Below are 121,896 nucleotides of genomic sequence, written 5' to 3' on the forward strand. Positions count from 1 at the left end.
TGTGTTGTGGGTCATGGAGGGCGGGGGGTGCCCAGATCAGGGCACTCGGGCTTGCTCGGGAAAGCATGTACGCAGGCGCACTGGCAGACGCAGGAGGCCTCGGGTCTCGGGAGGGCTGACTCGGTCATCGGATGGAGCCAGCCTGGCCTCCCGCCCAGAGAGCAGCTCGGGGCTCAAGGCCTGAAGAGCTTCTGGCTCCAGTAGGAGGGGCTGCCCGGAGGCCCAGGTGCAGCAGGAAGGTTGTCACACAGCCAGAGGCATCTAGCAGGCCACAGGCCCCTCGCCTGGGGCTTCACTGGGCCCACTCACTGCCTGTCCATTCCTGGGCGACTTCCTGAGACCAGCATCCAGGCTTCGAGGGTCCATCTCCAAGCCCTCTGGCCACCTGCTCTCACCACCAGGCCTCCCTCAACCTCCTCTAGCACCCCACCAGCCTTACCATACCACGACCGCTGCCCACACCCCAAAATCTTGCTTTTTCACAGTACATCTTAGTGGTGCAACTGAAATATTGGTTCCTCCTCCTTCCACGACAGGGAGAGCTAATATCCTGACTGTGCTATAAGGCAGGGGATAATTACATCCCATTCTTCTAGCACAGAAAAGATAAGATTTTTTTGTTTCCTATGAAAACAGGCTGAATATTTATATTCTGCCATAATTTCAATGCATCACCTTCTAATGAGTGAGCTGCGGCCCCTGCCTTGAGATTCTGCTCAGTCAGCAGCTAGGTGTCAAGGAGAGCGCCCTCTGGTGAGGGAACTAGGGGACAGTTAGGCTGGGAGCAAGCGGTGCAAAAAGATGTCTGGATAGCAGCCTGGGGGCGGGACTACGGTGTCCTAGGACAGTCACTCGAGAATCAGGGTTTGGGCTGGGCGGAGATGGGGCTGCAGAAAGAGTGGAGCATTGTAAGAGCAAGTTGGCAGGAGAGGGGAACCAGCCGGTGCTTCAGGGCCATTTCCCAGGAGCCCTTTGACTGGTCCGAGGGGGCTGGCTTGGAAAAAGGCAGGGATGGAAGGGCTACGGTAGTCCTAGGAAGCAGGATTCCCATCAACTGAGGGAGGCAGTCAGTGCTCCCTCGAGCCTCTGAATTCAAGCAACGATACCCAAAACTGGGACAGACCCAGAGCGCCCTGACAAGGAACGTGTAAACGCAAGGCACCCTCCCGGCCAGCAGCAAGATGCTGCCCAAGTCCGCTGCTGGTGTACGTGGAGCCTGGGATTTGGGGCACAGAGCAGCTGACGGACGATGCATGGAACACTCTTGTCGACGGTGGGCAGCTCAGAGCATCCTTTCTTCTCTGTATCCTCAGGGCACAGGTAGGCACCCTCTAGGAGTCTGCTGACTGGAGCAGACTTCCGGCAGTCTGTCTCTGATGCATGCTCACCTCAAAACAGGCCTTGCTTTCTCTTTTAGTTCCTGTCTCTCAGAGGTCTGGCCCGAGTCCCCACCTGCCAAGCCTGGACAGGAGCTAGTTGTGTGTTTACGTGCTTGCTTGTTGTGTTTCTTCCTTGCCTCCTCCCAAAAAGGACCTGAGATCACTTTCCACGATATGAACGAGATGGAAAGTGGATACCTTTAAAAATCAGGGTGTTGGATAACAGTTGGTCAGTTTCTTACAAACTAAATATATTCTTACCGTATCATCCAGCAATCACAGTCCTTGGTATTTACCCAGATGAGCTGGAAACATCCCCACACTAGAACCTGCACATGGATGTTTATAGCAGCTTTACTCATAATTGCCAAAAGTTGAAAGCAACCAATATCCTTCAGTGGGTAAATGGACAAGCTGGGGGATATCCAGGCAGTGGGAAATTATTCAGCACTAAAAAGAAATAAGCCATCAAGCCATAAACAGACGTGGCAGAAACTTAAATGCATGTTACTAAGTGAAAGAAGCCAATCTGAGAAGGCTACATATTGTATGGTTCCAACTACATATATGACATCCTGGAGAAACCAAAACTATGGAGACAGTAAAAAGATAAGTGGTTGCTAGGGCTCGGGGGGAGGGAGGGATAAGCAAGAACAGCGGATTTTTAGGGTAGTGAAAACTATGCTGTATGATGCTGTAATGTTAGAGACACGTCATTATTCATTTGTTAAAATTCACAGGATCCACAACAGCAAGAGTAAACTGTAAACTATGGACTCTGGGTGATGAGGTGTGTGACGTGTGTTCATCATTTGTAACAAATGTACCCTCTGCGGTGGGAGGCTGATAGAGGGGAGGCTGTGCATGTGTGGGGCAGGGGGTGTATGACAAATCTCTGTACCCTCCTCTCGGTTCTGCTTTGAACCTAAAACTGCTCTAAAAACAAAACTCGATTTTTTAAAAATCTGGGCAATGAAAAACACTAGTAAAGTGGAAAGATAATGCCTGGGACATCCCTGGTGGCACAGTGGTTACAAATCCGTCTGCCAGTGCAAGGGACACGGGTTTGAGCCCTGGTCCGGGAAGATCCCACATGCCGTGGAGCAACTAAGCCCGTGCGCCACAACTACTGAGCCCGTGCTCTAGAGTCCACGAGCCACAACTACTGAGCCCGCGAGCCACAACTACTGAAGCCCATGTGCCTAGAGCCCGTGCTCCGCAACAAGAGAAGCCACCGCAATGAGAAGCCTGTGCACCGCGACGAAGAGTAGCCCCCACTCGCCGCAACTAGAGAAAGCCCGCGCACAGTAACAAAGACCCAATGCAGTCAAAAAATAAACAAATAAATAAAAATAAATAATAAGGAAAAAAAAGAAGATAATGTCTGAAGGAAAGTTAATGGGTACGTATTCAGTTACATATTCTGATACGTATTCTGTTTCCCTTCCCAGTCCTGTCCCCTTCAGTTACAAAATCAGGACAAAGATTCCTAAGAGCAGAAATTGAGACCCGATCAGTTAACATGTTTACTATACCAGGTAAAATAAAACAACTAGTCCTATATGCATCTGCATTTACAGATCTCAAAAATACAGAAGGTTGAGTAGAAAAGCAAGTTCGAAACATTGTCAACAAGAGAACAATAAAATATCTAAATACATTCTGTGATGCTGCCTATTGCTTACGGAAGCATGCAGGACAAATTATGAAATCATGGCATGGATGCATGCCGAATACATGACAACAGTCGCCTCTCAGGAGAGCTGAAGGGGACAGGACTGAGAAGGGAAACAGAAGGGGCTTCAAATATTACCTGCAGTGTTTTATTTCAATAAAACAAGCAAACGAAAATGTCTGAAGTTGAATATCTGTTCCTTTAGGGTGTCAGAAATGTGAGAGCTATTATCCTTTGCACTTTGTATTTTTAAGAATTCAAAATAACTATTGCTAACTTCATCATAAAAAACGTTACCACATCCAAAATGGTAAAATCGAGCCAGCCAGTCAGAAGGTGGCTTTTCCTGGGGAAAATGTGTCCCCAGGCGCTCATAAACAGGGCAGGTGGGATGCAGTCAGCAAGGGCCTCGATGACCAAGTGCTTTCAGTAAGCACGGTGGCCAGTCCTTCCACATCCCTCGGGACAAACCAAAGGCACAAGAACAAAAGAACTAGGGAGAAAGGACCTGAGTTGGACCCCACCTGAGGCCATTTTAAATTATTTTATATGATACTTAAGAGAACCAGAGGGGGGGCCCTGACATCCATCCTCAAGGATCTGCAGGAACAGTGGCAACACTTCCTTAAAGTTCTCCGGGCCCGCAAGGGCTGAGCTACTCCACCTCCATCAATGGTCTCATCGCACACCCAGGCTCAGAGGCTGCCTTCTGTAACCATGAGGGACAAGGGGACTGCCAGCGACAGGATGATAACATGGCAATTCACCCTGATTTGCCCAGGAAACGCCCCCTCTCTCTTGCCTAAAGAAAGACCTTGTCCCCGTCATGTTGTTCTTTGTTCGACAGCAATTGCTAGGTCCACCCCGTGCCAGGCACAAGGCCAGAGACACTACCTTCCTAGACTTTGGGTCCCGGCATTGCAGAAACACTGTACTTGTAGGTGCCCCATGACACGCCACGCCAGCCCACACCTGCGTGTTCTGCAGAGGCTGCTTCAGTGGTCGGAAACATCTTTCTACAAGTCCCACCAGGCTGACTCCTTCTCATGCTACATGACCCAGTTCAGGCATCGCCGCCTCCAGGAAGTCTCCGGGGATTGCCTAGTGCTGGGTTAGGTGCCCCTCATTCTGGTTTCTTCCCTCTAGTTTGTTGCATTTCCTCCAAGGAACATGTTTACTAGGTTATCTCCTCCACTCAGCTGGACCTCAGGGGTGGGGGCCAGACCTTACTCATCCTGGCATCTCCTGAGCCTGGCACACAGCAGCCCTCGGTACTTACCCATAGAAGGGAACTCCACGAACAAACGCCTGCGCCCAGCCCTGCCTCGGAGACCAGCTCACTGTCTGTCTATTGGGAGATGGTGTTACTAGAACAAATATCAGACATCGGGTGGGCTAAGTGCTCTCCCTGAGGCGTGCGAGGTGCCCAGAGGGAGCACCCGCAGGGGAATGGCAGCCTTGGAGGTCTAATACCCCTCCCCCATTTTCTGCTCATCAGTAAAAGCTGCTGAAACTGAGTTTGGGGTCGCATCAGCCCCCACTGCTGCAGGAGGATCCACAGCGGGAGGGACAGAAGGGCACCGCCAGTGTCTCAGGAGAGCTTAGAGTCCCACAGAGGATTCTTAAGAACACTTAGTGACGTTTAACTCCCTAGGTGACAGAGTCCAACTCGCAGCTCATTTCCCTGCTGGGACCCTGCTCCTATCCTGTTCCCCCCCTCAGGTTAACTTCGCATTCAGGGAGGTGACCCTGGCAAAGCACTTAAGTTCTATTAGCCTGTGATAGCCTAATACGTGCCTGTCATCCACTACCTGGAAATTTAGAGGAAAGTTGGGGTAATTTTTACCAATCTCTAAGTACCTCTAAGTAGGAAATTGGCTGACAAACCCATGCAGACATTCTAGAACATCGTGTTCTTGTGTAATGTGGTCTCACTTTCTAGAACACTTATCCCTGTTGAGAACACGCTGTTGCTAGGTTACGACCAGTGAGTAAACACCCTGACTTTCTATTATTGTTTCATAGAATCCCAGCCCCTGTCACTTCATTAAAATGGCTCTGCTAAGGGTGCCCGTGACCTCCTAATCGGTCTCTCTAATGGACACTTTCTAGTACCTCCCTTGCCAGACCTGTGGCCCACGAACTTGGGTATTTATCTCTGTGGCCTCTGGAACATTCCTTGGGCCTCTTTGCTCCTTCCCCTGTGCCCCTCCCCTGCAGCCTGCCCCTTAAATATGGCTGGTCCCCAAGCTCCTCCACCACGGCCGGGATAGGGTGAGGGGATGAGGCCCAGGCAGCAATTCTCAGGAGTGCAGGGTCTGCGCCCGAGATGGAGGGCCTCCTGCAATCTGCAACCCAGGCCCCCGGCTGGCTTCTTCCCTCTGATGCGGTCTCCCCAGGTATACTGGTCCAGGCCGCCCCATAAGCACAGGCCTCACCTCCCACATCTACTGGGGCTTCTCCCCGAGCTTTTCCCCAGCCTCAGGCCCATGTGTCCACCTTCCTTCTGACGTCTCCACCAGGACGTCCTTGGCTGCCCCAAAGCAACCTCCCTCACCTTCCCAGGAGATTGCATCCCCCATCTCAGTGAGTAAGGTCACCTTTCTCTTTCAGTTACCCAAGGTAGGGAAGTGAAAGTCATCCCCCCACCAAAAAGAAAAAAACACATCTCTATCACCTGGGCACGACAACTTCATGTATTTCTCCAAATCACCCCCACTGTGACTGCCTTACATCAGACCCTCACATCTCTCTCCTGGACTGTTGCAAAATTCACCTAGTCACTCTCCTTGCCTCTACCTGGATAACCTACCTCGCCCAGTCATCCAAGACTCAGTGCATTCCTGCCGTAACGAATAGACTCACGAACAGGAATTTGTGCGTAGAATGAATTCCCTTCCAGTGCAGGACTATTTGGCAATATTTGTCAAAAATTTAAATGCAAATGCCCTTTGACTTAGCAATCCCACTTCAGGGAATTCATGCTCCGCACACATTCCTACGTATGAGGATATTAATTGCAGCCTTGTTCGTAATAGCGAGACACTGGAAACAACCTCAATGCCCATTCCTAGGGTAAATGTTGAGTACAGCATGCTGGACCCATGGAACATTTTATAGGCAACAGAAAGACCATGGCAGCTCTATATGTACTAATACAGGATGACTCACAATGCAAAGAGCAGAACAGTGTTGTATCATGTGCTACCACTGTGCTCAAAGTGGGTATATCCATATACACGCTTACATTTGGATTCTGTCTGGAATAAAACACCAAAAAGGGACAGTGATTGCTTTTGAGATGAAGACTCGGGGATAAAGGCCAGGGGAGACTTGTCACTACATACTTTTTGCACCGTCAAAAATTCCTTATGCTGGGGCCTCCCTGGTGGCGCAGTGGTTGAGAGTCCGTCTGCCGATGCAGGGGACACGGGTTCGTGCCCCGGTCCGGGAAGATCCCACATGCCGCGGAGCGGCTGGGCCCGTGAGCCATGGCCACTGAGCCTGCGCGTCCGGAGCCTGTGTTCTGCAACGGGAGAGGCCACAGCAGTGAGAGACCCGTGTACCGCAAAAAAAAAAAAAAATTCTTTACACTGACCATGTTTTTAACCTTTTCAAATAAAAATACGTTCAACCCGTCTTGCATGCTGGGTATCTGGGACGGTCACAGTTGATACCTGTCATAGAGTAAGTAACATCTGTGAGGTATTTTTAGCACCTTTTCACTCCCAAAAGTGTCCTGAGTGGTTGATACATTACATCCTTTCTCCATCGGTGACACTAAAGATATAGTCTACCCTCCATAACTGGAGTTGCACATCTTCCTCATCTGGCCCATCTCCCCAACCCCATCCGCCGCGGCCCCTGGATAGCTTTTTTTTGTTTTGTTTTGTTTGTTTGTTTTTGCGGGCCTCTCACTGTTGTGGCCTCTCCCGTTGCGGAGCACAGGCTCCGGACGCGCAGGCTCAGCGGCCATGGCTCACGGGCCCAGCCGCTCCGCAGCATGTGGGATCTTCCCAGACCAGGGCACGAACCCGTGTCCCCTGCATCGGCAGGTGGACTCTCAACCACCGCGCCACCAGGGAAGCCCCCCACCCCCACCCCGGATAGCTTTTTAAACTCCAGAAACTGTTTACTGAACGGCTTACTGCTCCCCTGCACACAAGCTATTTTTAGCCCCCTTTGTACCCTCTACTGGGGAAACCTAGGTCCCCACCCAGCCCCAGGCACAGCCAGCCACTCCACCCTCCAGACTCTGGCCCCAGGCATTGCCTCCTGTCACTGCACTGTTCTGAAAGCCACACAGAGCCCGAAGCCTCCAGCACAGCATGAAGCTCTTACATTCCTGATTTCTCTGCTATTCTTGAGGGCTGGAACTGTGTCCTGTTTGAAATCGAAGAAAACGGTAAAGCACTGACTTCCAGCCCAGCTCCAGAGTCAGAAACACTTGGTTTGAATCAGGAGTCTGCCACTTAGCTGTACATCCTTGGACCAGTTACTTCAGCTCCCTGAGTTTTCCTTTCTTCATCTGTTTTTCCACTCAACCTCCAATTTTTTTTTTGAGATCTGTGAATGTGGATGCATGTAGTGCTAGCTGGTTTATTTCACCTGGTGTAGTAAACATGTTAATTGATCGAGTTTCTCTGTTTTCGCTCTTAGGAATCTCTGCCCTGACTAACTGAATGTACACACATTAACTTTCCTGCGGGCATTGATCGAGTTTCTCTGTTTGCATGCTCTTAGGAATCTCTGCCCTGACTAACTGAATGTACACACATTAACTTTCCTGTGGGCATTCTCTATCTACTTCACCTATTTTTCTTCGCCCAGATTTTTTAATGTATCCACTCTTCATCCCGTTTGTATCTGGGTACACTGTCTCAAGCCCTTCTGGGATGAGCAGGAAGGACACATAAGCAAGAGAGCACACTAACAACACCAGGCCAGACCCCCCCCCCCAGGGAAAGACCCAGAAGAAAAGGGGAGCCTGTCATGAGGTGAACAAGCATCAAACAACAGACAGCCAGCAACTGCTAGAATGGAGTCTCCCCACAGCACTGCTGAGTGGCCCATGAACATATTTGAGCCTCAGTTTCCTCATCTGTAAAATGGGGACAACAAGGGTGCCTACTTCACAGAGTTAAAGATGAAATAATTCAGGGAGTTCCCTGGTGGCTTAGTGGTTAGGATTCAGAGCTTTCACTGCAGGGGTCACAGGTCCGATACCTGGCAGGGGAACTAAGATCCCACATGCCGTGTTGTGCAGCCAAAATAATAATAGTACTAATTCATGAAAGACCTTCCTACAGTGCCTGGCACATAGGAGGGACAATAAATGTTGGCAACACATGAGCTGATACAGGATGTGGAAGCACTCTCAGAGCTCACCTAGAGAAATCCAGCCCCCCTCACTCAGGACTCAGAAAGAAGTTACTGGAGCTGTCCTACCATGCTCACAGGCTCTCCCCATGGAACTCTGACTCCGTCTAGGAAGATCATCTTCCTGCCTGGAAGACAGGACAACTGACCCGAGCTGGCATGTAGCCAGGTCCTGTCCGCATCGGGCAAGCTTGTCCTCACTCGTGCCTGCTATCAAGAACCCAAAGGAGAAGGCATTCTGCAGGAAGAGGTGCTCAGGGGTGTCAGAGGTTTTCTCTTCAAAAGAGAAAACCTGCCATTTTTAGAAGGCGGAAAGATTTTTAAGTGGTAGTTGAGAGAGTCAATTGAAAACCAGATCAGCGATGAGATATCTGCTCTTACATAGCCTGTGTGCACAGGGTCACAGGCTTTCACAGACCTGATCAAGGCCGCGTTCTAATACTGGTGCTTCTGAGGCCAGGGCACCCCTGGGGCCTGGGGCTACAGAAGGCAGTGTTTCCATGGCCAGGACCCACGTGGTCAGCAGACGGCTAAGTGGTCAAAGAAGGACAAAGCGAGGGCGAGCACTGAGCTCTGGGAGCGGAATCCAGCAGGGATTCCAGACCTCGTGAGGGATGCGCTAGAAGGAACACAAGAAGCAGATGAATACCCCTTACTCGCAGCGTGACTTCAAACGTGGTACTTAACGTCTCTGAACCTCTTACTTACTTACCTGTGCAGCACGGGTGATGATAACCGTGTAGATTAAGAATACGGATGACAACGGGGTGGCACAGCTTACACAGTTAAGTAGTACTGGGTTTCATCCCTCTCACAATACTTTTTAACTTTTTTTTTTTTTTTTTTTTGTGGTACGTGGGCCTCTCATCGCTGTGGCCTCTCCCGTTGTGGAGCACAGGCTCCAGACGCGCAGGCCCAGCCGCCATGGCTCACGGGCCCAGCCGCTCCGCGGCATGTGGGATCCTCCCGGACCGGGGCACGAACCCGTGTCCCCTGCATCGGCAGGCAGACTCTCAACCACTGCGCCACCAGGGAAGCCCTCACAATACTTTTTCAATGCAGCCTTGCAACATCACAGAACTTTGAAAAGCTGTGCGGGAGACACACTCTTACCCCTCACACAGCCCACCATGCTTCTGGTCCCTAACTGTGTCAGTTGTCACTTTATTATCTCTCAGCTCCAAATTCACCCTGTTTGCCCGCCTTGGGGATACGGGAGCTGGACCCTGGAAACATTTCCCCTGGCCAGCTGGTGCAAGGTTAGGCTCTGTCCCTAGAGGGCGCTGGAGGGACACTGCAAGGCCGCGCAGGGGAAAGGGCTTCTCTCCCGGCTCCCAGGCCGCCAGGACTGGTGTGCTGCAGTCGTGGAGGCATTCCTTCTCCGGCAAACCTCACCACCACCCAGCAAGCCGCTTTCACTTTCGAGGACGAGCTCCAGCCTGCTCTCCCAGCCCAACAGCTTGGCCCTGGAGACCGCTCTGGCCCCCATTCTGGCAGGTTTTTTGTTCCTGCAGGGGTCACGCCCTCTCCTAAAGGTCTGAGTCCCATCCTGGGGACTCCAAGTCCACAGTCCCTTCCTTGTCTACTTCCCGTCGGCCCCCGCGGGGGCAGCGGCTCCCCGCACCTGCTATTCCTGTGTGTGCGTGTCCTCGAGGACTCTTTTGCCCTTTTAGTGGTGAACCACGTGGATTAGTGTCCTAGGGCTGCCATAAACAACTGGTGGCTTTAAACAACAGAAATGTATTCTCTCACCGTTCTGGAGACTAGAAGTCCAAAAGCAAGGTGTCCACCAGGGCTCACCCCTCCTGGAGGCTCTACGGGAGCAGCCGCGCCACACCTGTCTCGGCTTCTGGTGTCGCCAGCCATCCTGCGCATCCCTTGCCTTACAGCTGCATCACTCCAGTCGCGGCCTCTGTCGTCAGATGGCATTCTCCTGCGCATCTCCGTCCAAATTTCCCTCTTCCTATAAGGACACGAGCCATATTGGATTAGGGTCCATCCTAATCCTAATGACCTCATCTTAACTTGATTACATCTGCAAAGACCCTATTTCCAAATAAGGTCAGACTCACAAGTACCATAGATTTCGGCTTCAACACATCTTCTGGGGGGAGATACGATCCAGCCGATAACACCCCCTTTTGCTAGCTGATCATTCTTTTTATGACATTTCCCCCGTGCAAATTACTGCTGTGGTCTCTGCTTCCTGACTCACTCAAGTCACCGTGCCTCTCATCTCTACCCCTCCAGCACCCTGAGCCGCTCACTGCCTCTGCGCTCACCCGCCTGCAACCCCATTCAGAAGGCAGCACACAAGACCATGTCACTTTGTTGCTTACAACCCTCCAGAGGCTTCTTAGCCAGGATGAAATCCATGTTCTGCCCTGGCTTGCTGCCCTCACTCATTCTATACCTACAGCCCCCTGCTCACTCACCATGCGCCAAGCCCACTGACCTAGTTTTAGGCCTCGAACCTGCCAACGCCATCCCCATCTCAGGGTCTTAGCTGTGCTGCTCCTTCGGCTGGGCCTGCTGTCACTCCCCAAGACACTCGCCCGCTGCCTCCTGGTTGTTCAGGCCTCTGCTCAGCATCTGCTCCAAGGAGAGGCCCTTTCTGAGCAGCTGGACTGTCCTCCTGGTCACCCTCTGCCACATGGCCTCATCTGATAACCTTTCCCACATATATCTGTACCTAAGATCACTGTATTTGTTTGTTCTGTGTCTGTAAAATGTAAACCCCTGGGACGAGGACTCTGGCTTTGTCCTTGCCTACTGTCTCCAGCACCAAGTATGTGCCCAGCACGTAGTAGGTGCTCAATAAATAGCTGATGACTGACTACTGACATTTTAGAGTTTATTAGGACTGGAGTCTGAAGAATACTGTGGTTACTCACCCAATGTTTTCAAAAATCAGACTTTTACAAATAACAATAACCTAAAAGAAATTTTGCATTTTCTGTTTCCTTCTTAAAACTCAGCACCTTTGTCCTCTCTCCTTTGTGTCCTGGAAAACGCCGTATGGTCAGACCTGCAGCTGACTGAGGTCATATTCTGCTTTAGGGACCTTTAGTGACCCTGTGTGACTTCCAGGTGGACAAGGGCCATCCTGCCAAGAAGAACTTCCACACAGGCCTGTCCAGAAGCAAGGCCAGAAACTAGAAGGTTCTCCAAGTACAGGTGCTGGTTTCTGAGAAGCAGCACTTTCAGGCACAGAGAAGACGGACAGTCGGTTGTGGCGAGGGCTTTGCTTCCCAATGTGTCACCTCTGTGTCCTTGGACAGTCATAGATCTCCTCCTGGAAATAAGTGTATATTCTCCATCTGGGTCGGGTCAGGAGACCCTGCTTTGAGGGAAATGTACCCAGTGGAGAGATCACCTACAATCTTGCAGTGTTCCAACTGTGATAAATTTACTGCCAATTAAGCTGTTTTCTAATACAAACCAACATAATCATTAAGAGAACAATCTTGATGGAATTAGCATTTGCTTAAACTCCTGGGAACTGTTCACAAGATAAAAACCCACAAATGATTAAAGCAAATTGCCTGGAGCCTGCTTCCTCGGTTGGGGGGCTCCACCCAGATCAGCCTCCTGTAGGAAACCTGAGAGGTTTCCAAATGGAGCTGTCTTGCCTGGAGGCTTGGCATGTGTGTCAGATCCCAGCAGACATGGATCCCAAGGAGATTCCATTCCTCCCTTCTCCACTTTGGGAGCTCGAGAGAAGCACATCCAGGTGGTGGGAGAATGGCCAGTTCTGGGCAAAAGAGCCTCCGTGTGGACCTCGGCACCCGCTTTCACACGAACTTTCTGAGCCTCTATCTTTCCTCTGTGAAATGGGGGTTTTAATCCCTACCTTCCTGGCGCGTAAGGATTAGTGGTACAATACGCAAAGTGCCTGGCACAGCGTGGGCTGCCATCAGCGGTGCTGCTAGATCATCATCTCTAGGGCCTGTGTAGGGGAGGGATCGAGGCCACAGCCCAGCGGCCTCCCAGCTGTCCAGTCAGAACCCCTCAGCCCCTTGCTTCTCACAACCCCATTCCTGGAACACAAGGTGGGCAGGGCAACCTGTTTGTTCTCAGCTGCCTCCCTGGCACCCAGAACCTGTGTGCGCACGCTGGGACCTCCATAAACATCTGTAGAATGACCACGTGAATGAATGAGCACCAGCTCCCAACGCTAACCACCGTCTTTGCTAACGTGCCTCTCACCTCGAGAAGTTTCTAGAGGGTCTCAGATGTCATCCCTGGGTCCCTCTGTTCCTGAGATCCATGCCAGTCTATCCAAGTGGTCCCCTTAGCTCTCCAGAGAAGCCCCTGTACAGTCTCTACCCTTCCAAACCCCTAGAGGTGATGACGCCCGTGCCGGTAGAGCAGGTCTGGGCCCCCGGCAAAGACGGTCCACTGACCTCTTGCCTTCGGTCAGCATCCTTCAGGGTCTCAGGTGAAACTCAGACAGAATAAAAGTCTAATTCTAAACATCCCTTTGCACAGATATAGAAATAGGATGAAATAAAACGCAGAATGCACATGATTTCTGAGACAAAATGCAAGACTTCAAAGATATTCCTTGTTTGTCCTGCTCCAGCTCGGGCAGCTTTGCCCACACCTGTGCACGCCTGTGACATCAGGAAGCAGCAGGGGCTGCACGAACTTGCCCACCAGGCTGCCGGTTCAAACCCCAGGTCCGATACCCGGTAGCTGGGAGTCCTTGCGCAAGTTACGTAACCTCCCTGTGCCTGGGCTTCCGTGCCTGTAAGATAGGGATAATAATAGTACCTGCCTCACCAGGTTGTCATGAGGGCTAAACGAGTCTATATTTGTAAGACACTTCCAAGCATTCCTTAAATCTTCATCTGTGCTTTCTTTCCCAACCTCACCCTGGTTTCATCTTTTTTTTCCTCTCCTCGTTTTATTTCTCTCCGATTACCCACGTTTTAAAAATCTTGTCATATTGAATTATCTTTACACACTTTGGGGAGCTAAGCAGGGCACAAATAAATAATATACGCTCTGTTCTCCTCTCTGCTGCGCTCCTTGGATATCTAGTAAGTCTTTATGAGAATGTCAGTCCTGGAGAGGGGGTTGTACCCAGCATGGGGGAGGGGGCAGTGTGCTGGTGGCACAGCTAATGGAATAGGAGAGGGGGTGGGAGAGCGGTGACAGTAAGAACGGAAGCAAGGGGCAGAGCCAGGGCCTTAACCAGGCTGCTTCCAGAAGATTCTCCTTCTCAGCACCAAACCCAGGCAGCTTCAGTGTTCTATTGTTTAAGAGAGGCAGGGTTTCCTTGTTGTAAGGGGGACATATCATTATTAACCTTTACTAATTTTTAAAGATGGGGAAACAGAGCCTCAGAGAGATGCTATCCTCTCTCTGTGCGTGGAGCATCAGGGCCTGGAGGGCTAGTTAGTTCCAGGTGGGTTTCCCTGGCCCTGCCTGCTACACCGAGGGCTTCTGCGCAAGACACACGTCCCTTCCTTGTTACATAGAGTAAGCCGTTTCTTTCTTTTTTTAATCCCCATAGAACACAAGTGGGAATAAAAAGGCACAATACTGAGAAAATGTGCTGGAATTAGACAGTGGTGAGAGCTGTACAACCTTGTGAATATTAAAAAAACAAAACCAGAAAACACTGAGTTGGACACTTTTAAAAGGTAGATTTTATGTCATGTGAACTATATCTTAATTTTTTAAAAGCCTAAAAATAATTTGTTTAAAATCTCAGAGCCCCAAAGCCCCAGTTCTATTCTAGACAAGGACGCTGCAGGCCTGATGTCAAGATAGTGCCCACAGCTGCAGCTGTAGGACGAGACAGCCTTAAAGGAGTGTGACCATCTGTAAGTGAACTGCAGGAGCCTTAGCTGATATCTGCTCCCTAGGAGAGAGACCCTCAGAAAAAGAGGGCTAGCTGCCCACTTCCATTCCATTAGTGACCAAAGTAATTTTAATTTGTCAAACAGATATATCAATGAGTTTAATGGTTTAATGAGTTCTTGGTGCGAGGAAGAGCTAAGGTATTTGGGTACCAAAAAAGATGTAACTTTACCTCCCTGAAGGCAGCAGATGGAGGTGTGTCTTCAGCTGAGCTGGGTAAATATGTCCTTCTTTCAGGCTCTAATTTGAGTCCCTGGGATACAGGATGACCCAAACGCTGGTGAGAGTGGCCGCGTCACCCCCACCCCAGAGGGTCCACAGCGCCTGCCCCAGTCCCCCTGGAGGGGATTCCGGTTTGTGGGACAGAAAGCTGACCCTCCAGCCAGGGTCTCCACTCCCCGGGGCAGAGCCGCTGGTCCTCTTCAGAGTGGCCTGTTGAATTCAGTGTGGTTGACTGTGCTGGATGTGGTGATATAAAGGCCTGAAGGGAAGGGGAACCCGGGCTTGGCCCCAGGTGGTGCTGAGGTGCGGGTGAGGGGTAGAGAGAGGAGGAGGGGTGTGGATTGAGGGTGCCCTGAGCATCCTTTACCTCTAAGATGAGGGTTTGGGTTTTAGGGCCTCAGAAGTTGCTTCTATAGTAAAAGAAGCCGATTTCTCCATCCCCACACACAGAAGGTTCGGGTTCAGGAATCTGGGGACTCCTCCTGAGTCTAGGCTAACTTCTCATCCGGGTGCTATGGTCCTAGATTGAAAGTTTTTTAAAGAGACAGGCCTTCCTCTTCCAGCCCCGAGAGCAAGGTGAGGCCAGCAGTGAGGAGGGTCTCCTTACCTCCAGGGTGGACACATCCAGCAGACAGCTCTCCGGGGTGTTAGTTCCTGGGGCCGCTGTAACAAAGCACCGCGGACTGAGGGACTGAAACAACAGAGGTTGATGGTCTTGCGCTTCTGGAGCTAAAAATCCAAGATCAAAGTGTTGGCAGGGTTGGCTGCTTCTGAGGGTCCCTCTTTATAAGGACACCAGTCATACTGAATTAGGGGCTCGCCTCCTCCAGGATGACCTCATCTTAACTAATTACATCTGCAATGATGCTACTTCCTGATAAGGTCACATTCTGATGTGCTGGGGGTTAGGACTTCAACCCATGAATTTGGCAGGGTGGTGGCGGGGGACATAATTCAGCCCGTTAACACCTGCTTGTGGGTTTCTGTTCTCAGCCCCCAAGTGTGCAGGCTAGAGAGCAGAGCCAGCCCCTGAGGTCCCCTCTGCCCACTGTGGGTCTCTCCAGTCAGTCTCACCTCTGAGGTAAACAGGACCAGAGAGGGACACCCTGTTCTGTTCCCTTCATGAGGAAAAGTCATGCTTACAAGTGTCCATATTACTTACAAGGGCTTCCCTGGTGGCGCAGAGCTAAGAATCCGCCGGCCAATGCAGGGGACACGGGTTCAAGCCCTGGTCCGGGAAGATCCCACATGCCGTGGAGCAGCTAAGCCCATGAGCCACAACTACTGAGCCCGCGTGCCACAACTACTGAAGCCCGTGCGCCTAGAGCCCGTGCTCCGCAACGAGAGAAGCCACTGCAATGAGAAGCCCACGCACCGCAACGAAGAGTAGCCCCCGCTCGCTGCAACTAGAGAAAGCCTGTGCGCAGCAACGAAGACCCAACGCAGCCAAAAATAAATAAATACATTTACTTATTTAAAAAATATATATTACTTATAAGATGGGGGTGTCGCCTCTCTTTCCAAATGCCAGATTTGAGATGCTGCTTCCTGATTTTGCCCTCCCTCTGTGCGAGAATTAGACCAGGTAAGGCAGGAAGCAAGATTTTGTTTCAGCTACTGCTGTCACTGTCCACACTGACCAATGGCCACTGTCACTTCATGCAGAACTCTAAGAAGTTCTGTCACAGAGAACCAGCCAAAACAGGGGGAAACAGGCCGAGGATCAAGTGACACATTTCCCTCACCTCGGTTAATAGGATCATCTCAGGCTGGAACAGCGCTTTACGGCTTCCAGGCAAGGCTGCAGCCCTTACTTAACCTGAGGGCTGAGGCTACGGTCCCGAGGAAAGGTGACGCTCGAGGGTGGAATCCAGGCCAGCACTCTGCACCAGTGTCCTCCCGGGTCCAAGTCAAACTTTGTTTAGTCTTCGTCCAAAACAAAATGTTTTGCTCACGAAAACAATGGCTTGATTTCGCTCCCCCAGAAAGAGATTCAAACGCACTTAGGAGCCCTACTTCCTGTTCCCCGCCAGCCTCCCGGCCTCCCGGGCCGCGGCGCTGCCCCCACGCCATCCGCAGCGCCACCTGCTGGGCGACGCCGGCCGCGCGGCTCCCCTCCCGCCGCTTTCGTCCCGGCCTGAGTCGCGGGCATCGAGAGCGCGGAGGACGTGGGGCTGCAGGAAACAAGCCCAGGAAGGAAGCCCAGAAGGTGATGGGTGGGAACGTGGAGTCGCATTGATTCACTGCGGGCCTGTAAGGTCAGGAACACGGGCTGACGGTGTTGGGTGTGCCGCGCGCCGCCCTCACCTTCCAGCCCTGTGACCCTGAACCTCTCTTGCCTTGTCACGTCTAAAAGAAAAATAACGCGTCTCGGCTCACAGACTGCTTGTGAGGTCCGCAGGACCTCAGGCCTGCAGGTAAAATGTGAAGTGGCGGCTGACCCAGAATAAGTGCTGGAGAAACACAGAAGTATTGTTAATTTCATAAACACATGCTATAAAATCAATTCATTCGACAAACGTTTTCTGAGTGGCCACTGTGTGCCGGCCGCACAATGTCCAAAGGGAAGGGAAGAGCCTACCTCTCTGTGTTTATAAAACGAAGGACCCGGCAGACTCCCCTAGGCCACCGGAGCCCTGGTCCTTCATCCAGTCAAAACCTGTTCACTGAGCACCTGGACTGTCCAGGCCCAAGGAGAGCACATCCTTCAGAGCCGCAGTCCGGAGGGGCCAGGGGCCAGTGGATGCCTGGGGCAGTACCACAGGGTGATGCCTGCCAGAAGTCTGTGCCCAGACCCCCAGGAGGGAGGGAAGCCTTTCAGAGGAGGAGGCGTACAAATCTAGAAGGTTCTGGAATGTTCTCTTTCCACTGAGAGTCTTTTTCTCTCCAAAGCACACAGCTGCGGGCAGCACCTGTGGCCCACATAGAATCAGAGCTTCCGTTTGATCCAGCTTGAGATTTTTACCTTTTTAATCTCTGCTCAGAAATGGAGCCCGAATGGAAATGGAATTGCTGCCTCCTTTTGAAATCATGCAGCTGCTGCCACCAGAAAAAAAAATTAAAATGCATCGGGGATTTTTCTTCCGCTCTGCGTCGCGCTTACTGTGTAAGCTCTTGGGATTCCGCAACATAAATTATGAATTGAGAAAATTCATAATGCCGGGTTTAGATCTTCTTCAGACATTTGGGGGTTGCAGGAGGATGAGGAATTTATTTTAGAATTCTGGGTCTCTGTGGCATCATCAAAAGATAAGTGAAATACAGAGAAGCACTGACGAGGGCTGGGAGAAAGGAACATTTTCTACCACGAGTGCAGAGTGCCGGCGGCTTCTGATAACCAGATGCGGGCAGCAGCTCCAGGATCCTGGTACCCAGACTTCCGCTCCGAGACACTTTGTAGCTTCTAGCCCTGAGGACATGGTGTAACCTTTCCAGCCTTGATTTCTTTATCCACTTATTATCCTGGAGAGCCTGCTGTGCGTCAGCACTTTCCCCGGGGAATGCTCATGGGCCTGAGTCACGGCCTTATCCTGCAGGAGCTCCAGACCTCCGTCACTGCGAGAAGGTTGCGTCACAATTCAAGGGGTCTGTGCTAAGTACACGGGCATTCGGGAACCTTCTGAGAAGGGGCTCAGGAAAGTTCTGAGCAGACTGCAGTCACCATTTACTTGACAGAAGCCAGGGGATGAGTCCTCCAAGGGCTCGTGAGGTCCCAGGGCCTTTGCCTTTGTCTGTGACATTTATTTACGCACCTGCAGGACTGATTGAAAACCCCAAGTGTGGTGGGATGCATGCAAGCGTGGAGAAATTGCAGCAAAGAAGCCTTGAGAAACTGCCTCCCGGACATCCTGATCCCAGGAATCCCAAAGAGGGACAAGGTGGTGGCAGCTGTGTGGAGAAGGGGAGTGGGGGGGAGAAAGTGGGTGGTAGGAGGGGCGGAGACCCTGAAACTCCCTCAGGCAGGAACCAGCCCGGACCAGATTGGGTCTGGAGGCCAAACTGACATCCACCCCTCCTGTGAAGCTGGCCTGACCACTGGGGATGGGCTAGGTGGGCTGCAGCCTCAGGTGTGCTCCCAAGGCTGCTTATTGAACCTGGTCAGCACCTGGTGACACAGCCTGTCCAGGCTATGAAGAGGGCTGGCAGGGATCTAGCCCTGCCCTGTGTACAGGGCTGCCACATAAAACACTGTATTTGCAGCTGGAAGTGAGAGACTATGGCCACGCTGCCAGAAGAGGCTTTCAGTCCAGAAGGAATTGGTCACCTTCTCCCCAGGCAGCGTGACTGGTGCAGCATATTCTCAGCACTCCGAGTGACTCTGCAGTGGTGGGAGAGCCCTTGCAGATCAACCAGGCCAGGGGTTTCCACCAGTTAAGAGCGTACCCTTTACATAGACTATAATATAAACGGGGCCCCTGGAACTGGGCAGAGCTGTGGCCCCAGCCACAAGGGTCAAGGGGAGGCTGGGGGGGGGCAGAGGGGGGTCACAGAGCCAATCAACTCGAAGCCTCTCTGTCCCCTCCTTGTACCCCTCCTACTGCAGTAAATTCATCTCTGGCTCTAAGTATTAAGTTGAAACTAACCCAAGCGAACTGTAAGTGAAAGGAATCCCAGAAAGAAAGACATTGGTCGAGGGATTCTTTCAGCAGGGGCTTGAAGCAGAGTGGAGGTCCCCGCGCTTCCCCAAGGGCCCTCCGAGTTTAACAGGTGGGAAAGACCACCTCGTGGCTCAGGGTCAGGGAGAGGCTGGTTGACGCCTGTGCAGGACAGGGTCCTTAGTGACCAGAAGAAGGGGGCTGAGAGGTTAGCTGGGGAGAAATGAGATGCTCTCCCGAAGGGCTGCCCTAAGCGGTTCATGCCCGGAGGAGGCCACACCAGCCCATCCATTTACCTCTTGAAAAATCGGCCGAGGTAACACTGGAGACTGCACCCGAGTTCTAGTCTGCTCTGTGAAGTGGCTCTAAACTGAGGCTACTTCCTTGGAGTATTTTCTCCATTTAACTGAATTTAGGTATCATTCACAAATGTCTTTGCCTCCCCGGGCTGGATTTGGGATTTCAGAGTAAACTCATGAATTCTCCTTCCAGAAAACAATCTGGAATAATCTAGTCTCTTAGGATGTGCTCCCTTGGCCTGCAAAGGAGGGCATGGACGACACCACACAGCACGGGCGCTTAGCGCCACCTGGTGATCCTTCTAATTATACTGGGGCGCCGTAGACAGGCGGCAGGTGAAGGCATTTGGACTTGATAGTGTAACTACTGGGCCACTGAAGTTCGATTTGTGTCACCATTTCACCCGGCCTCTAAGTCTCAAAGGAATCCACAGTCAGGCTTTCGAGGTTACCTCCAAGTGAGATTCACCATTTAGTCACGAGGATGCGCTGGCAGGTAGAAAAAGTGAAACATTCATTAAACTGCTTTGGACTTGCGTCATCAAGTCACACCACTTGGGATGGACTAGATCGTATTAACTTTTTTTAATTCTACAAATTATCTTGTGACGAGCCCTCCTGGATAGCATTACATTTTTTAAATTTAAAGCATTGATTCTCTTAAAAGTAAACATGTAAAATCCATCATAACCTTATAACCCTGCTTTGACTAGTCTTTGGGTTTAATGTGTCCAAGAATAAAATAAGGAAGGGGCCTGGGCCTCTCTCAACCTCTGGAAGTCTCTGGAAAGCTCTGGAAAGTTCTGGGGAAGGATGGAATGGAAGAGAACCAGAAGGAGGTGAAGCAAGGAGGCACTTGTAATAGTTCAGGCCTGAGATGCTGGAACCTGAGCTGGGCCAGGATCTGTGTGGATGGAGAGGAGAGATGCTGCTTAGGTTTCAGGTTTGGCAGGATTTGGCGATAGATTCTGTGAAAGGAGTAAAGTGGTTTATGATGCCCTGCCTGCTGATGAGGGCAGATCCTGGTAACCACAGGACCTTTGGTTTGGAGAGCAGAGAGTCAATGCCCTTGGTGTCAATGGCAGAGTATCAGGCAGGGGAGGTGGCGGAATGAGAGCTTGAAGAAACAGGAAGGGGCCAAACTGCTCAACCAGGAAAGGGAGCAGGGATGTGAAATGTGGACATTCCAGAGGCTTCAGGAGCCAGGGGTCCTGGGGACCGCCCCGGGGAGGGTCTCCACAGGACAGGGCCCTGGGTATCACGGGACCCAGAAGACCTGGAGAGATTTGGTTCAGTCAGATGAGAGGCTTCAGGGAATTCTGAGACCTGCTGAGGTCAGCCCAGTAATGGGAACGGCCTGGGGACCCAGGCCCAGGACAGGGGAGGGAGGCGTCCAGGATGAACCCCCCAGTTTCTCTCTCTGATGACCCGGCCTCTGAAGACCGAATTCTTGAGGAAGAGCCAGCTTGTTGGGGAGGTGATACAATCAGATGTCCCCAGATCACACCAACCTGTTGGTTTGAATGGAGCTGTCCTATTATAACAGCAGAGTGCTGAGAATTCTCCCTGAGAATTTCCCCAGGGAGCCGCCGGTGCTGGGGGGACACTGCCTGACCCACCAAGCCAGAGCGGGAGGTCATTTCCCCTTTGTGCTCCTCCCTGAAGGAGGGGTCTCCCAGGAGCATGCTTGTGCCCCCAGTTCTCAGAGGTCCCCATAAGAATCAGGGGAGAAACAGAGCAAGGCTGGGCCATGCCCAGCATCGCCCTCCCCGGCAGTGACCGCGTGTACACATGGCATTTCGCCTGTCCCGTCTCCTCCCAGGGTGCCGTCTGGATGTACGGGGACGCCTCCTGTGTCCTGTGCAAACGGGGAAGGGAGACGGAGCCTCAGTGATATCTGCTGGGGGTGGGGGAACCAGTACCTGCTAATCCCAGCCCAGATTAGAGCAGGCTAACCAAAGACCCTGGAGTATTCTAAGGTCAGCCCCCGGAAGCAGGGCATACAAACAGTCCATGACCGATACCAGAGATCCAGCTGGAGATCAGGGAGATTTGGGGAGATTCAGAAAGGGAGGGCCCTTGTCTCTGTCCTCAGGAAGCTCTCCTGAGACTTGCTAGAACAGCAATACCTAATAACTAAGGCTCAAACTCTGAAGTGACCACCCTGTTTTTCGGTTTTAGCTTTGCCTAGAAGCCCCACAAATTGTTTAGGAAGGTAAAGCCAGGCCAGAACATTAACCAAATGCCACTGGGTCGATATCCAAGCCTCCTGTTTGACTTGCTACAGGCCATGGAGGGTGGAGCTATTGCCGGGCTATGAAAGGCCTCCTTAGAGGAAAGACTCGCAGATAAGGAGAATACGCCCAGTTATCCCTGTTTGCTGAACTAGGATGAAAATCACTGATTATTGCCCTTAGCTGGGATCCTCACAGCCACAGAAACACTTACAATGCTGCAGAGGGACAGCACTGACTTCTCAAGAAAGGCTTCTGCTTTCTGGGTGTTTGCCTAACATCAGTTCAGATATTGCTGAGTAGGAGGTGATACCCAGGTGCGCAGCCAGAGGCCTCCCCTCAGGGGAACTGGGGACCTGGCCTTCCCGATGCCTCTTTCTCTTCTCTCTGCTGCTGCTCCCCAGGTATCATGTATTTATCCAGCACTCATTTATTGGAGACTTGCCTTGCAAGGGGTACTCTGTCCAGCCCCATGAGGGCTGATAGTTGATTGACTAAATCTTGCCCTCCACTTCTTACGGGGCAACGGTAGAGACGGAGGGAGCAAGGCGAAGTGAGTTGGGGATGCGCTGATACTTCCAGCTAAGAGGAAAGGAGGGGGGCGGGGAGTAGGCAGATTTCATCAAGGCTGTGAAGGATGGGCAGTATTTCATCAACAAAAAAGTGAGAAAAGGGCATTCCAATCTGTGAATAAATTTCCAACTCTGAATAAAATAAATGTCTGAAGACCTTTTTAGAACATGGCCCTGAAACGCTTTGCCACTCTTCTCACTCAGAGATGGGTCTAGTCCCCTCCCCTTGAATCTGGGCCCTATGACTGCTCAACTAATGTCAGTTTCCTGGTCCAGGCCTTAAACTGGCAGCTTCCTCTTCCTAACTCTTAGGATGCTCACTCTTGAACCCAGCTTCCAGACCAGAAAGGAACCCCCAACTAGCCCATGCGAAAAGACACAGGGAGAGGCACCTGTAGGTGTTCTGGGCAAGAGCCCCGGTGGAGGTCCCAGCCAACAGCCAGGGTCAAGGTCCAGACATTGAGTGAGGCTGCAGGTGCTTCCAGCTCCTAGCCCCCGAGCCACCCTGGCTGCCGCCGTGCAAAGAACCGGCCTCCGGTAAAATGAGAATAGTGATTTCCAACCTGCAAGGTTTGCATGAGGATTAAATGGAACAAAATATGTGATGTATCCCATCACCAGGAACAAACCAGCGGCGACAAAGTTAGGCTCGGTAGCTTCCTGCCGTATGATGTGGGCTGGGGGCAGGAGGGACTGCAGAGAAACGGGGAAAACGCTCATCAAAGGGAGAAGTAAGATTGCTATATGATTTTGGAGAAGAGTAGAGTTTAGGTAAAACTTAAGCGAAGCAGCGTATCAATAGGCTCAAAGCCAAAGAGAATTTTGTATAAAAGGATCACCGTCCGACCAGAGCTACAGAGTGGACTCAGGGTCCTCTTTCCTTAGAAACCACGAAGTTGAGACAAATGTGTTCAATTGCGCCCAGAAAGCCCTGGGCTGGAAATAGAGGCGACTTCTCACCGTCACAATGACTCAGACCTTCCAGGCGAGACAGAGCTGTTCCGTACTTGCTGTATGGATCTCAGAACAGCGAAGCTTCTGATAATCCGTGCCTTTAGGGGACTGGGTTCTTCAGCACTGCGTCCTTTTGTTGATTAACCAGCTTTTACAGGTTCACGTATGTGAATGCCGGGCACGCTGCCTACATATAGTGAACGTTCACTAATGGTTTCCCCGTTTCTGCACCACACCTCCTCTTCTCTCTCACTTTTCAGCCTAAGCTGCTTCTCTGGCCCGACCCCTGTCAGGGAAAAACCCCATAAGTGTCCAACCACCATGGCCATTGCACCCGATATGCAGAGGAAACTCCCCGAGTGAGAGCCTGCCTCTGATTCACAATAGCCCAAAGGCGTGAGCATCTCCAGCGCCCACAGATGGATGAAAGGATAAGCGAACTGTGGTCTGTACATGCGATGGAATACTACTCAGCCTTGAAAAGGACAGAAATTGCAATAGAGGCTATAATATGGGTGGATCTTGAGGATGTTATGTTAAGTGAAATAAGCCAGACAGAAAAGAACAAATGTACGTGTGGTCCCACTTACATGAGGTACCTAGAGTAATCAGATTCTGGGGCAAAATAGAAGGTGGTTGCCAAGGGCTGGAGGAGAGGGGAATGAGGTTACTATTTAATGGGCACAGACTTTCAGGTTAGGAAGATGAAAAAGTTCCAGAGACGGATGGAGGTGATGGCCCAACAATGTGACTGTACCTAGTGCCATTGAGCCACACACCTAAAAGTGGTTAAAATGGTTAATTTTATGTTGTGGATATTTTACTGCAATTTTTAAAAAGCCTCTCCCCACTTTTCCTTACTGAGAACAAGACGCCGCTCTGCTATATTCTGAGCCTCAGAATAAATGAAAGGGACTTCCCTGGGGGCGCAGTGGTTAAGAATCCGCCTGCCGATGCAGGGAACACGGGTTCAAGCCCTGATCCGGGAAGATCCCTCATGCTACGGAGCAACTAAGCCCGTGCGCCACAACTACTAAGCCCGCGTGCCACAACTACTGAAGCCCGCGTGCCTAGAGCCTATTCTCGGCAACAAATAGAAGCCACGGCGATGAGAAGCCCACGCACCGCAATGAAGACCCAACGCAGCCAAAAATAAATAAATAATTTAAATAAATAAATACATAAATAAATAACAATTTTTAAAAAAGAATGAATGAGAAATTCAGACAGGAGCATCCCTAGGGAGAAGCCAGTGTACCCTGGAGGGGTCTGCCCCGGTCCTCTCCATTCGTACATTAGTCAAAGCAAAACTAAACTGTGTGACGAGTTATTTCAAAATACAGTGGCCTAGAGCTATAGGGTCTCCTTTGTCTCTAAAATAGCAGCCGTGTGGCACTGACCTTCATAGTCCTTCTGGACTCACGTTCCTTCCCATCACTGTTCCTCACCCCAAGGGCACTGCGGTGGTCTGCGTGGTGGAAGTTGAGGTGCCCCACGGCTAAGAAGCAGCTGGGGAAGAGGGAAGAGAGTGCCAGGCTAAGTCGTTGAGACATCACCTCCTCTTTCATTCCATCGGCAAGGGCTTAGACAAGTACAGGGCAGCTGGGCAGCCACATACCCAGCTACAATTCTACTATGATGAAGGGAGAAGAGGACAGATTTTGGTGCTAAACTAGCGGTCTCTACCAAGAGTGACTCTGAAACAAGAGTCACCCTCAACACTGGTGCTTGAGGAGAGCTCTTTGCTCCGATCCGGAAGGATGACGAGGATGTCTAGAACTCGGAATTAGTGCCTGGAGACCCTTGGACCCAAATGGAGGAGGTTTGCCACCATAACTCTATCCATTCTATCATAACCGTGTCACCATCAGCTGTTAAGGGTGAAGCAAGTGACTTGTTGCTAATAATAAAGTACACATGTCTGCAAACCGTTTACTATTTTATGTAGAGAGTAACCAGGTTAGCCTCTTAATGGCATCACTGTCCCTCGAGAAAAACCACATGGGCTTCCTGAGTGGGAGGGAAAGGCAGAGTGAGGCCCAGCGGCCTGGAGTTGCGTGACGTGTGTTTGCATACGTGAGTTTTACCCCTCAGGAGCATCAGCAGGGCACTCCCAGCGTGAAGGGCTGGAAAGGCAAAGAAGTCTAAGGACAGGCAGCAAGATACAGGGGAAAGAGCATGAATCCGGGACTCAAGGGACTTGGGTTCTAGTCTTCGATCTGCCGTTAACTAAGCCAAATGAGCACATATCCTGAAAGCCTGTAACGTGCCAAGCACGTGTGCAGAAATGTCCTTGGGCGGATCACATGACCTCTCTCCCTGTTGGTCACTTCCACCCCTGCCCCCATAAAGTTAAATGTTGAATTCAGTATCTGCTGGAACCTCCCTCAACTCTATGATATCCGATTCTGTGACGTAAAACCTCACCCCCTGTGATCTTGGGGAGCGAAATGAATGGGACAAGAAGAAGAATTCACAGAGAAAAACCTCAGTCACTGACACAGTCACCCTGCCAAGAATGCAGCTTGAATCTAATCACAAGAAAACAACAGATCAGCCCAAATGGGGAAGGTTGTATCAAAATAAAGTGGGTCAGAGGACTGTATCCTTTCAAAACATCAATGCCATACAAGGCAAATTAAAATCGTGGAAATACTCCAGATTAAAAGAGGCTCAAGAAGGACTTCCCTGGTGGTGCAGTGGTTAAGAATCCGCCTGCCAGTGCAGGGGACACGGGTTCAAGCCCTGGTCCGGGAAGATCCCACATGCCAAAGAGCAACTAAGCCCGTGTGCCAGAACTACTGAGCCTGTGCTCTAGAGCCCATGAGCCACAACTACTGAGCCCGCGTGCCACAACTACTGAAGCCCAGGTGCCTAGAGCCCGTGCTCCGCAACAAGAGAAGCCACCACAGTGAGAAGCCCATGCACTGTAACGAAGAGTAGCCCCCACTCGCCGCAACTAGAGAAAGCCCACGTGCAGCAACAAAGACCCAGTGCAGCCAAAAAAATAATTAACTAATTAATTTTTTTAAAAAAAGGTTCAAGACACATCACAACTTAATTAAACACCTGACCTTCGACTGGATCCCATGGGGGCGGGGTGTGTGATTTTTTTTAAAAAAAAGACATTAATGGGCCAACTAACAAAATGATACATTAGATGAAGTATTGTATCGATGTTAAATTGACTGAACTTGACATCAGTTATATGGCTGTGTAAGAGAATAACCACACATACACACAACGCACACATACAAAGAGAGCAACTTAGAAAGCAAATTGGATAAAAGGTTAATAACAGGTGACTTTGAGAAAAGGGTATACGGGAAACTTTGTACTATTTTTATTCATTTTATATATGTATTTTTAAATTTATTTCATTTATTTTTAATTTTTGGCTGCGTTGGGTCTTCGTTGTGCATGTGGGCTTTCTCTAGTTGTGGTGAGCAGGGGCTACTCTTCATTGTGGTGCACGGGTTTCTTATTGCGGTGGCTTCTCTTGTTGCGGAGCACAGGCTCTAGGGGCGCGGGCTCCAGTAGCTGTGGCATGCGGGCTCAGTAGTTGTGGCTTGTGGGCTCTAGAGCGCAGGCTCAGTAGTTGCGGTGCATGGGCTTAGTTGCTCCACGGCACGTGGGATCTTCCCGGACCAGGGCTTGAACCCGTGTCCCCTGCATTGGCAGGTGGATTCTTAACCACTGCGCCACCAGGGAAGCCCCTATTTTTATTCTTGCAACTTGTCTGTGAGTTTGAAGTTTTTTCCAAATAAAAAGTTATTTTAAAATTTCTTTCTCAGTCCTTAAATGTCTACCTGTGGTCAGTATCAGAAATTCTGACGCTTGGAAATATATTCCTTTGAGAACTTTAGAAATAAGTTGTAGCGAGCACTCTCATATACTACAGATAGAACTGTAAACTGATTGAGGGCCTTCCTCTCCTCTCCTTTAAGGATGGAAAAGGTGCTACAGGAACTTGGGATTGACGGACAAGGGCAGACAAGCAATAATGACAATAACTGAGTGTGCGGGGCTGGAAATTATAAGGAAATGAAAGGAAAAGAAATGTCCAGTTTATTCATCAACATCACTACCCCTGCTTTAAAAAATTCTGGAGCTAGTGCATACAAAGTTATAACCTATTACTTATTTATTATTATAATAATTATTATTGACTATATGAAGCATGGTGGGAATTTGGGTTATTAATTCTGCTTACTGTCCTAGACAAAAATCAGGGTTTCTGGACAGTCCTCCCTTGCTCCTTAAATCATCTGTTTTTTTCTTTTCTGGTTGGTGATCAAGCCTTTGAGGATAGAACAAGGAGAGGAGCCTGCGGTACTTCAACAATATTATTGCTGTCCTTTCTGTCTTTTCCGGGAACAGTGGCCCAGGGCTGGTGTTTGATCAGCTCAGCCTCCAGCCAAGTCGGCAGGACTTTTTGAAATTGTCTCCAATCTTGGTCACCCAACGCTGAATGCTCCATGCTTATTTGCTGAGCGCCCAAAGAGCCACACAGAATGTGGGCTCAAAGTTCTAGAATTCGAGAAATTTAGTTATGTAAAATGCTTTAATCTCTTGTTCTTAAAACTCACAGTGTTGATAAAAGTGTAGCTGTTGAGACTGGTCCCAGTCAACCTGCAACGGAGGGCTGGTCAGGTTTCTCCACACAGCATGCACTTCTCCACTTCTGTGCCTTTGGTCATGAACCTGCCCTCGCCTGGAACATCTCCTTGCCACACCAGAAACACTCTTCCACATCAGACTCCCTCAAGCAGAGCAGATTGCTGGCTTATTCCATGATCCCAGAGGACTTACTGTATATACCTTGTATGTACCTTCACTGTAGCTTTTTATTAACCTGCCTCCCTCATTGGACTGTGAGCTCCTTCGGGCAGGGAGCATCTCTTCATCATGTTAATATCCCCAGGACCTACCACCGTGCCTGAAATAAGGGGATATTCAGTAAATGTTTGTCGAATGAATGAGTGAAGGAAGGAATGAGTGAAAGAGTGAGTGAACAGTGAATTTTCCTTTGTTTACACCTGTAACCAAAGCCTTCTTTGTACTTTAGCTTTTAGATTCAAAGCCCTAAGAAGAGCCAGAGAGACTTCCCTGGTGGTGCAGTGGTGGAGAATCCACCTGCCAAAGAAGGGGACATGGGATTGAGCCCTGGTCCGGGAAGATCCCACATGCCTCAGAACAACTAAGCCCATGCGCCACAACTGCTGAGCCTGCGCTCTAGATCCCCTGAGCCACAACTACTGAAGCCCGTGTGCCTAGAGCCCGTGCTCCACAACAAGAGAAGCCACCACAGTGAGAAGCCCACACACCACAACGAAGAGTAGCCCCCGCTCGCCGCAACTAGAGAAAGCCCGCGTGCAGCAACAGAGACCCAACACAGCCAAAAATTAATTAATTAATTAATTTTAAAAAAAAAGAAGAGCCAGAATGTTCTAGATGATAGCAAAGTGTACTGATAAACCTACCTTTTGATGGCTGAACCAGTGTTCTCTATATTCCCACACTTGGCCTTCAGTGCATAGCTGAGGGAAGCAGCAACATACCTCACGCCATAGACTAGCTGACTCTTTTTGTCTTAATTTACCACAATTCTCTTCGGTCCTGAGTAGTACTTATTAAGTGACCCCAGGCCTACTAAACAGTTTGTGTTGTGAGATATATTGTTGGAGCTGAGATTTAAACTGTAATACAATCATACACTCAGCAACACCTTGAAAATACCTTGGGGCATTGACAGGGAAACGTGTGTCTGGTCTTTTAAATACCTCACTGTGTCAACCTGCCGACACGATGTGGAAACAACCCAAGCGTCCATCAGAAGAACACGTACACCGTGGGCTGTTTATACAATGGGGTACAAGGGAATTTCCTGGCGGTCCAGTGGTTAGGACTCGGCACTTTCACTGCTACGGCCCGGGTTCAATCCCTGGTTGGGAAACTAAGATCCTGCAAGCCGCAAGGCACGGCCAAAAAAACAAAAAACAACAGAAAACAATCAGCCATGCCATGGATGAAACGTACCAACATAGCGCTAGATGAAAGAAGCCAGACACAAAATAGTACATACTGATTGATCACACTTGTATAAAGTGCCAAAACAGGGCTTTCCTGGTGGCGCAGTGGTTGAGGGTCCGCCTGCTGATGCAGGGGACACGGGTTCGTGCCCCGGTCCAGGAAGATCCCACATGCCGCGGAGTGGCTGGGCCTGTGAGCCATGGCCACTGAGCCTGCGAGTCCGGAGCCTGTGCTCCGCAATGGGAGAGACCACAACAGTGAGAGGCCCGCGTACCACAAAAAAAAAAAAAAAAACAAAAACAAAGTGCCAAAACAGACAAAACTAATCTATGATGATAATTCATGGTATTAGTTACCTTTTGAAGGGGGTGTTAGGGGTTTTTCTGGGGTGCTGATTACATGGGATGTTTGCTTTACAAAAATGGCAAGGAACTCTTACCTTTAAAGATTTGTGCTCTTTTTTAGCGTATGTTTGTATGAGCCTGCTCAGAGTAACACAGACTGGGAGGCTTAAACAACAGATGTTTTTTGTCTCACAGTTCTGGACACTGGAAGTCCAAGATCAAGGTGCTGGCAGGGTTGCTTTCTCCTGAGGCCTCTCTCCTTGGCTTGTAGACGGCCGCCTTCTCACTGTGTCCTCACTTGGCCTTGTATGCATTTCTGGTATCTCTTCCTCTTCTTATGAGAAGGTCAGTCCTATCGGGTTAGAGCCCTGCCCCTATGACCTCACTTAACCTGTATTACCTCTCTAAAGACCCTATCTCCAAATTTAGTCATTTGGAGATTAAGGCTTTGACATCATGGATTTGGGGAAGACACAATTCAGTCCATAACAAGGTTTTATATATATATATATATATGTGTGTGTGTGTGTGTGTGTGTGTGTGTGTGTGTGTGTGTGTGTGTGTTTGTGGTATGCGGGCCTCCCACTGTTGTGGCCTCTCCCGTTGCAGAGCACAGCCTCCAGATGCGCAGGCTCAGTGACCATGGCTCCCGGGCCCAGCTGCTCCGCGGCATGTGGGATCTTCCCGGACCGGGGCACGAACCCGTGTCCCCTGCATCAGTAGGCGGACTCTCAACCACTGCACCACCAGGGAAGCCCACAAGGTTATATTTTAATAAAAAGTTTACTTAAAGCAAAACAAAAGGCACAAACACAAACAAAAGAGTCCTTGGACTCCGAATCTTCCACAGGCAAGAGGCAGGCTTTGAAGGCTGGGCAGCCCCCTAGGAGATCAGGCTTCCTACCTCCCCCTTCAGATGTGAGTAGAAGACTAATCACCAGGGGAAGCCTCTGAGGATGGAGGGGGCCAGAGTTCCTCCCAGAGAGCAGAACTGGAACCTAATCGAGGAACCACCTTTCTCCAGTGTGGGAGCCTTACAGTGTCCACCCATTAGGATTTCAGAATTGCCCTGAACCAGGGACTTCTGTGTGTCTCCTATTCTCCTTTCTGAAAGGGAACATTTATTACGATTATCCTGTCCTGTCCCAACAACATTCATTGGGAGTTTCAGGGTGGGGAGGATCCTCTTCTTTTTAGTCCATGAGCTCTACACCATGAGGACTCACATCCTGACACAGGGGATCAACACCTCACCCAGACACCCAGGACTCTGAGCTGGGTGCAGTGATGGACGCTCCTCCTCCTTGGGGAGGGACTAAGCATGTTTCACGTGTGGAGGAAGAGTAAAGTGGATACACGGAGGTCAGAGGGTAGACTACCACGGAGATTGTCTTGATCCTAACCAGTCCACCTTCTCGGACACAGAAGACTATTTCCCATACTCCTTTGTAGTTACTTTGGGGTCACATGGCTGGCTTCCAGCCAATGGAATGTGAGTGGAAGGATGCTACCAGGCCTGGCCAAAAGTACCTGTGCAATCCTCCTCGTTCTCTCTTTGCTCTTTGGTCAGTTGGATGCAGAGGAGCCAATCAAGGACTCCAAGGAGGTTCTAGAACTGTGCTGTCCAATAGTTGCATGTGGCTGTCAATCACTTGAAATATGGCCCATCTAACATTAGATGTGGTGTAAGCGTAAAATATACACTGAGTTTCAAAGACTTAGTATGAAAAAAAGAATGTAAATAGCTCATTAATCATTTTTGTATGATTACATGTTGAAATGATAATGTTTGGGATATTTGGGGTTAAATTATATTATTAAAATTAATCTCTTTGTTTTTACTTTTTCAATGTGGTTACTAGAAATTTTTTAAATTCTGTGTGTGGTCGTTTCTCACATTATATTTCTGTTGGGCAGCCCTGTTCTAGAACAGTGTTTCTGTTGGGCAGCCCTGTTCTAGAACAGTGTTTCTGCACTTTGTTTTGCATTATCACCCCCCTAAGGAGACTTTTAGATGTCTCTTCTCCTAATTTCTTCTCTCCTATGAAGTTTGAAACACATAGATATACTGTTTATCTGTTTATGTACTGTGGTCCTTGTAATATCTAAGATTTTCTCATCCTTCTGCCCCAAGAACCAATTGTGCCCCCTTGGGAGCAATATTTTCCATGTTGAAAGTGCATTTTTATTTTATTTTTATTATTATTATTATTTTTTGCGGTTTGCGGGCAGGCTCCGGATGCACAGGCTCAGCGGCCATGGCTCACGGGCCCAACCACTCCGCGGCATGGGGATCCTCCCGGACCGGGGCACGAAACCGTGTCCCCTGCATCGGCAGGTGGACTCTCAACCACTGCGCCACCAGGGAAGCCCTGAAAGTGCATTTTTAGAAGACAGTTTCTTTGTAAGATGGGAGGACCCAGATGGAAATCTGCTCCCTAATGAAAGCAAGAAACAAACCATTATGGTAAAAGCCACTGAGATTTTAAGGTTTTCCCTAAAATTTACCCCAACACACCAAAGCCTAGATTTTATAGTAGCATCAATAAACCCAAAGACATCTTACAGAATCAAAAATCAGGAATTGGGCTTCCCTGGTGGTGCAGTGGTTAAGAATCTGCCTGCCAATGCAGGGGACATGGGTTCGAGCCCTGGTTCGGGAAGATCCCACATGCCGCGGAGCAACTAAGCCCGTGCACCACAACTACTATGCCTGTGCTCTAGAGCTCGCGAGCCACAACTACTGAGCCCATGTGCCACAACTACTGAAGCCTGCGCACCTAGAGCCCGTGCTCCGCAACAAGAGAAGCCACTGCAATGAGAAGCCCGCGCGCAGCGATGAAGACCCAATGCAGCCTAAAATAAATAATTTATTAAAAAAAGAAAACTCAGGCATCTACATCGCTCAGTCTATATATGATCTTAATGTCACACAGCCCCCAGCATCACCCCTTCATCTGGCTTTTGTTGCCAGCTTCCTTTTCATGGTGCCAGTTCACCCCACTGTGCCCTCTGCACTCCCTTTGCTCCCTTTGCTCTCTGTGCCTTGAATGACTTTCTCCTCCTTCCAGACTCAGCTCTAGTGCCGCTTCCTCCAGGAAGCCCTACCAGTCTCCACTACTCCCAGACCCCATAAATGCTTTGGCCAGAATCAGAGCTGTTTTATGCATTAAGCACTACAGAGAAATAAACCGTTAGTAATACAAAAAGAAAATGCTCGAGTCCGCTCTAAATGTCAGAGAGGAAATCACAGTGGAAAGATATTGAAGTCTTAGCCTGCTGTGCTTAAAATATTTCACTTTTGCATATTTTGCAAAACACATGACCGTGCGAACTCATTGCTAGGGCCCCTCTCGGGTGAGGAAGTAAACCCTGTAAGTTAGGAGCTCTGAAGCTTAAGCCCCACAGGGTTTCTACAGAGAACTGAGTGCCTGTCTTTGAAAAGCTTTGCAGTCTTGTGCCCTGGTCGTGGGAACTTTTAAAGTAATTCAACAAAATAAATACTTGTTGAATTATGTTATATACAGTATGTGTTTAGCAAGTGTTTTATGACTGAATACTCGTTCGGGCACAGGAAAAACTAATATGTCATTTGATAAGGTCGTAGATGTACTGAGGGCCCAAAGAAACTTATCCTCCCTAGAGACAAAGAGGATAAGGGTCGGGGGTGGGGGGGAACAAGGGATGAATGAGGGTTGGAAACGGTCTCGTTGGAAACAAGTGGGAAAAGAGAATCCTAAGGATCAGAGAGGCAAACCAAGTACTGTACTCCTGGAGAGAAAAGGACGGAGAGCCCAGGAGCCACCGTAGGTACGTGAGGGACACGCGGGATGGAGGGGCTGGCCTGCCCCGCCCCCAGCTAGTCCCTCCTTCCGTCGCTCGCCCCGCCCCCTCAAAACCCAAACCGGTAACCTCTACCCGGCTGCCTCCCATTGGCTATGCAAATGAGAGAAGTCTGTCGGGACCAATAAGCCGCGGCCACGGCTTGGTGACGTCTTCCGGCCCTCCCCTGCCGCACCGCCCCGCGTTTGCCTCGCGGGCCGAGGACTGGACGTGAGGCGGCGGGGGCGCGGCACGGCGGAGGGGAGGCGGTGGCTGGACGAGGCGGTGGCTGGACTACGCGGTGGCCCCGGACCTCGGCATGGCTCGCCTGGTGCTTGGTAGGCGCAGGCCTCTTCGTCCGGGGCGGGTGGAGGGGCAGCCTGGGAGACCGGGAACCCCCGTGGCGGGCCGCGGACGGGGGAGCGAGCGGGTGCGTGGCCTTGGCCGGGCCCGCGCTGGCGGGGAGGGTCGGTGGCCCGGCCCACGCGGAGGACGCAGTAGGGGAAGCCCCTGGGGCGGTGGGGGAACTCCGGGGACTGGGGCTGCTCTTGGCCGGAGCCCCCTGCGCGGGCCCTCGGGCAGAAAAGTGCGGGGCGCGTGGGGAGATGAGGGCGCCCTTGGCGGGGGCGACTTCCTCCCATCCGGGAGGAGCGTGTGCGCGAGCGCGGCCGGAGGCGGGAGCCCCGCGACCGGGCTCGAACCCAGGGCGCCTGGGACAGCTCCGAGCGTGGGGCCGAGTGGCCGGTGCCGGGCTCCGGTGAAGGGGCGGCGTTGGGCGGGCCGGGTGTGAGCGAAGGCCGGGAGCTGCCTTTGAGCCCAGAGACCGGCTATGGCTGATCCCTGGCCGAGGTTGGGTACTGGGGGGCCACCTAGCAGGGGGACCTTGTTCTGGGCCTCGAGTGTGTGCGGGAGAGTCACGGGCTTCTCACACTGAAAGTTGTCCTCACCACCTGTTTTATGGAATTCCCACTTGTAAAAAACCTGAACTATCAAAACCCGGTCCTGAAATAAATCCTTCCTAAAGCGGGTCTTACGATGCAAGAGCACTTTAAATGTGGTTGCACTTCTAACAACCAAATTGAACCCAGACTTTCTGGACTTACGTAAATGTCAGTTTTAGAGACTACAGTAGTGTGGTTGAGGATCCCGTTCCTTCCTGGGCTCCCCTTGGTCCCAGCCAAGGTGCTCTGACAGTGGATACCTGAACACTGTGGATCCAGATAGCAGGGCTTGAGTCCCACCTCTCCGTCACCCCCGCATCTACTAGCTGTGTGGCTGGGAACTAGTTACTTAACCACTCTGGGCTAGTACTCCATAGGGTTGTTCTCAGGATTAAGGAATTTATATGTCTGAAGAGAGTAAACAAGATCGAAATATTTGCCGTATTACCGTAGAGAGAATAGATGAGGGGGAAAGAACTTAGTTTCTGTACAGTTGCCTGCGAGTGACTTCAGACAGGGCTGTGGAAGACTGTAGGATTCTTACAGTTAATTCATTATTATAAATGTAGTCAGCCTTTGGGGCGCCCTCTCGGTTTCTGGATGAGTGCTTTGGGACCATGTACTCTTGCTGGCAGGTGTGGGACAGAGATGTTAGTGACGTGGATTTATAACATCCTTTACTACCCTGGAGGAATCATGGGAGGCCACAGATGGCAAGCTCATCTGCTCACATAGATTCTAGATAGACCCTCGGGTGTTCCGGTTTCCCGTCGGTGCTGGTTATCAGCGAGTGGAATGGCCATGTGAGTTTTAGAAACAGAACGGTATTGGTCAGCCTTGACCTACTTTTTATCATCTTAAGTGGGCTGAGGGGTTTTGTGGGGGTAGTTGCTGACTACTTTTCAGCTGTTGGAATTTGTACCTCTTCTGATGCTTTTCTGAGTAGCGTGTTTGATTTCCTTGTAACCCTACTAGGTCTTACTGCCTTCTGAGGAACTTAGGTCTTGAACCTTCATCAAGACATTTCCACTGACAGCCGTTTATGAGGAGGGAATGCTCCTGTGAGAACCAGGCCACTTTATAGATAAGAAAAGTCCAGCCCCCTTACTGGGGGGGGAAAAAGCTCAAGTTCATGTCCTACTGAGTGTCATTAGGCATGACCATCTTTGTACAGCAGGGAGGCCCATTCCTGAGGTAAACAGTCATGGTTCATCCTTTGATGACTGCGGCCTGCTTGACACAGCATGAGGAGGAGGTGCATTGTTTATTGCTGTCCCTGATTGGCATGAGGAGGGAAAGAAGGTAACTCTCCTGCCACGGGCCATAGCATGCCCCTCCTGGGGTTATGCTTCTGTAGGCTCCAGCCCTTTGGTTAAAATTTGGGGTTGCATAGCAAGGTGCTGTTTCTAATTATGTGGCCTTAGGCAAGTTACCTTTTCTGCTCCATGTCCTGTGCTAAAAATGGGCGTGATGATACTCACCACATAGAGTAGATGAGCTACTGGTACACAGCGCTGTGTGAGTGTTATTCTTAGTTAAGACGGCAGTTTTTGGAGGGTACTTGGACAGATACATATATCAGAATGTCAGCCATACCCCATTCCCCTTGTAAGATTTTCTCTTAAAGAAATCATATTTATTTGAGGAGGGAAGAAGTATTAGAATTTTTAGTATTGGCCTGTTAATAGAGAAAAATGGAGACCATCAAATTATGTCAGTAGTGGATTAGGAACATGATACAGCCATTAAAAATGGTTACATGGGGGGTAATGGGTAATCCATAATTACTTATGTAGAAAATGTAACTTATTTTGAGTCAAAAAAGGTTACAGAAGGGAATGTATGTAGTAAGATCACATTTATATAAATTTTTAGGCCTCTGTATAGTGTAGATGTGTTAGTTAAGAGTACCCACCAAAATATTAATAGTTCATTCTGGTGGGACTGTTGATAGTTTTTCTTTTTTTGGCTTTTCTCATTTTTGAAACTTTCACAAGGAGCTCAGTATATTGAAAAACTAATAACTCCTACGGATTTTTTTTTTAAAGAAGATAAACGTCTTTAAACATAGTAGATCTCCATAGAGGATTTCCTAAGACCAGTCTTCCTCTCACGCTTACTCAGATCTAGGACTGTCTCTGCTTAGGTTCTTGATTTACTTGCTTTATTAAATATGTCAAACTCTGTAATCTTCCCAGCAGCACCATCCAATAGAAATATAGTGCCAAGTTTGTATGTAATGTTATATTTTCTAGTAGCCACATTTAAAAAGACAAAAAGAAGTAGGTGAGATTAATTTTAATATATATTTATTTATCCAGTATATCTAAAATATCACCTCAAGAGGAAATCAATATCAGAAATATTAATGAGATAATTTACTTTTTTCCCCTACCAAGTCTTTGCGATTTGGTGTGCTGTTTACACCTACAGCACACCTCAGTTTGGGGCAGCCACGTGTGGCCAGCGGCTGCCATGTTGCACAGCAGTTAGCAAGGGAGCCTCGCTTTGTTTGGCTTGACCTCCATCCACACCCTTTCCCACCTCTTGAGATGGAAGACGAGGTCATTCGGTTGCAAGCTACCCCCGTCTCTGACTCTGGGTTCCCTCCCAGCCTCCTAATTCAGGCATTTTGTTACATTATTCCCTGTACTTTAGCCTCTCCCTCCACATATTTCTTCACTTTGTGCTCAGCTCACTCCCATCTTTAAAAAGAAAGCTTCCTTCTATCCCCCATTTTCTTACTGTCTCCTGCTCTTTCTAAGAAACTTGTTTAAAGAGTTATTGTGTGATTTTCACAGCTTGTCCCCTCCTGCTCTCTCCAGCCCTGTGCAGCCTGACTGCTGCTTACTTTCACTACTGTACCTCAACTGCCCGGGACCCCAGTGACCTCTCTGTCATTATATCCAGTGGACAGTTTGCAGTCGTTCCTACTTCACCTCCCAGTAGCCTTTGTTACTGTTGCTCATTCCGTCTTTCCCCTGGTTTATGTGAAACCGCTCTCCTGATAATTCTCCATCCACTGTCCACACTGCAGCCAGAATACTCTATAGAAAGCAAGTCTGATCCTACCCCCTGCATGGTAACCCTTTAGTGGCTTCACATCACCCTTAGGAAGGTCCACAGTTAAGTTCCTGCAATACTAGTCATGTCTATCATTCAAATGCAGTGTTCTCAAACAGTGTCATTGTTATTCATGCCCATGGCATACTGAACATTTTTATCTTGAACACTAAAAAGACAACATGGTTTAATGGGTAGAGCTTGGAAGTAGAAGTCAGGGAGCTGCTCTCCCAGTTATATGTGTGACCACAGACGGGCCACTTGCTCTCTATCCGCCCTTGTTTCCTTATTTACAAAATAGGGACGATTGCCACGTTCTCGTTAGTAGTGCTGTGAAAAATCAAGTGGATCCAATGCGTTTGAAAGTGATTTACAAATTCAAAGTGCCTTGTAAGTATAAGGTGGAGGATTTAGCAGTAGAACAATTAACACCAGTATACACTTATTCCAGAAGAAGTTTACCATTGGGTTGTTCAAAAAGTTCCATTTGAAATCTTCCAAATTCTGTTTACAAAGTAAGCATGTGAAACTGTGACTAAGATGGCATATACACACATGCTTTCTTAGAAGACAGGTGAGTCTCTTATAATTCTTTGCATCAAGAGATTAAAAGAAGGAAATTATATGGTCATCTTCATAGATGTTGAAAAGAAAGTAATAGAAATTTCTTTAATATCATTAAGTTTATCTGTTTCAACCCAAAAGCTAGCAAATGGGAAAATATACCTATTAAAGTAAAAAACGTTCTGTTATTTAGCATTATTCTGGAGATACTAGACAATGCAGTTAGAAAGCAAATTATATATTTTATAAAATTTCATATATAACATATATAATTTATGTTGTGTGTCTGTGTATACATACACAGACAAATTTAAAGGAGGTAAAATTCTGACATTACCAATTCAGAAAACTTGGGTTTTTTAAATATTCAGAACTTGTTTTTCTATGTAATTGTTATAATCTGCATGTAAGTTCCCAGAGTAGCAACAAAAATACACTTGGTCCACAGTGTGGCTAAACTATGCTATTAATGATACAGACTCTCTGTCCTTCCTTTATAACACTGTTCACATGAACATTCTTTGGGAGCTCATCCTGCAACACTGTGAGCGCCTGATGATGTGCCATGGATAGTGTTAGTAGAAAGAAAAATATTTAAACAATCATTGCCCTTAAGAGAGTCACAGTCTAGTAGGGGAGGCAAATAATTATTTTTCCCATCGATAAGCTTTAATAAAGATAGCGTGCTAATACTGCAACTGAATAACACAACAAATACCATGTGGATTATCCAAGGTCACAGAGCGAGATGTAACTTCCCCATTTTCCAGTGCCCTTGCCCATGAAACGGTGATAATAGTACTGCCTCATGGAGTGTGGTTGTACAGAATGAAGGTGTTAGTGTAGGAAAAGCACTAAGAAGAGTATTTAAATCTGGTCCCAAGGCAGCTCAAGAGATGAGGGTGTGGGCTGTCTGTTCCCTTGTTCAGCACTGCACTGGGGGGACTCAAATTCCAGGGGCTACAGCAGCAGCCAGGCTGGGGGTGGGAGTTGGGGAGAAGGGGGTTAGGAGAGAGCTGACCCAGGCTGTCCTCTGTAAAGGGCCTTGGTCAGTTGAAAAGGACTTTGGTGGCCCACATTTCCTGTCAGCATGAACCCTGATGTTGATGGTGTGCTTTTTGTTGTTACTCCAGGTCTGATGAGCTGTACCCTCTTTATAGCAGTTAATGGTCTGTATTCGTCTAGTGATGATGTAATCGAATTAACTCCGTCAAACTTCAACCGAGAAGTTATTCAGAGTGATAGTTTGTGGCTTGTAGAATTCTATGCTCCATGGTAAGTATTATAAAATAGTTGTCAGTTATTTATGGTACTTTATAAAATTAAGAAAAATACTACATAAAAATGTGATTTTATTCAGCCGTCTCGTTTACCTAGTTTACTGATTAAGAGGTAGAGGACACATCCATGTAATACTAATAAGAATAGATCTCATAATGGCAAAATATAAATAAATAAAAGAGGTAGAGGAGAGGGAAACTGTTGATTGAGTCTGTTAAAGGGTGCAGAGATTGAGCCAATGACAAAAAAAATGGTGGAAGTAGCTAATAGTTGCAAGAAAGAAGGAAGGAAAAAACCCGTATAATTTTAGGAAGGTACATCTTTATGATGAGGTAAGTGGGGTGAAGATGGAAGGGAAATTGAATTTTTTTTTTTTTTTTTTTTTTTTTTGCGGTTCGCGGGCCTCTCACTGTTGTGGCCTCTCCTGTTGCGGAGCGCAGGCTCCGGACATGCAGGCTCAGTGGCCATGGCTCACGGGCCCAGCCGCTCCGCGGCATGTGGGATCTTCCCGGACCAGGGCACGAACCCGTGTCCCCTGCATCGGCAGGCGGACTCTCAACCACTGTGCCACCAGGGAAGCCCGGGAAATTGACTTTATGCAGAGAGAATATCGGGCAAAGGAAAGGGAAGGACCAGTGGTTGACTCCATTTTGTTTCTTGAAGAGGGTTGCTTCCAAAAATATGTAATTAGAAAATTTGGTTTGATTTAAAAGCTCTTCTCTTGCCTTACATCTGTTTCTGGGGCGGGGGGAGGGGAACAAACTTGTAATTACCATTGAAATTAATAGTGCCCAGTTTCATACAGCTGACCCTTGAGCAGCACAGGTGTGAACTGCGCCAAGTCCACTTACATGTGGATTTTTCTTTTTTTTCCAACAAATTTGTACTGCAGTGTTACACAATCCACTGTTAGTTGAATCCATGGATACAGAGGGCTGACTGTAAAGTTACATGCAGATTTTCCACTGCAGAGGGTCAGCACTTCTAACCCCCATGTTATTCAAGGGTCATCTGTGCAGTCAAAATGCAGTATTATTTATGTAGTTAAAACCTTTAACGGAAACAAAACAAAAAACCAACAAATACACATGTATAAAATAAAGGCTATAGGATCACAAAGGAAACCTAAAATGTTGGAATAACATTATTAAAATAGCAAAATAAATCTTGATATGATTATGTACTACTTATTTACTGGAACGTAAATACCAACATCTAACAGCTAGCTACCATAATACTGAAACAGTGATGAACATAAATGATGTTTAAAGATACCTGCAACAACTATAGTGGTGATAAGAAAATAGCTCTGATTTTTATTTGTGACAGTCACAAGTACTAACCAACTATGATATGTTGTTAATGTTTATAACTGAAGGAAATCCTAAATTTCAATTACAGGTTAATGAAAATACAGGATTTTTTCTTTCCCCATCAAAGTTCACAGAGCCCCTCAATTTTTATCCACCAGTCCTTTGGGGATTCTTAGACCCCAGTTGAAGAACCCTTGAGTTACAGGGTGTGCTGCTATATTTATATTTGTGGCATTTTGATCTGTCTTTACATTGCTTTACATTGGAATTGAAGGGGGTATATACTCTGACAATCTCCGATTTGAGTCCTTATTTCATTAGAATAAATTGAAATTAAAGAGGCACAAAGTCCTGTAAAATTTTGACTTGTGGACTTATAAGTAGCTCACCTAAATAGCAAAACATACTGTATATGTAGTATGTAGGATCAGCATTTCAGGACGTTTTGCTGAAAGATCCTGACTTTTAAAATATTGGATTGGACTTCCCTGGTGGCGCAGTGGTTAAGAATCCACTTGCCAACACAGGTGACACGGGTTCGAGCCCTGGTCTGGGAAGATCCCACATGCTGTGGAGCAACTAAGCCCGTGCGCCACAGCTACTGAAGCCTGCACGCGTGGAGCCTGTGCTCCGCAGCAAGAGAGGCTGCGCGGTGAGAAGCCGGTGCACCACAACGAAGAGCAGCCCCCACTCGCCGCAACTAGAGAAAGCCCGTGCACAGCAATGAAGACCAATGCAGCCAAAAATAAATAAATAAAATAAAATATTGGATTAAACTTAAGCCCCTATGAAAGGTGATGTTATATAGTGATTAAGAATGTGGGATCTGGAGCCAGGAAAACCTGTCAGGCAGCTTTGTCACTGGGTGGTATTGGGAGGGTTTCTTAACTTCTCAGGCTCTGTTTCATCATCTGTAAAATGGAAGTGACAAAGCCTGCTTGCAGGGTGGTTGTGCTGATTAAATGAAATCCTGTATGAAGAGTGCTCATCGTGGTGCTGGCACGTGGCATTGGCTCATTAGCTCCTTAGAGACTTAATTAGAAGAAAATATACTTTGTTTAAAAAAGGAAAAAGTCACCTATATAGATAAACTAGCTATGCTGTCTTCATACAATGGGTATTTTACAGTGATGAAAATAATACAGCTACCTATAACCTCGATGACTGATTTAAACATAACAGATTTCTGTATATATAATGTTTAAAAGCAGTTTTCTATGTGTGTTATATTTCACGATAATTCTTTGCAAGTACTGGTACCTAAAAGATTAAGATTATTTTTCCTTGTGTTCATGTGACTGTCACTCATTCGTGTTCTTTTATCACCACCTTGCGGTATCAAGTGCTTTTCACTTGTTAGCCATACTAAATGGGGACTACATGTGCATTTTTACCTCTACAAGCTGCTTGTGGGAGCCGAAGAACGTTGAGATTTAGGCACTGGAGATCTAGACTCTAAAACAGTTGCCTCATCTATAAAATGAAAAGTTTGGACTAGATCAGGGACTATCAAACATTAATAGATTTAAGAGTCACTAGTAGAACTTATTAAAATACAGGTTCCTGAACCCCTTCTCTAGGAACTCTGGTTTCTTGGGGCCCAAGAACCTGCACTTTGCTAAGCCATACAACTGGGACCGCACATGAGGCACATTTGACCAGATAAACACTAAAGTTTCCACTCAGGGAGAGAGTTATGAATGATAGTGTTTGTTTAAACTCTTTAAATACACTTTAACTCAGCAGTAATTTGGAAGCTTTTTTATGATGATATGAAAGAGGATCATAGTAGAATCAGGACAGTGAGTTCCTTCAGGTCACCGATCATGGTTTTTAGTGCTCTTCTCCCTGCAGGTCCCCACCCTCAGGGCATGTCACTCAGTAGACTGTTGGTGAACGTTTCTTGAATTGGGAATCAAGGACTTAACTGTTGCCTTCTTTGTGTTTTCATCCCCTGAAAGGTGTGGCCACTGCCAAAGGTTAACACCAGAATGGAAGAAAGTAGCAACTGCATTAAAAGTGAGTTTCTGAGATGTCCACATTCACCTGTGTATGTTAAAATAAGTTTAATTAAGCAAATGGACTTAATGTACAATAGGAAGTTAATTTGCATATTGAAGCCCAATACTCTTGTTCTGGTGCCAAAATTATGTAGGGAGCAAAGGGGTACTGTACATTCTAATTTTTCTCTCGTCTACTTTTGTTAATTCTGTTGCCCAGTTGAATGGCGTGATTATGCTTCGCCGAGCTAGTTCTGGGAGCCGCACAGTTTCCTCACAGGCTGACTTGCATGTTGCCCAGCTTTCCATTTAGGAATGGTTTCCCAGGCTAAAGTTCTCATTGATTCTGTTGGCGAATGGAACCTTTACTATCTTGTCTCTGAGTCTACATCATCAGATGATGGGTTCTTGTGGAATCTGCTCTGGTTGAAAGAAAAATAGATATTTCTTTTATGTTTCCACAGGATGTTGTAAAAGTTGGTGCAGTTGACGCAGATAAACATCAGTCCCTGGGAGGTCAATATGGCGTTCAGGGATTTCCTACCATTAAGATTTTTGGATCTAATAAAAACCAACCAGAAGATTATCAGGGTAAGGACTTTTCCTAATTACTTCATTCCATTGGTTGGAATTTTAATTTGAGCAGGTAGGTAGAAAATAGGGAACCTGGGACTCTATAACCTGTTGGCCCTGCTACCTGCAAGTTTTTCACCCTCTTCGTGCCTGAATTTCCTTATCTGTCAAATGGTATAGAGTAATTCCTACCTCTTCTGGGTTGCTCTAAAGACTTAATATGTGTCAAACAGGTAAAAGTTTTTTTATTACTGTTTATACTAGGTTAGGCCCACGGGCTTAGCAATGGGAGAGTAATGATGTTTCGTGCTTCCCTCTTTTTCATTACAGTTTTTAAAAAATACTAGTTACTGAATATTTTATAGTTAGTTAATATTTAATAAGTTTCTTTAATTACTTAATATTTGAAAAGATCTGCAAGTGTTTTCTTGCTCTGATTGCTCGTCCCTTCACTGTGGGGCGGGTCTAGCATATCAGCGTGGAAAAAGAAGAGTCCTGTAATTTGGAAGTCAGTTTAAACTATTGCTATTACTATGGAGTATTTTGCCCATGAATCTTTATACCTTGTAAACATGTATAGTATCTGAATATTAAAGCTATTATTTAGTCTTTTAAACTATTGATAATAAAGAAGTCCCACAAGTTCTTCATTTTATAGACAGTGGTCAGTTGTATCTGCTGTGAGTCACTGAGGCAAGTGGGCAGAGGATCTTGGCTCAGATTCCCTGTTCTTTTACAGAATCGGCTGTTATTTAAGATGTCACAAGCATTATATTTAAGACAGAATTGCTAAGTTGAGCCATACCCAGGGTCCAATAAAAGTATTGGGCGTAATGTATTTAAAGTTTAAATTATGGCTCATTTGATCTTTTTTTAAAAAAGATTTTGTTACAAGGGGCATGTAAGTGACTAAACTTAGAGTCTAAAATCTTAGGTTTTGCTTTATGTGAGAGGAACAAGTTTTCAGGGTTGGAGGCGGGGAGAATCAGCATCACGATAAAAACAAAGTGACTGTTGTCTTATCTGTACTTGGTGTCCTGCATTGTATCCAGCGGATTGAGAAAACATTCTCAGAAAAGGGAATGTGAAGGGAGCAGAGAAACCATAGCGTGAGCTTTGAAGACAGCCTGGCCTGGGTTTAACTGCTGGCTAAACAGAATACCTTATCTCTCTGGATCTGCTTCTTGTTTGTAAAATGGGGATGTGAAAACCTGTTTTAGGCTACTGGAAGTTTCACTGAAATAGTACATGTAAAGCATGTAACTTGGTAAGTGTCGGTGTGGTTGGTACCTCACCAAGATGGGGGTCAAAATACTTGGGGATGAGGCCTTAGACACATCATTTCTCCTAGACTCCCCAGCTCTAAAGTTCCATAAAATGATCAGTTTCATTTTTCTGACTAACCACCTGCTTTTCTGCTTTGGAATATAATTTGTTCATTTTGCTAACTTGTAAAAATGGAATGTTTAGAGCAGGGGTTAGCGTTTGTCCTGCTGCTTGTTTTTGTAAATGAAGTTTTTCAAAACACAGTCACGCTTGTTCATTCATATGGTCTATGCCTACTTTCACACTAAAACAGCAGAATTGAGTAGCTGCAGCAGTATGGCCTGCAAAGATGAAAATAATTACTGTTTGGTCTTTTGCAGGAACAGTTTGCTCACCCTTGGTCTAGAGTGAGAAAACCCTCTCTGTCTTTTTCCCTAGTGTATTTCTTTTTTTTTCTCTCTCTTTTTTTTTTATATTTTCACTTTAAAAAAAATTATTTGGCTACGTTGGGTCTTCGTTGCTGTGCGCAGGCTTTCTCTAGTTGCAGCGAGCGGGGGCTACTCTTTGTTGCGGTGCACAGGCTTCTCATTGCGGTGGCTTCTCTTGTTACGGAGCACGGACTCTAGGCGTGCGGGCTTCAGTAGTTGTGCCACGTGGGCTCAGTAGTTGTGCCACGTGGGCTTTAGAGCACAGGCTCAGTAGTTGCGGCGCATGGGCTTAGTTGCTCCATGGCATGTGGGATCTTCCTGGACCAGAGATCAAACCCGTGTCCCCTGCATTGGCAGGTAGATTCTTAACCACTGTGCCACCAGGGAAGTCCCCCTAGTGTTTTTCTTGATTTGGTATATTTCCAGGTGGAGATTGGTGGTGGAAGGGGCACTGGTTCAGAAGGTGGAGGTGTCTGCAGTAGATAAGGAGCAGAAGGCTGTTTTTATGTTGAGGTCTTGCCTTTCTGTCTCAGGAAGTGACATACTTGGTAATCTCAGCCAGGATGCAGTGCAGGATGATCTGAACACACTCCGAATGCTGCTGTTGTGTATTTTCTTTCTAATGTCAAGTCTGAAGCGTTCTCAGAAGTTTTTAATCTCTTCCTGGGCAGTTTGATTAGAAAACTCTATTTTTAAGAAAGGAGAAGAAAGAAGAAACTTTCTAAAAAGATTTTGTTAGTTTTGCCTTTAAACTCTGAAGATAGTCTCAAGGCATATATTATCCATATTCTTCTGAGTCAGTTAATAGTCCCCTAATTTCTTGAGCACATAGTTTTTGGTAAACTTCCAAAGGCTATTGTCACTATCTTTAATACGGGGCTTGTTACTTCCTATATTAGGAGTAAGTTCAGCTACAGAACCTAAAAGCCCAAAATAAGTGTTTTAAGCAAGGTAGAAAACAGTGGATTGCTTTCCAGTTTCTTAGCTTCGGACCCCTCGTATCCTACTTGTTATTATCTCAGAAATAGTTTTTCCATTTGCCTCATTGGGTACTTTGTGTTTAGAAATTTCCCCTGCTCTCTGAACTAGATAACCTTCTTTTTCATCTGTGTACGTGTTATACATTCAGTAAACATTTGTGAACTGTTCTCAATAGTAGATGGTATTTATGGGTGAACAGAATGTCCTCGTTCACACTAATAACCTAACACTGAAGAAGAGGATTTAGTTTTTCCCAGCATAAAGTCTAGCAGGAAATACATTCTGGAAGAAACTGGCTGTCTTAAAGATACACGTGGTGTTAGGTCTGTTTGAACATCAGATGAAGCTGACAGGTATGTAAAGGTTCAAGTCTTCAGGTAGCGTCCGATGTAGGCTCCCAGCCCGCCCGCCCCCGCTCACCTGATGGCCCGTTGTCTTCCCGTAGGTGGCAGAACTGGTGAAGCCATCGTAGACGCTGCTCTCGGTGCTCTGCGCCAGCTCGTAAAGGGCCGCCTTGGAGGCAGGAGTGGTGGATATAGTTCTGGAAAGCAAGTAAGGCTGTGTATAATGTCAGTTTTTAATGTGGCGTGATCTTTAAGCCTGACTGTAAACTCCGCGTAGAAGATAATTACTTCTTAAAATATTTTAAATTGGTGGACTTTCGGTTAAAAAGTAATAGGAGGTTGATTCCCTCCAAAAGGGAGTCAGACACCCAGCCTACTCGCGTGGCCCCTCAGAATCACTGTCGCCATAGCCAGTCCTAGGGCATCCGCCACAGCCGCAGGCCGGGAACCACGGCCCGAGATGGCTTCCTTGGCCCAGGGCCGAAGGACAAGAGCTTGGCCTACAGTGGGAGAAAGAGCCCCAGGCCGTGGGAGTGGGAATCTGGCTTCCATGGCGTTTGTAGTTCCAAAGTGGAGAGAGGGAGACCAGCTCTCCTCCAGGTCAGCTTTGGGCAAACGTGGATGAAATTTGGATGACCTCCTGGCCCGTGTCTGTGGCAGTCGGGCTGAAATCCCTGGGCATCTTTACATAAATGGACAGGGAAGAAGATTCCTGTTCTCTGGATTGGTATTACAGATTCCTGTGTGTGAAATGTGGCGTAGTTATGTTCTTGCGAAAAGGCATTGAATTCTTCCTGGTACACACAGGCACACCTCGTCGTGTTGCACTTTTTACAGAGTGAAGGTCTGTGGCGGCCTTGTGTCGAGCAAGCCTCTTGGTGCCATTTTTGCAGCAGCATTTGCTCACTGTGTCGCATTTTGGAGATTCTGGCAATGTTTCAGAGTTTTTCATTATATTTATGGTGATCTTGATCGGTGATCTTTGGTGTTACTATTACAAGAAGATTATGATTTGCTGAAGGCTCAGATAAGGGTTAGCATTTTTCAGCACTGAAGTATTTTCTAATTACTGTATGGTCATTGTCTTTTAGATATAATGCTAGTGCACACTTACTAGACTACAGCATAGTGTAGACATAACCTTTATGTGCACCAGGAAACCAAAGCATTCATGTGAGTTGCTTTATTGCGATGCTCACTTTATTGCAGTGGCCTGGAACCGAACCCGCAGTATCTCCAAGGTCTGCCTGCGTGTGTACACACAGCCCTTCACTCTCTTAGGAGGCCAGTGAGACTAGCTTCTTTAGACAGACTCAGAGCTCACCAGAGATTTCATGATTTTGCCTTTTATTTCAGACTTAGACATTTAATGAGCACAGTTGTCTTTCCTACCCCCATGGCTTTTGGCCCAGGCAGCGGAAAGCACTGTATCGATCCTGACTGCTTCGTGGGTTTAGTACTGAAGAAAACTCCTTGAAAAGATAAAAGGATGAAATGTTATTTTTAGCTTTCTTAAATGGTAGGGACTTTATGAAGAGGTACTAACTGGATGTCCTGGGATGAACCAGCGCTGTTCTGAATTAGAATGGTGTTATTAAGGTGGTTCTTTGAGCCATGCTGAGGTTTCTCTTAATGAAGATAGAAGGGGGGGTGGAGTTCAGATACACGTTCCTTATTACACTGAGTGTACTGCTAATTGTTTGAAAGTAAATACTGTTTGCCAAGTAAAAAGAATAATATTAAGGAATGTCCCCAATCTGAGTAAAATAGTTTTCAGTTGAAAGAAGAACTCAAAACTTTTAAGTTGTAGAAATGATTATTGTTATACATATATTTAGAATAGGATTAGTGTTCGTTTTGGCCAAGTTGTAACTTAAGGTTTAATGTCACAAATGACAGGGTAGAAGTGACAGTTCAAGTAAGAAGGACGTGATTGAGCTGACGGACGACACCTTTGATAAGAGTGTTCTTGACAGTGAAGATGTTTGGATGGTTGAGTTCTATGCTCCTTGGTGTGGACACTGCAAAAAGTAAGTGCTTTGTACCAGGTGCTTTTTTAAGTCAGGTGCTTTTTAGTCTGTCCACGTGGCTCACTTTGAAAGAGCTGAACCAGGTCATAGGTAACCTCCAGGATCTCCTCCCCAAAAGCTCCGGCTCTGAATGAATGTTAAACATCGGCATTAGGGCCGAGTGTTTCCTCTCGTCATATTTTCAGTGATTAACAGGGAGCCAGCATCCAGAGTTGGGGGGCGTGGTGGACGAAGGACCAGGAAGTGAATGTGAAGGGGGCATCATGCCTTTCGTAAAGCTACACACAGAGTGTTTCCCAAGTGTGATTTAACCGGATTGGGCAGAAATGCACACACCAGTTAAAGTATTTGTGCTTACAGTTAAAATACACTGTTAAAGCGCAGGTATTTTTCTACAGTCTAGAGCCAGAATGGGCTGCGGCAGCTACAGAGGTAAAAGAGCAAACGAAAGGAAAAGTGAAGCTCGCAGCTGTGGACGCCACCGTTAACCAGGTTCTAGCCAGCCGATACGAGGTGCGTGTGCTTCCGAGGCTGATGTCTTTGTGAGGTGCCCTGTGTTTTCACCTGCTACACCATCTAGTACTCCTGGGCTTTCTAGGACGTGGGAGGGGGGAGGCTAGCCGTTTTGTAATGACGAAATTAAATCGTTTTACTGTTGTAACAAGTGAATCTGGCACTCAAGACTGTTGGGGGCTTTTTAGTTTTGTTTGTTTTGTTTTCAGTATCGCACTGCCTATGTGTTTAATGTGAGCCCGAGCTTTCGCGGGTTATTCGTACAGCTTTTGAAATTGGTTTATTTGTTCTAGAGCACATAGACTGTGTTAAGTATATATCCAGGGTTTGAATAAGATTCGGCTAAGCCTGGCAGTGAGACTGTTAAAACCCCCTGATTAACAGACCTCTGTGTGCTGTCCCTTACACATCGATGCAGGCTAGGGAATATTTTTGTTACACTAAATTACCTATAAGGTAGTTTTAGAAACCATAAAGATCTTATTTCTTATGAAATGGTAATTTGATTTGTACTCTGGTATTTTTTAATAGATTAGGGGATTTCCTACAATCAAGATATTTCAGAAAGGCGAGTCTCCTGTGGATTATGATGGGGGACGGACGAGATCCGACATCGTTTCCCGGGCCCTTGATTTGTTTTCTGATAACGCTCCGCCTCCTGAGCTCCTTGAGGTAATTAAACCTCTTCAATCACTTGTAGTAAGGGAAGCTTTTCCGGGCTGATGATAGAGGATATTAAAGCAGTAATAGCTTGCTGTCTTTTCCAGTAAGCTCTTTCTCTTCTCTTTTAAAATTCTCTCTTTAGAGTGTTTTTGTACTTTCAGATGGGGAAAACTTGTCTGAAAATGGCTGCCTGTCATAAGTTTTAGTGCCAAAATAATCGCACTGTGAGCAGAAGTGTACCTTAGCGTCTTAAAGATAGAACGAATCCATTCTTTCATTTATTGCTCTCAAAACAATAGCTAACATCCATTGAGCACCTGACCATGTGACAAGCACGGTTCTGGTGCGTCTGTGTGGACTTTTCTCATTTAATTCTCCTCTGAACACTTAGAGGTAGATACTGTTTTTAATCTCCATTTTAAATATGGGGACACAGGCACAGAGAGCCTCAAATTCATGTGAATGTATGAGACGTGTAAATGTGTCTTTTTTATCTGTCCAAACGACTAAATGTCGTAGCCAGGCTACGCGCAGGTATTCTGACCGTCCGTGTGTGTATACAAATGCCTCAGCACCACCGCGGATAGATGGCTGAGGGATAAAAGCAGAAGTCTTCACAGAACGTCTCGTGGTGTTTCTGTAACGCACACAGAAGTGTTACTTGGGAAGAGGCTTATCTAGCTCTTGAGTTGCTTTGCGCGTAACGAGAGTGACGGTGCTCACGCCAGCTTACCTCTGGGCTTTGTGTCACGTGGCCTTCCAACACCCTGTCTTCTGCGCCCCGCAGATCCTCAGCGAGGACATCGCCAGGAAGGCGTGCGAGGAGTACCAGCTCTGCGTCGTGGCTGTGCTGCCGCATATTCTAGACACGGGTATGGCGCGCCGCATTCCATTCGTTGTGCTGTGTTCCTCGCTCTGAGAACGCTTAATTGACAGATTAATTTTACCCATTCCTTTATTTTTACCTTAAAATTTTTTTGTCCATTTACATCAGGAGCTGCAGGCAGAAATTCTTACTTGGAAGTTCTTCTGAAGTTGGCAGACAAATACAAAAAGAAAATATGGGGGTAAGTTATCGAACTGTCTCAGTGTCGTCCGGGTGGAAGAGTGCAGCACTGCGCGAAAGCGGCTCCCTCTGTGTTTTCTGTAGGCTCTGCTCCTGGGCTCACTTTGGCATGTTTTTCTATTTAGGATATAAAAACACTGACCACCTAGGAGGAAATGAAGTCATGCAGGCCTCTTATTTATAACACACTTATTTGTACCCCAGCGCACTTTTTCTTAGAGGAATCGTGTTCTGATGGCGGTTGGTTCTAGGCTAGCAGGGAAAAACGCCATTAGTGACAGAGTTCAATTCTAGCAGAGCCTCGAAGGCTAGATAAAGAAAGCAGAAGCAGAGGTGTGTACCCTCTTCTGAGTGAGGGCCGGACGCAGGCAAATGTTTAAAACAAAGCTTGTCTCTGTTTCCATTGTATTAATAATCTTTTTGCTCCATGTCGTCCTTATCCGCTGCTGTCCCAGGCACCACGTGTCCCTGCTGTCCCTCTCACAGTGGCCTCACACCGCCTCCGTTAGTCCAGCAGGTGTTTACTGTGTGCCTGCAGAAGGCTGCGTGCCCAAGTTCCTTATTCTTCTCCCTTGTATGAGTGGAGGGAAGAGGTTTTTTTTTAGCGTTTTCTCCTTTTTTTTCTTGTGGCCTCTCTGTGGGGCATGCGGGATGTTACCCCGACCAGGGACCGGACAGCCCGGGAAGCCCCAAGGGCAGAGATGTGGTTGAGCATGTTTGTATGTATTAAACAATGGCATATCCTTAACTTTTAAAAAGAAGTTGTTACGCTGCTGAAGAACGTGCTTAATAACCCAAACGATGTTGGTAGGATTTCAGGTGACAGAGAAAATTCATCAGGTTTGTTGGACAGTATTTTGGGGACTGAGGGGAAAAACAGTCCTAGAGATAGACCAGTCCGTTTGGGGGACTTCCGGGGTTAGGGTCTAGGGAACATAGGAGAGGAACTGTAGTTACTTCAGAGCACATCTAGAACACATTATTTTAAAAACTAATCTTGAATTTTTCATTTATTTTTTCACCTATTTCATTCAAAAGATGTGTAATCTTTTGCTCTTTAATTGTTAGTCAGGTTCTGACTAACTCAAAGGGGATCTTTGCCCTAAAACCAACCTGCTTTTCTAGGTGGCTGTGGACGGAAGCCGGAGCCCAGCCTGAGCTTGAGAATGCGCTGGGGATCGGAGGGTTTGGGTACCCCGCCATGGCGGCTATTAACGCACGCAAGATGAAATTTGCTCTTCTGAAGGGATCGTTCAGTGAGCAAGGCATTAATGAGTTTCTCAGGTAAGTCCTTGCTTCTTTGAGTTGTCTTTGTTTTGTCTCTTTGTTCGGTTCTATTGTGGTAGTTGGTTCCAAACTAGATTTATAGAGACTAGGCAATAGATGGAATGGTTTTGTGTTTCACATTTCAGAGAATTAGCGTTTATAAATTAGAGCTTTGGAGTCGTCTTCCTGTGCGGTGGAAGTCTTCTACTTAGTGAGTCATACTAGCACATTCCTCCTCTCGGGCCACCTCGCCATTCTGTGCACTTGGCATTGGGCTTGTCCTCATTCTCATAAAGGTCTCATATGGGCTACAAGCAGTCCCGTCTCACCCACTCCCGCTCTAGGCTGCTTTGTACCCCTGACTTCAGGTGATAGAGTTTCCACCCCTGGGCATTGGATTTAGAATGTAGTTATTTGAAAATGAGTGCACTAACTGAAGTGACTCCAAAACGTGCAAACAATATGATAGGTTCTCAGACTCAAAACCAACTTACAGAGCTCGCTAAGCTGCCCTGTTGTTCAGCTCATCCTAAAACTGACTTAGTCTTCATTTAGGCAAATACAGAATGTTAACCCATACTTTTCTTAGATTTGTGGTGATTTGATTAATGCCTCTCCCCTATTAACTGTGAGTTCCACAGAGTTTGAATCTTTTACACAAAACTTACCCCTAGTCGCCACTGTAGAGCCTGGCTGGTAATAAGCTCTTGTAAATATTTATGAATGAACGATTGACTTCTTGTCTCTGGAACAGTTTCAGTTAGGAAAGGCATCCCTACCCTCAGGGACATTGGCAGGAAGACTACTCATAAGTGTGCTTCATCCTTTTTCAACAGCGAATTCCAATCTGGAAAACCTTAGAGCTCTGAGTATAGGAGAGTAGTAAGTAACCTTGAGACTAAGCCTCTGGACTCACGTAAAGTACAGAGGAGGTAAATGCTTCCAGGAACAACAGCATGTTGTAAACTTGAGACAGTTACTTTTGCTTGAGATCATACAGGTCACTGGTTCTCAAACTTTGTGTCTTGGAGTTAACAGAAAACCTCAGATTACCAGTGGAGAAAAGTCTGCGGTAATGAATAGGAAGGAAACAAAACGTGGCAGTATGCTTGTTTCTAGCCACATGTGAGTCTTCTTTTCTAAGGAGACTGAACTTGTACGGAGCATGTCACTAGTGAGGAGACTGCTTCCAGCTGGCCGGGGTGGGGCCTGGCAGAGAGCTGGCGGATACATCTGCTTGGTGGCGAGAGGCACCAGCGTACGTACTTGAAAAACCACACACCTGCCACGTTCTGCGTGGCTATTGGAAAACCAAGGACAAAAACCATCAGTGCGTATACGCAGGTCGTCAAACAGCCCATAGAAGTTAATGGTAACAGTGAAGCTAAACTAACAATTTATAAATGTAGGGGCAGCAATTGAACACTGTGGTCAACCCAAGGTGACATTAGTGGTTTCTGCATCTTTCCTTAAGAATGTCATGTTATGGGAGTTCCCTGGTGGCCTAGTGGTTAAGATTCCAGGCTGTCACTGCCATGGCCTGGGTTCAGTCCCTGGTTGGGGAACTGAGATCCTGCAAGCTGCACGGTGTGGCCAAAAAAAAAAGTCATGTTGTGTTCTATTGGAGTAGCAGCCAGAAAAGGCAAGTATATAATTGTACTTTACGCCCCCAGAAGTGAAAAAGGGCCTGAGTCATATATTGGCTTGGCCAGAAAGTTCGTTCACGTTTTTCTGTAAGATGTCAAGCGAACTTTCTGGCCAAGCCGGTATATGCGTTCGTGGCCATTCAGTTTGAAGGCAGTGGCCATGCTTCTCCAGGCTTTCTTAGTTAGAAGAGAGATCTGTTAGCATTTAGCCTAAAAGGAAGATGGAGCCAGAGGGCAAGTGCGTAATTGAGCAATTAAAAAACCTTTTTTGTTATTTTTTAAATGATGATTGAACTCTCTGCCCTCAAGGTTTTGTTCCTTTTTGAAGGTTTGACATCTTTCCTCTAGTCTGTTTGCTTTTGCCGCTGACATTATTAAGTAGGAACCTAGAGGCTGATGTCGGGAGATAATAAATAACCTGATTAAGGACACAACTAGTAAGAAGCAGAACTGCTGACTTTTTATTATATACACGGGTTTGTGTTTCCCACATAAACCAGAGCCTGGATTGTCCTGTGCCTTTCCCTAGTAAATTGAGCCATTCTGGCGGACGTAGTAGCCTGCGTGTGACACAGGTCTGACTTATTGCGCTGAATACCTCTGTCCTACCCATACAGCACAGTTCATGGAATGGTGGTAAAGTGGGCTTTTACATATTTATAATCCTGTTTTCTGAATGTAACTGGCATGTGTACATCAAGGTTGCTCAACGTGGGCACTCTCAACATTCTGGGCCGGGTAGTTGTTTGTCTTGTGCATTATAGGATGTTTAGTAGCATCCCTGGCCTCTACCCCTGGATGCCAGCAGTGTACACACACACACACACACACACACACTCACACTCAGTGATTTTTGAGTTGTGACAATCAGAAATGTCTTCAGACATTTGCCGGATGTCCGCTGGGGGCAAAAATTGCCCTCAATTCCAGAACCGCTGACACACGTTGTCAAGTGTGCGAAGTAGCCAGAAGCGACGGGTAAAATTACCCAGTTTTCCTACCGTGCACAGTAACTATTGTCGGACACATACAGGAAACTTGACATCCTGTTTGTTTTTCTTTTACCCATATTCTTTTTTTTTAATCGAAGTATAATTAATTTACAAATGTGTTAGTTTCAAGTGTACAGCGAAGTGATTCAGTTATGCATATATTTATCTATATATGTATTTTTCCATTTCTTTTTCCATTATAGGTTATTACAAGGTATTGCGTATAGTTCCCTGTGCTCTACAGTAGGACCTTGTTGTTTATCTGTTTTATATATAGTGGTGTGTAAATGTTAATCCCGAACTCCTAATTCTAAGCACCCTTCACCGAGGATATCTGGAGGCGCCTTTTTTTTTTTTTTTTTTTTTGCGGTACGCGGGCCTCTCACTGCTGTGGCCTCTCCCGTTGCGGAGCACAGGCTCCAGACGCGCAGGCTCAGTGGCCATGGCTCACGGGCCCAGCCGCTCCGCGGCATGTGGGATCTTCCCGGACCGGGGCACGAACCCGCGTCCGCTGCATCAGCAGGCGGACTCTCAACCACTGCGCCACCAGGGAAGCCCAAGGGGGCGCCTTTTATAAAGCAGCCTTGCTCACCGTCTGGTGATCGCCTCTACATCCTTCCAGGGAAATGTTTATCGATACCTGCCAAAGTCAAAACCTAACACACTGTTTCGTGGTACAACTCTTCTGTCTGAAAGCTTGACATGTGTGAAAATTGCCACCATCACCTATAGATCATTGAGGGGGCCTGTGGGTTCTGCTTCCTGTTAGAAATCTGAGAAAAGGATTTCAGTTTTAAGGTACCATCTTTCAAAAAGCCTTTCTAAAGTTAGTGTGGAATTTTGTTAATCAAGTGTTAGTGTTGGTCTAGACCATGTTCTGGGTCAACTTTGATCGTTTTTACACACTTAAGTTGTATTTTAGCAAGATATGTTTGCTATTTTGTTTTAATTATTGGTAGTACCTGGCTTTACCTACTGCCAAGGCCTTAGTCAGGAATGTCATTATATTGTCATCTGGTTACATTGTTGTCCCTGATTGAAAAGATAATACTGTTCATGAAGTGCTTTTCCGGGGAGGGAGGTAAGAAATGCCTCTGTGCGGACATAGCAGGGAGTAGGGAAATTGTTACTTTTGAAAAGTTGTTTCTCCATCCGCACCAGCAGTCCGTCGTTAACCCCGTGCTCTGCTCACTTTCCCCTAAGGGAGCTGTCTTTTGGGCGTGGATCTACAGCCCCCGTGGGAGGTGGGGTCTTCCCTGCCATCAGCACCAGAGAGCCCTGGGACGGCAAGGACGGCGAGGTGAGTCCCGGGGCCGAGCTGTGTGTGAGCAGGACTCGCTGTCGGGGCTTCGGTCCAGCCCCTTACTTTCCCGATCCCTGTGCATCTTTGCTACTTGTAAACCAGACCTTTGCATCACACCTAAGCCTTGCCGTGAGCATAACCTGAAGAATCACCCTCACGGGCCTTTCGGGGTGTTCTTTGTCGCAAGACCCTTCATCCCATCCTCCGTATTACACGGTGCTATGTGGCATAGGATATTCGCGACAGAGACACCGAGATCAATTTCAGCGAGGTTGCTTTCCTGACTGTTACCTGTAAAGTGAACATTTAAGCTAGAATTCATTAACTTTGAGAGAAGTACAAAATTGTAGCTTTGAAATTAGCATTTATTCCGGTACACTTCTGCCCACCCCCCTCCAAAGGACCAGTTAAATAGCTGTTAGTTTTCTATCTATATAATAATAGGCAAACTTAAAAGCAGGAGAAAAACTGGACTGGGGAGAAACTTGTGACCAGAGCCCCTCTGGAAGTTCAGTGCTCTGTAAACTGAGATGCCAGACTTCCAGGTCGCCCTGTCTGTGGTTCCGTGTAGACCCTGCAGGGCCTGATGGTGGCTTTCCGTTTTACAGCTTCCTGTGGAGGACGACATTGACCTGAGTGACGTGGAGCTCGACGACCTGGAGAAAGATGAGTTATGAGAGGTGCCGCACAGACTCGAGTTTTCTTTTCTTGGGAGCGGATTTTCCAGCAGTGAAGGAACATTCTTTCCAATCAGATGGATCTACCAGTGGCCTTTTTAACCAAGAAGTAACACTGATTGGTCATTTGAAAACACTGCAACAGTGAACTTCTGCGTCTCAAGAAAACAGTGAAAAATTCTGTGAATTGTCACAGCCGGTGAATTGGGTTGTTTCTGTCAAATAATATTTTGAAGAAAACTGATGGGCTGTTTAAGCGTTTTTCCCTCCCTCTGACTGCTGCTTGAATGTTCTTGGAGGCTGTTTCTTACATACCAGGTTTTTTAATGTGATCCTTTCCTTTGAATATTAATTGCTTTTTTCCATTAAAGAATAAAACTATTTTGGACAATGCCAATAAATGTATGAAATTAGTGTCCACATCCTAAATTCAGTAAATTAGTACTATGAAGGGATGACCTTGATGTCTCTCCTCCCTGTAAACCTGTGGTTCACATGACACCGTCTGGATGCCTGCCACCACACAGATTTTACACGTGTCCTGCAAGGCTGAGTTTCAACTGTAAGTGTGAAACGTAAAGCGAGCTTATATAGAAGGATGAAAAACAATGGTTTGTCAAGTGAGAACTGCATTCCACCCCCACTGTTTTGTCTTTGGGCCATCACCAGCGACTACTAGGGTATACAGTTAGCCCACGGTTTTTAATACGCTATTATTAAACCCTCACAAAATGTCCCTTAAGACGTGAAATAAGCGGCAGGTTAGCAGTTTATAGGAAGTCCCCATTTATGTAAAACATTCAGAAAAGTGAAGCTTTGAATCTGTTAGAATGTAAATGAAGAGACAATTCAAAGGATTGAGAACATTTCTTTATTGTAACTTAAAAAAAATAAATACAACTGTAACTAATTTTTGTGAGCAATATTTCTCTAAAAATTTAAATTCTGTAGGATACTTAAACTCTTCTCTGGCTAAAGGAAAGAAGTGTCTGTGGTAATTTGCACAAAGATGCAAGTTTAGCGGTGCCGGCTCATCTTTCTAGTCAAGAAGACCAAGGTCGATGTGGAAATAGACGTAAGGAAAGTAGTCTTGGTTGCTGAGTTGCAATCCAGGGATCTCCACGGATGCCTGCAAAAGACATGGTCACATTCTAAGTGCATGAATTCGTTTCTTGTTTTACTTTCCTGTTTGAGGAAAGCTCTCTAGGCATTGACTGTATTTTCTGCCCCACCGTCCGCCCCCTACCCCAAACACACACACAGCCTCTTGTTAAACTTTCACATTTGTGAAGTGTCGATTTTCCTAACAGTCTGGCAGGTACCACTTTTGGAAAGTACCTCCCATGTGGAGAGGCTGACCTTACTGTAGAAAGGCAGCTCTTTCTGGATAAAAATATACCTACATCCAATATACTTGCGGCTCCAACTTCATCCAGATGTCTGAAGACGGAGTTCAGAACCTCTCTTAAACGTTTGGTGGATGACTTCTTATGCGGCTGGAGGAGAACCGCCTGGAAGTTCACTGGCAATCCATACCTGTTCAAAGTGCAGAGGAGTTACTGCAGATACGGGTAAAATGAACCTGACACTGTAGTAAGAATGAAAAACGAGGCAGCATAGCTCAGGAAAAGAAAACTCGAGTGCAATGTCTGCGGTCAGAAGTGAGACTAATTGCTAGATCCTTGTGTGTGGAAAGATCTCTAGAATATGCTCACCCACTTCTGATGGTGACAGTTTTTTGACTATAGAGCCACGGGGTCTCTGGGGTGTGTGTAATCATCAGGTGGTGAGGGGTCAAGCTGAATGGAGGCTGTTTGACTAAATATTCTGACTCCAAAGCCTTCGTCTAAAACCCAGCTTAGCTGACATACTTTTCTCCACTGAAAAAAGCACACGCACACACACGCAAATCTGGTTTATCGAGATTGTGAATTCCTTTTGCTGAGTTTTGGGTGGACAGAAAGGACTTTAAATGGACTTTGTGTGCATGAGTACCTCTGAAACCACCTGCTGGCAGCTCTTCGTGTGGTGTTATCTCAAAACACTTGAAATATTTACACTGAGTACTACATAAACAGGAAACATGCATTTTGTGATTCTCAATGTTTTTAAAATACATGTCTATACTACCAGTGAGCAAAGGCTTGGATGTTCGATACTTATCACCTGTGCTGCTTCATGCCGGAGCCCAGCATGTGAAAGCTGGCCTTAAGATGCCCTTTTACTGCCTGACCTGTTAGTATTACTTAGTTTTAATTTCTCAGTCAATGCCCATAAACTAGCCCCTGGCTCTCCCGTCCTCATTTCTGGCTGCTAACGGTGCAAAGTGTCCACTCAAATCCTGAGGTCTCCTGGTGGATCTGCAGAAAGGTGAAGTAAATACGTGAAAGGGCCATTTGTTAATTGCTTCACTGTAACCAAGCATAAGACGCACCTAGTCCCGTTGCCTTAGAACACTGGCTGAGCGGGGCCCCGCCAAACCCGAGAGGTGAGGGCCACGGAGGCCGGCAGACGCTGGCAGGGATGGCGGGGACACCTGCGCTAGATCGTGGGTGAGAGGGTGGCCCAGCGGACCGCCCTCATTCCTTTGTTCCTTGTCACCAAAGCTCCGGTCACCCAGATGATGCTGAGGACCGGGTTGTAGTGCTTCTGGAGAGCCCCTATTACCCGGACGCGCAGTAACCCTCGCCCTGCCTTCCCTCCTGAACTTCCTCCCCGAGCTCCCAGTGCCCTGGATACCCACCCCACACCCTCGACCTCACCAGCGCAGCTCTACCCGCTTACTACAGGGAAGTCTGCAGCCTTCTCAAAGGGCGACGGTCACCAATCTCACAGCCCAGGCAACATGTATGCCAGGAGATGGCACTCCAGCTCCCAGGTACAGCTGCTAGACCATCACTCTGCTGCCGGGACACAGAACCTGCCTCTACCACCCTCCAATCCGGTCATCCCACCGATTCATCAGCAGGCTGCTCTGGAAGATTACCCTCCTGAACAAGGACCCCGTCTTTTGAGCTCTCCTCCCCTGACCAGCCTGTGAGCTCCTTGCAGGCAGCGGTCCGCATCCGTCTTGTTCACTCACGGCTCCCCAGTGCACAGCGGATAACAGGCACCCCATCAGCACTGGCTGAACGAATGCTCCTCGCCCCTCATCCAGCCTCCACGCCCTGCACCCCTTTCTCAGCCCACTCCCCTCTTGGTTTCAGGGTTTGCACATTCTTCCAGATCCTTCCAGACCTGTTCCTGCCAGCCCTCCCTCCAGGTCAGTTTAGTGAACACCTCCCCATCCTGCTCAGAACCTGCTTTCCAGGATCGGCAGGTCAGCTCTCCGCTCCTGCCTCCTCCAGGCCGCCCCCCTGCTGCCCACTCCTGGATGCCTCAGTAGAGGAGCCTCCTTCTACTCCGGGCCCCCTGGCGGTGAGCCCTCCACCTGCACCCTCCGTGCTGAGAATACTGCAGCCGCCACCCTCCCCTTTAACATGGCACGACTGCAGCTCTATTTACAACAGCCAGGACATGGAGGCAACAAGTGTCCATCGACAGATGAACGGATAAGGAAGATGTGGCACATATATACAATGGGGTATTACTCAGCCATAGAAACGAAATTTGAGTTATTTGTAGTGAGGTGGATGGACCTAGAGTCTGTCCTACAGAGTGAAGTAAGTCAGAAAGAGAAAAACTAATACCGTATGCTAACACATATATATGGAATCTAAAAAAAAAAAAAAGTGGTTATGAAGAACCTCGGGGCAGGACAGGAATAAAGACACAGATGTAGAGAATGGATCTGAGGACACCGGGTGGTGGAAGGGTAGGCTGGGACGAAGTGAGAGAGTAGCATGGACATATATACACTACCAAATGTAAAACAGATAGCTAGTGGGAAGCAGCCGCATAGCACAGGGAGATCAGCTCGGTGCTTTGTGACCACCTAGAGGGGTGGGGTAGGGAGGGTGGGAGGGAGGGAGATGCAAGAGGGAAGAGATATGGGACATATGTATATGTATAACTGATTCAGTTTGTTATACAGCAGAAACTAACACACCATTGTAAAGCAATTATACTCCAATAAAGATGTTAAAAAATAAAAAAATTCTACATGTCCAGAAATAAAACAAACAAACATGGCACCATCGTGCCCTGTTTAAAATAAAAATTCCCTCAACTCCCTCCCGCTCTCGCCCCACATCCGAGAGCACCCAGTGTCCTACGTCACCCAAGCGTTCAGCCACTACACTCGAGCTGCCCACACCAATGGCCTCCCAGCGGCCCCATCCCAGAGGCAGCTAAAGCCTTACCCTTCTGATCCCTGACTCACCCATCTCTCCCTCCTCCGGCCTCTGACATCACACAGGCTTCTTTGCTTCCACTCCTTAAATGCTGGTACATTCCCCTAAGCGACTCTCTGTGGGTGAACCCATCCACACACATCAATCATCACTGGTGCTCCCTAATATCCATTCCCCACTAGAGCTTCTCCCAAGATCCAGACTAATGACCCAGCTACCGGCTTCTCCAGTCTCGCCATGGCCCCACCACTCACCCAGGGCCCGTTTCCATTCTCACCTTGGGTGATTTAAGCCCGATTCACTTCACCCTGAGAATGAACCAGCACTTCCTCAGCTGAGGACTGGTCCGCTTCTCTTTGATTTGATTCAGGCCACAAACGTGGGGCACCTCCTCTTTGTCTGACTCTGCGCTGGGTGACAGGCAGTGAGGACAAGTCACCCCAGCCCTCCCCTCCAGCTCTCAGGGTAGGGAAAAAGGGCAGAACCAGCTCTGAGGAAAGACACAGCAACAAGTGCGAACCGGGGGAGAAGACCTATGCGGGGTCCGAGGGTCAAGAAACAGGCGAACTTTACCCATCTGCTCTAATCAACTTGTTGGTTTAACATCTATTTTCTTAGCTTACGCTCTCTCCATACGATGGAATATGAAAAAGCCATTAAGGAGGAGCGAGTATCTCTATGCATACTGATAAGACTATAATGCAAAGCAGATGAAAAAAGCAAGTTGCAGAACGTTAAGTATAAGTGATGACATTTGGGGGATGAGAAGAGTCTTGAAACCATTACCTGGGATGATCTATGGGCAGTGGGGCTGCGAGGAACTTACATACTTTCCACAGTACATATTTCTGAACTTGAATTTTTTTTTTTACAGTGTTCATGTATTACAACTATTCAGGAGAAGTAAAAAGTACAGTTTTTGAAAATGTCATACATTGATAGTTTTGAAAGGAATTATTCTTGCATATACTCAGTTGACTGAGCTTAAACAAGATATTAGGGGCCTCCCTCTCGACCTCTCACTTGAGCAAAACGGGCATCCTGTAAGGATGGACAGGCTTTGCCACACTGGGCCTAAGAAGCCCTGAGTTTCAAGGTGAGCAGGGACAGACTGGGGCCCGTCTACACTGTCGATGGCTGGAACACTCCGGGTCATCTCGAGTGTCCCTTCAGCCCAGCGCCACGATCCTTGCCATTACAGGGGTCTGAGATGGTTCAGAGGATGAGGAACCACCATCAGAGCCGGTCTGTATTTGGACAGAACCACAGTGGCAGCCACGTTGAGGATGCACTGAACGCAGGGGCCCAAGTAACAGCTGGGCGGGAGAGAAAGCAAAGGCACGATGGAGCGCTGTCAGGGGTGCGTGAGGTGCAGGGAGGTGCGGGGGGACGTGAGGATGAGGCAGCGGAGGTGTCCAAGCGGGCCCTGAAGGTTGAGGAAGGACCTGAGGCCACCGGTAGAAACGGAGATCAGGAGGAAGGGACGGGGAGGGAAGATGAGTCAGGAATCCAGTGAAGCCGGTCGGGAAGTGCACGGCAGCAGAGACCTAGGAAGCCTGGGCAGGAAAGAGAGAGCAGGGCAGTCAGCCTGGCGGAAGGGGCCCAGCAACACCACCCCAGAGGGGCCGAGGGGCCCTGGAGCCTGCAGGCCAGAGCAGGCCAAGCTTTGGGAGAAGGGGGCAGCGGCCGTGAGCAGTGCTGCCGAGACCCCCCCATAGTTCAGGACACGGGATATGTTCAAACACAGGAGAAAGCAGGCTTCAACAGATATTTCCTGTTTGATCCCAGTTTTGTAAAAATTTTGTAAAAATAATGCGTATCTGCGGAATCTAAAAAGAAATGATACAAATGAACCTATTTACAAAACAGAAACAGACTCACAGACTTAGAGGATGAATTTGTGGTTACCAGGGGTGAAGGGTGGGAGGAACGGACAGTTAGGGAGTTTGGGATTGACATGTCCACACTGCTATATCTTAAAGGGATAACCAACAGGGACCTACTGTAGAGCACAGGGAACTCTGCTCGATGCTATGTGGCAGCCTGGCTGGGAGGGGAGTTTGGGGGAGAATGGATACATGCATATGTATGGCTGAGTCCCTGTGCTGTGCACCTGAAACTATCATCACAACACTGTTAATCGGCTATAGTCCAATATAAAATAAAAAGTTAAAAGAAGTTATGCATGTCTGCAAATTTAAAGAAACAAACCCCAAAACTCTGAAGGATGCTGGTACACCAGCATGTTAGCAGTGTTTCCTCTTGCTGCTTTCACTCTTTGGGATTACCTATAGTTTCTACAAAACAGTGAACCTAGTTTGCATTTGTTTAAAAAAAAAAAGGTAAAGTAAGTTTAGCTGTTGTTGGTTCGGTTTGGTTTGGGTTTTACTTTTTGTGCGGCCTTGAGGGTTAGGCCTCAAAGCTCAAGGATGGAGACGGTCGGTGCTGGTGTTTCTTCCAGGAGCCCCTGGCCCCTGGTGGGCTGCACAGAGGGGGTGGGCGCAGCAGGACACTAACCCCATGACCGGCAGGAAAGGGCCAGAGCACCGGACAGCAGGGGCCCTCAGGACTGAGGGAAGGGTTATTTGACGGAGGAAACCCTAAGCCTGTTGCCAAGAGCCAGGAGTTGCAGAGGAAGAGTGTAGGAAAGCCAGGGCGCGTCCCAGAGGAGGCTGGAGGGGCCAGAAGAGGGGTGGCAGAGCCCAGGTGGCCCCGGAGCTGGCTACGCCCGCCCGCCCACCGCAGGACAGCCCAGGGCGGGCGTCTCGTCCACGCACCTGAGCACAGACTCCACAAACACTCTCAGGGCCTTGATGTGGATCCAGGCAATAAAGGCTTCGCTGAAGTTCACCTTGAGCCATCGCAGCAGCGGGCCCTGCAGGGACAGGAGTGCGGTGACCCCTCCCGGCCAGTCCACCCAACGCCCGGCCAACAAAGGACGTGGGTTTCGACAGAGCAAGCCCCGAGCTGAGAAGAAACGCCCAGGGGCCAGCAGGAGCAGCGAGGCGGTCCGACGAGGCCAGGGTGAGGCCCAGGCCCACGTTCTCCAGGGCACCTGGCGCTGGGGCAGCTCAGTGGGCCTGCCAGCCAGCACACGCATGGGGCCATCACCCACCGGGCTGCGGGGGGCGGACAGCCCCTGACCTCGGGGCGTTCAGAAGGCAGCCAGCAGGCTTCTGGCTGACACTGCGCCGCCGAGGAGCCCCCCTTCTCGAAGGCTCCACTCCAAGTCCCGGCACCATCCACCAGCCGCCACTTCCAGGGGGTTCCTCACAGCCCCACTGCACGTGGCCACAGCCACTGTCGCTAATGCTGGCATGGCTGGTCCTCCTCGGATGCCCACAAAGGTCAGGGGTGGGTCAGGGGCGGGCACCCAGGGGAAGAGAGCTGAGCTGCCCGACCACCATCCCCCAGCCGGGACCTGCCCCATCACCAGCTCCAGCCACCGCCAGCCAGGACAAAGGCACCCTGGCCAGCAAGCACCAATCATTGCTGGGGGAGGGGGAGGGGGAGCGGGAGGGGCAGCTCTCAAGAGACCCTGCAGATTAGGAGGAAGGCATGATTCTGGAATCCCTGAATTTAAGACCTCAAAAGCCATAGTAGATAACAGGAAACGCAAGGATTTGCTTTCTCCAAAGATGCCTGCGCGGGCAAGGACATGCGAGCCGGGGAACCCCAGGGCTCCCGGGGAGATGCTTACCTCACCCTCGCCCTCACTCTCTCTCTCTCTGTCGTTCTGCCCCGCAGCGGGCCTATCAGGGTTCCCTAGCGGGGTTACCTTAACCTGGTGGTCCGGGAAGGTGGATGATCCCTTTTTAAGAGCAACACAGGAAGTTTGCTAAAGGCACAGAAATGATTTATTAATCTTTCAGCAAACATGCATCACAAACAAATAGAAATCATTCTCACGGCCTGAAAAGCACCTGAAGGTGGGCTCAGGCATGCCGGCCCACCCTCGGCACTTGCGTGCTGGTTGGACTGGAGGTGTGCCGGTGCCATTGGCACTCCCCCTCCAGGGCGGGGGGTGTTCAAGTCCTCGGCTTCCATATTCCAGGGGCAGAGCCCACAGCCCCTCCCCCGGCCTGGCCTCCGCCAGGAGCCGCCCCTCCCTGGACCGTCTGTGCGACCAGCTCCGCCTTCCGGGCTGTCTGGGCTGAGTCAGGGTGTCTCTCCCAAGTCCAGCTCACAGTAGCCTCCTTGGCCGTCAGGATGCACTTAAGCACGTTACATGCAGAAAACTGGTCAGGCGTGCTGTTAGCACGCATTCGACCCTTTATCAACCTTCTCTGCAGACAGGTGCAAAGAGCGGGAAAATCCCACCCTGTGCTCTCAGAGGGAACTGACACCCAGGACCTAGGTAACAAAAGGACGGACGCAGGATGCTGGTCCTATACACCTCCGAAAAGCCTAAAGGGGAAAAGAGATTCTTAAGAAGCCGGGGTCGGGCTGACCCCAGCTGACCCCTGCTCGCTGGCGCCCGGCAAGAGCCTCGCAGGCAACTTCAAGTTTCCAAGTTAGTTTGTCCTTCGGAGCTCCGCTTCCCCTCCACGGAGACCGGGCAGGGCTCCTGGGGGGAGCAGGGAGCGGAAGTCTACACCACACGAAAAAACGCCAGTGAGCAACCTGAGACAGAGGCGCAGGCGCTGGGCTCGGGTGTATCACCCGGGGGTCTGTGCCAGCGCGGAGGTGGGTGCCAAAGACTCGCCCTGGTCACCTGTGAAAGGTGCCACCGCCTAGCTCCCTCCAGAGACACCGCGGGGGGCTCGGGCCAGGACTAAAGCAAGCGGGGAAAGGGCTCAGCTAAAGAGAAGGCTGGAACCTTCCCGGGATATTAGGGTTCCGGGCGAGCTCAGGTGGAGGAGGAAACCCTTTGGATCTCAGCTCTTGCTGGTGAGCATCTTTCCTGCCTGGTGAGTCGGGTCCGAGGCCAGGGGCTTAGGGCTCCAGCTCAGTCCTTAGTCTCAGGAACGGCCCGGGAGCCTTGGCCCAAGCCCGACAGACTACGGCTCTAAGAAGTGTGTGTTCCCTCGGCGCGCACACACGTGTCCACACACGTATGCGTGCGTGTGCGCGCGCGTGCCTTTCTCCTCGGGGACAGAAGGGTTTTATACGATCAGCTCCCATTTCCTCCTCAGAGGGGGATGGGTCCATCCAGTGGGGCTCTGGGGACCCCATTTCCGGGGCCCCGTGGCTGGTTCTCACTCCTGATGGAACCAGGTGTCTGCAGTCCCTGTGCAAAGGCCACGGACCCAGAGAGGTCAGGCGGGATGCACAGAATCCCCCAGCCCGAGGCAGGAGGAGGCCCGGGGCACAGGCACAGCCCCACGGGAGGCACTGGCTCTTCACCCAAACACACACTCACAGCTTCGTGTTTACACACCAACTTTCCTCACCCCTCCCTTCCTCTCTACTCTAGAGGCTGAACTGGAAGTTTCTCTGAGAACCCTCCCTGGGGGGACTGTAGGGCAGGGGACCTGAACACATGCCCCCCGGCTCAGCCCCGCTCTGAGCTGAAGGATGCTGAGTCCCGAAGGTGCCCATTCTACAGAGCGACTTTCTCAAGGCTACACCATTCACGTTTCAAAAATGAAAATCTGTTCTTCTCTCTCTTGAGCTCAGCTGCCCTCACACATGAGAAGGTCCTGAGTGGCTGTGGTTGGAAGTCTCTAGGATAAGCACCCACTCTTTGCTAAAAGCCTTGGGGAGGTAAATACAGGTGCCGGTGATGGGGATGTCACAGCACGCCTGGACGTCACACAGACCAGGGCTTCGGGTGGCAGCTACCTGCACTCTCCAAGGCGGCGGCCCTGCCACTCTCAGCACAGGCGCTCCTGCCCGGAGCCCTGATAGCCTCGCTCGACCCCAGGCGGCCAGGTGGGGTCCTCTCCCAGGGCCAGTGCCCGTTCACCTCTCAGAGCCTCACTTCCTCCTCTGCAGAATGGAGCTAAGAGTTCCTTCCCGGAGGGCAGTGCCGGGCTGCGTGAGATCTCCTAGAGCAGGGCTCACGGCTCACGTGTCACCTCCAGGTTACCAATACTTGTCACCCTCCCCCAGACCCTGTCTGGCAGCCCCAGGAGTGTGCACCGGGCAAGTAGGGATGTTGGCGTGGGTGTTGGGACTTAGGCGGGGCCCTTCTGCTCCAGGCCTTGGGTGCGCGGGCACCAGCCAACGCCTTCAAGAAAATCCTCGGGGCCTGTATCATAGACTCACGTATTGTTGCTTCCTATCCGACAGCAGTCTGGTCATCTCTTCCCTTTCCCTTTTAATTTCTTTTTCATCATAGTAAAATTCACGGACAGTGAACCTTAAAACAAGCAAAGGAGAGGCTTCCGCTAAGAAGCTTCCAGTCAGAGCAGAGACCCCCCCCCCCCTCCAGTGGAGACAAACCAAACCCGGAGAAACCCACCGAGGCCAGCCCTTACTTATTCTCTTTGGCTTTGGTTTTGAAATCGTCAATCACTTTTCGAAACAGAGTCACGGTGAAGAGGCCACACTCGTTGTCCTCAGCTATCAACCTGTGGGAGAGAAGCGTTTGTTCCCTGGACTCACCACCAGGCCCCGGAGCTGGGCCGGAAGGAGCCTGTCCTCTCCCCGGCGGGGGGTGTCGCTGCAGGGGGAGCCTGGTGGCCCTGGCGGCAGCGAGGGTGGAGAAAGCGAGGGCGTCCCTTCCTAGCGCCTAACTCCTGGCTGCGCGGTGTCAGCTGCCGGCGCCTTCCCGGCGTCTCCTCTCCTTCTCTCACCCTCCAGGCTAGGGCTCCAGGGGCGACCCAAACGCCGGAGACCTGCTCGGATCTGGGGTGGGCCCCAGGTCATGAACTGGCCGAGAACAAGCTGCACGCAGGTCTTAGTCACCTACTGCGCCGAGCGGGGCACGCCAGCTCTCACGCGCTGTGGTTGTAACGAAGCAGAGGAAAAGGTTCCAGATGGTGGAAACCATCCCACATGGGCATTCCACGCCCAATGGCACAATGTTCTAATTAGACACGGTCTCCCTGGCACACCCTGATGCAGGACCACTGCGGTCGCTGTCCTCAATGTGGGGGTCACTGGGGCCCGTGGTCTGAGTGTCTTTGAGTCCCGCTGGCCAGATGACCTGACCATGGGAGCCCTAGGGCCCAAGCAGGGTCTTGGGTCACCTTTGCTGCTTCTCCGAGCCCACACCCATAGGGGCTGACCCAGGTTCCAGAAACCTTTCCAGAGTAAGCTCAGCAGACTCTCAGGTGCCCCCCGACAATGGAGGGCCTGGGGGTTCTGGTCTGAGAAGTCAAGCCACCTCCTGAAGCAGCCTCTCCTGGCAGAGTTCCCAGCACTTGGCCATGGAGAGCCAGCACTGGAGAGCAGTGAACGCTCCTGCCAAGCAGGCCAGCGTCGAGGGCCAGCTCCTCTGCCGGCCTGTACGCCCTCCTCCTCCAGCCTCCCCCGGTGACCTCAGGCTGTGACTGTCCTAGCCCTGCACCCTTCAGTTTAGCTCCTGACTGCTCTCTCCCGTGAGTTTGTGACCCTGGGAGAGCCAGCAGGCGCCCCAGGCCAGAGGCCTCTGGGCTGGGATGGGAGCGGGCAGGGCTGCCCAAGACTCATGGAGAAACCATTTAAAGTGCAAGCTATTTCAGGCATGGGAAAAGGCACAGAGAATACACACCCACGTATTCCCCGCCCAGCTTAAGACATAAAACCATTTTCGTACAATAGAAGCCCCACATGCCCTCCCCAACCTCATTCTAATCCCACCCCTAGGTCACCGCTGTGCTGAGTTTGGCGTTTCTCATCCTCAAACACCCACAATTCCGTGCACCTGCATTACCCAAGTCACATACAGTTTAGTTTTGTCCATTTTTAGATTTTAAATAAATGGCTTCGTGCTGTGTGTCCCCTTCTGCAACTTGCTTTCCGCTTAACACCACAGAGCGAGATTTATCCTTGCTCATGCCCGTAACGCTAAACTGTTGATTTTCCCAGCTGTGTGGTATTCATGGTTCAAATATGTTCCTCTATCCCTTCTGCTGTCACTTTTCCAGCCCTCACTGGCCGCTCCTGCTCTGACCCCAGCAGGCCACACGTCGAGACTCTTTTTCTCCCCTGCTCGGGCTCTGTGGCCATCACAGCCAGGCTCTTGATTGACCCTCAGGTGGGGAAGAATCCAGGCCAAGCTGAGAATGCAGAGCAGAGCACAGTGCAGGCCCTGCATGCCCCGAGGGCCGGAATGTAGTCAGGGAGGGCTTCCCGGAGGAGGGGGCAAGGAAGCGGGATGCTGAAAGAGGGAGGGAGTCTGGCATGTGGCTGAGTGTGTGGCTGTGAAGGCACAAGTGTGGAGGACTGAAGGCACTTGTGCTCTTGGGGCATGTTTGGTGGCTAGGTGCCCCGGAGCACCCACACACGCCCCCCCCACACCCCAGGCCCTGGGGCCAAGCTGAGGTCTCACTTACTTCGTCGACCGTGGGACCACCATGTCCGAGAGGGATTCGTAGGTTTTTTGCCATTGTACATAGCTTGGTCTGTGAGAGTACAGAATCGTTCAGTGATTTTTTGCAGAAAAGACTGTGGAGTGTCTTAAGAGTCCGGGAAGCTGCATGCCCCTTTCCCTGAGGGCCTGAGAGGAGCAGGGCCAGGGGCCAGACAGAGCCCCAAACATCCCCTGAGGCACTGCCGTGTGGGACCCCTGTCCCCAGCCCCATCTGGGGCTTAGCCTCCCCATGAGGCCCCAGGCACCATGGAGCGGCCGTGAGAAGGACTCAGGAGATTCCTGCTGGGGGCTCTGATCCTGGTCCTGTGTGAGCGTGGGCAAACCAGCTGACCTCTCCGGCAGCAGGACAAGGGAACAGTAACAGCCCCCGCCTGACCCCAGGCGTGTTGTGAGGGAAACGAGCTCCTGCGTGTGGCATCGGGCACACAGCAGATGCCCGAGAAATGACCGCTTCTGTCACTATTACCGCCACAAGCACTGTCACCTGCTCCCCTGACCACCCCACAGCTGCCATTTAGGGCTCTAGGATCTAACCTTGGGGACTCCCGCTTCACCTCTGTTGGGCAGGACGAGTGTCCTTCTGTGATCACCAACCCAGATGGAGACCCCAAACCACTCACCTTCCTGGTCCACTTACTTGGGAACAATGACCAGAAGTGTGATCAGATACTCAGAATCCAACACAAAGTCTTCTTTGCTCACAATATCGCTCAGTGTCCGAGTGAAGAGGTTTCCCCTGAATCCACGTGGGACAAAGGGGTTGTGATCAGCAGAAAGGCACACAGAGGCATCCCTGGGCCTGTGGGATGCCCAGACCCCCAGCCCTCCCACGACACGCAGGTGTTGGGACAGCAGGGGCAGCAGGGGACAGGAAGGTTCAGGATGCTTCCTGGGGAGGGGGGGGGGCCCGGGCTAAGTGTCCCCCGGCTGTGTGTCTGGGCGCCCAGAACTGCTGTGCCTGGCGGGACCCCAGGTCCTATCACCAGTCACCCGAGCTGAATCCAACACCTCGGTCAGCTGCGCTGCCCCGGCGCAAGCCACCGGCTGTTGGGAGGGGATCGCTGGCGCCAGGCAGCTTATGTTACCCAAATGGAACACAGCGGTCGGCTCACGCCACCACCTGGGCCACTCCAGGCAGAGACAGGCCCAGAAGAGGGCTCCGTTTCACTTTACACACCTTACAGGTCCAGCAGCCAGGGGACATTCACCTGAAATAGCTTTGTACGTGTGTCCAGTGGAACCTGTCTCATCAAGGTCATGGTATTTTTAACACAGGGACCAAGGCTATTGTATCAGCCAATGGGCCAGAACACAACTACTGGGACGGTCTGTAGCATCAGCACGTAGGCCATGAGGTTAAATACCCAAGCGCACGTTGCTTCCCGAGGAAAGAGTTCGCGAGCCCTTAGTCAAGGCAGAAGCTTTAGGTAAAAAGCCGTCCCACAGGGCTCTCCAGACTGCCCCGCCTGGAATCCACACGCCCCCTTCCCCATGCCGACCAGCCATCACTGATAAGGCCCTTAGGGTCCCGGACTCCTTACGCTATCAGACCTTATCTGTCCGGTCTTATCTATAAGACCTTATCTTACACCTGCACCCCTTGCGCAAAGCAGACTTTCCATAAATATTTGTTGAGTGAATAACTGTGAGCTCTCCAAGTGCAGAAATGATATTTTATTCTGCTTTGTATCTTTAGGGCCTAGCATAAGGCCTGAGTATGGTGGGTACTTAATAAACATGGATCCGAAGAAGAAAAAGAGAAACATCAGAGGGAGATGGAGACTGTCGGACCCTCTTCACCCTCCCCTCCTTCACTCCGTGTATGTTCAATCAACCACTGTTACTGTTGGCCCTCCCTGCCCAGCACGTAACTCCTGAAGAGGCAGGAGTGTCTCCGTGTCTGTCTGTCCATCTGGCTGGCTGGCTGTCTCTCTCAGACACAGACACCCAGCTCACCCAGTGATCTGAAAGGCCCGTGCAGGAGCCCGGCTTAGACGCTGCCCTGGCCAGGCCCTGAGGCTGCAAGGAGCGTGGGACCCCGAAGACTCACGTGGATTTCTTCTCCAGGTTCTCCAGATTTGTCTTCAGAGCGTTGTAGGCGGCCGTGCGGGACTTCAGGTCCGTCTCAATCTGTGCCAGTTGCTATTTGGAAAAGCAAGAGTTTAAAGAGTTTAAAGAGTTGGCTGAACTTTTCACAATTGCCGCAAATTGCTCCTGGCGTACTTAAGGCAAACGCTGCACCCCGCCCGTTTGCCGGGATGGCTTGCGTTTTTCTCCCCTCTGCTCTCCCAGACCTTCCAGCATTTGACCCTACAGTGAGCTCACCCCGGGAGGCAGGGAAGGGATTAATGGCTTTTCTAGGCTCACTCAGCAAGCTGAGTCTTGTCCCGATTTCAAGTCCATCTCGTGCTCTCAGGGCCCCCAGGGCCCCAACTCCATGTGCTCTCAGGCTCTGCTAGAGGTCAGCTCGGGCTGACCCCCATTCCGGCTTCTCGGGGGACCCGCTGTAGCCCAGCCCCGACCAGCACCCAGGTCTCCAGGCTCAGCTGTGCCCCACGGCAGCCCCTTCCTGTTCTGTGTAGGTAGGAAGGCTCTTTTCAGTTTGGAGGCAGGTCACCAGCCTGACGTTAGGGATATCCCCCTGTTCTGGAAGTTTCGGGAGCACGTCCGGGATCCCCTCCTGCGGTGGGCAGGGAAATGAGGCTCAGCTCTCCAGACGCCTGGCCTCAGGTGCCCCACCTGCTCAGCCGGGGTGATAACTCTTCCACAGCAGTGAAAGAAAAATGCTCACCACGCCCAGTTCAACGGAAGTGCTCAAAACTCAGCAGCTGTTACGACGATCACTGCAAATCAGTATCTCGAGGTCGCTGAAGCCCGCGGCTCAGCGACAGCGACAGCGGCGAACCCCTCTTGCCCGTGGGAACTGTGGGGATTTTCTGGCTCCCGCTTTAACAGCAGGGTCCACGAACACAGAACGGGCCCGACAAAGCACGGCTCCCACACCACGGAATACTGTGCCAGCGACATGGTGCCTGAGGGCTGGTCCCACCCGGAGGAAACACATTCAGGGACGCTTCCCTGGTGGCCCGCCCTCGGCTGCGAGGGGACATTACATCGCACCAACACACACAACAGAGCAGCACACCACTGCTGCTACGGGAATGTCTCGGGAATCACTACACAGAAAAAGGAGGCAATCTGTAGGATATGCCATTTTGAGTTGAAATATATATACTTTTAATATAGATGAGAGGATCCACTTTAAACTTGTAAACATTGGTTACCTTTAGGGAGATTAAAGGGAGTGGCAGTTGGAGGGGAGGGGACGTGTGGGTGATGTGGGGGGGGGCTTTCATCTTTCGATTTTGATTGTTTGATTTTTAAAATAAGATTTATAATTTTTTTTTACAATTTTTAGAACCTTTTTACTTTGAAATGATTATCGATTCACAGGAAATTGCAATGATTATCGATTCACAGGAAAGAGGTCCCATGTACCCGTCTCACCCACTGCTAACATCTCACATAACAAGAGTACAATAGCGTAACCAGGAAATTGACATGGCTACGAGCCACAGATCTTGGTTTTTAAAATAAGATTTATACATTTGTATCTTTTTTAAAGGAAAAAAAATCAAACAAAAAATCCTGCATCGTCTTTATTCTTCTGATTTTACCACAAGCCAAGGAAAAACTACAGAGTTTCAGAAAAACTGCAGTGTTTAGAAACCCGCAAAACAATGAGAGGAACTAAGACTTGGGAACCCATCAGGCCCGAATTTGAATGCCAGTTCCAGCTCTGGCTGTGTGACATGGTGTCAGCTCCTGAACCTCTCTGAGCTCAGTGCCATGGAATTACCATGAGCTGCTACAGTCCTCAGAGCAGGTCATCCAGAAAGGTGAGCCCTTTCTTCAATAGACTGAGCCCCTCAAGGGCAGGCTGGGTCTGGGTGATCTCTGCGATTCTGGGCACAGCGGCCGGCACAAGGCAGTGCTTCGAGAACATGTCCAGAGCCAAGCGCTCCCACAGTCCTGCCCCTTCTGGCATGTGGCTGGCGTGCACTTCCCACCACCGAGGGGCAGGTGCGCCAGGCAGAGCCTTGAGACCCCCTGAACCTCCCTGCACAGCACCCAGAGATGCTTCAGGTGGTGGAGACGCCAGCGGCCGCTGCCCGAGTGGTTTGGAGGGAGCAGGTCCCCGTCGAGCACCGTGGACATGTGTGCGGTAGGCATAGAAACTGTTTGCTATGTTATGCCGGTGAGATTTGGGAGCCTTTTTGGAACTACACCATGACCCAGCCCGTGGAGACGGACACAGCCAGGGGCTGGGTCCCCATCCTCGCTCCCCTTCATTAGGGGAGGCAGGTGGGCTCAGTTTCCAGCTGTTGGGAGGGTCGGGGGCCCAGCCCTGAGAGTGTCAGCACAGGGCGCCTCCCAGGTGGGGAGACCCGTTCGGACACCTAGAAGACACTGGGCGCTTTCAGAGAAGGGAGTTCCTCTGACTAGGACGTCTCTAGTTAACAGATTTAGATCTCGCGATGCGGGGGAGAGGCCTGAGCCGTGCTAAGGGCAGCGCTCGAGTGCTCCTGGGGCAGGATGGGGTGAGGGAGACGATGCCCGCAGCCTCTGTCTGGCCGGCCTCAGAAAGCTGATTCCTGGCAGTGGAGCCAGCTCAGGGCTTCCTTGGGAAGTGATGCCAGGTATACGGCCCAACCGAGACCTGCATCCCCATCCCAGGGCAACACTTCGACACCTGCAGGTCCTGGGGGATGCCACGCCACCTCTCAGCCAGCTTCCCCATCTGAAAGCAGAGGAAGGCGACACCTACCCCATAGGGGTGACGTGGGAAGTAAAAGCCCGGCATGGCTCCAGGCACACAGGGAGCGCTTTCCAAACCAGTGCCCTCCTCTCCACCCTGCCTTCCTGCCAAAGTCACTCTTTGGGTCCCCCGCACTAGAGAGAAGCCAGGTCCTGTCCTCTACAACTGCTCTGCTCCCCCGCTCAGCTGATGCCCCGATGCACTCTGGGAACCCTCCTCACTGCCTGCGTCCCCGGGACAGCCATGCCGGCGAGCGCTGTCCCCAGTGGACGTTTGGCACAGCCCTGGCCATGCTGCCTAGCTCGGTCTGGCCTCACCAGAGCAGGGCAGGGAGCGGCCAGTCCCACAAACTACTGTGTGCTTCCAGCTTGGGGGTGGAGGTGCACAACACCCTCCTGGATGCCACACCTGGCACAGGTGCTCTGGGAGCCCCTCCTCGAAGGGCCTTCCAGAATCATTGCCCAATCGCCCCAGGAGGGGCTGGGACCTCTGATATAAAGGGGGCCCGATGAGCTGCACCCAGATTCCAGAGCCTTCTGATCCCACCCGTGCTCCCAGAGACACAGGCCGGGCGCCAGCCCGCCAGCAGGAGATGCACAGGACTGCAAGGGGGTGGGTCCCAGCAGCACATCGCCTTCACCTGAGCCGCCCAGACACACCTGGGCGCCTCTGTCACCCTGAGACAACAGGAAGGCTTTGTTCCCGGTCTGGCTGAGATGCTCCCCAGCCACCCAGCCACAGGAGACGTGACATATTAGGGGCTCTGTGCATCTTAGAGGGAGGGGAGGGACAGTGGCCATAAACCATCAGGCTAAACCTCAGAAGCTTCATCAGCGCCCACCCTCAGGGAGATCAACGGGAGTCAACACGCTGCAAGACACCCGCGATGTCCCCAGAGGGCTCCGCCTTGGTGCTCTTATTAACGCAGCAGAAGCTGGAGGCCCCCCGCTCATCGAGACAGTGCAATCATGGGGGCAGCACCCACCGGCCTCCCCACTGTCACCAGGGGTGGGACCCCGGGAGATGCCTCCCAGGAGTCAGGGCTCTTAAGCCAAACTCTCCACGGAAGCAGATGGTTTTTGTTAAGTGAACAACGGCCGTCGGGGTCGGGAGAGTCAGGGTGGGACTGACTTCTCCATCAGCACCTTTCAAAGGGGAGCGCAGTGAACAGGCGCCGGGGTCTGGGGTCAGAACACCAGGGGCTCAGAGCACCCGTCGAGGGCAGTGTCCTGTAAGACGAAGCCACCCTGCCCAGTGGCAGATTTGGAAGAGGTGTAGGGAGGACAGGTGGTCACCAAGCCGTTTCCAGGGCTGCCCTGAAACCCAAAGGTGTCTGACCTTGCCCAGCGCACGGAAGGCCACAGCTCAGGGCCCAGTCAGGGCTGGCGGGAGCCAGACGGAAAGGGACCCCACCCAGGGCCACTGGGCAGGGCGAGGACCCACCCAGCCTCCCGCCTCCGGAAAGTCCCTCCTCGCTTCGCTAGGGTGCAAACGCCGTGTAGCTTCACCCCAGATGGTCAGTGACGCCGGTCACAGCAGTGTGACGTCCCCCAAGAGAAGGCCCTTCCCTTACCTTTGCCAGAGTGTCTGCTATGCTCACCAGCGGCTGCTTCGCAGGATACTTGGCCATGTCCCATTCGAAGTGGGTCACAAAGGACGTTAAGTCCGCTGGAAGAACATAAACACATTGCACCGGACAGTGGACTCCCCGTCTCTCCTGAGACGCAGGTAGGCCAAGCATCCCCACTGAGACCGAGGAAGCGATGAGAGAAACGGAAGGACAGACTCAGGGCGCCCTCCCCCTCCGGGAGAGCAGACACTCCCCACGGGAGTAGAGGGCCAGGCCAAGCATCAGCCAGGACCACGGGTAGCCCCACCCTCAGGATGCTGTAGAGGTGCGCTCCTGCGCCCAAGCTCCAACTCAGACGCTGCCCCAGAGCCCCGCGCGTGGGAGGCCCTGCTCTCCCGGGGGGTGGCCACGAAGTCGGAGATGTTCTGCGGCACCAGATGAATCCCCTGCCTTTTCCAGTTGGTTCGACCACACTCCCAGCTGAGTTGTCAGTTCGAGGTACCCCAAAGGTACCCCAGAGAGCCCCAAGCCAACCCCCAAGACCCCACAGCCACCATGGGTGCCACCTGCCCAGCAGATGACCATCTCCCTGCCAGCGCTAGACATGGGCCAGGTCCTCACACGCGTCTATTTCAACAAAGGCATTTTCAACATTAGCGAAATACTGGAGTTAGTGAAGGTGGTTTTTACCACCTGGTACAGATGTACATTTGTCAGGGTATGTTCTTTATATAAAAGTGCATAGTGAGTGGAACGAATCAGTGTTTTTTCAAATCTTCTTTTCTCTCTTACCTTCTCCGAAAGCAAGCCTAAACCTGTGTGCTCAGGGTGTCTGTGATGGTCTCTAACCGGCCGCGGGTGCAAGAAGGGGCTGGGAAGTCAGGCAGCGGCGCCTGGGGGCCCTGGGGCGTGTTAGTAACCAAACCTCTTTGCACCTCAGCCTCCTGACCTGAGAAGTGGGTGCGCGAAGGGGTGTCCGCACACCTCCCGAGGGCCCTCTCTCCTCAGGTGAGCTCTAGGCACATTGAAAGGATGCGACCCGGGGGCCAGCTGCAGGCTACACCCCGGTCCATTACCCCTTCAGTGTAGGATGCGCTACGGGGGCCCCCAGAATTCCATGAACCCCAGCAAGATGGGCCTTGCTAACCTGGGTTCTCACCCCAGGTTATGTGGACGCCGGCCCTTCACGCAGGTGAAAAGGGACTGGTCACCGCTCCCTCAACATTCAGTCACCGCGACTGAAGGCCAGCTCACTACTGTGCTGGGGACAGCAGACCGTAGACCCCTCGCCTTCAAGGTGCTCCCTGTTTGCTCGGGACATGAGTCAAACACGACACCACAGTGAGCAGTGTACACACGGCTGGCAGGGGCTGAGGCAGGAGGGGGAGGTCCTGTCCTGGGGGGCACTCCAAGGGCTTCGTGGGAACCCCGTATTCACGCAGGGATGGAATGGGACAGAGTTTGCCACGTGGCCGGTGAAGGAGGACTGGTGAGCGTCACACGGGGGGCGTGAGGACTCCCTGGGTCATGCTGATGGAGCGGGGCGTCTGGATGGAGGGGGAACAAGAAGGCCAGGCAGGGTCAGGAAAGTCACATCTGCACCTTCTCCTGTGGCGATACAGACACCAGGCCCACCTCCTGAGCCCCTCGCACATGCCAGGAGTGGGACACGCGTCACTCCAACCTCAACAGCACTGCGGAAAGGTCACCAAGAGGTCAGGACATAGCCAGGGGGAGGACATTGGTTCTCTGAGGAGCCTTCTCTGGGGCTGTGAGGGAGACAGAAGGGAAAGCTAAGAGGGGCCCATGCCCGGGGAGTAGACGCAGGGGGCCAACAACGGCACGCAGGGACAATTACCCCTGGGGCACGAAGGAGGCTCGGGGTACACCTGGGTTTCCAAGTTGGGTGACTAGGTGAAAGGAGGGGATGCTCACTCGGCCAGGCAGCAGGGAGGCAGCAGCCTGGGATGGAGCAGAGGCGAGCGGAGACGGGCTCCGCTTGGGACGAGCTAAGTCGGATATTCGGGTCAGTTAAGTTCCCGCACGGCAGATGGAAATGAAGTGGGGCTTGGAGGAGGGAAGTGGGCTGTGGGAGGGAGGTCAGCAGGATGACGACGCAGGTGGTGACCATTCCAGTAGCTGACGCTGGCTGGTGCTTTACTGTGGCCGGGACGCATAAGTTACTTCAGTTCATTTACCCTTCAACCCTGTTCAATATTATTATTATCTCCATTTCAGAGATGAGGAAACTCTGGCACAGAGTAAGTCGTGTAACGTCCACCAGAAAAGGAGACAAGGAACGCGGAGGCCAGGGAGGACCACGCCCCTTCCCCGCCCCGGCCTCAGGCAGGAGCGGCCACCCTCTGGGGGGACAGGGAAGCTGCCGTTGTCGGCACCTCCGCAAGAACCACACTCCGATACCTCTGGTCTCCTGACTTAGAGGGTCCTTCAGATTCCAACGGTGTTGGGATTGACAAGAGGGCCTCTGAGGCACCAAGGGTGGGGCCCTGACCCAAGTGGACTAGTGCCCTTATAAAGAGAAACCAAAGAGCCCCCACGCCCCCCGTGCTCCCACCAAGCAAGGGCCGTGTGAACATACAGGGAAGGGAGCAGGTTCTCACCAGGAACCACATCCGCCATCACCTTGATCTTGAATTTCCAGCCTCCAGAGCTGTGAGACATAAACATCTGTGGATTAAGCCTCTGGTCTGCAGTATTTTGATACGGCAGCCCGAGCTAATGCAGATTTTGGTATTAATTTGGTTATTAACATGGATTTGGAGATTGCTACACTAGGGCAGGGAAATGACTGTGTAGGAAGGATCCAGGCCTCGGAGGAGCTGCATTGAGGTCTGCATGATGGCAGGGGCGCAGTCAGAGGCAGAACTGACGGTCGCAAAGGACTCCTCGTGTGCCAGCAGTCACCCGATCCTGCTACTGGACCCTACTGTGGGCCAGGCCCTGGGCAAGCACGACGGTCACACACCTCCCATGCGGTCACATGCTGCCCGGTGGGAGCCATCGCCCACCACACAGGCCAGGGAACAGCCCGCCCTAGGCAGGTGCCAGGCAGGTATGTGCTCTAGAGACTCCTGCCTCTGCCCACCCCAGACCCCTGGGCACACCACCACCCAAGCTAAGCCACCCCCGACTCCTCACTCTCTCTCTCACTGCTGCTCTTGTCCTAAACATCAGGCTGGAGACCAACTCCTGCAAACCTGCCCGGCCCTCCCTCCCCCTGCTGGCCTGAGCCCCGGGATGCCTGCCTCATCACTAATGACGCTGCACGATCACCCTTGCTTCCCTTGCTCTTTCAGCCTCCTTGAGGGCAGGTGATCATCTCTGTGTCCCCAGAGCCTGTGACAGTGCCCAGCAGGGAGCAAGCGCTTCGTATGAGAATCTGCCTATTAGCCCTGATTGTTGTACTAACACTATCCAGGTTGCTTAGAAGAGGTGCATTTCAGACAAGGTCTCGTGTCCATGCATTTTCACAAACTCCAGGCTTTTACGGCGCTCAAACCAAAGAGAACGCGTCCCTCTTTTCTACTAGAATGCCTGTGACTCCTTTAGGACTCAGCCCCCCTCCTCGTGGAGGCTCCTAAGTACTGGGTTTCCATCACAGCACGTCAGGCACTGCGGGTCTGGTCCCCAGGCCGCGAGCTCCTGGAGGACAGTCATCGCTGGATGCCCGGCACCCAGCACACTGCCTGGTACTCGACGGCCAGGCCCGCGTGTCTGATGAGTGAGACAAGGAGACAGTGAAGGTCTCCCGACAGAAGCCTCCAGAAACCTCTGGTTCGTGACTGTGAGTTCTTCACCTCCTCTTCCAGGTGGAAAGCACCAGCTCCAGACACTGCCCCCTCCCCGCAGCCCCAGCTCCAGACACTGCCCCCTCCCCGCAGCCCCAGCTCCAAACACTGCCCCCTCCCCGCAGCCCCAGCTCACACATCCAAGGGCCTTGTCCCCTCTGCCTGAGGACGCCCTCAGCCTTAGAAAGCGGCAGCCCTGGGCCCTCCTGTGCTGCCAGGACTGCAGCCTCCGCTCCGCCTGCCCCGGAAATGACAGGCTCCCGTCCCCTCCCCTCTCCCCAGCTGAAGTCCGGAAGCCTGGTCTCGAGGGAGCAGTATGGGCCTTGGATCAAGGGCCTGTGAGGTCAGACCACGGCCCGGGCAGGCTCACTTTGAATCAAAACACGCTGTACACAGGCGGCTGCCCTTGAGCAACAATGATGTCATCTAAGAACCAAAACAAGGCCTTCCCGGCAGCGGCAGAAAGAAGGACCTGTGACCACACAGGCGGCGGTCTGCTGCCCGGGCAGCCAGACGGGCCTTCAGATGGTTCTGACTCTGCGCGCTCAGCCTCTGCTGCAATCATTCCACGCTCCAAGTACAGCGAGAGGCAGAGAACCAACAAAAACAAAGGGTGCCCGGGCAGAGCAAAGAGCCGTAAAGAGATTAAGTCCATTGACAGGTGAGAAAACCAAGACCCAGGGAGGTGACCTGCCAAGGTCACAAAGGACCAAGCCTGACTGTCCCAAGGCCAGTACTGCTGGCCCTCCAGCAAACACAGCCCAGAAGACTTGGGTGTACCCTCAGGGACATCAGATTAAAATCCCACCTGCTGGGGGCAACACTGAGTTTCTCCAGTGAATTCTCTCAATCACTAGTTCCCTGGGTGCTCTGCAGAAGAAAAATACTTCCCCATCCAGATAATATCAGGAAAGCCTGAGACAAGCTGTCTCAAAGGTCTCTTGACTGCAGTACTTTTCAGAGTCTTTACTACACGTGCATGAGCAATGTTCAGCAGCCGGCCATGAGCTCTGCCCTAGCGTCCTTGACCTTTGTTTGCACAGGGCTGGGGTACGGGACCAGCTGGAAGTTGTGGGCACCCAACTCCCAGGCGGCCTAGAGATAATGCAACACATACGAACAAATGAAGCTGAATTCCCACCTCCTGAGAGGAGAAGCAGCGGCTCTTAGAGTCGTGCCATTTGGACTGGGAATGGATACGATGTAACAATAACATCTAATTTTAATTGACGTGGATTTTGAATAGAATGTAAGCATTTTGATCATTATCGTAATGTGAGCTCAAATCCTAGAATCCTCAGGACCAGGTTTTTATGTAGAAAAGTAGCTCTAGGCCCTAAGTCGCGCTTCAGTCTAGGGCCCTATGAGTTACCTGCTGGGAAGTAAGACCAGTTCATCAATTGAACAAAATAATTTTTTTTGATTAGCCTCGGCAAGAAATCTCAGTGTAGCTATCAGATTGCATTTGGGAAGGCATTTTGGTGACTTCTAATCTGTAAAGATTTGTATTTGTCCTAAGAGGATCTGCTGGCTTCAATTCCACCAGTCTGAGCAGGCTGGAGAAAAACCAAAGCAAATGACACCTTCGAACAGGGAAACCAGAAATGGCCTGTTTAAGCACAGGGACTCTCCCAGGAGGGGCCTGAGAGAAGAGGGCTCCCTGTATGAGCCAGCCCCCAAGAACAGGCAGGAGGACGCTAGGGACAGCCATCACGGCAAGAAGCGAACCGCAAGCCAAAAGATGCCCAAGTTGATCTTGAACTCCAGGGTCAAGGCATTCACCACGCCAGGAGGCATGCAGTGCTGCATGCCTTGCCTCCCTCGAGGGAAGGGAGATGCAAGGAAGAGCGGGGAGGGAAAAAACAGTTGCTATCTGTGTTATATGGATATCGTGACCACGCTACGAGATTGTCACTTGAGAAATCCATCGTCACCTGATCACTGTATCCCTACAACCAGACTGAGATTCCACCTTCCGGGGGACATGCAGGTGGCACACTGAGCACACACACAACAAACAACGCACAACCTACTCTTTAAACATTTCATTTTCTCCTTCAAACCTGCAACGTAATAAGGTGGAGTTATTAGACTGCATTAACATACAAAACTAAGTTCAGATTTGGGAGTACGAACATTTCCATGTATCAGTTAAAACAAGCAAAGAAAAAGCTTTCGAGTGTTCCCAGGAGGGAATTCCCTGGCGGTTCAGTGGTTAGGACTCCACGCTTCCACTGCAGGGGGCACGAGTTCAATCTCTGGTCAGGGAGTTAAGACCCCACATGCCACACGGCGGCCACAAAAAAGAAATGTTCGCCGAAGGGAAAAGACTTTAATTTATATGTAATAAATGATATAAATAAATATTAAATATAGAATATATGTTCTCATTTTCAGTATACTTATGCATAGAGTCATAGGTCTAATTATCTCTACAGATGCTGAAACACCTAATTCTAAGGTTTCCAAAGCCTCAAAGCTTTTGTCTTGCACGTTTTAAGTGCACTCAAATTGTTTGTACACTAATTCATGGACCAAAACATCCTTGGAATCTAAAGATTTATCCTGTTTGCATAGGGGAGACAGAACGCCAAAGGCAAACATGCTACCCAAAGTGTTTTTGGTCCATCTCTCCTCCGCCTACTGGGCACAACTAAAGAATTCAGTCTGAGGCATTCTCAGCAATGGAGGCATTTTTCAGCCTCATTTGGGGAAAGGGATAAATGGGTTGGGGGGTGGGGACGGAATACTCCATGCGGGATAAAGTGGGGGCTGATAGACAAGGTGGGTGAGCCAACCAACCATTAAACCTCATTTAACCCATTTTCATTTCAAATTTCACTGAGGAGTTCAGCTACAGGTAAGAAATGCCAGATGCTTTAGAAATGAGACAGCAGGATTATAAGCTTGTAAAGGGGCACGTCTTCCAAACAGCGGTGCCGATGTGTCAGTCTAGAGCCTCCGTGGTACCTGCATCATTTCAGCCGCTACTGTGTGGTCACATCTGAGGCCACTGATGGACCAGAATGGGCTGGGAAAGCACCGTCATAAACGCACTTCAGGAACCTACCTCCATTGGCCAGGAGGTTCTCCTGGACCTTCCCCTTTGCATCCTCCATCACTTCCACCACACTCTGGGCCATTCTCTTTATGAGGCTTTGGGGAAAGAACAAAAAGCCAGTTAGAGCAGGGAACTGCCCTCAGAATACTCTCACACTCTGCTGGCAGGAAAAGGACCAGAGTCACCCTTTGGGAGAACAACCCAGCAACATGCATGAAGAGACGTAAAATGCTAACCAGTATTTAAACCAGTGTTTCCACTTCTGGGAAACTATCTTGAGGAAACAGGACAAACAGAAAAAGCTTTCTGAATAGAAAGATGTTCTTCGCAGTAACGTTGCTGACAGCAAAAAACTGGGAGCCACTGGAAGGTCTGACAATAGCGGATTGTTTAAGTGAAGGACGGTACACCCAGCTGAGGGGTTATTAGCAGCCACTGAAAATAGGTTTACAAGGAATTTCTAATACCGTGGAGCAAGGCGTGCATTTTAATGTTACCTGGAAAGAAAACAAGATACAGACTTATACAGACAGTACGGCTGCAGCTATGTGAAAACGCTCTTCCTACTTTACATATTTTCTATTCTAATCCAGTATTGCTTTTATAATTAGAAAATTAAAACTTTCTAAGTCCTCAGAAAACATACTGAAGGCTCCAGAAAGTACGAGAAAGGAAAGGAAAGTATGAGACTTGGAGGCAGAAGGGCTCAAGTTCACTGTGGCTCTGCGAAAGGTATGACTCTGGCCAAATTTATTTAATCTCTCTGAGCCTCAGTTCTCTTCTCTGTAAAATGGGATGATACCCATTTTGCGGGATTGTTATAAACATTAATAGAACTAATCAGGCAGGAGTGTCTGGTGGCAAAGAGTGTCCACTCCTGGAGGCCCATCAGTTAGAAGTCCAGCTGGCAGCAGGCCAACCAGGATCAAAGTCTAAAAGCTCTGATGATCTACATCTTTGCCTCAGGCCCTCTCTACTCATTCTCCTGGCTCCCAGGAGGGAGCAGGTGTTTGCAGGCAGGAGGATGAGGTCACTGAATTCCAAATGGAGAACACGGTTTTCTGCTGATGCAGACACTGGCCATGTGGCCACTCAGAGTGGAGCCCAAGGGCCTAGGGCCCAACACAGAAAACTGAGGCAGAGGGCACTGAAAGGCCCCAGATTAAAGAAAGAGAGGGAGAGAGGGAAAGACGGAGAGAGGGAAGGAAAAAATGACAGAGTAGGCAGGGAGAGCAACTTGTTTTCGCATCTAACTTATGTATGTTCGTGACCATAAACTGAAAAATACAAGTATAAAGTAATTAACAAAAAATGAAGGGGCTTTCCTGGTGGTGCAGTGGTTGGGAATCTGCCTGCCAATGCAGGGGCACAGGTTCGAGCCCTGGTCCAGGAAGATCCCACATGCCGCGGAGCAACTGAGCCCATGCACCACAACTACTGAGCCCATGCGCTACAACTACTGAGCCTGTGCTCTAGAGCCTGCGAGCCACAACTACTGAGCCCACGTGCCACAACTACTGAAGCCCGCGTGCCTAGAGCCCATGCTCCGCAACAAGAGAAGTCACCGCAATGAGAAGCCCGAGCACTGCAATGAACAGTAGCCCCCGCTTGCCGCAACTAGAGAAAGCCCACGCACAGCAACAAAGACCCAATGCAGCCAAGAATAAATATAATTAATTATTTAATTAATTTTTAAAAAAAATGAACAACCACACTCTCCCACCCAAAAGGAAACACGTGCTTTGAATTCTGGCATACTTCCAAATACTTAACACTTCCACAGTTTATATTAAGTTGAGGTCCTCTTTTGTTTACCAAGTCCTCTATCACTGTTATCGAATCATCACAAAAATTCTCGAATTTTTGTGATGATTATCATCCCATTTTACAGATGGGAGACTGTGGCCCAGAGGAGTAATTTGCCTCCCAACTACCCAGTTTGTCTGTGGACCCCAAGGCTCTAGGCCACCTGGGCTCAAATCTCCACAAATGTGTTGGCATTTCTGAGGATAGCAGTTCTGCATCTTACTAATGACAACGGGGCAAGTTACCTAGCTAATCTCATTCTGTTTCCTTGGCAAAATGCGGGTGATGTTCCTCATCTCACAGAGTTTGGTGCAATGCATGTCAAGAACCAGGCCCCCGGGAGCTTGTGGTAGGTACCTTCAGATGAGCTCTCGGCAGCCTGATGGAGGCGTCTGGGCTCTCTGCCCTCTGGCTCCCCAGTAGATTCGATAGGAGACGGTGAGGGCAGGGGTAGGGGGTACAAATCTGGTTCCCTCCCAGTTCCAGTAACCTATCTCCCCTCATCTCCTATAGCCTAGGGGTGTGGCAACTTCTCTGCGTCTACCTGGGTTCCTGTACCATTCCCTGTGCTTCTCAACAGCCCTCACACAACTACACGCTCCTTTATGAATAGACCTTTCTCAGATCATCCTAATTGGAGCATGTCTTCTGTTATTTGTTAGAACCCTGACCCTATAAATTCATTCGCTCATTCACTCATTCATTTAGCAAATTCCAGACATTAATCAACTGTGTGCCAAGCACTGATTAGAGCGCTGTGAACCTAGATGCTATGCACAGAGCAGCCCCTGCTCTCAGAGAGCTTCTTTCTAATGCTGTCAAGGGCTCCTCTTTACCATTATTATAGCGACACATGCAGATTGCTGTCTCTTATTACCATATCCTCTGAGTAATTTCTTTACATGAAGGAAGTAGTAACTGCAGCCCTAATGGCAATGCCTGAAGCACAGCAGCTGTTCAGGAAATGTTTGCTGAATGAATAAACGAATGTCATAGCACCTAAATAACACACATGCTTCCTTCCTAATCGACCTAAAAGCAGAACTCCCTCGTCATTCTGTTAATGACTCTTTGCTGTTCCCAATTCTAGCCTCCAAGAAATGTTTAACTATAACACGCATGGAGGCGCACCTGCTCCTAGGTGTGTACACCACCACGGAACATCACGGTCTGACGAAGCTTAATTGCTGGAAAACTTGCTTGTCGCACGTAACAAAAATTCCCTGACTTACTGTGATCATTAACTACAGTCATCCGTGAATTGTGGTATGACAAAATCAGAACATTTTTCTCATTGAAAGGAATCTAAGAGTCTAGATGCTGTTTTAAATTTACTTTTCTCACTTTACAGTTCATTGTGAAAACCTTTACACGTCACGGTAGAGCTTCCTCATTCCTTTCATTGACTGCATAGCATTTCGTTGCAAGGTTGTATCATAACTAATTCTCCCGATTGAACATTTGGGCTGTTTACGCTTTGAATGATTTTGCAGAAAAACATATATTTTGCCCATTTGTGCAGGCACATATGTAGGATAAATTGCAGAGGAGTAACTACTGGAATACAGGGTGTGAGCACTTGCAGTTCTAACAGATAAGGCCAAATTATCCGCCAAGTATACAGAGCCAATGTACCCTCCCACCAACAGTGGGTGAGACTGCCTGCCTCCTAAAGTGATGGATTACGGATCTTTTTAATCCCTGCCAATCTAAGAGCTGAAAAGTTCTATCTCACTGGTGCTCCGACTTGCATCTGTTTGATCATCGATGAGGCTGGACATCTTTTGATAGGTTTATTAGACTCTACCGATGGCTGTCTTCTTCTGGTAATAGAGTGTTCACATCTTTCACTGGTTTCTCGTCATTTTTTTTTTTAAAAAAACATCGATTTGTAAGGGCTCTTAGGTGTTTTGGGGACTCAATTCTTGAGACGCTCTTTTGAGCTAGGTAACATCCCCACTCTGAAGATGAAAAAATTAAGACTTAAAGAGCTAAAAGTCCCCCTACAGTGAGTTGTAAGTGTCAGAGCAGAAGTTGAGCCCAGAGCTACACGACTCCAAAGCCATGCTCTTCAGTGCCTGTCTAAACTAAACTCTGGCTCCCTCCTCTAACACAAAAGCTTATACTAACCCACAGGGGAAGATACAGAAATCATATTTTTAATTAAAAAAGCAAATTGCAGATGGTGTGCAACCTTGATTGGGGTTTGGTTACACTGAGGCACCCAACAAAATTCATCAACCTGTTCATACAAGATGTACACATTTCACTGTGTGTACATTTTACCTTATAAAAAAAATTTTTTGATGGCCAACAGGCACATGAAAACATGCTCAATATCACTAATTATTTGAAAACTGCAAATCAAAACTACAATGAGGTATCACCTCACACTGGTCAGAATGACCATCATGAAAAAGTCTACAAATAATAAATGCCAGAGAGGGTGTGGAGAAAAAGGAACCCTCCTACACTGTTGGTGGGAATGTAAATTGATATAGCCACTGTGCAGAACAGTATGGAGGTTCCTTAAAAAACTAAAAATAGAGTTACCATACGATCTAGCAATCCCACTCCTGGGCATATATCCAGAGAAAACTCTAGTTAGAAAAGATACATTCACCCCAGTGTTCATAGCAGCACTGTGTATAATAGCCAAAACATGGAAACAAACCCAAATGTCCATCGACAGATGAGTGAATAAAGAAGACGTGGTACATATATACAATGGAATATTACTCAGCCATGAAAAAGAATGAAATAATGCCTTTTGCAGCAACATGGATGGACCTAGAGATTATCATATTAAGTGAAGTAAGTCAGAGAGAGAAAGACTTATATGTGAAATCTAAAAAAATGATACAAATGAACTTATTTACAAAACAGAAACCGACTCTCAGACATAGAAAATGAACTTACGGTTACCAAAGGGGACAATGGTGGGGGAGGGGAAAGATAAATTAGGAATTTGGGATTAATATACACTTACTACTATACATAAAATAGATAAACAACATGGACCTACTGTAAAACACAGGGAACTATATTCAATATCTTATTGAATAACTTATAATCACCATTACATTAACCTATAATGGAAAAGAATCTGAAAAAGAATATACATATATGTATATATATAAAACTGAATCACTTTGCTGTACACTTGAAACTAACACAACATTGTAAAATAACATTCAATTTTTAAAAACTGGTAAAACAAAGAAAAGAAAAAAATTTTTTTTACAAGATACTATCTTTGTTTTTTTTTGGCCACACAGCATGTGGGATCTTAGTTTCCCTACCAGGGATCGAACCTGTGCCCCCTGCATTGGAAGTGCAGAGTCTTAACCACTGGACCGCCAGGGAAGTCCAACAGATACCATCTTTTTTTTTTTTTTTTTTTTCTTGTGGTACGCGGGCCTCTCACTGCTGTGGCCTCTCCCGTTGCGGAGCACAGGCTCCAGACGCGCAGGCTCAGCAGCCATGGCCCACGGGCCCAGCCGCCCCGCGGCATGCGGGATCCTCCCGGACCGGGTCACGAACCTGTGTCCCCTGCATCGGCAGGCGGACTCTCAACCACTGTGCCACCAGGGAAGCCCTATAATCCCACTTTAAAAAATTATATGTCAGTATACACCTAAACGAGAATCCTGAAAGAAAAGACACCAAACTGTTAACACTGGTTACCTTTGTGGGTACAAGAACAGCACTTTTCCCTTTCTATGTACTTCTGTAATGTCATGCTTGAATTAAGACATAATGTTACTTTTGTAAGTAGAAAACAAAAGAAACGAAATAAATAATAATATAATAATTAAATAAATAATAATGAATAAAAATAAATAAACATAGCAGCATTATTTACAAGAGCCAAAAGATTGAATCCAAGTGCCCGTTGGTGGATGAATCGATAAACAAAATGTGGTATTACCCATATAGTGGAATAATCATGCAGCCTTAAAAAGGAAAGAAATTCTGCTGCCTGATACAACATGGATGAACCTTGAGGTCATTATGTTAAGTGAAATAAAAAAAGAAACACTGTATAATTACACTTAAATGAGGTACTCATAGAAATTCATAGAAACCTTAAGTAAAATGATGGTTTCCAGGAGCTGGGAGGAGGAGGGAATAAGGAGTTAGTGTAGTGTAAAATGGGTTAGCAGAGTTTCAGTTTTGCAAGATGAAAGAGTTCTGAAAATGAATGGCAGTGACGGTTGCGCAACAATGTGAAGGTACTTAATGCCACCGAACTATTTTAAGAATGGTTAAGACGGTGATAAGTGGGAGAGAATTCCAGGACGACGGTGGAGTCAGAAGCGCCAGGAGTCTGTCTGCCCATCTAGACAACAGTGGCACTGGCAGAGTCTGTCTGCTGTTCTGTGACTGTTTTGGAGCTCTGGAGCCTATTGAAGGCTTGCAACTGTCGGGTGGAAGCTTGAACCATAAAACTGTAGTCAATCTGGGTCAGTTTCAGCTCTTAGCACAGTAGCAGCCATCCCTCCCCACCCCCAGCCATGGCAGGCAGCCCTGTGTTCCTGGAGCAGCTGATACAGTTTGCAGGAGCCAGGGTGGGCAAAGGACCCTGTCCTCCAAACAGTGGAGAATCTGCTCTGACTGCTACTTCTGATCACAGAGGCACAGACGAAGAGGTGGGCAGCCATTGCTGCCACCTCCCCACATTGTTGCGAAACCCCCTCCCTCTAGCTGTAGTGACTCCCAAGGGATTTAAAGGGCCAGTGCCCATTTTTCCTCCCTTCTTTTCTCTTTTTTTCCCATTTTTGGGAGCCGGACATTAAGACTAGGACATTCAAAAACAACTGTGCACATGGGGGAAATCAGAAAATGGCTGTGCATGTCCAGGGAAAGCCTCAGAAAAGACTTAAGGGTACTTTAAGTTTACGCCTCAGGCTGGTCCTTGGCACAGAGACAAACTACAACAATAATTTTTTTTTTTTAATAATAAGCAAAAACAACAAAACCCAGCAAATCCTGGGGAAGGTGGAGGATCTGATTTCCAGAGTTACCACATTATTAGATTCAAATGTCCAGGGCTCAACAACAACAAAAGAAATCACAAAACACACAAAGAAACAGGAAAATAGGGCCCATTCAAAGGAAAGACATATATCAACATAAACTATCCCTGAAAAAGATCTGATGGCAGATCTACTAGACAAAGACTTTAAAACAATTGTCTTAAAGATGCTCAAAGAACTAAAAGAAGATGCAGAGAAAGTTAAGAAAACAAAGTATGAGCAAACTGGAAATATCAATAAAGAGATAGAAAACCTAAGGAGAAACCTAAAAGAAATTCTGGAGCTGGAAAGTACAATAACTGAAATAAAAAATTCACTGGAGGAATTCAAAGGCAGATTTGAGCAGGAAGAAGAAAGACTCGGTGAATTGAGGACAGGACATTGGAAATTATTGAGTCTGAGGAACAGAAATAAAAAGATAGAAGAAAAGTGAACAGAGCCTAAGGAACCTGTGGGACACCATCAAGTAGATCAACATATGCATTGTGGTAGTCCCAGAAAAAGAAGAGAAAGGAGCAGAGAGAATATTTGAAGAAATAAAGATAAAGCTGAAAGACTTATATTTCTTGATTTCAAAACTTACTACAAATCTACAGTAATCAAAACAGTGTGGTACTAGCATAGACATACATATAGACCAATGGAATAGAATAGAGACCCCAGAAATAAACTCTCACATATATGATCAAATGATTTTTCACAAAGGGGCCAACAGCATTCAATGAGGAAAGGACAATTATTTCAACAAACAGTGCTGGGAAAACTGTAAAAGAATGAAGTTAATTTAACCCCTTACCTAACACCATATATAAAAATTAACTCAAAATGGATCAAAGACCTAAATGTAAGACCTGAAACCATAAAATGCTTGGAGTAAATCACAAGGCAAAAACTTAATGATATTGGACTAGGAAATGATTTCTTCAATATGACACCAAAAGCACAGGCAAAAAAAGAAAAAAAAATACAAGTTGGACTTGAAAAATTTTAAACAGTGCATCAAAAACATTATCAACAGGATAAAAAGGCATCTCACAGCATGAGAGAAAAAAAATTGCAAACCATCTGATAAGGGATTAATATTCAGAATATATAGAGAATCCCTAAAAATCACAACATAAAAACACACAACTTCATTCAAAAATGGGCCTAGGGGGGCTTCCCTGGTGGCACAGTGGTTGAGAGTCCGCCTGCCGATGCAGGGGACACGGGTTCGTGCCCCGGTCTGGGAAGATCCCACATGCCGCGGAGCGGCTGGGCCCGTGATCCATGGCCGCTGAGCCTGCGCTTCAGGAGCCTGTGCTCCACAACGGGAGAGGCCACAGGAGTGAGAGGCCGGCGTACCGCAAAAACAAACAAACAAAAAAAAAAAAACAAACAAAAATGGGCCTAGGGCTTGAACAGACATTTCTCCAAAGGAGATATACAAATGGCCAACAAGCACTGAAAAGGGCTCAAAATCACCAGCCAACACTGATGGTGAGGAGGCCTGGTAAAATGCTTGGCAGAACAACAAAAAGTCACCCGTAAACATCAGGATAAAAGCTTAACCTCACTTGCTGGGATAAAGCATTTTTCACTTACCAGATGGGCACAGTAAAAAGATTTATAATTTCAGCACTGGCAAGTACTCTAGGAAATGGGAATACCCATGCCCCGTTGACACAGCGTGTCAAATGAACAGATTTACAAGAGAGTATTTTCAGAATATCGATCAAACGTTTTTAACACACAGATATTTTTGCCCAGCAATTCTACTTCTAGGAATTGGCCCTTCTGATACGCTGGCTCCTGCGCAAAAAAACGTCTACACAAGGATGTGGGCTGTGTCATGGTCTGTAATTGCAGAAGACAGGAAGTCATCTCAATGTTATTAATAGGGGACCCAGCTGATATAATGGATCACCAAGGAATCTCTAAAAAACAATGAGGCAGAGGGACTTCCCTGGCGGTCCATTGATTAAGACTCAGCACTTCCACTGCAGGGGGAGCGGGTGTGATCCCTGATTGGGGAACTGAGATCCCGCATGCCACGCCGCATGGCCAAAAAACTAAAAACAAACTAACAAACAAAAAGCAATGAGGGAGGTATCTCAGACTGCCATGAAAGGTTGTACATCACGGAATAAAAGGAAAAAAGGCAAATAATAAACAGTATCTATAGTTATGACCACATTTTTGTAAAAAGCAAAAGACATAAACACTCAAACTTGTATTATGTACAGTAAAGTCTATAAAGGTTCACAATAAATTGCGGAAATGGTGTCCTTGGGGGAGAGGGGCTGTAGAGGTGGAATTTGGACTTAAAAAAACCAACATGATTATGTATTAATAATAAAAAGACCAATAATGGTCCTGCAAATACACAAAGCAAGAAGCTAATAAAGGAATAAGTCAAAAGCATCTACCTGGGCACAGCCCATTAAGATTTCTTTCAAATTAACTGCTGATACCGTGGCAGTCATCTGGGGAGCCCCCACGGGGAGAATGAGTAAGATGGGGGTGGGGGGGAGGCATCACCCAGGCGGGAGGCGGGGCAGGTAGGGAACGGAGAAGGGAGGAGGCCTTCAGGAGCTAAGCAGGCAGAATCCAGAGACCTGGAATGGCAGGGATATGAGTCAGGAAAGACGGAGATGCCTGTGGCCGAGTATGTGACAGAAACACCCTGTCCTCCCTTTCTACAAATCTTCTGGGGCACCTTGAGCACTGCTGATTTCTGCACCCTGGGCTCCAAGGGGGCCCAGAATCCCTGCTGCGCCTTGGGGTATATGAGGGCTCAAGAGCTAAGAGCACAGCTAGGCAGGTGTTTCTGAGATCTGTCTGTCTACCGCCTCTCCTCCTGCAATCTCATCTGGCTGGCTGGCGTGCAGGGCCTCAGGGCTTTTCCAGGCCCAGGTCTGTCAGAGGAAGGAGTAGCCGGGGCAGAAAGCCTGCCCCACACTAGGTGGAGGTGGGCTGATCCCCACTCACCTGAGTGCCCCTGCCCCAGGGCTCAAGCACAGAGGTGCTTCCTAAATGGTGTCTCCACGCCAAACCGTGCGCAGCAAAGCATCCCCGTGGGCCACGCTTTCATCAGGGCGCTCCGCCTCGGCTGGGCGATCTGTACCCACCCGCCTCTCGCCCTGCTCTGTGGGAAGGGCTGGGTCTCCTATACCCAGTTCTCTCATAAAGAGAGCACGGCTGTCAGGTTCCGAGGTCCTGAGTGCAAGTGTATGGGACATGAAAGAGGGCATCCCCCCTCCCCTGGGTTTTCTGGGTAATTCAGGCAGAGCAGACTAAGGTGGGTCTGGTTTTCTGAAAGGACCCCAAGCCTGGGGGAGAGGGCCAACAGGTGACAGGCAGGGAAGAGGGAGTTTCCATAGGGTCTTAAGCAAGGGTAACAGCGGCTCCATCTAGCGAGCTGCCCTCGGTCCTCAGAAGGGCCCTTGGCACAGATACATCTCAATCCTCAGGACAGAGGAGAAGCCCCCAGGAGCTGAGGAAACAGATTCAGGGAGGCCAAGAAACTCCCCCCGCCCCTGGCCCTTTGCTGGTGGCCGCAGCATCAGCTAGTACCAGTCCTGTACCCCTGCCTCTAAAGCCAGTCTCCATCCTCCACACCAGCTGCTGGCAGCGCACCTGGGATTGACGTGCCCCGCTATGGGGGACCCAAACCCCAAGCCCCTCCCTCAGCGCTAACTGGCCTCAGAGTCAAGGTAAAGGTTCCACCACAGGCCCAGTCTCCCTCTGCAGCCACACGGCGGCCCTGAGCAGTGAGGTCCAGAGGCTTCCACACAGGTAGGCAGCCTGCTCCCCACGGCTCCTCTGGTGACTCAGGAGCCCCTAGGCACCTCACCCGCTCCTTTGTCTCTCTGCTTCCTCCTCGGCCAAGGGACATGTCCCGCAGCAAAGTCATCAGGAAAATGTGAGGAGAGCAATTCAGTGACTTTCTTTTTAGAAAAACAAGATCCAGTGAGGCCTCTGGGAGGTCCCTGCTCTGGGGACTCTGGCCCCACTTACAGCTTACTTTGAATTCTGCCCTTGATTCTCAGAAACTCGGTTTCAGAAATAGACAAATATTTCTACCTTTAGAGGAATGCCACTCAGTTAAGTCACCCCGCCCCCTGCCACCGTCACTCAGAACAGAACGGGTTCTGGCCAGGTTGGCTTTGTGCAGCTCAACTTGCCCACAACACAGCATAGAAATTCTTGGTCCTCTCCAAAAAGCCAACCTGCCGGGACTTCCCTGGCGCTCCAGTGGTTAGGACTCTGCGCTTCCACTGCAGGGGGCACGGGTTCGATCCCCGGTTGGGGAACTAAGATCCCACATGCCACCACCAAAATAAAAAAAAAAAAAAAAAGCCAACCTACCCCCAGAGAAAATTTGCCCCCTAGTGGAACGTGGAGGAGAGGAAGGCTACTTGTTCTGAAGTGATACTGAAATGCTCTGGGTTCTTTTAGGAATAACCGGGCAGTTAGACCCTGAGCATCAGCACACATTTGTCTACGTTCTGGAGAGTTTGCCAAAAGTCAACCCACCAAGCAGCCCGGTCACCACGCCCAACGGCAGGGGCCCCAGGGCTCATAGGTGAAGGGTGCCGCCAGACTGGTACCACCCGCAGCCTTCCCAGGGGATGGAGGGGTCAAGGTCAGAAATGGCAGATCACAAAATGGGATGACAGGTGACTCAGGAACACCCGAAAGTGTACTTGCTCGTGCTGGTGACCCAAGAAATCCACATTCACACAATCATACGTCATTTTCATTTTGCCAGGGACGTGAACGACGTTTTTTAAAGGCACTGAATCAATGAGGGTCTGATGAAACAGCACGTTCTCGCAACCTCGTTGGAAAACAATTTAGCAACGCGTACAAGCAACTTTAGATATTTCTACATCCTTTGAACCTGTAATTTCACTTTCGGAAGTGCAACTTTAGGAGGTAACCAAAAATGAAGACAAGGATCTATGCTAAGATGCTAATTAGGGTGTTAATTATAGTAGAATCATCTGTGTTTTATTACCATTAAAAAATAAAACGAAACAAGCCCCCCACCCCGGCCATTAAAATATCTTTAACATTACTTTAGAGCCATGGAAGTATGACCATAACATAATTTGCCCACCCAGAATCATCATATGGGGTCACAGCTGGAAGGGCCTTCAGGGACCAAGGCGAGGTGGGGACTTGCCTGAGGTCAACAGCTCCTGGGGAGCTGACCAGGACAAAAACTAGGCCTCTAGGACAGCTTGATGCTCCTTGGGAGGGGACGGCAATGGGTTCCAATCACCCTTTGGGGATGATGGCGACGTTCTGGAATTAGGTAGTGGCAATGGCTGGGCTACTCTGTAAATATACTAGAGACGAGTGAAGTTTCTACATTAAGGGGAGGAATGCTGCAGTGTGGAATTATATCTCAATTTTATAAAAGAATGTCTCGGCCTTTTTCTTGGCTCCAAGGGTGGAGGCCCAGCGTGGAGAATGTCAAGGACTGGTTTGGTCATTTATGCTGGATGTCGCCACCTCCCCCAGAGTTCCATGGCTCTACCCCCTTTTTTCCCACCACCACTACATTTTACAATTACCAGAAATCTGTCCAAGCCCTGCCCTGGGTCGCTGTCCTAGGCAGTCATGCCAACTTCGTCCAGGTTTCCTTCAACAGCCTCCGCTGTGCTTTCCTTGCCTCTCCCAATCTGGCCTCCTCCTGCCCCTCCCTCCCATGGCAGCCAGAGGGATCTGTAAAAATACACATCTTAGCATGCCATCGCATTGCTTCAACTCAAGAAGTTCAAATATTGACGTTCCAACTCCTTAGCAGAGTTTACAAGGAACACCCCTCCCTGTCGGCCTCCTCTTTCTCCACCCTCTTCCCCTCCTTTGCTCTTCCCAGGCCAGTCTTCTGAAGCTACCTGGATGCTACTCACCCTTTATAACAGCCCAAGCGCCCCCTCCTCAAGGCAAGTCAACCCTAACAAATATTGTACAAGAGAGCGTTGGAGAACACCTCCACCCACAACACGTTGCTTCCTCTGCTGCACACCTGAAACTAACACAACATTGCAAATCAACTGTACCCCAATTTAAAAAAAAAAGGAACTACCATTTAAAAACAAAAATTGTTGCCTCCCGCACTCAGCAAGAACATACTGTATCCGCTATGCACCAGGCGATGTTATGGGAAACAGCGGTGAACAAACAGACCACAGTTGTTGCCCTCAGGGGGCTTACACCAGGACCCTCCCTCCATCATATAAATTATCACGCTGCTAAAGTGCTGGTTTCCTCATCTGGTCACCACTAAACAAACAGATCTCTGAAAATGTATTAATTGAGCTGTCATCAGCTCAAGCAAACATACAGTGGCTCCTAGAAAACACACAGACGCTCAGCAAATCCCGGCTGGCTAGTGGATAAGCGCCTTAGGGTGCGAAGCAAGAAATCAGCCCAGTGGTCCTCAGAGCCACCACGGTCCCCAGCCTTCCCTGCTTCACTCACGTGCCACCGACAGGATCCTGACGTTTGCTTTACTCTGCTGCCTCATCTCCCAGAACGTGAACTTTTCAAAGAATGGGCATTTCTTTAAAAAAGAATCAGTATCCCTTATGTCTACAAAATAGTAGTACTCAATGCAGCTGTAATATCAAGCTTAGTCCATGGCAAGGGGGCCACGCCCTGGGACACCATGCTTTAGAGGGTCCTAATCTGGCCCTCATCTAAGCCACTACCATCCCACAGGGTCAGGAAGCAATGCAAAGGTTTGAGGGTCAAAGGGGAGGTATGCAGTCACACTTTGGGTACCAGGAGCCTAGCTGCCTCAAGGAATAGGTATTTACCCAAGAGAAATGAAAACTATGTCAATACAGAAAGGTACATGGATATTCATAACAACTTAAATAGTGCAAAACTGGAAACCATCTAAATGTCCTCCAATGGGTGAATAAATTGTGGCTTACCCATAAAATGGAATACTACCCGGCGGTAAAAAAAAAAAAAAGACAATTAATATACACACTACAACATCGATAAACCTCAAATAATGATACAGAATGGAAAAACCAAACCAAAAAAATAGAGTACATACTATATCATTCCATTTATATAAAAGTACTAGGACTTCCCTGGTGGTGCAGTGGTTAAAAATCTGCCTGCCAATGCAGGGGACACGGGTTCGAACCCTGGTCCGGGAAGATCACACATGCCGCAGAGCAACTAAGCCCGTGCACAACTACTGGGCCAGCGCTCTAGAGCCCGCGAGCCACAACTACTGAACCCGCATGCCACAACTACTGAAGTCCACACGCCTAGAGCCCGTGCCCCGCAACAAGAGAAGCCACCGCAATGAGAAGCCTGCGCACTGCAATGAAGAGAAGCCCCCCACTCAACACAACTTAGAGAAAGCCCGCAAGCAGCCACAAAGACCCAACACAGCCAAAAATAAATAAATACATACATTTATATATATATTAAAAAAGAGTTCTAAAGCACGTGCACACTCTTACAGTGACAGAAAGCAGATCATTGTTGAGGAGGTGACACAAGGAGCTTTCGGGGGTAACAGATGTGCTCTATCTTGACTGTGGTGATGGTTTCACTGATGTATATATGTCAAAACTCATTATTCGAAATGTACACTTTAAGAATTTGCCATTTGTTGTACATCATTTACGTCTAAATAAAGCCATTTTTAAAAAAAAAAGCCTACACTACACTGAGGTACCATTTCTTACCTATCAGGTTCATAAAAACCCCCAAATTTGACAGCATACTTGATTAGAAAGATTGTAGGAAAATGGGGACCCCTTAATTTCATTGCTTGTGGAAATGCAAAATGGTCAGATAAATCTGACATCCATTAAAATTACAAAGGCAGGGCTTCCCTGGTGGCGCAGTGGTTGAGAGTCCGCCTGCCGATGCAGGGGACACGGGTTCATGCCCCGGTCAGGGAGGATCCCACATGCGGCGGAGCGGCTGGACCCGTGAGCCATGGCCGCTGAGCCTGCGCGTCCGGAGCCTGTGCTCCGCGACGGGAGAGGCCACAGCAGTGACCCGGGGATCCAACAATTTGCTTCTGAGAATTTATCCTGCAGATACACCTGCACAATTATATGTGCAAGGGAATGATGCTGGAGCAAGATTACACCCTACAGCACTGTTGGTAATGACCCCCTTCCCCATAAAAGTAAATAAGGCAAGTGTCCACTTCTAGGGCTGGTTAATAAACTATGATACCTCCCCCGTGTGGAAGTCAAGGTAGCTTAAAACCGAGAAGGCTCTCTATGTACTGACGGGAAAAATCTCCCAGGATATACTGTTAAGTGAAAAAGAAGCAAGATGCTAAACATGTGGATTACTACTTTGTATTTGAAAAGGGGAGAAATAAAAATCTATGCTGGAATTTGCCTGTATTTGCATAAAGAAGGACTAGAAATGTATCCAAGCAATTCATACAAGCAGCTTCCTAAGTGGGGGCTGAGGAGGGAGCTGGACGGGGAGAGCATAAGGGAAACTTCTCACGTAGAGCCTTTTATATTGTTTTTATCTTTGATGCATGTGAACGTATTACCTGTTCACAAACAAACAAAAAAAAAAACCACACACACACAAAAACAAAAAACTTTGTTGTAAGTTTTTAAATATAAATTTAGAATCCCTGGCCTTAAGACATACTTCCTAGAAGTACGTTAGGATCCAGTGGGCTAAATAGCTGTGTAAGCGCCATTACGAACACCGGTCCTCAAAGTCAGAAGCCCACCTGCCTCGGGATCACCCAGAGGCCCCTTTAAAATGCAGGTTCCCAGGCCCTACCCCAACCGGACCCAATCAGCATCCCTGGAGGTGGTGCCCCAGGACCTGTAAATCTTTTACGTTCCCCAGGAGATGGTACAGGTGCTAGAAGAGGAGGCCCACTACTGTGAGATGGACGTGTACCCGGTAGATATTAATTCAGCACACACTCTGAGCCAGGAGCCGCGCACAGAAATACCGTCCCTGTTTCCTTGGGGCATATATTCTACAAGAGACACACAAAGACAAACAAGGAGAGTGTTACACAGTGGTGTGTGGAAGGCAGAGAATTAAAATAGGGTGACCTAGAGGGGCTCGGCTGGCTGGTAGCCCACAGAAGGCCTCTGGAGGGGGTGACATTCCAACTGACATGGGATGACGACAGGGGGCCCCCCCTTCGAAGGTGAGGTGGCAGGTGGCGGGCCTGGGTCAGGAGTTTGGTGCAAAAATACAGAATGAGAAGAAGGTGGTTTGGTTGAAGGCAGGGGAGTGGACGGAAACGGGACAGGTTTGGCAGGCGGAGGCCGCCGGGCTCGGTCCTCACTGGGGTCTCAAGTGGAGGGTCAGGAAGGAGGGGCCCAGACCGTTTGCTCGGTGCCTGGGCCCCGGGAGCCTTTGACTGAGGTGGGAAAGACCACATAAGAGGAGAATGGAAACATATAAGCTGTCGGTTGAGAATGATATTAACTTCGGACATAAAGCCAGTGCCAAAAAAGAACCATTTAAAGCTGCCCCTTAAGCCTCTGAAAATAAGTCTAAGTGGCTGCCATCTATGTAAGGCGTGAAGAGTGATTTGTGGACAGGACTGGGCTGAGGTCTGGAGAACAGTGGAGCCGTGGCTCCCAGGAGCTGATCCAGGTCTAAAATGGAAGGGGGTGCTTCCCTGGCAGTCCAGTGGTAGAGAATCCGCCTTCCAATTCAGGGGACGCGGGTTTGACCCCTGGTCAGGGAGCTAAGATCCCACATGACGCAAGGCAACTAAGCCTGCGCACCACAACTACTGAGCTCAGTGCGCCTCAACTAGAGAAGAGAAAACCCGCACACCACAGCTAGAGAGAAGCCTGCGGGCCGGCACAAAACCTGACGAAGCCAAAAAATTAAGAAAATAAATAAATGAAAAGGAGGGGCCTGATACTAAATTTAACCTCCAAAGAATCACTCTGTGAGTTTCACAATGTTGCCTGAGGCTGGCGCTGGCCCGTGGCCTCCTGCACAGAAATCAACACCCCCTCCTTCCCTGCAGGTGGGACTTCCGCTTTGGTGAGAACTGCGGGAGCTGGTTGGGGGCTGTCAAAGCAGAGATTATCCCAGCAGGCTTTGAAGGAGGGGATGAAAGGCAAGGCAGGTGGGAAAGAAGTTAACCCCGCCACCTGCCAGGAAGGGAGAGAAGCAGGGGGACCAGTGAAGGCCTGACACACGTCAGCAATGATCCTGCACAGTGACTTAACTCTGAGAACATCAATGTTCTCATCTAGAACGTGGGGATATTCACCCAGTTCCTGGGACTGTGGTGAAGATCTCATGAGGAAATAGAGAAATGGAAGGCGCCTAATACAGTGCCTGGTATACAACGGGTAATCAAAGAATGGCCCCTAGCAAAACAGGGACGTGACAACCGGCAGGTGGTGTGGACTCAAGACAGGGAACAATATAAGAGGCTCTAGAGAACATCAAGGGGCAACCCTCAGTGGAGTCATAACTGTCACAGACCTTTATGATCCAGCAGTAAGAGCAGCAAAGTGCATCAAGGTTAGAAAATGGACCCAGCAGATATGGAAATCATCGATACTGTGGGTCCAACAGACATATATCAACTCTATACAATGAAAACAAGAGACCACACCCATCTCAGGCACCCATGCAACACTTAGAAAAAGCAGCAAAGAAAACTTCAAATTCCCAAAGGTAGAAATAGCACTTATTTTATTCTCTAACGACAAAGCAATGGAATTAGAAGTGAAAAACGAAAACAGAAACAAAAAAACTCAACAGTCCAAAAATTTTAAAAAGCATTTAAAAACTTGCAGAACATCTAGAAAAAAATGATAATGAAAATTCCAAAAGTTACATAATATGCCGAGAAAAATCCATCGCCTTAAACATTACAGAATGAAACAAAAAAGAACATAAATGAACGCAGCATGTAACTCAGTTATGTTTCACAGAAAAGAGCAGGAAAATAAACCCAAGCAAAGCAAGAGGAAGGAAACTAAGATAAATGCAGAAATGTGAAAATTAGAAATCAGAAAAGGGTAACATTGATTTTTGAATATTGAGAAAAAAGGCTGCTTCTCTTAAAGAGTGATATAGGTAAAACTGCTGGGTAGCCTAATCAAACACACACACACACACACACACACACACACACACAAAATGAGAAATTAGCAGAGACAATTATAAAACTCACAACAATATCGAACTCAATGCAAATAACTTGGAAAAGTTGATGGTAATAGATTATTTTCTAGGAAAATGAAATTTACCAAAATCCATACACCTCTTCTCCCAAAGAGAAAACGGAGAGAATACTGGAAATTCAGCAGGAAGCCCCAATATGTCACAATGACATATTTTAAACTTTCCAGAAACGGATCATCCCAGTACCATCTAAAGCAGCTGTTCTCAGCTCAGTGCTCTGTGACCACCTAGAGGGGTGGGATAGGGAGGGTGGGAGGGAGACGCGAGAGGGAGGGGATATGGGGATGTATGTATGCATATGGCTGATTCACTTTGTTATACAGCAGAAACTAACACACCACTGTAAAGCAATTATACTCCAATTAAGATGTTAAAAAGAAAAAACTAAAATAAAATAACGCAGCTGTTCTCAATCACGGTGCCAGGACAAGGAGCGGTATCAGCATCGCCTGAGAACTCGCAGAAATGTAGGTTCCCAAGCCTCACGTCAGACCTGCTGCATCAGAAATTCTGGAGGGGGCCCAGGAACCTGTCTTACCAAATCTTCCAGATGACTTGACTCACACACTTTGAGAACCCCTGTTTGACCATGCCATGCCAAGGGCGGTCTGCCGCAGCCCCAGTATCACTGGGAGCCTGGGAAAATGCAGAATCCCAGGCTCAGCCCAGACACACTGAGTCAGACTCTGCATTTTGTCAAGACCCCCAGGGGACTCACGTGTGTGTTTGAGAGGCACTGTCAGAGCTCTAGCCCAGTGCTGTGCAACAGAAATAGAATTGAACCAGACATGTAATATAAAAATTTCTAGTAGCCTCATTTTAAAAAGTAAAACGACTAAATTAATTTTAATCATATATTTTATGTAAGTAACTCAATATCCCAAATATTATTATCTTAACAGGTAACCAACATAAAAATATATTGAGATATTCTACATCCTTTTTTTTTTGTACATACAGGTTCTTCAAAATCTGATGGGTATTTTAAACTTCACACATCTCGATTCAAACTAGCCACATCTCAAGTGCTTAGAAGTCCCATGTGGTCAGTTGATGTCATTTTGAACAGTGTAGAGAGAATGGAGAAAGAAGGAAACTTCCGGAATTCTTCTTACAAAGCCACCACTTTTCTTACACTAATATGGCTTTTTAATTGTGTGCTGTCACACAATAGACCAATTTTAATACTGTGGTTAAGAATGAGGACTCTGGCAGAAACTAACACACCATTGTAAAGCAATGATACCCAATAAAGATGTTAAAAAAAAAAAACAAAGGGTTACATTTCAGGAGACAAAGCTTGAGCTAGAATAAAGGAATGAGATTCACAAAGAAAAAAAAGCATGAGGACTCTGCAGCCAGACTCCCTGGCCTCCAACTTTAGCTTCACCAGTTATTGAAAGCTCTGGGCTGTCACAGAGTAGGCATTCAATAGATGTTAACTATCACTATGTTATGATAACATTATGATGTTAGTATTATTGTCATTCATGATTACTGATGCAAAATCTTACAACATTAGCAAACAGAGGTCAACATCCCAAGTAGGGTTTCTCCTTGGAATGCAAGGATGATTCAATAATTATGATATCTATTAATAAATATACCATATTAAGGTCAAGGGAAAAAAAAGAAACATAGGACCAATTCATTATATGCCACAAAAGGAATTTGAAAAAAAATTACAATACTTATTCCAGATAAACTCTTAGTAAAACAGAAACAGATACTTCCTTAGCATGATAATAGCATATTTAAAAACAAGAGCTCAATGATATTTAATGGAGCCACTAAAATTATCCAGATTAAAGGCAGGAACGAGAATACGATGTCCACTACCATCACTGACGAATTAAACATTTTTCTGGGCTACTACCCTCTGCAATTAAGCAAGAAAACAAAATGAGAGAAAAGCAGGGAAAACTGTCACTTACAGACAATATGATCACATGCCTAAAAACCTTAGAAAATAAGCTGAAAAATCATTAGAAACAACAAGGAAATTCCATAAGTTGTCACGTCATTAAGTTAATGTGAAAAATCCCTATTTACAAACAATAAGCATTTAAAGAAAAGATCTCATTTACAATAGCAACAAAATAAAACCTGTAACACTTGGGGAAAAAATAAGATATTTTGCAGGACCTTCTGAATAGACCATTAAAGCTCTACCAGAGGAACAAAGAAAAAGAACTAAGTCAATTGAAAGATGAACTGTGCTCATGGAAACAAAGTTTTACGACTGTTAATCTCCACTAATTTCAGTGCAATCCGAAATGAATCATGAATAGGATCTTTGCAAATCTGTTTGTGCTAAGTAGATATCTCGAAATAAAATTTGTAAATATTGGGTTGGATCGTGAATGTTCGTGTGCGTGTGCATGTGTGTGTGTGTTTCATTTTGTCTTTTTTCACCAGGGAAGGAACCACACAAAATCCTAATAATGGCCACCTATGGGGAGAGCGACTGGGGTGAAAGTGGAACTTTCAATTTTCTTTTTGTACCTTTTTATACCATTTGATTTTTTTTTAATGTGTAAATATATTACCTTTTTAAAGTGTCAACAATAATTATCTGAGCAATGAATAAAACACAAGTAAGACACCTTTCAAGGTCTGTATTAAAAAATACTATTAAGCTTCCTGTTGGCGCTGGTGGGAGCCACTGAGAGGAAGGGTAGGCACAGATGGACACATGGGTGGATTAGTGAATCTGGTTCAAGGGTCTATTCCCCCTCCACTGCCCCCAGCCCACCCAGCTCTTTCTAGGAACTTCTCTCTGGGCATGTTTCCTCATCTGGAACATGAAGGAGTTCGATTAGATCTCTAAGGACCCGTTCAGCTCGAATATTCCAGGATTCTTTCTTCCGTTCACTCATTCAGCTGGTCTTCTGGAGCTTACAGTCTAGCTGGGAAGACAGACAGTCATCAAACGATCCCACAAGAAAATGTACAAGGCCACCATGGAGGGTGTTATGAAGAAGCGGGCGCACTCAGTTGTCCTAGGAGAGGGTCAATCAGCAAGTCTGCAGGCAGGGGGTGTGGGTGAGAGGAGAGTCTGGGGGAGCTGAACAGGATTAGCAGGCGATAACAGGGGCGAGTGGGGCATCGGGAAAGTTAGTCATTCCAGAGAGCAGGAGGTCAGCGCACACACGGCGGGACTACCAAGCAGCCCTGAGGACTCACAGCACAACAGCATAAACAGGCATTCGACTGACATTTCTCCAGTGAATCTAAACTGCGTCAATGCAGGTAATCTCATCCTGATGTTCTTGCAGTGACAGAGAAGAGAAGCTTGGGTCATTTTTTTTTTAATTATATTTTTGCTTCTCTTTAGAATGCCCTTAGAAGAACCGACTTCCTGAGACTTGCATCACTAAGCAGACAGCCACCCTCGGATATGGAATCTTTGATCAGCCAACCCTCAGTCAACTTCACGGAGCCACGTGGCTGAAGAAAAGCCACCAGCCATTCCGCAAGCCAGGTAATGCACTCGGGGCAGCTGACGGTCACCAAAGTACCAGAGAAACTCATGAGGTGCCTCTGACAGCCGAAGCACCAGTGAAATGTAATATTTTAACCAGCACTGCGAAACAGGCTAAGATACTGGGAAGGACTCAAACGTAGAAGAGAAAAAAAAAAGGGAGGGAGGGATCTTTTAAAGGTAAAATCATTTGGTTTCTCAAAAGTTCATTCATTACAGTGCAAATACAGAGTAAATTACCAAAGACAGCATGGGGGGATAAATCAAAAACAAAAGGAAGGCTCCAGTAAGCAAAAGCTGCCTTCCAGCTCCGCAGAAAAACACTCTAGCGCACCGAGTAAATAAATAATAAAAGGATGTGGAAACAATACACCTTGAAAACTCCTGATCCTTCTCTGTTCTCCTGGCCAGTAGCAGTGCTGACAGGTTGATGCTGCCCGGGTTACATACCCAGCTAGGGTTTATTTATCCAATAACACCTGCGTCGTTTTAACTGAAGCTGATCTCTGTATTTTATGAGTGTATCCCATTATTTTACCCCAAGCTCCAGCATTAACCCCCAAACAAAAGTTATCTGACCCCTAGACTAGATAAATGCTAGAAATAAGAATTTCAGGGTGTCCAGACCACACCGCTTTTCTTCTCCCCCTGAGAGGAAGGCTCTTGGGAATATACACCCACAGGGAAATAATAAAACAATGCACAGTGATTTTCATTCTTCCATACCTCACCCTGTTTAAAAAAAACCAAAAAACTCTTTAATTCATTCGGGTGTTATCTGTTTCACAATTACAGCCTTAATTTGGCTTACTCACACATTTTCTTAAACACGAGTAACTTGTGCAACCGATAGCTACGGGACAAAACACAAACGCTTAGTGAAAAAAACAAAGAAACAAAAAAGGAAAGTGGGAGCGATAATAATCCAAGATCACAGGATTTTATTAGAGGTAGAGGGGGCTTTGGTGAATAAGAAAGAGGTTAAGGACTTGCACCAGGGAAGAAAATTGGTAGCAAAGGAAGGTCTAGAAAAATAAAAATGCTGACTAGCTGTCATTTCTGCAGCAGGCCTGAGAGCAATTCACACTTTTCTTTTTTTTTTTAACAATTCACTCCCCTGAAGCCAACACTGCTGCACCTCACCGCGTAGCCTCGTCCTGTGGTGTGTCCGGGCTGCCGAGGAAAGGCATCTCCAGCCCAGGACAGTGGGCTGGCCTCCACTGTATCTGCTAGAACCACCTCCCCAGGGGGCAGAGCAGCCTAAGAAGGGAGCTGATACTTAGGGATCAAGCCACTTTTTCTTGGATGTTAGTTTTTCATAGAACACTTCCTGGGATTTGCTCATTCTTGATTCAACATGATTTCACTCCCCTTCATTGTTCCCTGAAAGCACAGAGATGATCACTACTGTCCCATTTCATAGATGAGAAAGGTGAAGGTTAGTTTTCTTTCTCGAGGACTGTGAGCTACAAACTGCTTGGTGATTAGGATTTGCCTTGGTGTGGTTAGTGCAACATCCCACATAGAGCAAAACGTTACTAACAAAGGATTCTTTTTATTCTTAGGCGATGGGTGGCTGAACAGCAACTGGAACACAGAAAACTTAATTTCTAGCTCATGGCACCAAGCTGCAGATTAGAAACCTCAAAGTCTGATCACTAGAACTCCTCACTATACAATTTCCATAAAAATGCATCAGAGAAGGCAGTAGCATGCATATCACCATTCCACTGAGAAGGTAAAAAGCACATGTCCACAGGTCCTGAAAATAGGAAACCCTCTATTTAGGGTCAGGCAGTCAAACCCTGGTCTCCCCTGGTCATGCAGATTGGTAGGTGTATGCCTTGGCCCCTGAAGACTCCTTCCTCACCTATCTCACCTGTATTTTTCTTAAAACCAAGTGAAAACACTTGTTAAACAAGTTTCATCTTCACCAAGACAAGGAAGTATTATTATTTAAAATCTACCTAAAAGGTAAATTATGGCAAATCCATATGGTATAACATTACAGTGGACGAGGTAACGGTGAGATCCAAAGAACAAGATATGAAGGGAAAAGCAAGTTACAAAATATGTGTAACATGGGGACTTCCCTGGTGGCACAGTGTTTGAGAATCCGCCTGCCAATGCAGGGGACGTGGGTTCTAACCCTGGTCCGGGAAGATCCCACATGCCGTGGAGCAACTAAGCCCGTGCACCACAACTACTGAGCCTGCGCGCCTAGAGCCCGTGTTCCGCTGCAATGACAAGCCCGCGCACCACAATTAAGAGTAGCCCCTGCTCATCGCAACTAGAGGAAGCCCGTGCGCAGCAACAAAGCCCCAACGTGGCCAAAAATAAATAAATAAATTTATTTAAAAAAAGTATGTGTAACATGAAGTCACCTTTATTAACATATGTATGCATAAATAATACATATGTATAGAAAAAGCTAGACGTACATACTGCAAATAAAACAAATATAGCATATCCAGTTATCTCCGGATGGCATATTTACAAGTGATTTGTATCGTATGATTTGTATTTTCTTTTTTATGCTTTTCTATGATCTATAAATATTTCCCAATGTTTATGTACCAGATTTGTAATAATTTTTTTAAATAAATGAGTTGAAGACTAAAATATCCTCATACACTTTTGGTGGGAGTACACATAGGAACAACTTCATGGCGGGGCAATATGGACATATCTGTAGATGTTTACACGCAAATACTCCTTGATGCAGCATTTCAACTTTTAATTATCCCACTCCTACATGGGCACAAAGAAGTACAAAAAAGGACAGTCATTACAGCATCGTTTGTAATAGCAAAAGACTAGAAAACTTAAATGTCCATCAATAAGAATATTCAAATAAATTAGGTAACATTTATTCAAGGTAATGCAGCCAGTTTAAAAAAAATGCACGGGCTCCCTGGTGGCGCAGTGGTTAAGAATCTGTCTGCCAATGCAGGGGACACGGGTTCAAGCCCTGGTCCGGGAAGATCCCATATGCCGCAGAGCAACTAAGTCCGTGCGCTACAACTACCGAGCCTGCGCTCTACAGCCCACGAGCCACAACTACTGAAGCCCGCGTGCCTAGAGCCCATGCTCTGCAACAAGAGAAGCCACCACAATGAGAAGCCCACGCACGGCAACAAAGAGTAGCCCCCACTCGTCGCAACTAGAGAAAGCCCGCATGCAGCAATGAAGACCCAATGCAGCCAAATAAATTAAATGTTTTTTTTAAAAGATTAAAAAATTAAAAATAAAATAAAAAAAAATTTTAAATGCTATTATGGACTGACATGAAACTATCTCTAAGAAATGTGATTAAGGGGAAAAAGCAAGGTGCAGAATATATGCTATCATTTGTATAAAATTATTTCTAAGAATATGTTCATATTTATTTGTACATGTACAGGCTGTCTCTGGAAGGCTCTCCTAAAAATTATAATAACATTGCCTTGAAAGAGGAAAAATGAGGGGACAGGAAACTGAAAAATAGGTGAGAAGAAAACAATTTTCACTGGATAACTTGCTTTCCTTTGTACTTGAATTTTTTTACTACGTGCATATGTTCCTACAAAAACAAAACCAAACAAAAAACTTAAAAAGCCTTGTGGGGAAAACTGCACCAACTGTTTTTCTAAGTGTTTTAGTATCTTATGCCGTAGCCCTCTTCATTTTGAAGGCAGCCCCCTAAAAAAACTCTGCCTCAGTAAACAAAACTACGCAAGGGACCCCACGTGCAGCTCTGGACCTGGCCCCCTCACGGAGACCTGCCCTGTCCCTTCCTGTGACTTCCAGGACCGGGTTTAGGCAAGTATGGCCTCAGCAAAGCAAGAGCACTGTGTCCTCTGACAACAATGTCAAATTCTCACTTGTATGTAGTAAATAAGAAATATTTTACCTTTCAGCAAAGATATCGACTTTCCCCAACTCATCAGAGAGGCCAACAAGGGAATCCAAGGTCCCCACCTAGAAAGATGGGAGAGAAGTTAGATGCTCAGGCTTTGTAGCTGGTGGAGGGCACGGGGTTTCAACTATAGCACAGGGAATTCTTCTGTCTTGACTCAGTTGTCCTTGGTCAATGGTGAAACTGGAAACTGAGAAGAGCTCTCAAGGGAAACCAGTGGATTTGGGATGATGATTATTATTACTATCATTATTTTTTTGGCCAACAGGATAAACTGTCATTTCTGCCACAGAAAGGAGTGACTATGTGTCGTGGTCTACCCTCAGCTTATTTTCCTCTAAGAATGGCAGTCTGCTCTTCCAGGGATTAATCACCACAGCCAAGGAAGCAATGAGACAGAAAGCACGTCAAGGAAGTTATCATTTCTGAAAGCCTTTCTTCTCCAAGGCAGTCCAGCCGATCCCTATCTCTGGTCCTCTGTGCTGTTATTAACAATGATCTTTCTGGGGCAAGGGCAGCTTTTCCTCCCGCTCCCTTCATGAAAGTCCTTTTCCTTACAGATTACTTAGGACGAGCTGTTTCTTGTGGAAATTATTACTGTGTCCAAAATTGTATTTAAAGGTCTACTCACAGAACCAGAAGGAAAAAGTCTGTTATCACATCATCAATCACCCGTCAGATGCTGCAAAGTAATCAGGGAACTATGAAGTCTGGATATTCCTAGTAAGTGTTGTTTCTTTTCAGACAACTTAATTTTAAGCAACTTTTGGCAGAAGTCATGTCTTTTTTTCATCTTTGTACCCTCGGGCCTGGCACAGCGCTTCCCACGTAGTGAGCAATGAGAAGATGCTTAATTTACTAACCTTCACAGTATCTGACCCTGGACAAACAATGGCAGGCTTGAAAAATCAGCAAGATGTGGGTTCAGAACCCAGTGTTGCCACTTACCAGCTCCACAACCCCGGTCTCCTTTCTCAGCCCATCCTGATCTATAAAGTGGGAGTTGTGAAGATTCAGGAAGATGCGCTTAAAGAGCCTGGCCCCCAGCATACCGCTCCGTAAACACTAACAAATGTAGGAGCTCATTAACAACTATGCAGAAAAGCCCAGAGGGGCAAACTGAGGTTTGAAAAAGGATTACGCGGCAGTTTAGCCACCTCTGGGCGTTTAGCACCATCCCTCCAGAATCCATGACGTAGTTGTAGGGCAGAGAGACTGCCTTAGGCGTCTTCCCCTAGGAGGAAGCGTGGCCAGAAGTCCACTCTTTTGGAAGTAAGAAGATTGCACTTTATCTTCCTCCTCTTCCATGTTTGTTTCATTTTAAAATCTCTTTCTGGGACTTCCCTGGTGCTCCAGTGGCTAAGACTCCGCATTCCCAATGCAGTGGGCCTGGGTTCGATCCCTGGTCAGGGAACTAGAGCCCACATGCCACAGCTAAGAGTCTGCATGTCACAACTATGAGTTCGCATGCTGCAACTAAAGATCCCACGTGCTGCAACTAAGATCCGGCGCAGCCACATAAATATTTTAAAAGTAAATAAATAAAATAAAATCTCTTTCTGCCATCTGCCCAGTTGTCACTAAGTCTCCTTCCTTCTCTCTCCACCAGAACCAGAGGGAGGCTGGATTGCCTGCCCTGCTCCCAGTTCAACAACACAATCAAGGATGAACCTCTTAGGCTTCCCTGGTGGCGCAGTGGTTAAGAATCCACCTGCCAATGCAGGGGACACTGCTTCTAGCCGTGGTCCAGGAAGATCCCACATGCCACGGAGCAAGTAAGCCCATGTACCACAACTGCTGAGCCTGCGCTCTAGAGCCCGTGAGCCACAACTACTGAAGCCCGTGTGCCTAGAGCCTGTGCTCCGCAACAAGAGAAGCCACTGCAATGAGAAGCCCGAGCACTGCAATGAAGAGCAGCCCCCACTCGCCGCAACTAAAGAAAGCCCGCGTGCAGCAACAAAGACCCAACGCAGCCAAAAATTAATTAATTAATTAATTTTAAAAAAAACGATGAACCTCTCCTGGGATGGCGCAGTGGTTAAGCATCTATCTGCCTGCCAGTGCAGGAGACACGGGTTCGATCCCTGGTCTGCAAAGATCCCACATGCCGCAGAGCAACTAAGCCCTCAAGCCACAACTACTGAGCCCACGCGCCGCAACTACTGAAGTCCACGCACCTACAGCCCGTGCTCCGCAACAAGAGAAGCCACCGCAATGAGAAGCCCGTGCACCGCAATGAAGAGTAGCCCCCGCTCGCTGCAGCCAAAAATTTAAAAAAAGGTTGAACCTCTCCAAGCCTGCACATTTAAAGTATATTGTTGGTCTTCTTAGATGTTGAAGATAAAACAGGAAGAATCTGAGAACTCAATGAGGACCCAAGTGTGTTTAAGACACTCTTTCCACTTTTTGAAGACACTGCTAGCCGCACCCTTGTCTCCCTCTCATTCTGTCCTGTAGCTCTAAGTCCATAAGCATCACAGTTAATTTGGGGCTATTCGTGAAGTCCCATCCAGACCAGTCCCCCCGTACAGCTTCACAGCCAGGCTGATCCTCAGCATTGGTGCCATTGTCCTGTTGTTTTCTCCTTGGCTTTCCAGAAGACACCCACACCACCCCAGCCCGTCACCTCCTTCCTCCTCCTGGGGTATTTTACCTTAAAATCAGGAATCGTGAATTTGCTGTTATAAGACAGGTTTGACTTGGAGGTTACTGTATTCATCCTCTCCAGCGCTTGTAAATTTTCCTTATCTCCAGGGGCAGAAATTAACCAAAATTCGGACATGTTTCCAGTCTTCTTTTATCCAGTTACTGACCAGAACCACAGCAACATACACAAACAGAAACAGGAGAGAAATGTCAAATACCTCTACCTGTTCACCACTCCCTTCCCTCTGAATTAATCCTCTCCACTCTTCCCATTTCCCCTTCGTTCCCCCCTTTGACCTTCCAGTTCAGATTCTACAGTTCCAAGGACAGCCATCTGCCCAAAGCTTATCTCCACTTGGAAAGCCCTCAGGTCTTTGTAAAGACTGCCAAAGACACTCCTTCCCAGGGTGGTTCTGACTGGTTTTGAGGAGAGAAGGAGGGGGAGTGTGATTCCTGTCCCTCCTACTTCAGCGAAAAACCCATTCCTGGCATCATAAAATGGGGGCCACTAAGCTGGACTTGGGCACCTTCTGGACTATTTCTCTCCCTTCCACGCTGCATCTCCAGGGATGTAGGATTGGGGGGTTAAAGGGGTGGTGAGGCAGGAACCAGACAAGGAGGCGCTTCCACAATGGGCAGGCTGGGCAAACCCAGATCTTAACTGACCAACCTTGAGATTGGAGCTAGCTTCACAACGACTTCAGAAGAACCCCTTTCTTTATAAAATAAGGAGGGGAGAGGGAAGGTAAGGGGGCTATTAGAGTCGTTTTTCCACAGGACTAGGTGTCTACTCTTCAGAGGTGGGTAACGCGCTGGGTCCGGCTGGGAGTTTCTGTCCAGCATCTAAAGTCGATTAGCTCTGCTCATTCAAACGTGTACACACCCACACCTTTCTCCCCTCGGCCTGTTTCTCCCTTCCATCGCCTCCCAAAACGTCTCCGGGTGGCTACGAACAAACCAGGATAATAGCCAGAGACCCATCGTGCAAGCTCTTCTTGTTGGCCCCCGTCTCACCCCCTCCAAGACAATCTTAGCCCCTCCCAACACTGCGCACGCCGAACGCAGCTCCTTTCGCACTTGACCGCTGATGGCCTGGGGACAAACTGGCCCTGCGCAGAACCTGGGGAGATGCCACCTGCCCGGCCCCTAGGAGGGCGCAGCAGAGACGCCGGTTCCCCGGTTCCCACGGAGAAGGCTCGGCCCTGGACGGCGCCCCTGGGCCGAGGCAAAGCGGGGACCAAAGCGACGCGGGCGGCTCGAGCTGGGCCCCCGGTTGCGACGCGCGACCTCTCCCCACGCCGCCTCGGGCCCCCGACCCGCCGCGCGTCCTTACCGGGAGCCCGCGGGCCTCGCGGGCTGGGGGCGGACTGGCGCCGGGCCGGAGCGCACGGCCGGCTCCGGAGAAGCAGCGGCTTCTGCGTGACGCCCCGCCCCGAGCTTTTATCCGAGCCGGAGGCGGCCGCCCCGCTGGACATTTGCATACCGGGCCGCCCGCCTCCAGCCGCCGCCGGGCAGGGGGCGCCCGCCGGGCCCCTGCGGCCGCTGTGCCACGCGAGAGGCAGGGGGATCCAGCCCTTCGCGACTTGGCCAAGATCCCCGAGCCCCGAGCGGCTGGGCTGGGTCCCGGCGGGATTCTGGGGAGCATCGGACGGGGTCCCCAACCCCATGACGGAGCAGAGCGGACGACCGAGAGAAGCGGGGTAGGCGAAGCACTCGGCACCCGGACACCGCCGCCTCGAGTCTCTCCACCTCCGCCCCATCCCCGGACAGTGACAGGGAACAGGGTCTCAAGGGGAACCACCGAGAGACAGAACTGACCTGTGGAAAGTGACGCAACAGGTTCACATAGGTTTTGGAACACACACCTGGGCAGAGGAATGATCTTCCTGCTGACGTGGGCGTGAGCTTGCCCTTGGTTGCCAAGGAAACTCTCCACTGCAGGATACGCCCACCTCACCTTACCTCCTTCCTAACCGCCTGGACTTACTATCTAGCACCACGGCGTGAGTTTATGATCCGTGCTGTTCGGAAGAGAGGGAAACCCCAGAAATTAACATGTGAGTGTTTTAAAAACAAAAACAAAAAACAAACCTCTAAGAATTCATTTTCTCTGGAGTCAAGGAGGAAACTTTAGTGCATCCTTCTCCGTGGATGGTATTTTCAGTGATTTCTGGGAAAGATTAAAATCTCAGAATTATTCTCTAGGGGGCAGGGGGTGTTGAAGAAGTTTTGGTGGCTACCCTGAGAATGGGGTCCCCCTTACTGTATGAAAGTAGCCAGATGGGCAACCTATTATCAGGAATGCTTTTAGATCTTTGGAAAGAGGTGTAAGGTGCCCTGTGCTGGGATGGGAGGCCCCAGATGCAGGACAGAAAGGTGACTTTCAAGGTCACAGCAGGATCGCACTGCAGTCCTACTGTGGATTTGGGATTGGCAGATTGGAACTCCCTGCACCTGCATTCTGCCTCATCACGCTTGGGCCACTCAAGTGCATTAGTCAGTCCTTGCAATATCTTCCTGAGGGAGGACACCTGAAACCGAGGGATGAGGAAATCCTGTGTGTACAGGAAGGTTAAGTGGCAATTCCAGGGAAGGAGCGGCCCGGCCAGACATTGACGTGGGGTCTCCAATTTTGGACTTTATCTGGGAATGCCATTCTTTCCAGCCAGGGAAAACAGAATCCTAGAGCCGGGAGCAGACCTCTTTTATGAACAAGTGTAGCGATGCCCACAGATGTTGCTTGAATTGTCAGGTGTCACGCAACTGATAAATGGCAGAGCTATGAGTGGAACTCAGGCCTCTGATCCAAATCCTGTGTCCTTCCCACTGCTCCCAGCAAGCCTGCAGGCCTGGGTCCTAACTCTAAGAACCGGTGCTTTCCATTTCAGTGCACGTTTTTCTAGCCTTCCTTGTTCAGAGACCTGGCTTCCCAGAGACTGGGCAACAACTTTCCCCAACTTTGCTTATGAAACCTCTTCTTTCTGTAAATATGGTTTCCTCCAACAAGCTTTTTTCATGAAATAAGAGTCCAACACAAAATAACTGCTGGCCATCTGATTAAGAAAAGAATAAGAACTATAGTGTTCCTTGTCTTGCTTAAAAATCTACAGTCTTTCTGGTCTTTTCACATCTTAAGTTTCTTCTTAAGTATTGGAATTTACAGTAGTTGATATCTACCGCTTTAGCGGTAGATATCAGCTATTCTACCCTTAAGTCTGCTTGACTTTTTTTCAAATAACTTCTTTTTTTCCCACTTATAAGTAATTCTACACATCTTATAAAAATTTGCAGAACATAGAAAAGCATAAAGAAGAAAGTAAAAATCACCTGTACCTCCACGATCTGAAAATAACCACTGTTAACATTCAAATTCCCTTTGTTATTTTTTAATGTATATTCATATGTACAAATGTGGACTTCTGGCCTGACTGTACGTGCTATACAGAAAGTTTGGTATCCTGCCACGGATTGTTTTTTGTTTTCTTTTTCTTTTTTTTTGGCTGCATTGAGTCTGTTGCTGCACGCGGGCTTTTGCTAGTTGCGGCGAGCGGGGGCTACTCTTCATTGCGCGGGCTTCTCATTAGGGTGGATTCTCTTGTTACGGGGCACGGGCTCTAGGCACACGGGCTTCAGTGGTTGTGGCATGCGGGCTCAGTAGTTGTGGCTCGCGGGCTCTAGAGCGCAGGCTCAGTAGCTGTGGTGCACGGGCTTAGCTGCTCTGTGGCCTGTGGGATCTTCCTGGACCAGGGCTCGAACCCGTGTCTCGTGCATTGGCAGGTGGATTCTTAACCACTGCACCACCAGGGAAGCCCCTGGATTGCTTTTTAAAGATCAAAAAAATTATCATTCTATATTATCAGTAAAGGATAACCCAATGTCATCAGCAATTTGCCACAGCTCAGAACTTGAGTCAGAAACATTTGATTTCAAAGGCAAATAAAAAGATCTTGTTGGACAACTTATACCTTGAAGAAAAAAAAAGAGAGAGGGAGAGACAAAAACAACACTGTCTTGCCCCAGGGCTTTTTGACTTGCAGTTTTCAAAGAGAGTATATGTACTTACCAGTTTTGAACTGATGTGTTATTCTCTTTATTTCCCTATAAAGTGAGACCAATTTTTAAAACAAAGAAAGAAGGAGACATCAACCAAAAGTTGTGGAGCTCGATCCTTTAGGCTATTAGGAGAATATAAAGCAGCATTCCCACCCCAAATAGAACAAAAACGGTTTCCTTCCATGTATCGGCCTGAAGCAGCCCTTAAGGCCCATATTCAGTGTCTCCACCCCTCCCAGAGTCTCTGAAAGAGGCAGCTAAGTTTAAGTGCCTTGACCACCACTTATAAAATACCCCCAGGTTATGAAAAACATGTTCATGGACACAATCCCGAAAGAACCCAGGTCAGAAAGAATGCTATTTCTTCCTGGAAATAAAGGCTGAGGAGGAAATGCCATCAGCCCTGAATCATCTCTAGCTTATTATGAATTTGGCTTCAGCTAGATATTCCAGAAATATTTCTGCAGCCGGCACTGGTTGTGCACTGAGCCAGCTGAAGTCTGTGCGAGGTGGTACCGTCCCATCAGGTTTGGGAACCAGAAGGACGAGGCTGGCCTAGTTGGTCTGTTGTCCACCGGCCCCTCCCAGATGGTACCCTTTTAGACCTCTTCATTACTTCATGGAGACAGCCCTTTCCAAAGATGCTGTCCCCAGATTAGCGCAGACACACAATTCCACCTACGATCAGCTCAGGTGGATTTTTCTAGGCTTTGCTGAGAAGGACCCAAGGAAGTTTTTCTGGAGGGACAGGTCTCTAGTAGAGAAAAGCGTAAGCCGAATTGTCCCTTGAGTGTCCACCTGGTGTTGTAGAAACAGATTAGGCTTGAGAATCAGATAATCGGACTAGCTGCTTAACTTTGCTGAGCTGCAGGGTTCCCATCTGAAAAAAGGAGGGCAATTATGCTCAACTTTCAGGCCTGTTCTGAGGATAAGAGAGAAGAGCATCTGAGGCACCAAAGTCAGAGCCTGGGAACCAGTTGTGCTCAGTAAATGTTCCTTTCCCCTCTCACTCCCTCTCCTTTCTTAGACGGTCTTTATGGTTTTATGCTTTACGTTTGGTACATTATTATAATCCCTTGTTATTGCCCGGCATCTTTCTCCAAGGGCCCAAAGTCCTCTGATCTACATTTTGTCATCTGGCCAATACCCTTTTGATTTAAGGAGTGTTCTGATGGTGTTCATTTTTTTCTTGGAGAAAATAAGACGGAGGAGGAATTCTCATGATTCGTTTGCTCGAGTGCATCGAGATAAGGAGAAGGCTTCTCTGTTCATTTCATTTAACAAGTTTTTTTGTTTGTTTTCTTTTTTTTTTTTTTTTCAGTATCTTCCAGCCTCTGGAGTTTGCAAAAATAAATCAGAGTTTTCAGACTCGTGGTACAGCAAAGCAAATATGGTAAACAGAATTATGAGCAGTCCCAACTCACGAAGGTTTGAACATAAAACACTGAGTGGGATGTGACACACGCATAAAAGTTAGACATAAATATTCAAGAAATGCCATGATCCTCATTTCACAGATGAGGAAACAAGCCCATTAAGTGAGCTGATTGAGAGCACAGTTAATGGTAGGCCTCAGATTTGAAATTCATTCTTCTGAATATTGCACAACAGTATCTAAACTACTGCTCTACTACCTGGTCCAAGGAACCAGCTACTGGCACACTACGTGGAGTTAAATTCCTGGCTTTCCCACCATCAGCCAAGTGAACTCGCACAGCTACTTGGGTTCAGAGGGCTGTAAAATGGGGATAATAATAGTTCCTGTTTAATAAGGTTTTTCTGGGCTTCCCTGGTGGTGCAGGGGTTAAGAATCCACCTGCCAATGCAGGAGACACGGGTTCGATCCCTGGTCTGGGAAGATCCCACATGCCGCGGAGCAGCTAAGCCCGTGAGCCACAACTACTGAGCCCGCGCGCCTACAGCCCGTGCTCCACAACAAGAGAAGCCACCGTGATGAGAAGCCCACGCACCGCAACAAAGAGCAGCCCCCGCCTGCATCAGCTGGAGAAAGTCTGTGCGCAGCCATGAAGACCCAATGCAGCCAAAAATAAAAAAATAAAGTGAGGTTTTTCTGGGGATTAAATGATCTGGCACAGTGACCGGTCCCTATTAAGTCATCAAAGTATGCTCTGAGTATCAGCCACCTTAAAAAGCTTCACGCTTCTCTGCTTCTTCTTCTCCTTTTGTTTCTCATTTCTAAGTTCCTTTTTCCCCTCCCAGGGTTCTTTTGGAAGATACTGATCCTGCCCAGTTATAAACACGTGACCCGTCTGTCACTCATGCATTCAATTCTTCAAACATGTCTTTGATGTAGTTAAGCTGGAAAGGAGAGGGCAGCAGGTGCTTGGGGAGGAGTCTCCAGCTAAGAGAACCCGCAGGCGCTTCGAGCTCTGCTTTGGAGTTGAGAGGATCTGACCCCCAGCCTCAAGTTCTGTCGTGTATCAGCTGCGCCCTTTCCAAATACAAGCTCCCCATAGCCCAGTTTCCTCACCTATAAAATGGGGAAGTCAAGGTCTTGTTAGAGAATTACAGTAAAAGTGGAATGAGATAGGGCATGCAAAATGTCCGAACGTGCCCGATGCTCGCTCGTATGCTCGTCTTTTCACCCTAGATTACAGCCTTCGGGAAGGCAGGGACCACACCTGCTTCGTTCACTGTCAAGTTCTTAGTGCTGAATACTTTTTGGATCACCTGAAGCAAGGAACCTAAAAGCTGGAGACTGCCTGGCAGATCCTAGGAAGCTGAGTGAGAATTCTTTCGCTCTTCTAGATCTATTCTGTTTTAGAAGTTTTAAGCAGTTTCAAAGGGTCATGAAGATATAAGACTGTATGTAAGGATTGGCTATGTATGTTAAACGTGTGTGACCCCCATGGTCATTCAATTTTGTTTATAAGGCTGAAGATTGGAGACAATATCTATGCCGGACAAAAGGGATTGGACAAGTTACTAATGGTATAATCATGCTGTTGTTAAAAATGTTTTAGAGGAATATTAAATGACGTATGAAATAATCATAAAATTTTCAGTGGCAAATCCAAAATTAAGGTGCCAGTGTTGTAAGAAATCATGTATAAATAGAATAAGTACATAGTATACATCTATTTTAAAAGGGAACACAAATACATCAAGATGTTGCTGGAAAGTGGGATTACAGATGTTCTCTTTTCCTTTGACCTTTACAGTTTCAACTTTTTCATAATACAAGGGGCTCTTAAGGTAGAAACAGGGGCTTCCCTGGTGGCACAGTGGTTAAGAATCCGCCTGCCAATGCGGGGGACAGGGGTTCGAGCCCTGGTTTGGGCTACCCCAAACCAGGGCCTACCCCATTTACCAGGTGAATTATTTTTGCCCCAACACGACCACTCCCATTTTTCCTCCTCATTTCCCTAGTACCCACTGGGACCAAAATCCATCGACCCTGCCATTGTCTATCTGTCTGTCACACCGTCATGCCCTCACTTCCCTCCTTAAACTTCATGGCCCATCATTTTGTCCACTTCCTTGCCCCTCCCTTCAGCCCGCTTGTCCTTCACTTGCTTGGTTTTACTTGATGGGCAAAAATCCAACCCTCCACCTGCCTCACCTGGGTCATGCACCCACCGGCTGGAGGAAAACATAAGACTATACTGATTGAAGGAAACTAGAATATTTCATCCCCAAATAGGCCACTTTGGCATATTGATTATTTTGAGTTAAAGGCACTCAAGAAACACAGGGGCAAGGAGGACATTGACCCTGTTTTTCTTCCTAAAAGCAGGAGATAAAGCTCCCAGGTATCTGCTCTGTCCTGGGAAGAAGGAAGACATTCTTATCACCAGAGACGGGAGATTGGAAGCTGAGAAATCTGTACCAACAAGCTTATTAAACTAACCTTTATCTTCCTAGTTACTTCTTCACCACTTACCACCCCACGTCCAAACCCCTTTGTCTTGTCAATTTGTCACAAATTCATTGTGTCTTTGTCTGAAAGATACAAAAGCTTCCTGCTCTGGTCAAAAAAATTATACGCTCTTCTGTTAATTTGTTCTGTGTCAGTTTAATTCCTAGGCCCGGCCAGAGACCCAGACAGGGTGGAGGAGAGTTTTTCCTCCCCTGCAATTCTGCTTTAAATTTATGACCAGGAACCTAAGTTGAGGCCTTGGTAGAGTCCAGTACTTTATGTTATTTCCCCAATTCATTCTCTCTCCCACTCTCCCAGACAAGTATTTTAAACTCTCTTCTCTCCTGTATGTCTATTTCATCTTATTCCATCTCTACCCTCAGCAGAGGACTTTGCTAATTCTCTAAGAAAACTAAAACAATCCAAAGAAAACCCCCACAAGCCCCCATCATCATATACAAAAAATAACTCGAAATGGGTCACAGACTTAAATGAAAGAGCTGAAACTATAACATTCTTAGAAGAAAACAAAGGAGTAAAGCTTTGTGATTGAGTTGGGAAAAAAATCCATTTCTCAGATATGATACCAAAATCGCGAACAACAAAAGAAAAATAAATTGAACTTCATCAAAACAAAAATTTTTGCATTTCAAAGGACATCATCAAGAAGGTGAAAAGACAGCTCACAGACTGGGAGAAAAATATTTGCAAATCGTATATCTGATAAGGGACCTGTATCCAGCATTTATAAAGAACACTTACTACTCAGTGATAAAAAGAGAAATAACCTAATGAAAAAATGAGCAGTGGATCTGAACAGACATTCTCCAAAGAAGATATACAGATGGCCAATAAGTATATGAAAAGGTGCTCAGTATCATTAGTCATTAGAGAAATGCAAATAAAAACCACAATGAGTTGCCACTTCACACTCACCAACATAGCTATCATTTTAAAAAGGACAAGTGTTGATGAGGATGTAGGCAAGTTGGAACCCTCATACATTGTCGGTGGGAATAGAAAATGGTGCAGCCTCTTTGGAAAACAGTTCGGCAATTTCTTTCTTTCTTTCTTCTCTTCATTTATTTATTCATTCATTCATTCATTTATGGCTGTGTTGGGTCTTCGTTGCTGCACACGGGCTTTCTTTAGTTGCGGCGAGCAGGGGCTACTCTTCATTGCGGCGCACGGGCTTCTCATTGCGGTGGCTTCTCTTGTTGCGGAGCACAGGCTCTAGGTGTGTGGGCTTCAGTAGTTGTGGTGCCTGGGCTTCAATAGTTGTGGCACATGGGCTTAGTTGCTCCACGGCATGTGGGATATTCCTGGACCAGGGCTCAAACCTGTGTCCCCTGCATTGGCAGGTGGATTCTTAACGATTGTGCCACCAGGGAAGCCCCGGCAATTTCTTAAATGTTAAACAGAGTTCCCAGGTGACACAGCAATTCCACTCCCGGGTATATACTGAAGAAATTAAAACTATATACACACAAAAACTTGGACGCAAATGTGAATAGCAGCATTATTCATAATAGCCAAAGTGTGGAAACCACCCAAATGTCCTTCAGCTGATGAGTAGATAAATAAAATGAGGCATATTATTTGCAATGAAAAGGAGTGGGGGGAGTTCCCTGGTGGCCTAGTGGTTAGGATTCCGGGCTTTCACTGCCACGGCCCGGGTTCAATCTCGGGTCAGGGAACTGAGATCCCGCAAGCTACCCAGCATGGCCAAAAAAAAAAAAAAAAAGAAAACTAAACAAACAAACAAAAAGAAGTGGGGCAGTGACGCAGGCTTCAATATGCATGAACCTTGCAAACATTGAAGCCAGTCACCGAAGACCATACATTATATGATTCACTTTATGTGAAATACCCAGAACAGGCCAGTCCAAGGCAGAAAGCAGATCAGGAGTTTCCTAGGGTTTGGGAGAGAGCAGGGAATGGGGAAGAATCGGAGGAGAATAGAAAGTGGTTACTAGCGGGTATGGAGTTTCTCTGAGGGATGATGAAAGTGTAAGATTGACTGTGGGGATGGCCGTACAACTCTATGAATATACCACAAAACAGGGAATTGTAATTTAATGAGTGAATTGTACGGTATGTGAACTATTTCTCAATAAAGTTGTTAAAAAATAGAAATCAACCACAAATACCATTTACCAAAAAGGTAACTGAAAACAAACAAGGCTGCTCAAGCATGACCTGCTGGTGAAACCTTTCCAGATCCTTGTTTGGTTTCCCACACGGCCTGACGACTCCCATCCCTCTCTCACGGCTTTCCGTGTGGGAGCCTGCAGTCCATCTGTCCTCATCGCTGGGCTGGGGCTACTAGAGGCCAAGGGTCATACTTCACTCTTCTCTGCATCACCACGTGCCCGGCACAAGGAAGGTTGCCGGTACATGTTTGTTTCATGAGTGAATTCTCATAATCATCTTGATAAATATTGTGACATTTAATAAATGTCAATTAGATATTTAATTGTTTGAGAAACATTCATAGGCACGAACCTTCGATTCATCAACATCTGATAAACATTGTTGAATCTGTGGTTCTGAGAACCGTGCTGTACTTAATAACTTCAGAGGTCAAGTATGTCAGATTCTCCGAATACTTGAACTCTATTTTGATCTCAGCACTGGGCAGCCAGCATTTTAGGGAGCAAGCCACTGGGTAGGTGGCTGGAGTGGCCGGGCATTTCCCTGAACCCACCAGCCCAGCTGCCCATCCCCTCTCTCATCCTCAGCCTGCAGCCGGCTCTGGAGATGATACAGGCCCTCTAGACCCTGACTCTGAATCATCTCTGGGCCCCTGTTGCAGACATAGTGTCCCACACGGACGGGGTCCTCAGGAAGGCTTGCTCTGCGGGCTATCCTACCTGAACTGGTCCTAGAGATCTGCGCTTAGCCAACAGGCCAGCGGGAAGAAGTTTGCAGGCAGAGACAGGAGAGCACAGGTGACAGTGGTGGAGGAAGTGGCCCATCCTGTCCTCCTTGTCCTTTCATTCCACTGAGAGCCTGAGGCCAGCCAGGGGAAAGTCCCCGCCCCTCGGAGGACAGCGTAGGTGGTTCCCTGGCTGCAAATGAGGCTCCTGCCCAGCATTTTCTTAAAGAGCCTGTAAAATTCCCATTTAGAGCTGCTGGTAGCCCCTGTGAAAATGTATACCGATCTGGACTACATCCTTCTCTCTCTGGATATATTTGGCGAGAGTGACGCAATGATGGTGCCCATTTGGAAAATGAGTGCTGCAGTCCTAGGGAATTTTGACTAAGAATGTTTAAAGGAACGATGGTTCTCAACACACATAACTGCCACGAGGAGCAGCACGAATTTTCAGCAAGTCTCTGCTTTCCGGAAGCCTGCTGACGTACTAAGCAGGGCTTTCCAGGTGTTAGTGAACTCAGGGCCGAAGTCTCTCGGGAGAGGGCTGTGGGTCCAGGTTGGGTGTGAGCCTGAGCCGTGCGTCTGTGAGTTTGGGAGGCCCTTGGGCACCCTCATGTCTTTGACCAGCTCATCCGTCACACCTGAGCACTTCCTGCTTGCCTCACTCCTGTTCTTCCCAGGGTGCTCTGAGGCCTTGCCCGATCTCTGAGCCTGGGGGCTCCCTGGAGAC

At 48.4% G+C, this 121,896-nt stretch overlaps 2 protein-coding genes across 6 annotated transcripts; one reads left to right on the forward strand and one right to left on the reverse strand.

Moving 5' to 3' along the window:
* Window positions 1-33,683: 33,683 nt before the first annotated feature.
* On the forward strand, window positions 33,684-57,174 carry PDIA6 (protein disulfide isomerase family A member 6). The gene is made up of 13 exons (XM_060027094.1): window positions 33,684-33,717; window positions 39,081-39,222; window positions 42,503-42,560; window positions 43,006-43,132; window positions 46,235-46,341; window positions 48,033-48,163; window positions 48,562-48,676; window positions 49,208-49,348; window positions 50,127-50,211; window positions 50,334-50,406; window positions 51,531-51,689; window positions 55,513-55,609; window positions 56,221-57,174. Exons 1-13 carry the CDS (start codon window positions 33,699-33,701, stop codon window positions 56,287-56,289), a joined length of 1,323 nt encoding a protein of 440 aa, XP_059883077.1. The 5' UTR covers window positions 33,684-33,698; the 3' UTR covers window positions 56,290-57,174.
* An 86-nt stretch (window positions 57,175-57,260) lies between these two features.
* ATP6V1C2 (ATPase H+ transporting V1 subunit C2) lies at window positions 57,261-111,749 on the reverse strand. 5 transcript variants are annotated; one of them, XM_060027089.1, is made up of 14 exons: window positions 111,689-111,749; window positions 110,363-110,517; window positions 107,704-107,771; window positions 82,311-82,396; window positions 75,435-75,529; window positions 71,093-71,184; window positions 69,680-69,778; window positions 69,005-69,073; window positions 67,004-67,096; window positions 66,792-66,885; window positions 64,282-64,419; window positions 63,359-63,456; window positions 57,693-57,825; window positions 57,261-57,418 (listed from the first exon to the last, which is right to left on the reverse strand). In XM_060027089.1, exons 2-14 carry the CDS (start codon window positions 110,489-110,491, stop codon window positions 57,329-57,331), a joined length of 1,284 nt encoding a protein of 427 aa, XP_059883072.1. In that variant the 5' UTR covers window positions 110,492-110,517; window positions 111,689-111,749; the 3' UTR covers window positions 57,261-57,328. The 5 variants fall into 5 exon arrangements, with proteins under 5 accessions (XP_059883072.1, XP_059883073.1, XP_059883074.1 ...); XM_060027090.1 differs by lacking the exon at window positions 111,689-111,749 and adding an exon at window positions 111,239-111,296; XM_060027091.1 differs by lacking the exon at window positions 64,282-64,419.
* Between the last annotated feature and the right edge of the window lie 10,147 nt (window positions 111,750-121,896).

The sequence above is a fragment of the Delphinus delphis genome, chromosome 12 (genome assembly GCF_949987515.2).
Source record: "Delphinus delphis chromosome 12, mDelDel1.2, whole genome shotgun sequence".
NCBI classification, from domain to species: domain Eukaryota; kingdom Metazoa; phylum Chordata; class Mammalia; order Artiodactyla; family Delphinidae; genus Delphinus; species Delphinus delphis.

What these genes read in the sequence shown, in the direction of transcription:
- PDIA6 (XM_060027094.1), top strand. An exon ending in CCAACCAGAAGATTATCAGG is followed by an intron (nt 43,133 to 46,234) that starts GTAAGGACTTTT and finishes GTCTTCCCGTAG; the next exon opens with GTGGCAGAACTGGTGAAGCC. An exon ending in TGGTGTGGACACTGCAAAAA is followed by an intron (nt 48,164 to 48,561) that starts GTAAGTGCTTTG and finishes ATTTTTCTACAG; the next exon opens with TCTAGAGCCAGAATGGGCTG.
- ATP6V1C2 (XM_060027089.1), bottom strand. Translation starts at nt 110,491, where the DNA reads ATGTCCGAATTTTGGTTAATTTCTGCCCCTGGAGATAAGGAAAATTTA. An exon ending in GAACCTCCTGGCCAATGGAG is followed by an intron (nt 75,530 to 82,310) that starts GTAGGTTCCTGA and finishes ATGTTCTTCCAG; the next exon opens with CGGACTTAACGTCCTTTGTG. An exon ending in ACCAAAGCCAAAGAGAATAA is followed by an intron (nt 66,886 to 67,003) that starts GTAAGGGCTGGC and finishes GCTTGTTTTAAG; the next exon opens with GTTCACTGTCCGTGAATTTT.